The following is a 144,179-nucleotide window of genomic DNA, read 5'->3' on the forward strand; positions in this document are numbered from 1 at the left end:
AAACACAATCGGCGCCCCACCAACCTAAGCTGTTTAGTGTGTTTGTGTGTTGTAGGCTAAAATTGACTACTAATTCCCCACATTTAATCAGCTGGGGACTGCGTGTTACTGAGAAAGACAAAGAGAGCCATTCAGCGAAGGAGAGGGACAGAAAGAGAGAGAAGGGGTGGGTGTAAAGAGCCAGAGGCAAGGCCAATTTCAGCGTAACCAGCGTACACTTGGACTTTTGTACATGGCTCTCCTTTCACTCTGCCCTCTCCTCTCCACCTGAGGCTGCCTCCCTGCCTCCACATTCAGCTGCAGTTAAAAACTATTCAGATCGCATCCAAAAAACTAAATGTCAAGCTCATTGTTCTGACATTGTGTTTGAGGGTGATGTAAAACAAAGATAATGATGGAGGCAGTGAGATGTTACAAAAGAAGAGGTGAAGGTGGAATTAATTTGGGAAAGAAAGGGAAAGTATTCTCAGGGTATGGGGAAAGTTATGTAGATTTCAACAGAAGAAAAAACATACATATAACATTAAATACACAGTGCACACTAAATTAATGAATTTAATATGCTGTGGATTAACTCTTTAATACATCCACACAGGTTATCCACAGACTCCGATCCTTATGAATATACATTGGAAGGGAGAAAAATAAAAATAAAGTTAAATCAATAGGAAGCAGCCTATATTAAACTGTTGTGGCTGTTTTACCACGCTCCAAAATCCTGGGCCACTTAGTCTGCAGAGTATCTTGTTTTGACTGGTGCTCCACTGAGTTAATCCAACCCTTATCTGAAAACCCAATGTACTCACACTTAGGCAGGAACTTGAAGAGGGTTTATTTCCATTTGCCAGCGTCACAGCAGGTGATTTGATTTTACATCTCAGCCGGGTCCATTACAGACTTCATGTTCTATATTCCCATGGTGCTAAATCTGTCACATTTAACACAGTCAAAAACTTATAATGATCCAAACTCCGCTGACCTCTCAACCTTTTATCAGTGCTAGCTTACTCAAAGCACCAAAGTGCTTTATGGCAAATCACCTGTCGTAAATTACAACAGTAAACTATAACTGTACACTTTACGACAAATAATAGAAAAAGAAGTGTGGCCTTAGCATAATGGACTAATCAACATACGCAATGACTATTATACAGACTTTGATAAATTTGGAATCTAAATAACATGTCCTAACAGCATATTATTATCAAAAAAAGTTATGTACTTAATTGGCTCTAACACTAGACTGATTGTGGCAGTATTTTCATTTTATGCTACTTCTTACTTGTACTACACTTGACTACCAAGGTAAATATTCTACTTTTTACTCCACTGAAATATTTTTTATAAAAGATGATGCATTGTTCATTGTACTCAGCTGTATTCCCATACAAGATAGTTCAAATTAACATCACAGTGCTGCAACCTCAAGACGCTGATTACATATCAATGCATCATTATTATTACCAATAATATGCCATATTATAAAACTCTTAAAGGGGCCATTTTCTCGTCATTTTTATAGTATTTATTTTGCTTGTTGAGTATTTCTAATTGTAATGGAGTAACCTATTTGTCAGTGGTGGAATGTAACAAATTACATTTACTGAAGTACTGTTCTTAAGCATACATTTTCAGCACAACAATCTTGTGCTTTACTTGAGTAATTTCAGAGGTTCAACAGGAGGGACTCACATGCACTAACATGCCTGCACTGCCAAAACAAAGAATAGAGAAACACATGTAGAGAGGGTGTGACTTTGTTCTCTGCTCAGGACGCCATTACTCCACTATATCTTCACATAGAAAGTAGTTGTTAACTGCTGTACTAGTTTTTAAAATCTTGTTTACAGTAGCCTTAACAGGAGCCAGGTGAGCTCTAAATTTCCAGGTCAGACTCAGGTCAGTCTCCAGACCAAGTGGTGGCAGTCATGAGCCTACATCTTTAAATACGACGAAGAAGACGCTTTTCCGGGGGCGCCAAATCCGGAGCAGACAAACACAACACCAAACTCACAGAAGTCGCCGTAACAGGTAAAGAATTGGCTTTATTCAGTTTTGTCATGAAATGTGCTACCTTAATGTTTTCTCGAAACAACCGAAACTCAGCATTTAAACCGAAAACATCTGCGTATTTTTGTTAAGAAGGGTCCGTCTCAGGAGTTTGAACCGTATCAAGTGTGTAGCATTTAGCTACAACATCGTAACACAGTACAAGAGCTACACAGCGTGTGTGTATGTGTGTCTGTGTCTCTTCTTGATTTAGCACTTTTCACCTACTTTAACTCGCAGTTCTGAGATATTTTAGGCTGTCTTGCACACGCAGCATGTTTAAGATCTACCCGCAGATTTCAAGGCAGAGACGTTATAGAGATTATTAGGACTTTGGGTCAGGTCAGGGGACTGTGAGAGCAGCTCCAAACGCTTCAGCTTATGTTTCTTCTGCCAGCAGTCATGGATCTCAGTCCCTTTGAAACGGACAACTCTGTCAGCTGCCGGCTGGCTTCTCAGATCCCAGATGTCTGCAAGATGGAGGACTGTTGTTTGGGCATTGATGAGGCAGGCAGGGGGCCTGTGCTGGGTAAGCCAATGAGATAATGATTTGATGTTTATTTTTTAGCATTGACCACACAGTGAAGCATGTAGTATACATACTTATACTATTTGTATTTTGTTGATCCAGGGCCCATGGTGTATGGAATATGTTTCTGTCCTGTTTCCAAAAAGGGGGACCTGAAGAACTTGAAAGTGGCAGGTAATAATGTTGTTGCCAGTGATGAAGTTAACCAGTTCACTATTTACCACCATTTGTCAACCAACTGTAGCTAAAAGATGGTACTTTCAAATCAATATGCATACTGAATCCTGCATAATTTACTCACTCGCATTGACACACAATCACACATAGATTCTGAAATTGATGCATTTTATTACTCCTTTAATAGATTCAAAGACCCTAACAGAGGCCGAGAGAGAGAAGCTTTTCCAAAACCTGGATGAAGCCAGAAATTACGTGGGCTGGGCACTGCAGATTCTCTCCCCCAACACAATCTCCACCAGCATGTTACAGAGGACAAAATACAACCTGAATGCTCTTTCGCATGATACAGCGATTGGTCTAGTGCAGTATGCCTTGGACAGTGGAGTACAGCTAAAAGAGGTAGGAAGTAATTTACATTTGTATAAATGTTTTATTGTGTTGTTTAGGTCATTTTGTACTGCGCCTGTATGGACTAATTGTCCTTTAATGTAGGTCTTCAGCCATATGGAGCCCATTTCACATCTTTAGTCAGGTTATAAAAATGCAATATATCCCCAACTTTCATGCAGCTTCACCATGTCTTAGACTGTGCTTACAGGCACCTATGGTGATTATCCTTTTTGTGTCAATTGAATGTACCAGAGTTAACTATAACTGATGCAGGTGCTCCATATGAGCTTAAAACTAATTGCAGGCAGTGCATTAGCAAATGTTTTTGCTTTTCCTCAGATCTACCTCTAGTTTGGGTCATTGGTTCTTCTCATGAAGACCTTTGTCTTGCAGTGACCTAACTCCTCTTTTTCCTCTGTCTTTTTTTCCCCTCATCCTCCTTTTCTCTTTGCGCTGTCTGTTCTCTCTTCTTCTTCAATCTGTCTGGTGTTCTGCAGGTTTATGTGGACACAGTCGGCCCAGCAGAGAAGTATGAGGAGAAACTGTCCAAGCTGTTCCCAGGTGTTGATGTGACTGTGAGGCCAAAGGCTGACTCCCTCTTCCCCATTGTCAGTGCAGCCAGTATCTGTGCGAAGGTTAGTAAAGACCATCAAGATGCTGTCTAGTCCTCTTTCTTCATTCTCATTGACTTCCTTAATTATTACAGTTTGCTGGTCCTTCGCTCTTCTTCTACAGCTGTGCAGTCGTTAATTTGTTCAGAAGTTCAATTACTATCTCAATTTCCTCATTTCCTCTGTCTTTCCTGAAAGAAGATGATCTTATGAATGGTGGGAGTAGTATAGCAAGTAGATGAGGGACATTTATGACTAGCAACGTGTAATACAAAATTATTTCCTATAAAGGTGGTAGAGTTGTTTCTCAACAACACATTCATATATCTTTTCATAGCGGGAGTGGTGATGTAAAACCAGTTTTCCATACTGAAGCTTATGTTAACAGTGGTCTCCTGTTGTTCTGCACCCATATGTCTTCAACATTTTAAACGATCTGGGTAGGTTTTATAAGTTGATATCTTGTTTGAATTAATTCTCGGTTTGGGTTGCAATCAGCTGGTATGTCTGAGTCATTTAAAAATTGAATCATTGAAATCATGCCATTGTTAAAATTCAAAGAGGGGGCACCATGGTGGCTCACCTAATGGAGTGATTTACCATGTGTGCCTTTGGCATCTTACCAGTTGTGTAGTCCAGTTAGTCCATCTTCAGAGCAGGAGGAGTTTTAGTTTTTTAATTAGCAGAGTGCTGGTTGAATAATGAGTTGCAATTAGTGGTTGTGTGGATTTCTTTGTTACTTCAGTGACCTTAATTAGGATTATGGACTGAGCATTGGTGCTGCTGAAAACCTCAACCTCCATATTTTAAGATCTGTTCAGAGCTGGTCTGTGGGTTCGCTTATGTTGTGTGATCATTTTCAGGTTGCCAGGGATCGTGTTGTAAAAGGCTGGAACTTTGCTGAGGACCTGGGAGAGGTGGATGCAGATTACGGCTCAGGATACCCGAATGGTAACAGAAACAATTAACAGCTATTATAATCTTTCCAATGACATCAACGTTGTTATTCAAAACACTGCATGTAGAAATTGCATGTAGATTAACGTCACTAAGACCAACTTTTTCCTGTGTTTTCAGACCCCAAGACTAAAGCGTGGCTGCTGAAGTACCTGGACCCAGTGTTTGGTTACCCTCAGTTTGTGCGATTTAGCTGGAGCACTGCCCAAACCCTAATGGACAGCAAGGCAGTGACTGTTCACTGGTAAAGAGCCTTCAAACTTGATTTTGACTAAAGTCCTAAGATGTATAAAGACAGAGGTTGATTTAGAGAGTTAATGAAGAATACCATTGAAATAGCATTAAACGTGGTTTACAGTATCTGTGCCCTTGGTGATTCTTCTCTAAGAAAATGACTGTTTCTCCTATTTATGAACATGACAGATAAGGAGAAGATACAGCGTGAAAAAATAAGTACATCCCATGGATATTGTTGACTTTTTCAACATCTTTGAACAAGAGAACATTTGATCCTCTTTGTTACAGTGCCTACAGATAAAGGTTTTTCTTGTCTGCTTAAGATCATTAACCTGTTGAAAGGACAACTCCTGGTTCAACTTCAGCTTTTGCACAGATGGCCTCACATCTTCAAGCATGTTTGATATGATGCCAAATTCATAGTTGATTTGATGACAGCAAACTACCCAGTCTCTGAGACAGCGACTCAACCCTAAACCATAATGTTTCTACCACCATGCTTCACAGCTGGTATGAGGTTCCTCTGCTTAAAAGCTGTCTTTGGTCTGCCCAAGCATGTCTACTGTTACTATGGCCTAACAACTCTGTCTTTGATTTATCAGTCCACAGAACATTATTCCAGAAGGCCTGGTCTTTGCCTAGATATTCATTGGCAAACAGTAGTCTTACTCTAATGTTCTTTTTGGACAGCAAAGGCTTTTCCTGTCACGTCTCCCATGCAGGTCAAATGCTATCTTATTCAAATTGTAGACTCATGCACTTTGACACCCACAGGTGCAAGAGTTACCTGCAAATCCAGATTCTTGGAGACTTCTTTTTGATGAGGAATGCTAGTAAAATCGTTTAGAGATCTTTTTAAATCCCTTGTGCCACTCATAGGCATCCACAACCTTTTCACTGAAGGCCTTAGACAGCTCTTTAGATTTTGGCATAATGACATCACACACTTCAATAGCTAAGAGAACAGCAGAGCCTATGGATTTAAATAAGACGTGTTACACCTGCACTCCCCAAACAGATTCTAATAATTGGCCCCTAATCGAGAGCACCTAAGTCTGTTTTTATGGATTTACACTAGTAATAAATGTAGTGTCTGATTTTTGTAATAGGCAGTGTTTCAAAGAGGATAAAATGTTTGCTAGTGAAAAATATGTTGGAAAAAGTCAACCATTTCCATGGGGTGTAGTTAATTTTTCACATGACTGTAAGAATATTTACATGTGTTAGTCTGTGAAAACCACAACCCCTTTGATTTGCACGCTTAATGTCTGTGCAAATCATTTCACCTCAGGGGACGAGCACCAACCACAGTGTAAAAACCAGTCTTGTTTTGTCAAATCTGTCCTCAGGGATGATGATGAGGAGGATGGTGAGAAGTCAGCACAGCGGCAAAAAAACAGGTCCATGTTGTCCTACTTTGGTGCTTCAGCTGGAGGTAACGACCAAAACCCAACGCACCAGACACACCGCTTCCTCACTGAGCGGAGGCTGACGAGCCTCAACACACTCTGAAGACATTAGAGGACATGCACATGTATACTGGGAAGCTTATCGTGAGATCTTCATATACAACCAAACTGTTATGTGTTTGGCACGGGTCTGCATGCACTTGAATGAAACATTGCTGGCATCTGATGTTTGTATCACCAATGCAAACTTGAAACAGTCTTTATTTGCTCTGTTTTTGCGTATTTTTGCTACATAAAAATAATGTTTAAATCTAATGTTTTGCCTTCCTAAGAACCTTTTTTTTTTTTTTTTTTTTTTTTTTTTAATTCGAACTCCATGCTTTCCAAAGAAGCAACAAAACATTGTTGGAAAGTTGCAGTCTTTAATAGCAACAATGCCCTCTGGTGGCATCACGATGTATTACAACAGGGGTTTGAAAAGCTTCATTAGTGCATCACATTATTGGTCACAATCTGACGAACACAAAATTTCCCGAATCCATACTATATACTGATTCTATGTAGTATATACTACATACTAATTGTCAAAATGTTTTAGCACTTAGTATAACGAAACATTCTTAACCAGTTAATAGTCTGCATCAACAGCACACACAAAAATCAACTGCATTTAAAGTACATGTTGTGTATACTGTCATTTTGTCAATTGGGATACACTAAAATTATATTCAGAATTAGTTTAGATGGATTTAGGACCCAGAGATGGTCTCTCTTCATATATCACATTTTTGCTACAGTACTGTACATACAAGATAGCATACAATTCATAATATACTTAAATTTATGTTTATTGTAGTTAATAGGACTGGATATAGTATACTTGAGTTTCAGTACCTGTACCTTGCTTAGAGGAATATGAACATGTACTCCTACAAAATCAGTTTTTTAAAATATAACATAAAAAGCTTGAATTCTCAAATGACTAAAAAACATTTACAAAAAACAATGACAAACAACACAAATAAAATAGTCTTTAATTATGGTTTTAATCAAACTATCAAATCAAAAACAAGTTGCATTTTCGTTGGTACTAAATTAGTACTGAGATTCAATAGCCAGCCTTTACAGGAAAACATTTCTTTAAACAAATATTATGTCTTGTCCTACCAGTATTAATATCTAATGACTATAAATTACATTTTATCACTGTCAGTGAGCCGCCAACAGCAGACAGTTTGAACAAAAACATCTTAAGGTTTTTCACTTTTCTATTATTTCACTTCTCTTTTACGTCTTAAATGTTGAGACTACTGATACAAGTATGAGGTAAAAAGGAGGATAAGGTTTGATGGGTTTTACTGCATATTTTTCCCCCTCCTAAAATACCACATTGCAATCTGTATTAACCTGAGAGAGTGTGCTTGCATGGCATAGATCCATCTTTAGGTGTTTGCCAAATGCTTGTCTTCTCAGTCAGCAGTCTTCTTCTGTTGTTGATGATCTGTCCCAACTCCCACGAGAGATTCATCCTCTTGTGACTCTCCAGGTTTTTTCTCCAGGCTAACACTTGGACTCTCAGGAAACTTCTCCCATGACAAAACACTCACACACACATTTTGCTATGGGAACACAAAAGGCAGTTAGCTACGAGGGGTTGTTCATAATATCATCATAAAAATAAATTCTTCATTGACTTGCCCCGCTTAACAAAGGTTAACTAAAAATTAAAGGCATATCCATCTGTCCACTGTTGCTAGTTCCCATTGGGCTTGTTTCTGGACTCCTGGATCCTCTTCCCACAGTTCATAGCTAAAGTGGACACCGCAAACGAGGACAGGATCATGATCGAGCTCCCCACAAAATGAGACGAAGCTCCTCTGGGGGTTGCTCGCAGGGCTTTCCTGGGGAAAGTCTCTCTGTCAAAGGCTGCAGAGGCAGTCATCGTCTGGGCCACAGGCTCCATGGTTATGGGTGATGCTTGGATGTCAGAAAGATGAAGGCAAAGTCCAGTGGTTTTGTTCTGTTAGATGTTGGCCCCTCAGTTCGACTGCTGCAGCCTCAGCATGCGGTGTGCTCTTTCTGTCCTCACTAGTAAGTCGCCGGGCTCAATCGGTTGTGTCCTGTCTGATTCCTCTCTTCATCCCCACCTTTACGTCCATTTATAACTTCCCCAGCCTCCTCATCTAATCCCCCTAAGTAACCTGGTGTCCTACTGCGTCAATGGGATTAAAAATAGTTAGCCTATGCCCAAAGAAGCCTAAAGTGGCGATCTATATCAGCTTAAGACAGTCTACTGTAATTCTATTAGATCACCCTGCCATCGTTCCATAGTGAATGAATGAGTTGTTGACAGTCAACAACTTTGGTCTGTAAACATGTAATTAAGAAAGTACATAATCATTGATTACGCTGTTTGACATGTAATCAGTCACAAGGGTCATTTCCACCTGTCCTCAAGTGTTGGGTTCAATGCCAAACAAATTCTAAAAATATTTCTTGTGATTTTCATCACAAACAAAAAGAAAGCTTCACTCCTCTAATATACTTTCTATACAATTTGCACTTTTGTTAGTTTCACAAGACTACAGCCCCGTGAGACTGTGCTTTGTGCTAAATGCTAACAGGCTAATAAGCAGGTATAATGTTTATATCAAGTGTACTATGCTCGTTTAATATGTTAAAATGCTAACATTTGCTAATTACAAATAAACAAAGTACAGCTTTCATGGCGGTCCAAAGTGGTGGACCGATCAACTGACAGACTGACATTGCCATATATACAGACATTAGCATGGCTAAAAATAAATAAAACATGAAATATTGATATACAAAGCAAGACAAATGTTCTCCAAAGTGGTTTTGTTGACCAAAAGAAATAGTCCTGACTTTACAGACAAGTAAGACAGAGCTGCAGATGAGGTAAAGCAGATTAGAGCCCACTGATATTTGGCAGCTAGATTGTTTTTCCATTGATCATGGGCTGCAACTGGAACCACAAGGGCTGCCAGAATGAGTCACTTAGACTATCATCCAAGACAATGTGTTTTCCTGAACACGTACTGTTCATTCCCTTAGATGAGATAAGAGAGTAGACCTGTAGAGACTGAAAAGAAGATCAAAGATGATTCACAGGGAAGAAGAGTACATCTGATTAAGAAATGGCACGGGACAATTTAACTCAACATAAAAATTCCAATGAACATTCTGTGAATCGACTACGTAGTTTTCTTATGAAATGTCTATAGTCAAGGACATAGTTTGTCACTGATGAACTAAATTCTTAGTTGTAAAAAGTTGGTCCTGTTTTAGCTAACAGCATTAAACACTTATGTATCTTCAAAGCCAACATCATTATTCTTTTTCAAAGTATTATAGGAGGCAAATAGTATCGTAAAAAAAAGAAAGAAGAAGAAACTAGTGTTGAATGACATTCGACTGTTTTGATAATCGTTTAAGCTCTCTACTAAGCACAAGGCCCTCAAGTATGACAACTTGTTGTTTGCTGAACAGAACATAATGTCCTTTTTTGGTTTTCAGCTCTTAGTTTTCATCTTGGCCTCTGGGAAATCAGTGGCCCATTTTTACTATTTTCTGACATTTTATACAGCAAACAAATGACTGATCAATCAAAAAATAACTGACAGACAAAATCATTAGTTGCACCCTCATTACAAATTACATTATACTTTGGCTTTATTTGATAAGCAGCTCTGTTTTATCTGTAGTATTAGTATTATCTATGACGGCCAGTGTGTGTGTGAAGGACAAGAACGACATGAGTATCGATAAATAAATAGATGCAGAACTAAATAATTAAATACATAAATAAATGCATTTTGGTAATGAAAAAGTCTATTTCAGTATGTTTACATTTATATAATAAATGGGTTATAAATCGTGAAAAAATACTGTGTGAAAACTTTGACACAGGAACTAAGTGTCATTTCCATCCATTAATATAAAACATCAGTTTGTACTGTCGTCTGTGACGTGCACCGTTGTTGGCCCCAAGCACAGTTCCTCCTCGCCATGACCCAGGTCGCATGGGGTCAGCAGAGCTCTAATCCCCGAGGTAGTTACACGTAGTCCCAGTTTCTTTAATTGTGCTAATTGGATTGTGCTGGTTCTTTTCCACTACAGACACAGAAAGCCTTCATGAATGAATGAGTGGCGGCAAAACTGTTGTGGTTGTTCGAGATGCTTCAACTATGAGTCAGAGATATTTAACAAATAAAAAAAATATTAGTGCTACAAATAATTACAGTACAGTTATATGTTCTGTAACTACTTATTTATTGTTCCACCATATCAGAATTACCTTGTTTGGACAAATTACTTCTCACTCATTAGACAAACAAAGGGGTCCAGATACATTAGCTCTCAGATTGTAAGGTGCATGATGTCATCCATCTATCAGTTCAAACAATAATTGCTTAATAAAGGTATTACTGATATTAGGACTTGTTAAATATTTTGCAGGTGTATGAAAATGGAAAAACATTGACGTACACTACTGATTTTTTGTCAGTGCTCTTGAAAATGAATTCCTGCTTTTATAGGACACTCTCCTATCGTCCAAACAACTATAGAATAACAAACAAAAGCATGTATTTGTGATGTAAACAAATTATTATTATATTGAATTTGTAGTTAAAAAGTCAAAATAATGTTCCATTCATCACAAAATCAAAGACAATCTGCAACATCATATTAAAAGTAACAGATGGCAAATTGTAGTTTGTAAATGCCATCATCAGTATAAGTGACCTTTGAGGATTTTTTCATTAAACTGCAGAAACTTCTGCTTGACATTTCACGTCCGTCCTGTCAGGGATTCTTTAACTTCAGATTTTCTTGGGTAAAGATTAAGCAGCAGTTTCCTCATTAGTCATCACTTTTGTAATTACTATTCATCCGACTATTGTTACTCACACTATATGTATATTCTGATCTAAAGCTGCTTCTTATCTGTGGATCACCAGTGCTGTGCCTTGCCTCCTCAGACTCTGTTGTAACTGGCCTTCAGATTAAATTATCTTTGTCGATTTCCCTCAGGAGCCCTGACATTTCCCTTGGCCCGTTCAGCATGTAGTGGCTCATTTTAATTGGAGTAGCAGATCGTTTCCACATGGTGTCCCTATTGCCCCAAAAAGAAAACTGGTATGTTTTTTTTTTCATTTCAGTGCATGACACTTTTAGGTTGCAGGGGAACATGCTAGTATTAACTGTTTTTGAAGTAGTCTGTGATTTCTAAATGAAGTTACTGTTTTTCATTGGTTATTGGACAGTCAGTATCAGCTATCAGTTACACTAGCAGACAAGGTGTTAGGTTTAGAAAGTCTGAAGGCTTAGTGTTCAGGAGTTGCGTAAACATCATACAGTGGATATAAAGAACATAAAACAGGTGTTGGCATTTAATTATTATATAAAATGATTATGTAAATTGGATGTTTACCTCAACTGTGAAGGTGTCACTCTGTGATAATGACAATATACCATCATTTCTGTTACTGCCTGTTGGTGGTTGCATTTCTTCTGTATTCTTTCAGTATACAGCCAAGCTTCCATGTCTTATTTTAGACACAATTCCTCCTTGCTAGGCTTTATGGCAGGGTACCTCTTTACTACAGGTTCACATATGGATGCTCACAAGTGAAGATGTCCATCACTATGCCAGATTTCATAGAAATGTATGCAATTGTTGTCAAGATATTTTAGTAAAAATCTAAAAATGTCAACCTCATGATGGCAGAAGCCGAAAAGACAGGGTATCACTAAAGTGAGAAGGATTCATCCTCTGGGGAACATGAAAGTCTGACTCGTAAGCAGTTCGACTAAAGAGTGACCTTCCCTTAAACTTCTCACTAATTATCCACAAATTCAACAACAAAATCAAAAGTTAGATAAAAGTCCAATCAAAAAATTGTTCCTTCTTTCCTCTTCCGCTAATAACGCCTCAGATTAATCTTGTGATGCTCTGAAGGGGTCCAATCCAATATGTTGGGAAACACTGGATTAAACTAACTTCTTTTTTTAAATTTTTTTTATCATTATCATTTATTTGTTCTATACTTTAATTTCAGAGTACACCGAGACATCACACTGTAAATTTCAGTACCAACTGGAAAGATTGAGGTGAGCTAAAACTTTTGCCTGGAAGTGCACTTTATACTCCCAAGTGGATCAAAAGTACAAACCTACTGGACTGATAACACTGAAAACTTCACTATGACTAACATGATAAACCCTTGTTAGTGCTTCCATCGAAACATCAGTTTGTGATTGAAAGCTTTGATGTATGATGTGTGTGTGTGTATGTATATATATATATATATATATATATAAGACATGCGAGCGGAAACTGATTTCTATTTTTACAGAGACACACTTAACTGATCAAGCTGCATATACATTATGTCTCCCTCTTGAACTCCTTCCCCTCTTCTCTCCATCTTTGTTGGGTTTATGTATGTATGATGGAGGCACCCCCGAGACTGCTGATTTTATAGTGTTTTATTTAGAGAAGCTCCTCTTCACAGACTAGGCTTTTAGCGCAGCTGTAGTCTGTGACCCACTTCTTCGAGACAGGCAGGGCTAGAAATGAGGAGAAGGTGGAAGCTGAAAGGAGGAGAAGGGACGTTTAGGAATCGTGGGGCAAAGGGAATTTATCTGCAGGACAAGGAGAGTGAAATGAAGAGAATGAATGGATAAATGAAGAAGACAATAGGAGGAGACGAGGAGGAAGATTTGAAGATGTGGGCAAATTTAGTTTATAGTTTAATCTTTAGCCTCATATAAGTTTCCCTTGATCCTGTACTTTAGAAGGTAGAAAAATCAAACAGAAAGATGAGTTTTGTTGTGGTCATGCTTTTCCACAGCAGAAATGTTTTTGACATGTTACAGCAAAAGAAAAACAAAACAATGAAGATTAATAATGATTGCATTAAATTTAGTTTTACCTCTTCCATGGTCTTGGTAGTGTGCGATTTCACCTTTTGCCAGTGCCTTGGTAAGCCATAATGTGTGCTGTGAAAAGGGTTTATGGAGTGTGAACCATATAGCTGCTGTATTTGACCACTGAAAGCAGTACACGGCAATATTGATGTTAACATAGTTACTGTTACTACAAACCTGAGATTTTTAACATCTAAATAAAATACAACTTGGCTCATTTAATCAGGACTTTCCCCAATGATATGATATGACAACAAAGTCTTTTTCTGGAGTCCAAAGTCATTTCAGTTATTCTGCAACAGTTTTGATAACTTATTAATCATTTATGTCATTCAAAATGGATAAAAAGATCAATGGTTCCAGAGTCTCAAATGTGAATATTTTCTGGTTTTCTTAGTTTTCTGATATATACCTTTGGGTTTTAAACTGTTAATCAGACAGAAGAAGAAGCTACCATGGGTTCTGGGAAATTGTGATTGACATTTTTCTCTATTTTGTGATATTTTATAAACCTATAAACTGTGAAATTGATTAATTTAGAAAAATAGGCAGATTAATTGCTAATGAAAACATTAGCATCTTTGACTATCTCAACAGGTACAGGTTTCACACAGATATTTCCTCCGGTTCTGCTGGAGTGGATTGAACTGAATTTTATTATAAGTGTTTTATCCTTGTTATCTTGTGTATTCCTTGCACATTCTAAAAGCACCTGCAACACCCAGTGATGTGATTAATCACGTCGGGAAGACTTTCCCTTAAAATACTGCCTGCATGTTACAGTTTATGTCTGAGGGGAACACTGACCACTTTTATCAACCTGCAAACACACATCAGATTTGAATGCAGGGGGAGGCACTTGCAGCCTATGAAGAGATGTGAGCTGACGTGGCTCTTGTGAGACAGGCTTACCAGGACAGGAAATGGGATTGCACAAGCGGCAGGCATATTCCAAGTCCCAGCCCTGCCAAGCTTTTGGCTGCAGAGAGCTGACCCCGTTTGACCTCCCTCAGGGCAACCTTTGAAAAAGGGTGACATCATTTTTGAGAGCTTTTGCACAGAGAAAGTGTTTGCCTGTTAAAACTGTGCCTTGTACGAGCTCCATGCTGCCGTCTCCTCCCCTCCCCAAATCTCACAGCACCTAATGAACAAAAAAGATGTAAAATTCATGTGCCTTCATTAATTATTTAATATTAATAAGAAAAGCAGCATAGGCTAAATGAAGTCAGACAAGCTGGCAACTGGGTCACTTGCCAAAACATCGTTTTTCACCTGCTGATACCAAAGCACATTTATGCTATTAGCATATTTTCACTGATGACCATTTTTGTAAGATGTAGTTTTGGAAAATATCTTGCTGGTTTCAGTTTATTCTGATGCTTTCTTTAAAATAAGATCACCATGTGATTTTAAAGGTCACTGTTGGCATATTTGTATTAATGTTTAATATTTAGAAATTTTCTATTTAATTTTAATGTCCCTGCTGACAGTATCTCCACCTCATTATTTAGCAGGATGGACAGGATTTGTAAACAGCTATTAGATACTTGAACATTTCAAACATCCCAGTGATGATAAAGGGAAATTTAAATGTTGTGTTCTAAAATTATCTCAGTTCAGGCATACTGTTGTGTAATCTCAGTTTAGATTAGTAGATGAAATTGTGGATTTTACATTTAAATTTATCCAAAACCAAACAAATTATGTTAGTTCATATAAGTTAATTCTTTGAAAAACAGCAGTTTAGAAAACAATGTCACAATAGGGTTTATTTATTAGTTGTTCTGGAGCTTTTAAATATATCACATGATCCTCATCAGCAGATGGACTTTGCCCAGATGATGTTCAAATGTCTTTTTCTTTCAAGCACTGTTAAGGACATCTCGTCCATGTTGGTGGAAAAACTGAGGTTGAAAGTTGAGATTGGAAACCAAACTAAAACAAACAGAACAGCTACAGAGTTAAAAACAGCTTGTTGTAAAAAAAAAAAAACTGTTCATGGCTGAAGTGTTGAAACAGTCCAGACCTAAACATGCTTGGGAACTGAATACTGGAATACTGACGAACTGAAATTTATTTGAAATACAGATGTGAAAAAGGCTCAACAAGAATTAACTGCAAGCTGGTGTTATCTTCGGTTCTAAAATTATTGGCAAAACACAATGATCCCTGTGGCAACTTCATACTAAACAAGTCCACCAAAAGGCTTATGTGATTATAAATCACCTCACTCATTTTATTCATGACTTTTTTAAGCTTAATGCCATCTGAAATGTGTTGTAGTTTGCCCGAGGGAGGTTTGGTTTTATTGCAGAAGCCATTAGACTTCTGAACATGAATTAAAAAAAATTATTTTTAGAAATAAAAGTTACTAGTCTAGTAGTACTAGTATTAGTCTGTCCTTTGTTTTGTCGAACCAGCTTAAAGTTGCTTTTAGCTGATTAATTGAATAGTTGAATGAAAAAAAATAATCGGCAACTATTCCGATAATCAGTTAATCGCTTCAGTCCCAGCTTTTTTAAATGTGAATATTTACTGCTTTTCTCTCTCATATATGATAGTAAATTGAATAGTTTAATGAAGGTGTCACCTTGGGCTTCGATAAATTATTAAGGACATTTTATTTTTGCTTTTTTATATTTCATAGACTAACCAATTCATTAGAAAAAAAAAATCAGCAGATTCATTGAGAATGGAAAATAATCATTAGCTGCTGCCCTAGGTCGCCTTTTTAATTGAAATTATATGGCTCTGTTAACACCATTAGATGAAGGACTTGTCTTTATGTGTGTAGAGTGAGAGAGTAGAAGTGGTGGTGCTGGTGGAGGTGGTGGAGGTTGAACTGGGAGTGATCTGTCAGCAGTAAATCTCAGGGTGAGAGGGACTAAAGCCTGCCAGCGCCGTCTGCTCAGAGAGACCAAGAACATTAAGGCCACGATGCTAAAAGCCACTATAAGCCTCCCTCTTGTCTCACTCTGTCCTGGAGCTGGAGCCGGACCAGCTGCCTGGCCTCTTGTGTGTTTTTCTCTCTCCACACTGATCCATCCCCCCCAGCCACCTTTGACCAACATCTCTTTTTTTTTTTGTTGCTATCTTTCTTGTGAGAATGTTTAACAGTGAAACATCATCCTGACAAACGCACCGCATTGTGTGAACATTGTGATGGACTTCGCCCTTAAATGTTTCAGTGTAGTCAGTGATTACTACTGCTTAGTGGTGGTTTTTTGTTAGCATTGATCAGGGTGTGCATTCCTTTTATTGACGATACCTCCTAATCTATTGGCAGACTCAGTGGTGACGGGACGGTCGACTTGGTGTGAACATTAGACCTGCAGAAAACACAGCTGATCCGTCAAAAGCACACAAGATTTATCTCTTTAAAATCACCATGGTGGGGATTTGTTTCTGTGCCAGCGCTCATTCATTAACATTTGGATCAGGGATGCAAGTAACTGAAGGGTGAGGAGCTATGAAATGTTGTATGGCAGTGAATCCCATGTGTGACAGGTGTGAATGTTGAATAATGCATAATGCTTGATGCCATTTTTCATTGGAATAGCAATGGAAGCACGACGGCAGGCTGTGTTGACTGTTAATCCAGTTAGGCGACATCCGTTACACGAACCAGACAACAAAGCGTAAACACTCCCTAATAAGCACTTTAACTTTGAAGTAACAAAATACCCCTCTATGCAAACATCTTGCAAAGGTAGTGGGTCCTGTTGGATTTTTTTCCTCCATCTTTTGACTTTTTGTCGCCCAAACAACTAATCAATAAATGGGGAAATCATCAGATTAATCGATAATTCAAATAATAATAATAATTTTGGCTTGTCCAGCAAACTAACACGACAAGAGTCTACAGCCATGACAGCAGCTACAGGCGGGTGAGAAATTAAAGAAAAAAACCTGAAGGGAAATTAGTGGAGACACAAAATGACAATGCCCTCATCCATAGGGCATGAGGGGGGGTCAGTGAATGTTTTGATAAGTGTGAAAATGATGTGACTCATATGCTCTGGCCTTCGCAGTCATCAGATCTCAACCCAGCGGAACAACTATGGGACGTTTTGATCCGACGTGTTAGATTGCGCCTCTCCACCACCATCATCATCAAAACACCAAATGAGGGATATAAACTGTCAGAAAAATGGTGTCCATCCCTCCAGTAGAATACCAGAGACTTGTATCCTGGTGGCTTGGCCTGCACGATATGAGGTAAATTTGTGATGTGTGATGACACTTCAATTTTGCAATGACGATATACGTGCGATAGATAAAGAGATATTGAAGTTTGCATACACAGTTTTGACGAGCGAAGCTGAATGAAGAACACAGACAAAGGTCACTATCGGTCATCTCCTCCGTCCTCCCTCTGCTGCAGGTAGTGTTGCTGAGAGGGGGGTTGCTGTCTCAGACTGTAGCTATAAGTTTACAAAAGTTTGCGGCAGATGAAGCTGCAGTCTAGACAGAAAGTTTTCCTTTTAGCTTGTTTATAACAGTTCACTATTAGGTTAACGTTAGCTTGCTGTGCTCGTGTAAAACTAACGGCGGTGGATGGAGAAGTTGAAAATTTAGCTTTTCTTCGTGTTTAAATCTTGTGGAACAGGCTGGGTGATGAAGGACGCTAATTGCTTTTTACTCGCAAAGGTTGTGATGACACTCACGGAGATATGACTGTAGTTGTTGTCAGCTCCAGTAAAAAGTTCACTCCTCATTGGTCAACAGTGCATGGCGTGTGTAAAGAAAATTATTTTTTCTAATTCATCGCGTTTCAGTCAGTCTTTTGTAATGTGTTTGTTGCAATGACGATGAAAATAAGCTGAATCGGTCAGCACTAGTATTAACATGCGGCTTCAGTGATCCGATCACAAGTGGACAGCTCTACGTCAGTTCACACCTGACTTTAAAATGCGTCTCCACATGCATCTTGATTGACCACTTGTGATTGGGTTGCTTTATATGCAAATAACTCCTCCGTGCCCCACTCGCTCGCTCTCTCTCATTTGCTCGCTCTAACAGACGGAAAGATGGACGTGGCCTCCGTGACGTCACCCATAGGTTCCTGAAGAGCGGTTTTGAGACTAAGAGTGGGCCGTTCTGTCGTCGCCATCTTGCCAGAACCTGCGCCGCCTGACTCCGCCGAACTCCTGGCTAATCCAAAAATTAGGTGTCGAACCAAGACTTCAGTGCATGCCGGCTTGTGGCAGACATACGCTCACTCGTCTGTCACTCAAAGCGGCACGCCCTCAGTTGCTGAACTGGAAGCCTTAATAAAAAATGAAACAAATTAGTTGTAGAAATATTCACCCCTGTACATTTGTCATGAAGGAAGAAATAAGCTATGAAGATCAAAACTGCTCTTTGTACCTGTAAACATGTTTATTTCAGCTGTAAAGTTTTTAACATGGGAGTCTATGGGGATTGACTCACTGTTGGAGCCAGCCTCAATTGGACATTCGACAAACAATTGGCTAAAAACAACGCATACCTGTTTATTTGCAAATAAAGCGGTGAGATCCGATCACAACTGGCCAATCAAGACGCATGTGGAGATGCATTTTAAAGCCAGGTGTGAACTGACGAACTGAGAGCCGTCCACTTGTGATCGGATCACCCAAGATAGATGTTAATACCAGGTCTGAACAGGGCCTATGAAACTGTGGCAGGACTAATCAGACTGTGTCAGAGGACGTCAGTCAGTAGAGTAGGCCGTCCTTCAATGTGGCCCAGGACACATTTGCGTTCACACTGCCAAAGGAATGTGGACACATGTGGCCCAGACCATCTCTGAATGTGGTCTGAGTGATCAGATCTCAAATGCGTCCTCAATGCATCTTGGGTGCATTCAAATGAAGCTGCAGTCTACACACAGAAAGTTTTCCTTTTAGCGTGGTCATATTAGCTTAACGTTCATGTTGCACTTGTGTAAAACAAACCACGGTGGATGGAGAAGTTGAAAATGAAGCTTTACTACAGGTTTAAATCTTGTTGAACAGGTGGAGTGATGAAGGACGCTAAAATTCCTTTATTTACTCGCAAAGGTTGTGATGACACTCACAGAGATATGACTGTAATTGTTGTCAGCTCCAGTAAAAAGTTCACTCCTCACGGATCTACACCGCCTCTGTGCTGTACGCTGTGTGTGTCAGAGAGCAGCATGACATCTAAATTCAGAAGAGCGTTTTCTTCCGGTTCATTTGACTCAGCGCTGCGCCTTGAAAACCCTGTGACCGCATGGCGTGTGTAAAGAAAATTATTTTTTCTAATTCATCGCGTTTCAGTCAGTCTTTTGTGATGTGTTTGTTGCGATGACGATGAAAATAAGCTGAATCGGTCAGCACTAGTATTAACATGCGGCTTCAGTGATCCAATCACAAGTGGACAGCTCTACGTCAGTTCACACCTGACTTTAAAATGCGTCTCCACATGCATCTTGATTGACCACTTGTGATTGGGTTGCTTTATATGCAAATAGGCCCTCCGTGCCCCACCTGCTCTCTCTCACTAGCTCGCTCGCTCACATACACACCATAGTCTGTAAATAAAGATGGACGTGGCCTCTGTGACGTCCCTCATAGATTTTCTGAAGAGTGGATTTGAAGCTCAGAGTGGACCGTTCTGTCGTCGCCATCTTGCCAGTACCCGACTCCGCCGAATTCCTGGCTAATCCAAAAATTTGGCAAAATGGGCAAAGAGGAGGGGCACGTGTCGAACCAAGACTTCGGCGCATGCCGGCTTGTGGCAGGCATACACTCATAAGCTTTAAGCTTTAATAAAATTTAAACGAGTTAGTTGTATAATAATTCACCCCCGTACATTTGTCATGAAGGAGGAAATAAGCTATAAAGACCAAAACTGCTCTTTGTACCTGTAAACATGTTTATTTCAGTTGGACATTTTAACATGGGAGTCTATGGGGATTGACTCACTGTTGGAGCCAGCCTCAATTGGCCATTCGAAGAACTGCAGTTTTTGGTACTTCCGTGTTGGCTTCATTTTTCACCCTCGGAGGTCGCCACTTGACACACACACACACACACACACACACACAAAAGCACATTTACAATGGAACTGTCTGTCGATTGGCTAAAAACAACAATGCATACCTCTTTATTGGTATATGAAGAGGGGAGGTGGGATCTGATCACAACTGGTCAATCAAGACGCATGTGGAGATGCGTTTTAAAGCCAGGTGTGAACTGACGAGCTGAGAGCTGTCCACTTGTGATCGGATCACCCAAGATAAATGTTAATACCAGGTCTGAGCAGGGCCTATGAAACTGTGGCAGGAATAATCAGACTGTGTCAGAGGACATCAGTCAGTAGAGTAGGCCGTCCTTCAATGGGGCCCAGGACACATTTGGGTTCACACTGCCATAAGAATGTGGACACGTGTGGCCCAGCCCATCTCTGAATGTGGTCTGAGTGATCAGATCTCAAATGCGTCCTCGATGCATCTTGGGTGCTTTCACATTGGGGTTGTGCCAATGGACGATCGTATAAGTGATCGACAATCATTAGAACTATCGCCTATTGCTAATTCCTTTTGCAAATGACAAGACAATATTTGACTTGTTCTCCCATGAATATAGTTACTTATTGTAGTATTAAATTATTACAGAATTGAATTTGCCTGCCACAGTTTAACGTATATAACCGCATATAACACACACTCTGAAGAGATTGAACACGTCATTTAGTTCAGTTTCTGATCCTGCTGCTTTATAAGGTGGTAAATACAACTTCTGGAGTCAATGAGAGACACACTCGCTTTTTTGGTCACTCTTCTTTCTCTCCGTTATGTAGCGTTAACGTAACACACAGGTGTAGAGCTGCCAGAGACACCAGCACAATGCTCTGCTAATTTTTACCCCCAGATGTCATGAAACAGTTCATGTAATCAAGTTTATATTTATATACATATTAAGTACTTGAAGATCTGATCATCACTAAAACGTGCGTCATGTAGAGAGCTGATTAAAACAAATGAAATAGTCAAAGTTGTCATATTGACATTTAAGGTGTCAATATGCAATCACGCATTGACTAACACGGAAGTTACTAAGACACTTGATATTGGCTTTTCCTTTAATTTGTTACTCATCTGTGTGAGACTGCACTTACGGTACAGAGGAGCTTTAAGTGAAATGCTAAGGTTGGCAGGCTAACCATCAGTTAGCATACTAAACACGAATTGGAAACAAGGCCAGATGAAAAAATCAGGAAATCGCCAATGTTATTACAACGCTACTATTTAAAGGGTACAGTTGACAAATTTGTATTATCTCATGGTATATACTGGATCATAATATGGTCCAGTCTAGTTTCAAACATGTCTGTACTTTTCAACACTTGCCTTTGAAATAATAAATCTATAGCTGTTTAATAGAATTGGTAAAACCCACATTTTGGCCAACTGTGTCATAGCTGTTTTAAAGTCTTTTCTATGAAGTGTTTATATTATTTTGTCTAACTCATTGAAGATATAACAAAGTAAAGTTCAAGGATCAAACATATTTGTTACATGAAGGTACTAAATATATTTTAATCTGAGGTTTCACACTCTTATCTGCAATGCTTCAATAGACCATGGTCACCAATTTCTTCCGCCATAGTTTCCCTTATTAAAACAAATTATTACATACTAACCCTAACCCTAACCCCTATTAAATTATTATACCGAATAGGGGATGAAATAAACAAAAACCACCTCACAACCACGATCTCCCTCAAAGCCTCTGGTCGTTGAGGGGTTAAACGTCACTCGGTAGTAGGAAGTGGGTGGCTGGAGCTGGGGATGGAGCAAAGCCTGTGTAGCAACCACAGATCATTTTTTCACGAGAAAAGCAACGCCACACTAGAGAAGAACTGAGTGAGCACATCGTGTAAATGGGAGACAGCGAGGAAAACGGAGAAATCTGTCCAGCGAAGGACGAAAACGTGATGTGATCAACCCGCTTTCTCTGCCTGTGTGTGTGTGTGTGTGTGTGTTTCAACGGAAGGACGTGTAGAGTCGCCACTGATATTCATTGATCTTGCCTTTTTTTTTTTTTAATGCACAGAAGCTCTGACAGCGCGCGGGCGTGTCATGTAATACGCGATTTGTAGTTTAACTTGCAATATGCATGCAATGAACTCTGTGTACATGCATGCACTGCTGCCTCCTCAGCTCATAGCTTGCGTTGCATATGATTTGGCTGCTTCTGAACTCTTAACATGTAGCGGATGGCTGTGATAGAAGAATCTGAAAGGATGACAGTGGTTGAACTGATTGATTCTCTCTGGTGCAATGAGCCACTTGGAGTTTTAAGAGAGAGTTGTTTTTTGTTTTGAAGTGTGATCCGCGCTCGGGGTGAAGATGTCTGCACACTTGTTTGGTTTGTCTAATCGCGGGTGTGATAAGCTTCGGTCTGACAGTCTGGGCTGTTCTGGGGGTTTCTTCTCTGTCTCTCAGCTGGACTTCAGCTCATGCAGAGCACGCTGATCCCACCGTGCAGCCTCTCGCTTATTCAGCAGTTCCCACTACAGAGCAGCCTAGTCAGTAGTCTCTGTCTGTATCTACCAGCATGGGATGTCAACAGCAGTTGAGCTCAGGAGTGGCACTTTTTATACTTTTGTGACATTTGACCGTGTCGTTTTTAGGTGGTACGGCGAGAGAACATAAAGCTTTTATCTCATAGAAGTGGCACTAGTCTGCTGTTATTTGTCACAGTGAAAAAAAAGAAAAAGAATTCAAGCTTTTCGCCGATAAGTGATGTTAAGAGCAGCCGACACTCCGGTAGGCATTTCGGTTTAATGGTAAATCGCCAAGCCGTGTTAGGCTCGCTGAAAGCCACGCGAGAGTGGGGCTTTTCTTCTCGCCACGTCACCTGGAAACCACAGGAGCCACGAGCCCCCCTCTGACAGGTGTGAACCCGGACACGCGCCATGGATGATTCTGGGATCATCCGAAGACGCAGGCTGCAGGTGAGAACTTCCCCTTTCACCCTGAAAAACATACTGTAGGTCACTTTTTTTTTTAATTTTTGAATTTTTTTTAAATTTCAGAATAGATGCAAGTGTTGAGACATTTTTCACAATTAACAATACTTACTTCACAATCTTTAAAGGAGATTTAGAGCGATATATGGTGGTTCTGGTTGAGATCTTCAATCACAGGAAGCATAGGTCGGTGAGTGAGTTTGTATAAGTAGTATGTGAAGGTTCCACTTTATACCTGAATAAAGGAAGGTGTCTGGTTAATTAAGTTAGTAGACTGCACAAAACAGGATCTTTCAGGCAGGACATGGATAATCCTCTTATGTGATTTTATCTCGTAATATCAATTTATATACATGATATTGTAATACTATTGCTATTATTACTATTACTATTACCACAATGTCCTAATAGATTAGAGATCTTAAGAGTGTGCAGAACAATCTCTGATGGTAGGCAACCCAATTCTAGTTTTAGCTATACAGAACCTTCTATATGACATATTGTCTATATCTAGCCAGTGACAAGTGCAGTGGATGACAGGCTTGTGTTTTGACAGTGATATGTGTACAAGTCTACAATAAGCAGTCATATGTAAAGTGTGGGCTACTTTAAACGAGTCAGTGGAGTAGATTATTCTATCACATTTGCATGATGTAGGCCGCTCACTTAGCCCACATCTTGTATGACACCCACGGGAAGGCACTGGTAACAGTTTCCCTCGAGACTTTCGTCTGTGTGGTGGGCGCGTGCGTGAAATTAATCAAGTGAGGCAGGCAAAGCTCACTATATGCACGGCCATTGTCTGCCGGTCCTTCTCTGCTTCCTCGTGAATTCATTTACAGGAAAAGTACTTTGCTGCACATTGTGGTGAGATATTCTGCTCTGGATGATTGCTCATCATTTATAGAAATGTAGACAAGTGAAAGTGGAAGATTTCCTGCACTAATGTTGTTCAGTTTGGTAGAACATGCGGTAACACTGCCAGACTTCTTGAGAGTTTCCAGTCTTACAGGTGCAGCGCTCCTAACTGTAAAACCTGGTGGATTAAAGCAGACACTAAATCAAAGATGTTAAGATAAATACCTGTCTTTGATGGAGTTTGTCTAGGCACCATTTAATTCAAATGAATACAAGACTATCTGCTGCCTCTACCCACAGCTCTACCTTTTGTTCAACTTCACTTCCCCCTCTTCTATATCTCAGTGACATTTAAACTGCGGGTTTTGATAATCCTCGCCTCTCTATAGCTGTTCGAAGTGCAGGGAGAGATACAGTAGTTTTGGTCTGTCAGTAATATGATGTTTGTGTGTGTAGACTTGTAATTGTGTGTCATTCACAGGTGAATCATTATTATGTGCTGCAGTAGAGTATTCTTAACACCAATTAACAGTCATTTTAAAAAATATCAATTAACCTTCCGGTTATTATCTGGGTGAATCGTTTGCTCTGTAAAATGTCAGAAAGTAGAAAAATGACTTTAACAATCCTTTTGTTATAGATCATGTTGCTAAGCAAGGCTGTAAATCGATTGATCAACTATATGTTTTATTTTGTAGTTTGATGGATTAGTTACTACAGTGTAAAGTGTCAAAAAACACTGAAACATGCCCATCACAAGATCTCAGAGCAAACGGTGTCCAAGTAAAAGCCTAAAATTCAAAGGTTTTTAATTCACAATAATAATTGACAAAGCACAACAGCTTCACATTTAAGAAAGCGGACCCAGAGAATATTTGTTATATCTGCTTTCTTAAACAACTATAATTACTTCAGCTTCTCTGGATGTTACTTCCCTCGCACCAGCGACAGATCTTGACCATAACAGAGGTAAAGACTTTCAGACAGCACATCTTTTGTAAAATTTTTTGCAAAGGGTTAAAATTACTTCCAGCTCAGTGACAGTTTTATGGTTGAGTTCAGTGTGTAAATTAAAAGAAACCGAGTCATTTTGTTGACCTCAGTAGTTCTGATGATGGAAAATGTTTCCTCAGAAGTGAATTGTACAGTAGCTGACTTTCAGATACTGACAGCGTCGATGGAAATGCGGAGCAGGGCAGTCTGGCAGGGGGACATGAGATAGTTTGTTGTGAACATATAGGTTGAAAGTAACATGCGCAGAGACACAGCACGACACACACCAACACTTTTGTAAGACTGACTTTGTATCCAACTAAGATCAGGAACATGCAGACACACATAAAAAAAAAAAAGACACATGCACTTACAAGGAACTCACACTGGTGAGTCAAACTGCACTTGACTTTAGTCAGATGCTGAGTGCACGTTAATGTGTGTGTGTCCAACTGTACTGTGGCTACACAGAGCATCTTGTTTTGTGTGTGCTTGTGTCTGTGCTCAACATTCATGCCTATATGTACATATCAAATGGACCCCCCCCCCCCCCGCCCCTACTCTCCATTTCCATTGAAGTGGTCGATATCCATATCTCAGACAGAGGAGGTCTAAATGCTGAGGATGTGGCGCAGTTGTCAGGCCCATTAACAGGACTAATGGTGGCCTAACAGCCCTGTGTGCCCTCAGGGAGGAAGACCAACCACCAGCAGCAGGACGGGCTGAAAGGGCTTGAGGCCAGGAGGAGGAGGAGGAGGAGGAGGAGGAGAGGTGGGGGTGGCTGGGTGGGTGCACTATAGACTAGACTAGAGGCAGGCAGCAGCTGTGGGCTACAGTAGACCCCATTTAAGTGGCTATTCCAATATCTGGATCCCTTTACTGCCTGGATCTACTTTCACAGAGAGACAGAGGAGGGAGGGAGGGAAAGGTGTGTGTGTGTGTGTGTGTGTACGTGTGTGTGTGTACACATGTGTGGCATGTTTGTGTTCCATGTTTTCCATTCATGTATAAGGGTGGACACTGAAAATAATGATGGCTGAATTCTGCTTAGCTTCTAAAGTGTCAGGATCCTGCTATTGTGGACACTGGGACACTTGAATAGTTTGCAGCCAGCTTATAGATGCATGAGCACCACCTACTTGACTGGATTGTGGAGCAAGAGATTATATAAACATATGAGGCTAATCATCAGACTGCGTGTGAGAAACCTGGTTTTTACTTGGATATTTATTTCACTGTTGTAGTCTCTAGGTTCCAGATTGAACCATCCAGCTGCCACCTTCCAGTCAGGGTGATGGAGTGTTTCTCTTTGTCTGTGTTTCACTCCGTCTCGCTCTTCCACAGAAACCATCTCTCATACCTACCGCCCAGTTCTGCTTCTCATCTCTTTCGTTCACCCACCTTTCTGTCCATTCCTCCTCATTTCTAAATGTATTCCTTTTCAGGCTATTTTATGCTTCTACTCCACAGCGCTAATGGCTGTTTGGCTTTGTCACTTTTGCCCAAGGCAACTTTTCAATTTTGGGCTTTTGTGCAAACATCTTATATTCTTGCCTTTTCTAGCTTCTCCTATCTTTTAAATTATAAATGTTGCCATTTTTGCTTTTTAGTTGACAGTAAAGACAGACATGACTGACATAAGTGTGGGAACAGTGAGAGGGGCTATGACATGCAACAAAGGACTCCTGGCTTCAGGTTTTGAGATTAATAACGTCACATACGACTGTTTACATACACGCCCATTACTGGCTACTATTTTTTATCTGCATACCTCTATTTAAATTAATCACAAAATATTTGACTGTGCAAGCAACCTGCCTTCTTTTTTATGAAACGGGTTAAATAAAAACAAGATCAGTTAGAATAATGATTAACTTCGTGATCTGTGTCACCCTCCAGTCCTTTTTGTTTGGCTGCATCTGTGTTTTTCACTGTGGGAGAGTGTGTGTCATTGATACGAATTGTTTTCATCTCAAGTGAAGATTATCATGCTGTCCTGAGCAGTTGTAGGTGTGTGGAGCGTACTTACACTTAACCCATATGCTCATACACTCACACACACAAACAAATACAAGTCATACCGCGTGTCTCATCCCTCTCTGCTGTAGGAGTGTGGAGTACGCCCCCCACACACACACACACACACACGCATAATTTGTCCAATATTTTGTTCTGGGCAGTGTGCCCATTTCCAATATGCTAAGCACAAGGGATAAGAGTGTGATCACTGCAGAAGATCCAGCTCTCTTTGCCAAGTCCTGTCACTCACTGCCATGCCCACTGCTTTGTTCTGCCTCATCTCGTCCTTGTGATGTCAGTATTATTCAGAAAGGGTAGTTTTTGTACTAAGAGAGCAAAGTGTGCATCAAAGCAACAGATCTAGGCCAGAATATATTTGGGAATAGCTTCAGATACTTGAAGTGCTTTTACAAGGCTTGAATTATTATGCCGGACGCCTATTAAGCACAAAAGCTTGAGCTCTGCTTTTTCCCCACAACAGACAAAAATGGACAAGACGAGAAAAAAAAAACCCAAACCCTTATTGAAGTTTGTAACTAGGTTCAGTGTAACAAGAAAGAAATAAAAGTTAAGAATGGGAGTCTTACATTTTATTGAGACATAACATCATTTTAGACCTCAGTGTAATGACCAGTGAATTCAAAGCTTTTAAGTGAAACTTGAAGGCTGGTAGACTATTAAACTGAAGAATACACTGCGTGACATTTGCCTTGCAATCTGCCGTCAGTTTTGGCAGTGGAAACGGAACAGAAGCCTCATGACTCTGCCCAGAGCAGCAGCATATTAACATTTTTCTTTTCTTTGGTTTCCAGTTGGACTTCGCTTTGTCCTTGGGTAAATATAAACCAAAAAAGAAAAAAGAAAAGAAAAACCTTGTTGAGACCCTTTCTTCACTTGTCAAGAAGAGAAAGTTGTCTAATATTTTAATCTGTTTTGAACGGCCCTGTCACAACTCAGCGCAGCGGCTAAGGAGAATGTGAATCATTTGCAGTTACTTGCAGCGTGGAGGTTGTGTATAATGGATTAAATGTGCCAAGGAGGTGTTTGTTTGTATGTGCAGACATCTGTGAGTCTGTCTACAGTACGTCTGCAAATGAATTAATGTCACTTTGAGATACCATTTGTGTAAAGCGCTTTGAGTGGTCGACAAGGCTAGAAAAGCCCATTTACCATCTTTGCTTTGAGCATATCTATAGTGCACCCAGGTCACATCAGAACATTTTCCTACTCTTGATTTGTCTTTTGTTATAACTGTGTTTAACTCTGAGAGTGATTAGCATTCAGCTGTACCCTCACTATCACTGCAGGCATGGAAGTCTCCCAGAGCAGTATAAAGTGTGTGTGTGTGTGTGTGTGTGTGTGTGTGTGTGTGTGTGTGTGTGTGAGAGAGAGAGTGTGTGTGTGAACAGTATTTAGCTGGTTGGTGCGCATTCCACCCTTCTACTATTTCCACATATTTTCCCACAGTCAGATATTGATGCAGTGTGTTGTCAGGTGTTTGTGTGTGAGTGCACGATAGGACACATTATGGCATTTGCATGTACTGGAGTGGAGACAGGAAATGATGATACATAATGATCATTCAGGCCTGTGATTACTGTCATATTTTCATCATGTCACACCATGTGCTTTTCTTATAGTATATAATTCACCATTGCTAATACTATCAGCTTCACTTATCTGTGCTCTCCATGTCAGGATCAGCGTTGATGATTTTCTCAAACACTGGCACATGCTTCTTTAGTTGTAACAAAAATGTATTAATATAAATAATTAGATAAGATATGAATGTAAATGTGATTTTTTTTAGATCAAATATAAACGTGATTACAGAGTTTATTTTAGGATATGTAGTAGATTGTAGCTCAATCAAAGATGAGGCTGATCAATCTGAATGACAATAACTGAATACAAATGCGCTGAATGAAATGAAACGGCGGTAAAATAGTCTTCTAAATCTGCTGCTAATGATTGCTTTCATTATTATCATTATGATATTGATGTATCTATCCATTTTTTTTTAATGAGTCATTAATTGTACGTTCTATAAAATGTCAAAAAAAAAAAAAAAAGTGAAAATTGCCCTTCATGAGTTCCTTAGAGCCCCAGGAGACCTCTTCAAATTACTTAAAATCTGTTTTTAGAAGTAGGAACTTGCAAATATTTGGCACCAGCGGTTGATAAATAAAACATCAGTTTGTTTCATGAGGGATGTGCTCAGAGATTTACTGCCAGATTGCACTTTTTTTTATTGATGAATGGAAGTCCCAAAGATTGGCCTTTATAAATCTCAAGAGAGATGGGAATCAGACTTGGGGTCAGTCTGCCCGTCTCAAGCAACACTATTTCACACTGCAGTGGCTGCGTTAATCCGAACCTAAATGATCACAATGTGTTTCAGATGTTGAATAGAGGAAGGCTTGTTTTTGTTCCAAGCACCGGGTTGTGCAATGCTGTCTTCTCTTCTCAAAAATGACAGGGTGAGTTTTTGTTTATTAGGGAATTTTGCACTTGTGCATATGTAAAGGGTTCTCCAAAATAAACTGACCAGAACGTGTATGAAGGGCCAGCTGCTCTCCAGCAAGATGTTCCTCAGAAACAAACAGCTGTGCCATGAAAAGATCACACTCAGTCCTAGAGTAGAGATACGGTAGCTTTATTTGGATTAAATTAACAAGATGCCTATGTCAGTGGATGAAATGTTTTGAATCACCTTTTCTTTGTACTGCACTCTGATCTACCAACTAACTCTACACTGTCTGCAAATATCCTTGATGCTGTGTTTTATATCTGGTTCATTTTCTTTTCCTAAACCTGAAAGTCTATACATTTATGATTCAAGCCTTGCAGACGCATATATATGCACCAGTGGGTAAATTGAAACTTTCACAGGTTGTCATGGTCACTTGATGGTGTGGCCAGTAACATGGCAACAGCACGTAAAATAGCTGTCTATTGGACCGAGCCCGTGACAGGGAGCAGGTGCTGGGGTTTTATCCATCAGCCACCCCTACCCTGGCTCTGTCCTAGTGTCTGTCAGGACCTCTAAAGCTCACTAATGACACATCATATCTTACTTTAGTCTGTGCACAAACAGAAATGTGAAAGCAAAAACCTGAAAGGTCATAAAGCGAACAAACGTATTTCCAAAAATGCAGAACTGCTCCTTCGCCAAGATTCTGTATTCATGTAATTACTGCACTTTAGTTCCTAATGATGATGATAATCATGACGATCGTTACAACATAGGCTTTGACTTATTACAATGTGTCTTTGCAGCCTAGTGGGGTTTCTGCTGCTCTTTTGGCTCCCCATAGTTTTATGTTAAGTGCAAGGATTAATGCCTCACAGTTCTGGAAAGTAAATCGGGTGAGTTTTGGTAGCAAGCTTGTTTTGAGATTGTTTGGAGACGAGAGCTCCAGCTGTCAAGTCATGTTTCATCAGCTCGGCTCTGTTTGGGTTTTGTAATGCCTGTTTATTTATACAAAGACAAAGAGATAGACAGAGAGAGACAGAGTGAAAGAGAGAGAGAGCACTCATCTAGCAGGATGAAATTCTTCTCTGGAAAACCTACTACAATCTCTTATTTTTCCTCTCATGTTTGTGTTTGGTTTCAACTTCTGGCGCTGCATGGTGTGGTTGGTCACTTTGATTCCTTTCATTTCACAGACGTGGCTCTGTGTCATTAAGCCTTCCCTGAGTGAAACAAAACAAATGATAATATCTTTTTGGAGGAGCCACTGGACTGTAGGAAATGGCTTAATAGGCAGCGCAGGACAGGCTGACAATAGAAGCTGACAGCAACCTGATCTTTCCTAGGCCAAGTGTTAAATGGAATCAAATTGGGAATAGATGGGCAACAAGCACCATACAGATCCATCCCAGTAGTTCCTAATCACATCAGAGTCGTTGCTGTTGTGTCCCAGTGCCATAAATATAGCAGCAACATTTTTAAATTGACTTTGGCTCCATTCAACCTGCTGGCTCCTGAAGTCTCTGAGCACTTAGGAGGGATCAGTTTACAAACTGCTTCCCACTTAACCCTAAACAATGGGACAGAAATCACAAAACTGGTTTGAGCTGTTGCTCCTTTTAGGTTTTTGCTGTGTGGGAAGCCAGTATGATATGCTAATGATGATGCTAATTATGCTGCTAAAATGTGTTTTTTTTTTTTTTTTTTTTTTTTTTTGTACTTTAAGATACATTATCCCTAACGGGGTTGCATTCAAATTTAATCTATGATTAGGAGGTGGATTGGTGCCTCATATAATACTGTTTGAAAATGTCAGTTTGCCTCAGTGACTTTGCTATTCAGTGTGACCAAATGTGGTCCAGCATAACTTGGGTTTGCTTGTAAATCTGTGAAGGTTTGATGGTCTAACATTAAGTATTTAGGAAGCAAGTATCAAAATTTTGTAACATAAGGACGTTAAGGCAATGATTGTGATGTGTCTGAGGATGAATCAGTGTGATCCATCAAAGGGAAAGAATGAAAAGAATTAAAAACTTTTCCATTGTGTTTATTATTATTTCTTTGACTTTTTAAATAATGTTTGTCTTTTGGGTCTGTGAAATACTGAATACTTCAGGCCTGTAAAATGACATATTCAGGAAAACTCGCCAACATGTTTACACTAAGACCATAATCTGTGACGAGAGGGGAACAAGTACATATTGTGCACTTTAAACACTGGAAATGAAAATGAATAGCCGTCGTTCTGACATTTATAATGTCTCTGTAACTGGAGGTGGTCTGTCATACTGTACTACTATTTGGGTTTTAGCCCAAATATACTTTATATCTGAAGTTTGGTTATTCTCGCATCAAACATCTGAAAAATAACATGTTACATACTTACTTACTAAATATGATTCATTTGTAACTCAAGAAACGTATTTATGCTGCAAACAAAGAAGCATGGGGAGTCAAAGTCAAAAATTTTGAATGTGATTTATAGACAGCTATTTGTCTATACAGTAAGAAATAAAGTACTTAAGCATAAAAACAGCAGTGACATTTATTAGCTGATGAAAATAGAAAACTTATTCCAAATTAAATAGATAAGACAAAAAAAGGAGTTATAATTATAAGAGTTGTTCTTGAAAATGTCCTGTTGTAGTAACAGTAATTATGCCTGTAGAATTAGTTTAATTTGTTTCAGTCTTTGAGAGATTACAAGAATTGTTATGCTAATTCACCACACTTGCAGTACATTAGTCTTTTCCAGAGTCCTATAAACTGTGAGTTCTGCAGTAACAGACTGCACAGTGTGTAAAACTCATCTAACCCGTCTAATGTGTCTACTCTCCCCTCTTTTCTTTTTCTCTCTTGCTTTCTCTTTCTCACCAGAAGGATCTGCCTCTGCCCCGAAAAAGTAGCAGGTAAGTTAATATTTATCTTGTATGTATTTTTGTTTGTATGTGATATTAAATAAGTTTTTATTACTTCTACTCATGGAATCTGTGGAATTGTGGAGTTGTCTTCCTAGCAGGAAAAGACGTAAAATGATCTGGACAGTACAAGGAATTTCAACCCATTTTACTCATTTCCTAGATTGTATGGCCACAGTACAAAACCAAGTTCTTTTCTGAGCAGAAAGACAAGGAAGGAGTAACATTTATAAGACCTAGGAATATTTCCATTTTTGTTATAGGTGGTCATGGTCAAGTGGTGGTATTGTACAGTGGGAGTCTTGTCTTGAGACTGCAGCATATTCCAGCTTTGCGTGAGCCCTTTCACTCTCAGAGCTTCTCAGTCAGCCCAATCTGTTCCACCCTGGTTCGACCAGTCGGCCGTGCAATGAAACTTCAGCAGCAGGAGAGCTGTGCTGTGACCTCAATGCCCTGCGTGGTTCTGTGAAGGCGGGGAGGTTGAGGAAGGTGAATAGAGCAGTACATGATGTGTGACATACGAGTTAAGCCTTCAAACATTCAGTGCAGGTAGTGAATGGCTATAGTGTCATATGTTGTTTTATGGCGTTTATGCTGCAATTTAGGCAGCGGACAGTACAGAACAATAAAGATATTGAGCCAGCAGGGCACCTCAACATGTGGTTAATAAATCTCTCTATCTTGCTCATTTTGTGCATTGACATACTATTTTAAATTTAGGCCTAAAATATGACAGGTTACTCCCACCAAAGAAGTTTAAAGACAATAGGTGTAGGAGATTTGGTTTTGTTTTTTGTTTTGTTTGTCTTTTGACTGGACTGAATACAGACTGCAGAAGGCAGTTAGGAGTCATAATAACTGAACACACAGACAAGATACAAATATTTTTAGACTCAGTGTGAATTACATTTCTTGAGGATATCATAATCCCTAATGTTAAGAAGTCAACAAACCAGCTTAGAAATAATAGAAAAAAGACGCTCCTTGTACTAGAACTTGCTTGAGAATCATTATGTAATTGAGTTTTCTTTAGTATCAAAGTTAATCCAGTGATCGTTGTCTATACATGGGTACATTGGAAGCAGAAACTGCTAATAGCAAACTCGGGAAACTGTAAGCAAATATAGTCAAAAAAAAGAAAAACAGGGCTCCTGGGTTGTAGCATGCAGCGAACTAACTACCAAAAGAGGGAACTGTTTAAAACCAGCAGCGCAGTGAACATAAACCTGACATTATCTAATTATAACCTACTGTTTGAAAGTGCTATGTTGTAAACGAAATCATGGAAATCATGCGCAGAAACTGTAAGGAAGACACACTCTAATGCCTCATCTCAGCATCTAATGGCGCTCTTGAATGAAATGATTAATGGAAATTCCTTCAAAATGTCAACATTAAAGCCAGACATGAACATTTAGAGACAGCTTCACAAAACATGATTGGCTTCTCAGAGACAAAGAGAGCGATACAGTTGGCTCCTCCACAGAGATGGATCACATTTAGTGACTGAATTAAAAGCCTCTGGAGTCGTTTTCTGTGCCATTTAGAACTGAGTGGGATTGAATGATCCTGAGAGATTTGATGAAACCGATTTAAAATATCTTAATTTGTGCTACATGCATGTGAAAGCACTCACACTTAACAATTAAAGCAGGCAAAATGTGAAATACGAGTAAAAGCTGGTGTTATGTTTTAATGCAACGGAGTGTATGAGTCTCTGTCCATGGTGCTGAAATACACTTTCTTGTCCTGCACGCAATGTTTCTATATCACTCCTTGCTCATGTCCATTTCTCTCTTTCTCTCTTTGTATGCCCCATTAACATATGGCTGAGTAATACAGAATTATTTTTTTTACTCCTACATTAATCTTGAAACAAATAAGTGACTGAAGTTTGAAACATTTGTCTATGGCAGCATTCTTTTTTGCCACGTCTTAATTCCTGTTCACTTCTCAACAATATCACCTCTTTACTGAAATGAATGGTGTATTTTCGCATTCCGCTCTCAAAGTTGGATTTGGAAAGCTATAACTGGCTGCTCCTGCTGCTGAAAGCACTTCACAAATCAGGCAGAATTTGGAAAAGTGTCTTATGTCAGCTCAAAATGCTGTCTGAATGCCTTTGAACACGGGACGGGGGGGGGTGTAATTTTACACAAAATGCCATCATCACTTTCAATGTTGAAATCCTTGAAATTTTTCTGAAATTGCAGTATAGTCCAGAACCGCACTTTTTCTTATTTTACTCTGGCTGGCCCACTTTTGTTCTGTGTGAGCAGAATATAAATCATGTGACTCTGTCGTGTGTCTCTTTATCATGTAAACTACTGTTGCTGCACTGAGGTTGTTGGTAGATCAGGGTGTTGAAAATATGATGCATGGCTTTAATTCCCTGTGTGTAGCTTGAATTTTTATCTAACTTCCTTTCCTTAATTGTGTGTGTAGCTGTCCACTCAGTATTCTGCATGCGTCATACTCTGTGCAGAGGTACTGTCTGACAACAGTGGCCTGATGATGTTAGCTTATACATGCCTGGGGTATTTAATGTGCATGTGTGTCTATATCCATATGTAATTATAATTTGCTGCCTTACTCAGTTTGGCCACTTGCCTCTTTGTGTGTGTGTGTGGGTGTGTGCGCTCTCGTGTGCAGCATGCATGTGTGTCCCTGACTGCTGTCATCGGTTGTGTTTTGCCCGTGACCTCTGACCCGTGTGGCGGGGTGGCAGATGTCACAGCATGACATAAAGGAGACACTCGAGCTAAAGGCCTGCAGCTTACTCTTTCTGCAACCCCCCACCCACCCACTTATCCTGGTGCTGCTGTTGGATTTTTCTACACACATCCTCCTGTGGGTGGAGCTGGAGTCTTGTACTGTGGGTGTAAGGACTGTGCGTTTTATAGCAGAATGAAAACAAACTGACAAGCAGGTTATCAAATGCTAAAACCCTGAAAGGTAAAATATTCTTCTGTAAAACAAAGACAGAGAAAAAACAACTCCTACATTACCGACAAGGATACACACCACGCCTTCTATATGATATCATACTACCCATCCCTGTCTGTGACCCCCTACTGTGTTTCGGTGATATCACCACCCTCTTCCTCCTCCTGCTCCATCCTACCCCCTCTCCCCTCCTCCCACTGTCTCTTCTCTCCCATGTATATTTTATCCATCCAGACTCCCACATTAGAGACAGCATCCATTATTGAATTACTCCCCTCAGCACTACTGTGCAACTGTCACCCCACGTCAGCTTTAACATTTGGTGGATTTGTTTGAAAGGGAAGGAGGCAGGGTGTACACATACACACACACACACACACACACACACACACACACACACACACACACACACACACACACACACACACACACACACACACACACACACACACACACACAGAAATGACATCTCTCTTGGCTGGGCATTGCAGAGCAGCTCCTGTGATATCTAGGACAAATAGATGATGCCAGAGTTCATCCAATAAGACATTTCACGTAGAAAAAAATAGAACTGTATCGCTGTTTATGCATTTTAAAGGATAAGGCTGATGTAATTCTATATTTTTCTTACTTTTAATAAATCCCACAAAAATTCCAAAACCAACAGTGTATTAGTCCGTCTCTGAATACTTTCCCTCTTCCTGACCCTGACTGTGGCACTCAGCACCTACTGACGATGTGTGTAAATCTTTAAAAACAGGGCACAAGTATATAGTTTAATTAAAAAAGGCTGTTATTTCCTACAACAGCTGGGTACTGTAGTTTTTAATAAACATAATACAATATTGTATAATGTTGTGTAATGTAAGTATGTGGGACTGACTCAAAATAAACTATGGCCATGTTCATGGTAATGAAGGAACATGTCACCCAATTCTAGGAGTGGCTCACTGATGTTTTTAAAAAAAAAACTCTATTTTTCTCACTCAACAAATCCCACGAAAACAACAACAAAACAAAAAACAAATAATTGATGATATTCATAAGTCAAAGCCTGATATAACTGATATAATAGAGCTCCACTGTTGTCCACTGACTGTTAAAAACACATCAGTCAGCCTCACTGTTGCACTGGATTACATGTTCCTTCATTAGGATGAACATGAGCTCTTTGATCCCAAATGTCCTGCTGCTGAAATAGTAGTGCAACAAATGTGTATTAATCCACAGCTGAACATTACCGACCCCCCGCCACCCTCCCCCAAAAAACATGATTTATTCCTCTTTACTTAATGTTTGCTAAAAACTACAGTTCCCAGCTGTTTTAGGAAATAAGTTATTCTTTTTTAAAAACTGAATGTCTATATTTACAGTAAAAAAAAAAACATAGAATATAACCAGAATCATCCATTAATGACCTGTTTTTTTTTTTGTTTTTTTTAAAATAATGTCAGTGCAAGGATAATCACACTCATGAGCAAGATGTAACACACACACACACACACACACACACACAGACACAGAATAACACACAGTCACGTGTAAAAAGCAGCTTGCAGTGCTTCCCCTCTCTGTCTCTGTCTTGTCATTCACATTAGTCTTCACTTCACTGCTCCGTCATCCCTCCACCTCTGATTGGCTTTCTCCCACATGCTGTGTCTCTTTCTCATTCATACCTTCCCTTTTCCCATTTTCTTGTTGTTTCCCTCTCTCTCTCTCTCTTTCTCTCTCTCTCTCTCTCTCTCTCTCTCTCTCTCTCTACCTCTGTGCCCCCTCCCCTCTCGCTCTGTCGCTCTGCACTTCCTGGCTTGGCACGATACCCTTGAGAGCAGCCCCACAGTCCTCTCTCCTTCTGAGAGGGATGCTCGGCAGCCTGTTCCCTCTCTCTGTCTCATCTACGTCCCTCCTCTCTCTCTCTCTCTCTCTCTCTCTCTCTCTCTCTAATTCTCCCATTTTCTCCCATCTGTGACACAGCTGACATTTTTCAAATCTTCCTCCTCTCTTGCACGCATACTCACGTGCACAGAGTCACGGCAAGACATCGAGAGAGAGAGGGGGACTGTGTGTGTGTGTTTGCATGTGTTTAGCCAGAGGAGGCTGACATGCCGGCGTGGAGCGTAATCGCTGCCTCTTGACTGCCTCTCTATGTGTGTGTGTTTATTTCTGTGTGTGCGTTTGTGTGAAGGCTCAGCTGCTCTCATGCTCACTTGCCAGCACAGCCTTTGCTGCTAGCAACATGTTTCGACGCACAAAAAGGTAAACTGCAACAATCTGTCTCCGTGGAGTCTTTGTGACCAGTGTGCTGCCCTGCTGTTGTTAGTATGTGTTGATTCATCGGAGGAGGTTGTTGTGTTTTTCCATGATGTTCTCCTTGTCCCTGCCAGCTATCACGCTGTCTCACAGTTGTCTCCCTGTCTCCATTTAGCTCCAGCAATATGGTGTGTGTGTGCTTGTATGTGTGTATGTGATGTCTTTACATGCATATGTGTCCATGTAATGTGTTGTCTGTGCATATACTGTGTTTTCACATGTGCCTGTAGGGTTTTTGAAGTACATCAAGGTTTGATCATTTGTTTGCTTCTGCATATTTGTGCGTATGTGTGTGTGCTCCACTGAACCATACTGCAGCTACAACTGGTTGGATGTGAATGTATTTATACCCTCGTTGAGCTTTATTGTAGTGATGCACATGTGCACGAGGATTTAGTCTGCTTTAGATTGTGGCTCGTGAGCTGGTGATGTGTCTCTGTCTCTCACGCACAAATGCACGCGAACACACACGCAGACCCACTAGAAGGTATGTGTGTGCTCGGCCAGTAGCCTGTGTGTTGGAGATAGCATAATGATAGCGTTATTGCCAGTGTCCAGGGAGTGCTTGTGTAGCGGCGAGCCAACAGTGGGCAGCGCTGAAGTGCTGTCTGCTTGGCACAAGTCCTTGCTGGTTTTCTCTCTTCCTCCTTACCCCTTTCTCTCTTTTCAACCTTCTCTCTTGCCTTTATTTTCTGTCCCTAATGTCACCCATTTGTCCTCCATCTTTCCCTCGACTCGGTCACAGTGTTCTTCTGTTTCTCTATTAATCTACTCATTTCTCCTCTCCTCTCCTCTCCTCTCCTCTCCTCTCCTCTCCCTAATGTGCAATCTGTGCAGGCCCTTTAGTCCCTCCTGCGGTGCTTCATTTTAGCCGTCTTCATCTCATCTGATTTCAGGGGGATTAGTTGAGTCTTCACTGTTGCTCCCACTGTGCAGGGAATGAACAGCAGGATATTCTGTATATGAACATGAACAGAGGCTCCCTTGCTCACTCGGTTGGCCACCATGCACAGTGTATGTGTTTATGAGAGGAGCATGTGTGTGCTAAGAATATTTGTTTAAGCGTGTGTTTGCTCATGAGGCTGTACGTGCGTGTTTGCTGTTTCCTTGTAAGAGCATTTTTACAGTCTGTATGTTTTGTGTGACGCAACATAGTTTTTCTTATGTCATGTAGTAAAAAATGCAGATCACAATTTCTCGGATTATCTTTGATTTGCTTATTTTGTCTGACCAACAATCAAAATATATTAACTTTTCTAATTGTGCACTGCATTTTATTCAAGCAAAGTAGAATAGATAATTTTGTCTTCTTTTGTTAAATGAAGAAATGTTTGTGGAGAAACATGTTTGTATTTCTTGAAGTAAAGTATTAAACAAGACTAAGTTTCTAAAGCTACGCTATCAGCTCTGTGAGGCTGTACTTGGGCACAACATTGCTTTTACCTAAATGCTAACGTTAGCATGCAAACATGCTTACAATGACGATGCTAACATGCTAATGTTAAGATGAGATAACCACTTTAGGTTAGCATGTTAGCATGCTAATAACACAAAGTACAGCTGAGGCTGATGGGAATAGCTTCTGTTTTACGGTATTTGACCATAAACTAAAATACTGGAAAACTTGAAATTTTGACCTTATGGTTTTACTAGAGGAAAAGTCAAGGGGATTATTAGGATCGTCCTCCTCCTTTCATCCTCCGGGTACTGTGAATGTCTGTACAAAATTTCATGGCAATCCGTCAAGAAGTTGTTGAGATATTTGAGTTGAACTAGTGAGTTGTCCCAAGTGGCGGCTAAATAACTATTCCTTGTTGGTACTGGTGTTCATTACAGTAATGACTTAAGAAAAAAAAAAATCAAACAATACTTTGCCCCGATTTGGAGTTATAAATATCATCAGATCATTTACGCTTGGTTTCTCTCGCGTTCTGCCCCTCTCTCTCTTTGTTGCTCTCCATTGTGTGTCTGTGTTTGCTCGCGTTTTGGATTTGTACATGTGTGTTTACTTGGCTGGCTGTGGCAATTAAGAGAGATAAAGCTTTGTGCCCACTCCCAAACAGATTGAGCTAAAGGAAGACAGCAAAAGTGAGTAAGAGAGAGAACATGAGCCACGAGACGGCAAGTAGGAGAGCTACAGAAAGAAGAGAGTCGGGTAGGATGAAAGGCAGAGCCTGAGGAAGTGTCTCAGCCTACATTTAAGAGTAGCCCACCGGGGTTAACTGAGCCCATGACGATACACTCTCAGCCTATTCGTCTTCCTCCTTCCCTCTCACTTGTTCTCTCCACTTGAAGGTAAACTCTGTTGCTTTGTTGTTTTGGCTTTTGGGATCATGAAATGAAGACAGAGAAACAGGAGGAGCATTAAGGGGCTGAAGCTGAAAAACAAGAGAAGGAGGTTTTAAATGGTTTTCTTGCCAAGAACAAGAGAGTGCATGTTTATCTCACTCACCTGGTACATACAGTATTATCCCGCTCATACGCATAATTACATACATACATGATGCAAAGCACAAATGATCCCACTCACACACAGTGCACAGTGTTAATGTTCATTTATCACACGTGAAACACGGTTTGCTATTTAATTTATTCTTCCTCTTTACTCCCTGTCCTTGACTGATTGGGCGACGCACTGATGTTCTTATCACTACACTGTGTATATATATATATATATATATATATATAATGGTTACAGAAAAACAACTCACTTTGCTACAGTGGTTTCATTTTAAACACATCTGTTGAGTTTGCTTTGATCTGTGCGACAGGCAGTTCAGAGTATTTTAAGCTTCAGTACAGCATACATTATGATGATGGACCTGATAGCTCCCAAGTAGGCACCACAATTATCTACTCTGGTGTCAACAAATGACCCATAGTTACGATGAAGCACATCCTCAGTGGTGGTATGGCTTTTAGAGGTTTCTAAATGAAGGTGCTTTCTCTGATATTTTAGTCTGTATATTGTTTCACACATGAGGTCAGAAACAAAAACATGCCCGTCTTCCACCAGAAGCACAAAGCATGAATGTTATAGATTTAGGCATGTATTTGAGCAGGAGGTGGAGTTTTAGCTTGGCTTTTTGTTAATGGAGCTGTAGAGTGAAGGATAGTATATACAAAAACTCCTCTCCATGTTCTACTCCTGTTGTTTGTAGCATGACAGCACCATCTGTTACTGGCTGGTGTTCAGGCTGCCCTTAACCAACACACACAGACTGTTGTTGGTTTATCTTTGATATAACGATGACATGATACCACAACTTCTCTTATACAGCCGTGAGTTGGATGACACACGAGTCGCATGAGAATGAGATTCTCCTCAAAAAAAAAAAAAAAAATTGAAAAAAAAGATACACATAAATCTGCTTAGAGGTAATATTTAGGCTGTGCATTTAGATTTATGTAACTATTATAACGGCAAGCTTTGGAATTTTCTGATTTATTCATAGGCACCACTATTATGCAGTTAGTGTTGTTCTATATTACTAAAGTGACCATAAATAATTAATGCATTAATTACCTGTTTGAATATTAATTTCTAACATGTAGAATAATTGAAAAGCTCAATTAGAGCTGAAGAGGAGCACTGGGCTCACTCTGCTCCTGCAGTTGTTTGAATATTTGAGTGTGAAAGTTCATTCTTGACTTTGGAAACAGTACAACCGAAAAAGAAACGGACTTACTAGAGCACCACCTACAATTATTAACTATTTTCTGAGCTTTCAACCACATCTCACAGCAGGTGCTCAGCTGAGTAACTGTTGAGCAAATTCCCTTGACTGGAGAATATGAGAATGAGATGCAGCTGATGTTGCCATTCCTCTAATTCTTGCTGGGTTTTGTGATTACAGCCAACCAATGCCTTATCCTTACATATATAAATTTTCATGGATGAGAAAGCTCTTAGGGGTGACAGTTTCATATTTGTTTTATTTGATGTAACAAAGCTTTTAGCTTAACCTAACATACTTGATATGTTACTGGATTGTAGACCTGAAAAAAATTAATCAGAAAATTAATCTGCAATAATTTCAATAATTAATCATTTAAGTGTTTTTTCAAGCAACCATGGCAATGATAATGCTTGTTGCCGGTTTTATTAGTCTTCTGTGATAATAAACTGAATGTCTTTTTTGTTAAACTAAACAAGCAAATTAAATAAGTCAGCACATAAGTCAGCACAAATTTTCACCATTTTCTGTCGTTGTATAGATCAAACGATCAACTAATCAGGAAAGTCATAAGTAGATTTATTCATAATGAAAATAACTGCTGCAGTCGAAGCCCAGCTGAATTATATATATATGTATATTGTTCAAAATATAAACCAACTGATACTGGATTTTTGAGGCCCATACTGATGTAATATTTGGGAGTTTAAAAAATCAGATAATGATATATCGGCCAATAGTAGATTTTCACATACCATAACCAAACAGTCTTAATGCAGGTCTCCTTCATTTGTGTTTCTTTTATAATTTTACTGTTGAAAAATCAGCTTGTCACTGCTCTTATTGGCTGACATAAATGCTGATACCAATATATCTGGACTATGCTAATACTGGACTGATTTATTGATCTAGCTCTAGTGCAGAATTGTTGAAAGAATGTTTTTACCACTCTCCATTTGTTTCTCAAAAAACTGGGATCTGCAGTTGCCTGGCAGTACTCGCTTGTTCATGCTTGATATCATCAAAAGTGCAGCACATGAACTCTAACCCTCTGTACAGGGTGTGTTACCATTGTGCTAAGATATCATAGAGCTTAAAATCAATCAAAGTATTCACTACATGTAAACCAGATAGTAAATGATCATCTGCTCACTAATTGTCAAAGCTGTTTCATTCACAGTTGAACTGCTCTGCTGTTCTTTGAAGCTTGTTTAAAACCATTACTATCATAATCTGAAGTCTAGTTGTGCTACGCCAGATGTTATATTAAGTTAAGCTTCTTAATGCCATTTCCATTCTAATACTCTTCTAAGAGATGGAAGCTGTGGCCTTGCTTTCTTATGAATCTATATGCATTATCCATAATCAGATTAAATCATTTTTAATGTCTATTAGACATGCTGCAAGACTCTCTGCTCATGCAAATGAGTGCTGCTTACTGAAGTAAGTGTTTCATCCTTTATGAGGGGATGGCTACGGATCATTTGCTGTGGATGAGGTCACGGTGGAAACAAAGTGAAATATCATGGCCGGGGTGATTCAGAGCGCTTCTCAGGTCTCCACAGACAGTAAGTGGAAAGAGCTGAGGCAGCAGCAGCCACCAACAGTCAAACGCAAGGTGGAGAGACTAATGCAGACAAACAGGAAACCAGCAGACGAGAGACTGATAGTGACACATGCAGAAAGATCCAGATAGGTCTTTGCACTGCCGCAACTTCCTGCTGCATCACTCTGCCTGAGGATACACTTTCACACCTTTAGAGGACGTCTGACAACACCTTCGACTGGAGACTGACTAAAATAGATGTCTGGATGTTTATTGTGTCTCATGGTGTTCTATTTATGTGCTGTGCCAGAGACTTTGGTGTGTGTCAGACCAGTGAATCTTTGGATGGCATGTTATTCAATGCAATTCACATTTTTCTATCATCTTTAATTATGACCAGGAAGCTTAGTTGAGCTGTAGCTCATTTTGACCATGACCTCTGTTTTATATTTTAAAACATTCATAAGACATCATCATCATCGTCATCATCATCATCATCATGTCTTTGAGTGGTGTACCATATGCCAGGCTTTACTGTGCAACAAAACAATCTCCACTCTAGATGCCGTTCCGAGCTTTTTCTGGGCGCTCAACCTCCTCTCACAGTCTTTATTGGTGAAGGGAAAAGGCTCGGGTGACCTCTCATGACCGTAGCGTAGAACATGGAGAAAAAAAAAAAAGAAGATAGTCTTTGGCCTTGTGATGACATCTGAGCCAGTACTACTAACTGATGAAGTCTGTGAGTTAAAAAAGCTCAGAGGTATTAAGCTTGTGAGATTTTTCTTTTCTCACAAACCCAAGGTCAAAAAGGAACTTCAATTCTCCAATAGAAAAATATGATAGGTTTATAAGCGGAATAGTTCCACATTAAGCTTATTCACATTCTCTCAGAGTTAGATGAGAAGATTGATACTGCTCCCATGGCGGTCCAGTAAGTATGAAAGTAGAGCTAACAGATGATTAGCTTATCTGCTCTGTGAGCAGATTTAGACAACAGGTCCAGGCCCTGACAGACTTCGGTGTGACTTTATTTGTCAGTCAGCCACTTAGTTGGCCCACTGTAAAATCAGCTACCCAGGTGAACTAGTGGGGCAAAAGTTCAGCCAGAAATTCAGTCTGACTGTCAGCCAGCGTGTCAATCATCCAGCTGGTTGGTCAGTAATTTAGGCAGTCAGCTGCCTCATCTGCCAGCCATCTCTTTATTCAATCATAAGACAAACGTACTTGCCAGCACATAGCATATTCAGTCAGTTAATGTATTAGGCCTCACAACAAAACATATTACTTTATTTTATTTATTGAACTAACACATTGTAAGATGAGAATTGCCCCTTTGTCACAGCATTCATTGCCAAAAGCATTGCTGTTTTTCTAATATGTTACAATGACTTGGTGACTCAGGCAGTATTTCATCTTTTTTTAATCTCTGACCTCCTTTCTCTGTCTGTCTATTTCATCTTTGTTCTTTAACTGCATTTTTTCCTCTTGTACAACTGTAAAGCTGTGGTTGTTACTGTTTTGGTTGGCTTTGTCATCTTTTTTTCCTTTGCTTAGCCTCTCTTTCATGGGGGATAACAGCTAAAGTCTCTATTTATGTCTCTCTGTACTACATTGCATAGCAACAAGAAAGCCATGTGACTAACCCCTGCAGCAACCCCTAACACCAAGATACTCCTGTTGTATATTCTCCTCCTAGATTCATGTCATTTATCTTTTTTCCATCCTCTTTTTTTTTTTCTTTTTTTTTGTTTGCTTTCATCTGCTACTTGTCAGCATCACTCAATCATCCTCTCAATCTCCATCTAACTGCCTCATGCTTGATAAATCTGCCCACTTGGCTTGATTTGGACACCATACAGAGTTTGGGCTCCACATAGATCCCAGTGGATGTTTTGGACACTGGCAGTAAGAACAGTGGCTCTTGCGTAATAGGATGCACTAACAGGGACCAGCCTGTTGGACCAGAAAGCTTTTTAAAGGGGAAGCATTTTAGTCCCTCCATTTCCCAAAGTTGTAAACAAAGACTTTCCTTTAAGAGGTAGAGAGAGAGGGAGAGAGGGGTCACCTGACAGGAAGTGAGTCTGGACAGATCGATGGTGTAACCATCAGGAAGGTCTGGTGTCCTATGAGTCAGCACTTAGAGCAGAAGATGACACTACTGACAGACAGACCGCACACACACACACACACACACACACACACACACACACACACACAAACACACACACACACACAGAGTTAATCATCTACTAGGTAAAACACATTAAGAATGCACAGGCACTCACTCACACCTGTCACAGGCTCACATGTGCATGCAAATGTACAATTAGTTACACCCCAACAACAACACACACACACACACACACATACACACACACACACACTGGGTGATGGAGGGTGTGCACACATGTTGATGCCTGTCTCCTCGATAGTTAAACGTCCTCCCATGATGTGCTATCAAGCCGTCGGTGTCGGCTCGTGCTTCTGAATGGGCTCATTCCTTTAATAAGATTTGGTGTAATGTGGAGCTGGTCTGTTTAAACGGCTCATTGTCCGCATTGTTCTCTGTTTTTTTATCAGTGACCAGCTTTTTGGCTTTGGACAGAGAGAGGACAGCCCCCTCCATGAGGAGTCATTAATGAAATAATTACAAAAGGGCCAAAGAAACATAATAAAGTTAAAAACTGATTAAACTGTGATCATCGGGTGTTCTGTCCTCGACTTGCGAATGTATTTATAAATGAGAACAAAGACAATGGAAAATAAGTTTATGACACTGGTGTGTATTTAAGGGGAAATCATGAGTAAGGATGGCATAATAGAATATATCAGTAAGGAATTGTTTTTGTTTTGTCTGAACATGATTAAATGTGTGAATTCATTCTGTTCATTTTGTTTACAGTTTAGATTTTACTTTGAAAAATAAGTTTGGTATATGAAACCAAATCCACAGCGTGGTGCAAACGTTTTAGCTGCTAAAATTAGAGTGAGTGATGCTTTCAAAAATAATGCTGTGAATAGTTTGTATCAGTTAACTTTATACAAAGTGAATAGGGAAAGAATCAATCAATCAGTGTGACCACCCTTTGTCTTTTGAACAGCACCAGTTCTCCTCGGTACACTTGTACAGAGTTTTTGAAGGTACTTGGCAGGTAGGTTGTTCCATACCTCTTGGAGAACTTGCCACAGTTCTCCTGTGGATTCAGGCTGTCTCTCAGACTGACTCCATGATGTTGAGATCAGGACTCTCTTGGGGTCAGACCATCTGATTCAGGAATCCTTGTTCTTCTTGTCTCCGAAGATAGTTCTTTATGTCTCTGGTTGTGTGTTTGGGGTCATTGTCATTGCTGCTGAATGAATTTTGGACCGATTGGATGTCTCCATGGTGGTATTATTGCATAATGGGTAAAAATCATCCAACATCTAAAGTGCCTTAAACTTTTGCACAGTGCTGTATATTATCTAAATCTAAATTCAGCTAAGTTCCCGCTTTAGTTGTCTCCCTTTCTTAAACACTGCAGTGATTGTGACAGTGATTCCTGTCACATCCTGTCTCCACCACTCAAAGAGCCAGTGTGTGAAGAAATACTGTTGCATAATTTTAAATGACCATTATGCATTTTTCTCATTTGGATCACTTCCTGATAGAAATGTTTTTTTTTTTTGGCCACCAGTGAACCTCGGTTGACTTTTCTATGAAACCACTGTTGGCAAGACACCTTGTTCTTTCGTGATATAGGTTTATTTTACATTTGTTTACTGCCAGTAAACAAGCATAGATCTAAACCATGTAGGTTTCTGTAAATGAAGGTATGAAGATGATATGTATCAACACTTCAGGTTTCAAGTATACACACAGGGCACTTTTAATTGCTTAGATCTGGGAACATGGCAAGATTGGTAAAAAGAAGTCCAACAGGGCAATAAACACAATTGATCAAAAAAGTTTTAAACAAATCCCCAGGTTATACAAAGTCGTTTAGAGGAGACAACAAAGGCAAACTGTCAAATCATTACACAGTCTGTCCACTGTAAACATTTTTCAACTTTGACCTACTGCTGTAGCTGTGCAAAGTGTACCTGTGCAATGAGGGATTATAACCGACATTTCAGGTGTGCATATTTTTCATTTCATCTGCAAATGTGGTTTAGCAGATGTTGCTAAACGTTGGCTTGTTTACAACCTGTCTTATTGTCTCACTGCCTTGCTGTAGTAATGTTGTTGTGATCCCACTTTGCAGCAATTACCTTGATGAGTACCCAAATCATAACCAAAGACCTAATTTGTAATTAAACACAATTATACTTTAGGGACAAACATTTTTATTATTGAACTGTTACTTTGTGCAGTTGTCCCATCCTAACTTACAACTAAGAGACTGTATCAGCACCAGGGAAGCACTAAATGTGTAGTTTTAATGACCTGTATCCAAGCGTTGTTGTTTGTATTACTTTCATTGCTGTAATGAATGTAGACAGTTTGTGACAGTTCTGGGGCAGTGTTTGGGGACCAACACTGTGCTTATGTGTTTTTCCATGAGTGTGGACACATTCAGGGGCGTGTGTGTGAGCGAGAGTAATGGCCCAGTGCCAGCCGAGGGCCTGCAGGGGGATAATTGCTCATCAAAGCTTTTGCACGAGTCATTACCACAGATTTAACCTATGACCCTAGCAGCCAATGACAGCCCTGGGTTTCATTATTGGGAGCAGCGAGACATAAGCAGGGGTTTGTCGCCTGTCACATTAGTGTGTGTGTGTGTTTGTGTGTGTCTGTGTGGTTTTGGCTCTTTTTGCATCCCTGTTGGTCACCTTTGATATTGTCTGTTTATAATATCCTCTTAACATCGCGGTGTCAACATGCAGCCGGGTCACTTACAAAATACGTTGATATACTTCTAATTTGCTTTGCCAAAGAAGTTCTGGAGGAATTGTGATTGCTGCCTGGATTATGTTTACCGGCCATTTGTGTACTATCCAGGAAATTTGTTGTCTGTTTCCTGCACTGAAGTCTTAGTGAGGAGATTGGGTTGGGGTGGTTGGGTTGCTTTGACACTGGAGAGTTGGGTTCACATTCTGCATCTTCTGTGTTGTTAAATTTTGGCTTAAAATAGCATTACTATGGCAACGCATTTGCTCTAAATGTCAAAGCGTTGCCTATTTGGATATCTAACATATACAGAGTAACATTAGCATTCATTTGGGGTCATTTCCTGGTCATCTGGTGACGGCAAGTTCAATATTCATTCTCTTTTAGCTCCGTTTTTGGTCTCCACATTCTCGCTCGTCGCCAACTTGGTCACTCTGCAACTTGGTGGTGAGCAGCTAGTCTACAGTGGGTTTATCTTCAGCCTCCTGCGACTGGAAATAATCAATGAGAACAGAGAGTGAACCAAAACAGTTATGTTTTTGGCAGGAAAACCAAAACAATGAACTTAAAGTCATGCAATGCTCCATAAAGCTATAGTGTTGGTGATTATTGTCTGTGGCTTTTCTTCTGCAGGTGACACCTTTCACGTTATATGAAGTCATTTGTAGCTGAGGTCAAAACGCTTTATGTCTTTGTGTTTGTGTAGCAACTTTTTTCAATATTTAACCAAGTCTTCCATCTTTCTCTAACCCTAGCAAAGGTCCTGGAGTTGCCAAAACATAAAAAAACACTAGTTGTGCTTTATTTGGCAGCACTGCCCACTACCCTCCCTCCCTTATTCCTCTTTCCCCTGCCCTTGTTTGTCATTCTGGAGGTGTTTTCTTGTGACCACCTTGATGCAAAAACCACCTTCATCCCCCAGAACAAACAAAAAAAACAGAAAAAACCATTGATTTGCTTTGCACCCTTTGACAGGCTCAGCCACACGTGCCTGACACCATCAGAAATCCACTCTTTCTGCCACATATTAAAAGTTGCTGGCAGCTTTCTCGTCAGCTCTGGTGTCCATCAGCAGAGGCCCACACAATAACAGCATGCACCATTAAGCCCAACGCATCATACTCTGTCTGAGTGACAGCACCACGTGTCTCACCGCTACCCACTCTGTCACACACAGATTGAGCCTGCGTGATGGATTACACAATGGATTATGATGGATTATTAAATCTGGCATTCACACGTAAAACACACAAACAGTCTTTGGCTCAGCCGTAGCAACAGACTCTGACTCGCAGCATTGTGGTTCACTGCAGGCGGAGATCATATTTGTTTGGTTTTACTGGCCTTAGATCAGAGCTCATTCAATCTGACGCTCACCTTCATTATTTTATTTGTTTAACACAAGCTGCGTGTTTCTCATTGTGTGCTCTGGTGGAAACAGGAGAAAGAAAGAAAACAGTTGGGGATGTCACAGTTTGCTTCCTTTGACTGTGACTCCAAATGTGTTGCTATGGAAACTTTGTACATTCCCCTTCACGTCTTCGTCCCTCTCCCACGGCTCTTCATCTCTCTTCTTCTTGGTCAGTTCATTACGGATAGAGAGAATTTGTTCTTGATTAACCTAATTGGATCTGAAAGGGTCTGAATATTTTAAAGGAAAGTGTCTCGTCGTCAGTAAAGCTTCAACTTTCTATTCAAAATTCATTTATGCGTAAGTACATGACTGAATGAATCCAAATATCACCATCTGCCTGAAAACAGAGGAGGTGGTGAATGATATAGAGCAGGAGTGTGTATTTGACCACAAAACCACAGACAGCCTCAGATTTATGATTCAAAGATGGCAATGCATAGCATACTAACTCTTTCTGTCTCTCTTACACGCACACACACACACACACACACACACACACACACACACACACACACACCTTCTTAACCAGATTGAGGCAGGATGAGTCCAAGCTGCATGGCCATAACCATGACAGAGTGATTTAAAGTCACATTTACACACACACACACACACACATTCTACCCTCCGCCTGCAGCACATTCCCACCTCTTATCTCTTTTGCTTTCCCACTCCAGTGAATCTACAGGGTGTTAGCCTTAAGCCCTTAAAGCCACCTATAGCTCCTGTCCCGTAACCTTCACTGACTGCCACCACGGTTACCGCTAATTATGTAGCCAGGGTTTCTGGGAAAGACGAGGAACATGACTGGACAAGACAGGTGAACATGACCTCCTTGAATATGCTACCGTACCTTTCTGCATAGTTAAAGAGAGAAATGAGGGGGAAAAGAAAAACACGTCTAAAATTTTGCAGTTTTTTTCTGACCGAAAACTAAGAAAATAAAGAAATATCACATCACAGTAAGGTCAGATTTTCATTTATATTTATATATATATATACAACAAATATATGACATAAAAAAAAGACAAAATCTCTGGTTCTGATGCTTTTGATGCCTTTTTTTTTTAAATTTGTAAGTCTGACATTGTTATAGGAGAATAATACTAAGAGTGGAGTGCCACCCATTACCCATCTGTCGTCTGTACATCAGCCTGTCCAACACAAGCACCCCAAACAGACCAGTATGCAGTTGCAGTATGCTGTTGAATAGACGGTATAATTCTCACTCTTTCATGCCTGGAAAAAGTGTCTGTCTTTGCTCTCTCTACTCTCACTATTGTAAACCTATATGTGGGTTCATGCCCTGGTTTTGGGGGTTCGCCCAAAGTCAATCTGTATGACCTTTACTGGTGATAAATAATGTGGCTGTAGTATAGCATAAAGAGCAGCACTCCTATTTAACCTTTTTTTTTTTTTTTTTTTGCAGTACAAATGCTTTGGGCAAGATGCCCTTTTGAAGCATTCATTTAAGATAACAATGTTATAAAGCATAGTGGCTGCAAGAGACTTCTGGCTTTATGGGAAGATTAGATTGCTTTAGCCTGGTGGGTTTTCATTCTGTTACAGTCTTTTAATAGTTTATTTGACTCTATAACCCTTAAATCTGGAGTTAGAGGGGAACAATGAGTTTTCTTGACTTCACTCACTTCAATTATTCTTCATTCAGAGTTAATTTGGAAGGAGAAAGCAGAATGATAGTGAATCCGGATATGAGAAGAAATGGAAGAAATGAAAGAGAAACAGATGAGTGATTTAGAAGTTATCAAAAGATTTATTGAGACTGAGCATAATCAACATTAAATTCACAGAAACCAGGCAGGTGAGATTAAATTTCTTTCCCTGTAATATGTAGTTTGCAACATTAGACACTCAATCTAAGAGTGAATCACTGCCATTTGACGATTTGCTGGTAGAGTAGGGCTGCTGTAGATGTGGTGAATCATAAATCAAAAGCTAAGAATATGTTGTGGAGAGATGCTTGACTAGCGTGTGCTCAGGTGATTCAGCTTGTGATTGACAAAGAGCAGCAATGAAAATGTGGATTTGAGAGAGCACAGGTTAAGGAGGGGGTGAAATGAAAAACGATTGCAGGCAGGCTTCAAGAAAAGAGAGGTAAGAGTTTGACACAGAAATTATATCAGAGGAATATACTATATGCACTTTTTTGCCCCCCCCCACCTCGTCCCTCACCCTTCCCCCTGCCTCCTCTGTTCTTCATCTTCTGAGAGCTGCAGCGAAGGGTGGTGTTAAGCCACTTCCAGCCCTCCATCCAAAGCTAATGCATTTCCCTTAAATATTTCAATACGCTCCTCCTCTGTTCTGCAAGGTTGAGTACAAGCTCTCCCTCAGCTGGCGCCCACAGAGGCACACTGCCACCGATAAAATCTTGCCAGGGGTTTGATGTCTCGGAGCGTTTGAAACAACTGCTGAGGACTCACATCGAAAAAGAGGGAGGGATAAGGGAGGATGTGGGAGGACTGCAAGATGGAGATATAGATTATAGATCGAGGTGTTAGTTGAGATGCATCAAATAACCAGTGTATGTTGTGTGTTTGTGCATTTTTATTTTTGTGTGTGTGTGTGCGCTATGATTTACTGCACTTCCTGCACAGATGTAGAGCAGCGGGCTGGCTGATGCAACATGGGGCAAACGTGTATTGTTTGTCAGGTTGTGGTTCTGCTCTGCAAAATCTGCTCTGACAGGCTCTCCAGCGAAGCAAACACGCACGGACACGAAAGGCCTGTGAGCAAACCCAATCCACACATGAAAATAACACCTGAAAAATCCACTTCCCACTTTACAAGCTCTTATGTAAGACAATAACCCGTGTGTGTGTGTGTGTGTGTGTGTGTGTGTGTGTGTGTGTGTGTGTGTGTGTGTGTGTGTGTGTGTGTGTGTGTGTTCCTTTGTCAAACTGTTCAAAGACACATCACAGCAGTGGGGCAAGAGCAGCGAGTGAATCATTCATGGTCCAGTAATTTCAGATCTTCATTATGGAGTATACCTGTCCTCCCTGGTCCTTTTCTTCTTCACCATCTGTCTCTTCATCCCTCCATCACCTCCTCACTCCTGCCATTACACTTCATGGCTGCGGCCATCGTGGGGTTGAACCTAGAGGAAATTAAAAATCTTTGTTGATTTGTCCCTCTCCCCTGTGTGTGGGTGGACATCAATAAAATCATGCACTATGGCCTGACACATGCACACACACAGAAACATACTGTACTCAATATAAAAAGCATACACACTTACAGCCACACATACTTTACTGTATTACAGGCTATACATTTACTCAGGGTGACAAGTAAGCACATAGCCAAACACAGACACCGTATATTCATTAACCTGGGGGGTCACTGCGGTGTGTGTGTGTGTGTGTGTGTGTGTGTGTACCAGCTATCATCCGCCTGGTATCGATGGAGTCTTAAATATAATAAAGACAAATATTGACGTGCTCTCTGTTCTCACATGTGTTCTAGTTGCAGAACCAGCAACAGGAAAAGCCTCATCCTGACCAGTACGTCCCCCACGCTGCCACGGCCGCACTCTCCACTGCCTGGACACATAGGTCAGTATATACAGTGCATATATGTTATAGACACCACACAGTAGCAGATTAAACAGTATGTTGGGCTCATTAGATTCCGTTTTTTAATGGACTATTTGGCTTTGTTTACTTTAATGAGTATAAAATTAAAAAAAAAAAAAAAAAAATGTGATTGAAAAATTAATTATACAGAAACCAGACTTAGAAAGCAGCACTCTGCAGTTGTTGTTTTTACTTCACTATTGGGACTCTGGTGTAAGATCAACCCTTTTCCTCCCTTTTCTGTCGCGGGATTTCCTGAGTTTTACTTTTCTCAAGAGGACAGAGTTAAGTATAGCAGCTGAAAACACAGCGGCTTTGAGAACATGAAATCTGGGTCAAAGTAAATTTAAAGTGACTGTCTTCTTTGCATGAAATCTAGTTGTTTTTTCGTTGAAAATACTCACTCAAAAAGACAACTCTGAGCATCAAAGAGCAACACCGACACCAGCTGAAGATCTCCTCCAGTGATGTAAATTCTTACCTTGCTGCAGTGACATAGAAGTGTACTCCAGGGTGAGTCAGGACACTATGACATGAGAATTTAAACCACTAATGCAGTGGTTCCCACAGTTCCTACAGTGGGTGCCATGACACCATGGGGGTGTCTTAAGGGTTGTCCAAGAGTACCACTAGATTCTTTTTCATTTAACTTTCAACATCAAAATCAAACAAAGTGTTGCCAGATTAAATGGAAAGAACATGCAGCAAATCTCAGAATCACTGCCTAAGTTTACATGCACACTAGTTTCCTGCTTTCTTATCTTGTTTTGATTCATATCCATGTTTAAATGATGGTGCAGTGGTGGTGCAGTGGTTAGGACTGTTGCCTCACAGTGAGAAAGTTCAGGGTCCGAACCCGGGACCCGGGTTTGCATGTTCTCCCTCGTCCCCCTGTTCTTTTGCCTCCGGGTACTCTGGCTTCCTTCCACAGTCCAAAGACATGTGACAGGTTATTTGGTGACCACAGGTGTGAATGGTTGTTTAGTCTGTGATAGACTGGCGACCTGTCCAGGGTGTACCCTGCCCTTGCCCAATGTCAGCTGGGATTGGCTCCAGCCCCTCCGCGACCCTATAAGGACAAGCGGTATGGATGGTTTCTGCTGGTGTGTCGTGACTCTCACCATCTCAGCCACTGTGCTCTGTACCAACATAGAATTGTTTACACGCAACAGTATCCTGGTTTCTGTCTGAGTAATCCAGGTAGCATATCCAGGTTTTAAAAAAACTAGGTCTTATCCAGGTTTTTGAAACCAGTATATGCTGTTTACATGTGCACCAGAACCAGGAAACTACTAGTGCACATGTAGATGCACTCATTGTATCAACAACTCTTAAACACTTCAATATGCAGTCATACTGTAGCTGATGGTATGAGAGCTCACAGTTGTCAGTTGCCAACACTGGTTTTCAAGGTGCACAGCAGTCAGACTTACTGACCATCACAGCAAACAACGCAAAGATTTCTTGCTGTGCAGAGAGCTCTAACAAATGCTGATTCATCTTAGGCCTCTGCACTGTCTGAGACAACCGAACCTCGGGTGGTATAAAAAAAACAAAAACAAATCTCTGTTGAGGTGTGCTATGGAATAAAATGAACAAGATTCTCAGCTGGTGTTCAGTTGTTGTTTAACTAAATCTTTAATATTTAATTCTGCAGGACAGGCTCAAGGGTAAGATTTGGAAGCAGGACTCACAGAGGGTGGTTGTTTTTATCTTAATCATAACAGTGATTTCTCTTTTAATGACTGAATGAACAAAGATCAAATTTTGGTGCCCACCCTCATATTGTTCTCGACATTGGCTGATAAGAATACAATATTTCCTTCAAGGTGACGTGACCAAATGAAATGGAAATGACTTGTAGAGTGTAGTTACCTAAAACCTAAAATGAAATAACTCATAGTGTATGTTTTCTTTTGTCTTCTCTCCATATGTATTTCAACAGGAAGCAGTCCGTTGGACAGCCCGCGCAACTTCTCACCAAGCGGACCTGCCCACTTTTCCTTCGCTTCCTCTCGAAGGTTGGCATCCCTCTTTTCTTCACACAATAAGTCACACAAGGAAATGTTACAAGAACGGTGCAAAGTAGATTACTGGATTATTTTTACACACAGGGTATACACCCACTCTCTCTCTCACACACACACACACACATATATACACATGCAGAATGAAACTGCATGCCAATGCCCTATCTTTGTCCTACACTGTTCCCACCGAGTGTCTGTGTGACAGAGGCGTGACATCAGGCTGAGATGAATGAGGCGAGGTGTCAGGATTTTGCCCAAACGTGTATCCCTCATCGCTCACTCAGAGGAAGTGTCAGACTTGTGGATGGCTGGAGAAGGCCAGAGGGAAGAAAAGTATAATTGGATGAATTGAAAGGAGGGGGAAATTGGTGGCGTGGCTGTAGTTTAATGGTCCATTGCGTTGTTTGGAGCAACTAAAAAAGAAATTACACTAAACTATATTTGAGTTCTGTCCATGGAAAGTGAGAGAAAAACAGTTTTCATTCTTTTTGGCTCTAACATATGTTCTTCTTTTTTCCCCCGCTTTTCTCAGGGCTGATGGTCGTAGATGGTCCTTGGCTTCTCTGCCTTCCTCAGGATATGGCACCAATACACCCAGCTCAACGGTAAGTTTCATCTTTCATTTTTGCACGTCTCTTGTCTCATTGAGGACAAAAAACAATCAGCACAAGAGAAGCAACTCTACTGATAATGATACCAGTACATCAACCATGTGATTCCCACAGCCATCCTGTACTGATTCCAATCTGATACCATTGTTTTGTTTTATCTGAGTTAAAATTTCTGCACCACAGTGTGTGGTACTTTTTACGATAGGTAACCTGAGGCCAGTGAAGTCTGCGGCCCACGTGACTAAATCAGTGTAACTGATCGCTGAAATAACGAGTTTAACTGTATTCAGTGTGGATCAGTCATGTCTGACACACAATTCGTTTGATTAAAGCACACACATGGGGTTTTAAAAAAAAAAAAAAAAAAAAAAAAAAAAAGTATGAACAGGAACAGTGTGAAACCATTGGCAGGAATTTGTATCATTATGCATCGTAGAATTAGGTTTAATAGTGTGTGTGTGTGTGAGTGAATGAGAAGGACATTTAAAAGTGCTTTGTCTTACTTAGGTTGTACGGCACTGTGTAAGTACAGTGCAGTCACCATTCACAGTGAAGAAAAGCCTCTAACATCCGCCTGATGAGGCTTTAGCTCAGGCAGTAGAGTGGGATAGCCATTAACTGCAAGGTCAATGGTGGGATTTAGTAAGACACTGAACCCCAAATTGTTTCCCGTGCACGTGAAAGAATGTGAGTCGCTTCTGGACAAAAAAACATTTGCCAAATCAATGTGATGTCACACTCTCAGAGCCTGCATCAGAGGAGGAGTGTGTTTCCTTTAAGTTCTCCTTTTAAGACGTAACCGAAATGACTGTCTACACCACAGACGTGACTACAGTAGCTGCAACTTCCCTGCATCTGTCGTGTATTATTACTGCAGCAGCCGCTGCACCGTATCCTCACTCAAATGTAGGATGGAGCTGACTAAGTGTGCCCTTGTAACACAAAACTTGTGGCTATCAAACTACACGCCGCAGTTTAGCAGCAGCCTCCTGAGAAGTCCCCCGAGTTACAATGAGAGGCTTCTGGTGCTGCTTTCATTGAGAGATTCCTTCATATTTCCCATCTTCACAGCATGACAAGTGAAAACTCATACTTTCTTTAATTTACATTACATTACATTTGAGAAATAGGAGACACTAAAAGACACTAAAGTGTGGCGTCTGCTTTTTTTTTCTTTCGTTAATTTAGCTGCATGAATTATGAAATCAATGCACAGAACTGTATTTTAGATTTTTCTTCCATTGCTAAATTGATGAGGTGGGTTTTGTATTCTTTGCATGAATATGTATTTCACTCAAAGAATTTATTTGCATATATTTTCATACATAAAATCAGCGTGCGCTATGCTGCATTTAATTCATGTTCTTAACTTGCATCTTCTACTTTAGTTTCGTTTCACTTTGAAAAGATTACACGCCACAGTAGCAGCTAAATGCCATGAGTACACAGACGCGCGCACACACACACACACACGTGCGCTCCTGTGTTCTTTGCCGATTATTTAATAGCATTGTAGTGCTGAAGAACATGCATCACATATAAACCACCAGACCTAAAAATAACTGATCAGTTGCTAAGATATGATCGACCTGATTTATCTGCTGATGATGCCTTTCTTAAAAAAGTGGAGCAGGGATAATTGAAATGAAACATAACCAATTTGTATTTCTGCCTTGTAGTTGCAAACCAGTGTTCCAGTATCTGTTTCTTTATCCATCTCTTTATCCCCAGAGAAGGAGAGATGGATGATAAAGAGGGGCAACAGAGACAAATAAATGTGCGTGTAGGTGGAAGTGAAACGTGTTTTGAAGCAGAGAGACAACAACATTGTCCACTTTTGTCTGAGTGAAGGATGCTTGGAGCATAACAGAATACTCAAAAGGGAATGAACACTGCCGAGGTCCATTTGGTAAATAGTCCATTTGAGAAATGGACCTTAATGTGTATGACGCTCAGGTGGAGGCAAGGTGTTGACTAATAATCCACTCCCTGTACATCGCTGTGCTATCCTGAACACTATCACTGGCTCTGCATCTTTGCTGCATTTCACACACCATTTCTTTCATTGCCCGTCCCTCAGCAGTACATATAGTAGAGACACACACTGTAGGCAAATGATTGATCTCTTTTTGCTGGTGGATGAGGTCGAAAATGGTTTCTCAGTTTCCCCACACTACTCTTCACCTCTTCCCTCCCCCCGTCCCGTCAGGTTTCAGTGCTCTGCTGGTTCTTACATGGGCCATTACTCGCTTGATTAGTTACAGCAGGACCCTTGCATACTGAACAGAGCAGATGAAAGGAGGAGATGTGTGCATGTGTTTGTGTATGTGTGCGGAGGAGTTTCTGTGTATGAAGAGGTAGAACTGAGCTAAAGTTGTGCAGAAAAGCTGCAGGAATAGTCAAAGGTGTAAACAGTTGTTAGCGGAGGTGAGAACGGGGTAAAAGATGGAGCAAGTTCGAAGGATGAAACGTTAAAAGTGAAGAAAACTGCCGACTGTTGGTACATCCCAGTTCCAATTTCCCTTTATTCCCTTTTATTTTATTCCTTTTATCACTCATTTAATTTATTATTAATTTATTAATTTATTTTTGATTCAGTCTTGCAGAGCAGTGTGTGGGATATTCTGAAGTGACACTTTCCAGCGCACCTGCTCTGGAGAATGTGGATATGCGAATACCTTCATTGAGAAAATTTACTTTGATTCACCATCTAGTTAAAATCAGTCTATCTACTGTATGGTAGCTTTAACAATAATCATCTTTGATTATTCACCAGAAAGCATTTCTTTTTATGATCTTTCATTTCTCCCTTTATCTTGCATCATGGATCAGATCGCAGTCAAACTGTGGTTGGACGGATCTGTACAGTACAAGCACAGAGGAAGGTTTTGATGCACGTGTGGACGCTTGAGGCTGTTGATTTTAAGAGAAGGCATGCGTTCCATTTTCTGTTTCTTTAAAACTGTCTTTACTCAATTCCTCTTTCCTTGCCTCTTCAGTGGGAGGGACTAAGATGCAGGTGAAGATAATCTGCATGCAATTAAGGGAATTGAGATTCACACTGTGACGGCATGAAAGGAGCAAGGCTGATATGAAACATTTTTCATCTGTGACAGCCATCTTATCCAATGGCATTTTCCTCCATATCTGAGTACACTCTGTCTCCAGGGAACTTCTTAATTGATTCTGGAGACTGGACTTGCTGCATTCACAACATCATCACTTCAGTGCCTTTCTGCAGCTTGCAAGTGGATAAGACCTGAATGGACTTTCTAATGGATTTTTATAGCAGAAATCGTTGTGTGGCCAAAGCCAACCATGGTGTCCCATTGGGAGATGTGTTCATTAAGCCTCCCATTGATCCAAGCTGGTTTTTTCCCTCCTGTGCTGAGGAAAAGTCTTTTGTTTAAGACCGAATAGCACTGCCGTTAACCCCCCGAGGCGGCAGACACTTAAGGCAGCAGTCAACTTTTACTTGCAGTGACTCTTTCATTCCCTGCAGTCTTTTTCCTCTGTTTTTCAGACCAGATTATTCTGTTTTTACCCTCCTACACTAACTCCTTCTGGATATTTTCCTTGTTTCTCCACCTCTCTATTTTCCTTCCCTGTTCTTTTTAACTTAGTTGCTTCTTTGCTTCAGTTATTTCCACCCACTCACCTCATAGTACACCTTCTCCTCTTCTCTCTTCTCTTCTCTTCTCTTCTCTTCTCTTCTCATCAAGGTGTTCTTGCCATTTGTCGTTTTTGATGTCCTGTTCTCCATCACTGGGTACCTATTTTTAAACATATTGAGGTTGCAGCTGCGACAGAGGCTTTGAAAAAAATCGAACAAAGAGCAGTTCACTTTTTAACCTTGTCTGTTTTTCACGTCTCTCTCCAGTCATCCAGCTCGTCCCAGGAGCGTCTGCACCAGCTGCCCTTCCAGCCGACCATGGACGAGTTGCATTTCTTGTCCAAGCACTTTGGCAGCACAGAGAGCATCACGGACGATGACGGGGGCCGACGCTCGCCGCATGTCCGCCCTCGCTCTCGGAGTCTCAGGTGAGAGCATGGCAGGTCATGGGCAAATGACAGTTTTAGCAAATGAAAGAGTCCCTTACACCAGGCATCTAGCCTACTTTGATTCATGCAATTTGCCCCTAACAGTCTCACATAAGGACTTAGTTGCTGTTTCCTGTAGTACCTGGAGTATCTCTAGTAACAGAAATGTTGCCAGTTACACACAGTTAAAATGATGCTGTGACATTTTTCTTTTAAAAGTACAAAATGCTCATGATTCATTAGTTAAACCATCAGACAGACTTCTAGCTCGTGCCACAGGATAAATAATGTCAACTTTGCTCAAAGCCCAATTTATTAGTAGTTGATTTGTGGAGATTTTCTGGTGAAGAAAAATAAACAAAAACAACCAAAATTCAGCATGTGCAGCTGTTATGAAAGGACATTTAGCAGCCCTTGAAGATTATGAAAGGGGCATCATGTTTTGTTTGCAGGAACAACATCATTCTGTCACGAGGAGACGTAGAGGGCCCTCAATCATTTATTTCAGGCACACAGCTTTTGTTGCTTATCTTGTATAATTCACCCTCTGCGTATGTGTGTGTGCTGTTAAATGCTGTTGAGGACGAGTCAGTGTTTCAGCCCTTGTTACAGACAATTTCTTTTTCTAGGATTTCTAAGCATTTCTTAGAAAGCTTCATGGAAATAATATTTGTTACTTGTTAAATCTATACATAGTGTATACTATTTAAGTTGAAGTTTTGTCATCTGACAGATGTGAAAATGTGTTTCCTATGTGTCTGGATTTACCACTGTTATTATTATCATTCCCTCTCACTATGATGTTAATAAACAGTAGTGTACTAGTGAAAGTAAAAGTACAAATGGAACATTATAAACTGATCAATTGCAAGTAAAATTCCTGCATTTCACATTTTACCAGCAAAACTACAGTGGTCTTTTTTGTTTGTTTTGTTGTTGACAAGAAGAAAAATATGGAATAACACCAGTCTTATCCTTAAACTATTACTATATACTACTGATTAGATACAGCTCACAGCATCATATTTTATAAGATAATCATATGTTTTGTGTGTGAAATCTTCACACACAAATGTAGCGGAGTTAAAAACAAAACAGAAAAAGCCATGCAGGGTTAGGGTATTTTACACTGGTATTATATCAGTATCAGTCCACCCTCCAGTGCTTTGAGCCTCTCCAGAGTGCAGCAGTTTCTCTATTAGCAGGAGTCTCTGGTGCACACTCCCTCCAACCACACCTACTATTATTATAGCCACCCCTCTGGATGCAGCATGCCCTAACTACATACGACACATCACTACTTATCAGTATTCAGTTTCTGTATTGAGCTCCTCCGTGGTCGTTGGCCTAGATAAAATCCTATCTTGTGGCTTCAATATGCTGAATGCCTTTAATGTTTACCTGAAATGCCTCCATTGTCACTGTTCATATCACATCATTGTGTGATGCCTAACTGTGATCTGTTTGCCCATAAGACATAAGATTGTGCTTTTGTGAATTCAGCATAGGATGAGTTGCTGTGAAATGAAGATACTATTGCCTTTTGTGCTTTGTCTCTGCCTCATGTCCATTTGCGCCTTTGCTTTATGTCTGTGCATGTGTGTGTAGGAAAGCATACATGTGACTCTTCAAGTATTTATGCATGTTTCTGACAACTGCACCTGGCTTGTGATGGAGGAGTGGGGCATGACATGCAGGAAGACACCAAATCCATCAGAGAAACAGAGTGTACAGAATTTGTGATCGGTCGATTAGCATAATGTACAGACAGGATGGACATGATGGGAAGCAGCGAATTATTCTGTCATTCGAGTGAAAAATGCAGAATTTTATCTCCATGTCTCACCAGCTGCCTCCCCTCACACTCGGGTTTACCCAGTCAGTGCTTTGTATTACTCTGCCGCTCTCTGTGTTTGTCTCTCTTCAGCCCCGGGCGATCTCCATCCTGCTATGACAATGAAATAGTGATGATGAACCATGTCTACAAGGAGCGCTTCCCCAAGGTCAACCTCACACAAACAAATACACAAGTGTAAACTGTGCATACACACACACACACACACACACACACACACACACACACACACCAAATATACACACACACCAAATATACACACAAACAATATGCATACAGGCAATGACCAGCTCTTTAGCTACACTGAATTTCAATTATATTTAAAACAGTTATCCAGTTGATTTCAGGAATCGGATCTTCCCAGTAAGTAGCTGATGACACGTTAGTGCTACGCTAATATACAAGCCTCAAATTATTCTCTGGAACACATTTTAGTTTTCAGTAGTAAGAACCCATACATCCTTTCAATTACTGTTGAAAAGAAAATCAAATATGGGCAGAAATATGTGTCACTAGAAACTCGACTTGAATAACTGCATTAAATAGGACAAAGCTGTTCAGTGCTAGTTGCAGTTGTAGATTAGCAGCAGCAGAGTAATATTTCTTCACAGGAGGACAAACCAAACATTAAATTGGTCATAACCTGTTGAGTTCCCGATGGCCATGAAGACGAACTAAGCAACATGTCAGTATAAATACTTCCTCAACAGATGGGTGTTAAATTCGTTGGCAGATGTGCAGGATTGTGAAGTCCTGAAGAACAGAGAACAGTGTTGACAAAAGTTTGAGAGGTCCTTTGTGAGAGGTTTCACCATTTCCTGGGAAGTAGACAATGTTTGGCTTTGTAGACTAGCACCAGGGACTTGAATCTGATGTATGCTACTACAAGACGCTTATGCGGGGAGCATTGTGGTAAGATGTTTGGGTAAGTTGAAGATCAGACAGGCTGCCGCATTTTGGATCAGTTTGAAGGATCTTACCGCATGCAAAAATATTTAAGTCAGGCAGACAATGCAGTAGTCATATCTGGAGATAAATAATGCCCTCAGAAACATCTGGCAGTAATCAGGGATGGGAATCCGTCAAGCAGGTGTCCTGAAGAACAAACCTGCAGCAAAAAGCAGTCACCATATGATCTAAGAAATAATCATTCACAGAAGTCTTTTCCTTCAACAAGTAGCAGCTCAGTAATGGTTGTACTGACCCACCCGTCATCCAGGCAGCAATATCAGCCCAGCATGCAGACACTGACAAGTCACATTGAAGTGGTATGGGAATCTATGTACAGCTACCGCATGGCCAAGAAATCTGGTGTAGGCAGAGATAAAGAAAACATCCCAGCACTGAATCCTGGAGGACACACACCAGACAGTGGTACCCACTTGGATTTCACAGTGCTCAGATTTCCCGGAAATGTTTCTCACGGATCATGCGATAACATAAAATGTTTGTGGGCCCCACATTATTTGTTGCAAACATCACAGTATCTACCACCTTATCCCAGATGTGTTCAACTGGACTGAAAGACAGCTTTCAGTCAGAGCTCAGCCACTGATATGTTGTTTACTGCACCATTCTTGTCGAGCTCGGGCCGTGTCTACGATGCTTGTCTGTAACTGATCATAAGCACAAAATGAATTAGATCATAATCCTGCTCAAACTGTAACTCAAGCTCTTAAACATGTCTGTATGCATTCTGTACCGAGACATGGACACATGAGTTAATGTCTGAGCGAGGCGACTACTTCTATGAACAAGTGTTTGCCAGAAAATGTATGTCACTCTGCAGGCAGGTGTCCTCAAACACACACCTGCCTGTACACACACACACACACACACACACACACACACACACACACACACACACACACACACACACACACACACACACACACACACACCATCACCCTGTACTTATTCATTTTGAAGCAGTGCTAATGAGTCTTCCCACATACTACTGCACACTTCCCAGGCTTGTGAATGAGTGCTCAACTTTGCTTTGCATCCTCACCGTCACTATATGGGGAATCATCATTAGCCGTTTCATGCCTGAAATAAGCTCCTGTAGAAAGTGTTTAATGGAAGCTTAATGGAGCCTAAATTCTGACAATGTTATGTTCTTTTAAACATTTGTTACACAAGGGAGTGAATCTGGCTATAGCAGATTTTGTCAGCATCCTTTAGACTCCTTCAGGTTCTTCTGAAAAGACAATTTGAATGTAGGTTACATTTTCTGTGTGCCTTATTTAGATTATTTACCCAATGGCTAGCTAGGTTATTTGCATTTACTGCTACAGAGCTCCTGTCAGAGAGCACAGAGTCATCAATCAAGTTCAGCTTCTTTACTCAGTAGAAAAAGACATTAACATGATTCCAGACTATTGATTTCTGCACATGATATGTAAAGATACATAGAGAATAGCAGTGGCGAACTGTGAGTACAAGAGTACAGTAATGGTAGTTTCTGAAAATAAAACACCCAGAAAAGTAAAATGTGTATTACTTCTCTTCAACAGCAACTAATAACTAATCATCTATAGACAAACATAGTAATATCTAGCTGACGCATATATAGTGTAGAGGTTGGTCTCAATCGCACAGCACCAGTTAACTTCACACGTCACAACAAAGATCTACTTCACAAGATTATCAGCATAGACTGCACTAAGCATCAAATTATCAGTGATACAAAGTAGTCAAGGTATCGTACGTAGGATTTGGCAACCACAGGAGCTGATGTGATAAAATCCCTGCTTTTCTGGAGATCTGATGCATATTAATGCTGGGAAATGGGACAAATCGTTTACCCTGAAAAAGACACCTAAAAAGGCTCCCATCAAGACATCACTGAGACACAGGTCTGCATTGAACAGGTGGGGGTGGGTGTTTTGACACGTGTTGTATGCTGCTGGTTTGTGTTAGTTTTAGTAATTTATCAAGAAAACAAGGCTTATTTAAAAAAAAAAAAAAAAAAAAAAAAAATCCAAATTAGCTGAGTGCAGTTTATTGAAGTCTGTGAGAGGTGATTACATTGTTCTCTCAACATCAGACTGACAACATGACAATAATTGACTGTTAACCACTTTCTTGTCCTAAATCAGGCCACAGCTCAGATGGAGGAGAGGCTGGCAGAGTTCATCCACAGCTACTCCCCGGAGAGTGTTCTGCCGCTGGCCGACGGGGTCCTCAGCTTCATCCACCACCAGGTAGCTGAGCTGTCCAGAGACTGCCTGACCAAATCACGCGAGGGCCTCATCACCAGCGTCTACTTCTGTGAGCTGCAGGAGAACCTGGAGAGGCTGCTGCATGATGTGAGTCGTGGAGGTGAAGAGGAATGAAGAGGTGTGACGTCTCTTTGCCTCAGCTCACGAACTGACTCTGTCTGTCTGTCTGTCTGTCTGTCTGTCTGTCTGTCTGTCTGTCTGTCTGTCTGTCTGTCTGCATCAGGCTTACGAGCGCTCGGAGAGTTCGGAGCTCACCTTCGTCATTGAGCTGGTTAAAAAGCTCTTCATCATCATATCTCGTCCCGCCAGGCTCCTTGAGTGTTTGGTGAGTTTAACACCACATGTTTAATCGCCATGGCCTGCGTTTTCTTAAACAGTTAAACCACAATCCCCAATTGCTCAGAGATACTCAACAGACACTGATACGGATTCACCAAATGAGCATTTTTGAATGACGTGACAAGGTGCCTCTTACATTCTGAGTATGTTCTCCTTCATCTGCTGGGAGAGACTCCCGTCCTCCCACATGGAGATGGAAGGTCGACTCCTTAACGCTGAAATAGCATTAAAGAATGAGCAGAAGTGGGGCAGGCAGTCTACTGTGCATTCGGTCTGAAGTGATGAAACACAGGTTTAGCATATCTGAGCTTTGCATTGCCGAGTGTGTCACAGCAGGAAAGCTGTGCTGTCACTCTTAAAACGGTTAGTTTAAGGCTTTTTTAATCTTCTACATTGCACTTGTTTTTACTTGTTCTTGCCTTTTGGGTGAAAATAAAAAGACCTGATATATTTTTTTATGTGTTTCTCGTATAGTTTGGTCCTGGGGGGGATGACAAGGAAAAAAGAGTCTGAATGCACCCACACAAGGAATGCACTGTCAAAACTGAATACTCGCATGCCACTACAAGAAAAATGGCCCAAATCTCTGTCTCAGATCTTTGCAATGTAGAAATCAAAGACCTTCAATTAGCAGCAAGTTAGCAGCACAAATACAGACCCAATGCAGTACCCATCTACCCATGAGCTGCAGAAAAGAAAAAACAAATGAATTAAAAATTGATTTATTATTCGTTGCTGAATGTACAGGTTCTTAGTGTCTGCAGTCCACCAGAGGAAGTGTTGGAACAAGAGCATGTACCCCACCTTGTTTATTCTGGAGAGATTATGGTAATAATTTGGGTTTTTGAGCGGCCTTCTGAACAACTTGGATAGATTATAGCTCCTTGTGCTCGGTTACAAGAAAGTATCAAGTCTTTGTAAAAGGACATCTTCTATTGATGTGGAGAAGGTTTTATCTCATAACCTGAATTTTCTTGTTCTTGTTAAAGGGGGCTCTCCACTGATCGTACACATGCAGTTCATTTTACTGGGGAGGGCTCCACAGCGTGTGAAAACAGTGGCTCTGACAGGCGTGCTCCACAGTTTCAGTCCTGAGACTTAAAATGTTTAATAGAGAGAGTCTGCATTACAAACTGGAGGTGTGGAGATTGGAAGAGGTGAGCTTTTATGCTGCAGGCAGGCAAGCAAATGTGTTTGTTGTAGTCAATTAAATATTGGGAGCTATACTCCAGTGTGCGGATATTGTTTCACTCTTTACCACAATATGCAGTTCTATCCGGCACCTGGCAACAGGTGGAGGTGCACACAACTTTTCTTTCTTTCATCAATTTATTAAAAAGCAATACTAAGCTGCTGGACTATCTTTTTAAGCCTGCAAACAAACATTTTCTTATAAAGAGGAAGGCTTAGGGATAATTTGTCATTCTGTAACGACGCTTGCGGAAGAGCCATCATGACAACGAGGATGGCAGCAACTTGAATCTGAAAGAGCTGCAAACCTCTCGACAACATCATGTGGTCTGTTTAGTTACTGTTTGAATTAAAACCAGAAGATGCAGAAACACAGAATCTCTACTCTTTACTTCCTTTCTCCACTTGTGTTGCATATTTACTGTTGATCTGCGTTGAAAACCTGGCTTATATTGTGCACTTGCTTCCAGTAAATGTCATTTCACCTTCAGCAACATGAGATGTGGAAGTATGAATGCAGTGTATTATACAGTGGAGGTCATGGTTTTGTTTAATCCGTGTCATTCAGTACATCAGACATGCTGCACATCTCTGCTGCAGCAGAGTATCAACTTATCACTGCAGGGTATTTTTATAACCTAAAAAGTCTTCTCAGCACCACATCAAATCAGCTGGGAGACCGAGCCGTGTCCTTGGCATGTTGATACATACAAAACATAACTCACCACTACTTACTTAGTAATAACAAGCCTCTCTGAATACACAGGAGGCTTAGCGATACCTGGATATCAGCTCCCTGATTGATGGCCCCCCATATCCGTCATTGCCGTGGTCCCTCCTCCAGCAACCGTGGCTCATTTTTCTGTTGCCAAGGCGACAGTCGGAAGAGGTCAATAGGGTCAGGCAGGATCTGGAGGGGACTTTAGATCCTCATGGCCCTTAGGTCAGAGAGGAGAACACACACACACACACACACACACATTTAGATGTGGTCAGCAGCCGTAGAGTTCATTTCGCATTCAAGTCAGATGTGAGGTCTGGTTTGGTGAAAATGTCACACAGTCCAGTTGGCTGTTAGCTGCACGAATATTATCCTGGAGCAGAGCAAGCGATCAGAGAGGCAGGTTAATGCCCCCCATCTCCTCACTCTCTCTTTTTTCTCTGGTCTAGGGGAGCAGATATGAGAGAGCAGGGGAAGAAGGAAATGATCCTGGCTGCCCCAGGCTCTGCTTTCTAATCAAAATGTTATTCCACCAACAGGAATGAAACTGAATCCCACAGGACAACACAAAAGGCTTTTTCATTGGAAAAAAAGGATGTTTTCAAGAAAGCAATTTAAAGTTGGGAGGTGTATTAACACAGATTATGTTTGTTTGACAGCCCCGTAGAGGTGTTTGGTCACAAAGTTTCAGCAGGCTGAAGTAAATCCTAGTTTTGTCATTATAAGTTGGCCACGATTTTTGAATTACTTTGTGAGGTGCAACACAGTATGACATCAGTTCATTAACGCTCATCCTTTGTTAGCTGTTATCACAACCCTTTGTTACTGCTAACCAGGAGGTTAGTTTTTGTTCAATACCTGACTCAATACATTGTCTTTTAATGTCTTATCAGCACACTTGCACCAGTATCATGAGAAGGTTTGTTGTGATACTGAGTCAGAGGCTGTTTACCTTCTTTTTCCTCCCTTTTCCTTTTTTTCCAAAACAATTTCTTGATGAATCGATTAGCGAACTGACTTAAACTGACTTTTAAGCCAAAAAAACAGAAATCCCAGTTTCACAAGTGTAAATATTTGCTGTTTCTTAATTTTTCTATCATGGTAAATTGATCATTTTGACTGGATTGGATGGAAAAGGCGAACTTGAAGAGGCCATCTTGAGAAATTGGAACGGGAAATATTTAACTATTTTCAGGCATTTTATTGATCAAAAAATTTATTAATTGAGACCTAATTGACAATTCAAAGGAATTAAAATTAGTTGCAGCCCCGAATGCGAAGTATTTTGTTATTTTAGTGGCATATTTTCCCTTAAGATTACATATATGTTGTGCTATATATTAGATATAAATTGACTTGCAATATGTCAATTCCTTTATGATACCATCATTGTCATCAAAGAAGAAGTCATGTATCGTGATGAGTTAGTCCCAAGTTACCAGTCTTACCCAGCAGCACAACATCATTCCAGTTGTTTAAAATCATTCAGTCTCTTGTAACCTTTTCTTGAACTCTCCTCCAAATTTGTGTGAGGATCAAGGAAATATTGCAATCCCACACACCAAACACTTCAGTGGTAGCAAGTGTTGATTTTCTAGAGTGTTTCTGGTGTTGACCGGAGCTGATCAAAGCTTTGTTTATTCAATTGTAGACATGATGTGGCTCCAGCACTGGTCTTCAAACCAATCTGAAGGTGTTAAAACTCTGTTGTTTTGGACTTAAAGATATTGCATACTGCTGAGTGTTAAATCAGCAGTAGGAATTTTGCTGTGCGGCACACACTTCACACATTCTTTCCCCCAATGACAGGAGTTCAACCCAGAAGAGTTTTACCATCTGCTGGAGGCAGCGGAGGATCACGCCAAGGAGGGACAACTGATGAAGGCAGACATCCCTCGGTACATCATCAGCCAACTGGGGCTGACCAGAGACCCACTGGAGGGTAAGAGAGAAAGAAAGAAAAGACATTAACATGTTGTATCGTGATATATGATGTGCTGTAACTATTTCTTGGTGAACAGCAGTGAGGTGATGGAGAGACTTCATTTTTAACATTATAAAAAAAAAAAAGTCTGTTTACATATGTATATATATAGAGAGAGAGAGGTGCTAGTAAGGACACAGATATCATTGTCTCCGATGTCCATCACAAATAAACGTCCATACATTCCTTTAGCGGTCATAGAAAAGAGGTGCTCCTTATAACTTTTTCTTGAGTATCAAATGAATCCTGTGTTTCTGTAAAGTCGTGGGCACAGTGCAAACAGGAATTGCTAGTAGCTCATTTGGCAGTGCCAGTTTGCCAAAATTTAAACAAATAGAGGCTTAAGGAACGGCGCTCAAGATGTAGCACTGACACTCTCCTCCTCCATTCATATACTGATATTTGCACTGAGTCGAAACCCTGTGGACATGTAGATGATCAGGATGTTCAGGATGAGGATATTTATTGAGATGTAGAGTCTGGGCTAGATGGATCATTTGCTGGCCGGTGGTGCTCTGGCATCACTATCTTTCATTACTCATCGCGGCTCAAACTCCCGCTCTCAGTCTAATCCATCAAGAGCTGTTCATTAGCTGATGGGCTAAATGGCCCATGAATGACTCTTCACAATAAAGCGCTGTGGTTTTATTTCTCAACTCATGAGAAATATGGGGCTGTTAGGCCTTTCTCAGTTAATCTCTGCTAACAATGTGTCACTTGATATCTTGATCTCCCACTTTCTTTTGCACCTACATTGTCATGTATAGACACAAATGCACACCCACGTAGCTGCTAGCACGTCTACACTTTCACACTCTCATTTCTTTTCTTGTTTCCCGATAGAAACAGTTGACAAGATGAGTTGTTCTCAGCGTCAAACAGAAACACACAGAACATACCTTTCTCAGCTCAGTGACTTTATTTCACATTAAGTTAATATCTATAGAGCGGCTTTGTAAATGCGTTGTGAAGGTAATTATCGTTCACTTATTTCCCTGCTTTGACAAAACAGCAGTACAAACAGCGTATTCTAGCAGCTGTGGCATATAGTACAAGAGTGCAAGAACAGTGAAAACTAGCTGCTGGTGCTGCTCAAGGAGGGAGGAAAGTGAGGAGGAGGGAGCGCTGAAGGAGACAAGAAAAATTAATAGGAAGAAGCTATTTTAATTCTCTCATGTTTTTCTCTCCGTGATCTTGGGCCTTCAGCTGTTTTGAAACTTGAATAGCTGTTTTGTTAAAATTGTCTGAGCAGCTGCAAATTTCTTATCTGCTCACAGCAGTGTGGGAGGCCTGGTGTTTTAGCATGAAAAGTGTCTCTCTTTATTTGGACACCGGGTTTGGTTGTTAACTAACATGTTTCTCAACAGAAATCGTGAATCTTGAAAACTATGACAGCGAGGGTCCACATACTCCAGAGACTGATGACTCAGCAGAGGTGAAGATGAAATATACCCACAGACAGATCCGCGTTTACATGAATTCACGTACAATGACATTTATGCATTTGAATATTTAAGTTCAACCACGTCTATGCTGATCCGATTAAAATGTTGGGTATTTCACCAGGGAAAAGGGAGAGCCATCAAGCCACCGAGTGAGGAAGATTTTCAGAGCATCAAACTGATCAGCAATGGAGCTTATGGGTAAGCAACAGATTGATGTCTCATTGATGTCTCATAAGAACCAATTCAAATCCAATCAAGTCATTATATAGTGTTTAAATGAAGAAACTAACTTAACGCAAGGTCTATTTGACTAGCTTTTTTTCCAGAGCTTTTAACCCGATTCAGTGCACATAATTTGCTCAGTCATCTTCAGGAGCTATCTCCATGACAACTGAGCAAGCACCATCAGCTGACATTGGCTTGAAAGCTCTGGAATAATCTAGTAAATGGACCTCGAGTTAAGATTTTTATTTTTAATATTTTATTTTTTTGTTTGTTCCATCTCAACATTATTCAGTAGATTCCAATACACAGTGGTTCATGATGCTTATGCCACCATAGTAATAACTCATTTCCATTGATGAAAACCAGCTGCCTTAAATGTAAGAAACCATTCTGATCATTATTTTTCAGTGAACATGTCCAACCACCAGTAAGGTCCCTGACCTACATAATGTCAATGCTGTGCTAAGAAGTTGTACTGGAACAAACTCTTGCCAATTTTTGACTCATTTGTAAGGATTCAGGCTGTTCTCTGTTCCAGAGGGGAGCATCATAGATGTTTGATGTGCAACTGTGGTTCTTTTTTACTTGAAACCACACATAATATTTAGTAAGACAAAAAAAGAAACATGGGTGAAACACAAAGAATGACATGGGTATTTTTGGGTATTAGATTATGTGCTGAAGAGTTAATATAATGTCATGATTGGTTTAACATTAATGTTTACTTTTGGTTTTAGTTTATGATATGTATAACTGTGCCTTGTAATTCCATGTTTTACCTGACACATTTAAAGATAAACTGACGGTTGTTTTCCACTCCCTCATCCTGCCACACAGAATGAAGAAAACACCAACATGCAAAAGGATTTAGAGGGGACATTTTTTAAAAGCCATATCTGATGTGTTTTCAAGGACTGGCCTGTTCAGTGATTTGAAAGAGATAAATGTAAAATCTCTTCAACAACAAAAAAGCAACCAGTAGGGAGTTATTTATACAATTAGTCTCCTCTTGGTCTTAATCGGTAAACATGCTGCATTTTAAAAGATACTAAATTATCTAAAGCTGGCCTCAGTAGAACAGAAAAGAAAGCACTGTGAAGGTCAAGCCTCCATTATTCCACCATTATCTGCCAATGTAAAAGAAAAAGGATGTTTTTGAAAAACAAAAAAACTCAAAGGTTATGAGCTTGGGGCTTGACATTTTGGTTTTCAAAGTCTTAAAATCCACTTTGATATTCACTCAGTCATAATGTATTAGTTTCATGTCTAAAAGCAGATTGAATATCCTTTTTTATTCTTTACCAGTTTCTCACCCTGCTGTTGTTTTCTCAATACCTCATCTCCTCTGTTGTGTACTCCTCTGTCTTGCCCTCGTTCCAGCGCCGTCTACCTGGTGCGGCACAGGGAGACACGTCAGCGATTTGCCATGAAAAAGATCAACAAGCAGAATCTGATCCTGAGGAACCAGATCCAGCAGGCGTTCGTAGAGCGAGACATCCTCACCTTCGCAGAGAACCCCTTTGTCGTCTCAATGTTCTGCTCTTTTGAAACGCGGCGACACCTCTGCATGGTCATGGAATATGTTGAGGGTAAGGGAGTGAGGTTTACAGTAAAGACGGACTCCCAATTGAAAAGATGATGATTTATGAGGCTGCTCTGAATGGGCTTTTCCTGCTCTGTTTGTTTTTCATTTTTCTCTGTCATGCAGAAATGTTGGTTCAGATTTCTATCTGGTTTGTAAAATAACAACACTTTTCAGCCTTTTCTCTCCGCTTCTGTTTCCTGACCTTGCATTTCTCTGCTACTCATGAGAAGATTTTCACCAAATTAATAATTAAATATTTTGTCTAAGTGCTGTGGCCCTGACTTTTCAGGTCTTAATTACTTGTAGTGCTGGTGACCTTGGAATTTAAGCTTATTTAACTTTTACACGTTATTTAATTCTGAATAAACTGTCTGTTCAAAACATAGTCAATGAGGGTTTTTGGCTGCTCTCTCCATGTTAACTTCCTGCTTCCAAACCATATTTATGGTGCAGTATATAATCACTCACTTACCTTTCCAGAAGGGCAGTGGATAGTGATCTTACTCTTATTTCACCATCACAATGATTTTCGATCATGAAAGTCAAACAAGGTCGGTAGATTCACACCGCCTCATCTTCCTCTGTAGTTGGGTTGAATTTTCTGGAGGGCAGCTCAGGACAGTGTTGTGGCAGAATCCGCTCTCGCTTGAACAATAACAACAATAACCGGTATTTCTGTGTTTGTAGGTGGTGACTGTGCCACCTTGTTGAAGAACATTGGGGCTCTGCCTGTGGAGCTGGCAAGAATGTACTTTGCTGAGACTGTTTTAGCCCTGGAGTACCTGCACAACTATGGTATCGTCCACAGAGATCTCAAACCTGACAAGTGAGTGTTTAAAGCTGCCCTGATCACTCTTTTTATACTAACAAAGGATCAAGTGACTGAATATAATGTGAAAGGGGTCATTCATATGATGATGAGCCACAGAAAATTATCACCCAACAGTTCCTCTGAGCTCTATTGAGCATTTTAGCATCATTTAGCTAATTGCTTTGGCTTTACTGCCCACAGCTTTACTGTTGTGATTCAGTTTTACCGCTTTCATCAACTCAGTAGTGAAATGAGAGGTTCAGCAAAAAAGCTCATTACCTGCCCAGACAGACAAAAGCAGCAATTGGTGAAGGTACTGGAGCATTTAGCAGCTAAAAAGCCAGATATTTGCCATCATGAGTTGGTGGAGGCCAAAAACATACTGGACTTTGAATTCATCATGTGGTCAGAAACACAACTCTACATAAATGCTGATGTTTCTCCATGTCTGCTACATCTTTTATTGAGCGACTGTTTGCTAACCCTTCAACCATACAAACTTTATAAGGTGATAATATAGTTCTGCTGCTTCATGCGTCGGAAAAATAAACCGAAGCTGCTTTAAAATTCCTGTCTGGTGTCAAGGAAAACATACCTGTTACTCCGTTAAATGTGAATTTTATTGCTATGTGCCAGAATTAGATCTGTTCAAGTGTCAAATAGTAGAAATTTTCCATTTCCTCTCTTGATACAGTCTCCTGATCACCTCCATGGGCCACATCAAGCTCACAGACTTTGGCTTGTCGAAGATGGGTCTAATGAGCCTCACCACGAACCTTTACGAGGGACACATTGAGAAAGATGCCAGAGAGTTCCTGGACAAGCAGGTACGGCACCTGTAACCTAGTACGGCGCCAGGTCTTCCAACATTAATTGCAGCACTTTATCGTCACATTATGAAAGATGAAAAGCTGCTGACAGATACATTTGAATCAGCAACAGTATGAATTTGGTATGTAGGCAGAATTAGTGAAATTCTAAGATAGGATGTATGGTGGCTGAGCAGACGACTCTTTTAGTCTTCTCCAGCCATGCGTGCCAACCTGCCAAGTCATCCGGCAAAATCAATGATCTCCAAATAAAGACGTTGCATTACAGTGCTTCCTGTGCTGTCTGAATTAGCGAATCATTAATGCTCTCCATCTCCATCACAGTCCCATTTTGCAATTATAGTTATTGTTTATACTCTGAATTAAACCAGTCATAATCAGTCAGATCGCTGCTTGTGTTCTCCAGCTCTTCTGGGTGGAAGCAGGCATCTGTTCGTCTGCCAGTAATCAACTCACATCTGCGGCTGAAACAGAGCAGGGGTTTGCTTTTCATGTGTCTAGTGGAGAGTCGGATTAGCGGAGTATTTCTCACTCAGTCAGCAATGATGTGCATTCATTTACAGTGTATTCACTTTCAGATCCTGAACAGTATATATTTATGATGATCAGAATGAACAGAGTGACAGCACATACTGTTTCCATTTTACAGCCTCTAGTGTTAAAGGGCCAGTTCATCCAAATCAAAAAAACAGTGCAAGTAATTTATTAATTCATTTCAATTTTATTGTCTATAGATTTTAAATCTTCCCCATTGAAACGCCCCCCCCCCCATCGTGAAACAACAATTTTTAGTGTTTATGGTATTTATGGTATAAACAAGTAAAAATTCAAAAGTTGTTTCCAGAAACAGTATCTCATATACCAGGATAGATTGTGAACCGTTTGCCTTGTTTTCAATTACTCATCAATTCAAGTAATTGCCTTGTTCTACTACTGGCACTGTATCAGGAAAGGTGGAAAGGTGGTTTGTCAGAAATCTTATACTCATCTTTACCTACACAGGTCTGTGGGACTCCAGAGTACATCGCTCCAGAGGTGATTCTCCGTCAGGGCTACGGAAAGCCGGTGGATTGGTGGGCCATGGGCATCATCCTATATGAGTTCCTGGTGGGCTGTGTGCCTTTCTTTGGAGACACTCCAGAGGAGCTGTTTGGACAGGTTATAACAGGTAAGAAAATACTTATAAACTTACAATTTAAGTTTCTTAGAGAACAAATCGGACCTTACTGGTAAATAAAAGCTGTGCAGTAACAGTAAGATTACTACACTAGAACAAAACTACAGTTTAGAGTTTAGAAACAAACAGCTTTATGGTTTTAGAGTCAGACATGTGTTCCCATGCTTTCTTATGCTATCCAAGAAAGGGATGAAGGTCGAGCAGGAGTAGGACTCCAGATACTTTTCCTCCATATTCAATATTTCATTTTCCTCAGGTATTAAAGGTAATTTTGCAGAAGTTTGGACTAGCCTATATTTTCTCATCTTGACACCTTCAAAAAGGAGAAATTTCTTTCTTTGTTGTGACCTCTTGCTTTGTCTTTGTTGCCTCTGCTAGACGATATAGTTTGGCCAGATGGTGATGAAGCCTTGCCTGCAGATGCCCAGGCCCTCATATCTGCTCTGCTGCAGACAAACCCTCTAGTGAGGTTGGGTTCAGGTACTAACTTTTCCATTTACTTCACATCAGACTGACCTTCTTCAGCCATTTGGCAACAAGATTGTAGTAGTAGTAGTAGATAGTATAAAAAGAATTGTTTCATATTTTGAGAAACAAGCTTATTTGCTGTCTTGTAGACCGATAGATGAGCTAACATTACCTATCAACTGGTTAGCTTAGCACAGTTTCTGGAAACAGGGGGAAACAGATAAATTAGCTCTGTCCAAAGGTAAAAAAAAAATTAATCTGTGCAGAAATTAAAGTGTAAAAACAAAATTGTGGCTAAGAAGAGGGTTATGTGCAGTACTATTTCTTTATTTTTCTACACAGGCAGGAAAGCTGTTTCCAGTCTCAAGCTAAGCTAAGCTAACTGTCTCCTGGCTGTAGGTTAATTTTTAAAGAGACTAGTATTGAGCTTCTCATCTTCAAGTGAATGTGTATTTTCCAAACTGTTCCTTTCATGAGAACTTTTCAATACAGTGAGTTTAAAAAACGGACAATTAAGTCACATTATGAAATCAACTGTGCATTATACAAATATAACCTTAACTTTCATCTCTTTTAAGCACATTGTCGATCCATATTTTTGTGTCCCTGCTGCCAGGTGGAGCGTTCGAGGTGAAGCAGCACTCCTTCTTCTCTGAGCTGGACTGGAACAGTTTGCTGAGGCAGAAGGCAGAGTTCATCCCTCACCTGGAGTCAGAGGAGGACACCAGCTACTTTGACAGTATGCATGTCTGGATTTATGTGTCTGTAAAGTACAGCGGTTACATCAATATTAGCTTTATGGGTTGTACAATAATTTTCTGACACCGCTCCGGTCAGAAATGCACATTTTACATTGAACTGTCAGCTCATATATTTCATGGCCTCCCTCTCACTCCCTCCTCTGCCAGCCCGCTCGGATCGTTATCACCACATCAATACGTACGACGAGGATGACACCAATGACGACGAGCCGGTGGAGATCAGACAGTTTTCCTCCTGTTCTCCTCGCTTCAGCAAGGTCTGACTTTGTCTCTCTTGCATACTTTCCTCTTTCATCGCTCCCTCTCTCCCTCTATCATTTTACTCTGTCTTCCTTTTTTTTTCCTCACCCTGTCGGTCTGTTATATTGTGTCACACAGAATCTCACTTGCCACTTGAGATTATTGACAGGATTAGATGAGGAAGGTCTTTGATGGACAGAATGAGGACAAACTGTACGAAGAGCAGCACCTGGAGGACAAACCCAGGTTTCATACCTGAGGTTCAGAGAGTCTAAATGGGAATTTACTGGGCTCTTTATCACTCTTCTTTTTTTTTTTTGTTGAGCAATACAGAGGCCCATGTACCTTAAATGTCACAGCCACTTACTATGCTTGTCTGTAGATGTGTGTTTAATGATCCAGACAAGCCTTCATCCACATTTTTCAGTCACTCTTTCTTTGGCGAAATCTCCTTTAATTCTGAACTGTGACTCCCTTCCCTCAGTGTGACAACGTGCTCTTTCTGTCACACTTTTACTTTTTCTTCTCAGGTGGGATTTTCTCACCTCGTGCTGCCTTTTTGTTCCTTCTCTCTCTCTCAACCCTCCCACCTTTCTCCTCTCTCCCTCACTCTGTCTTTCCATCTGTGTCTCACCTGGTCTATCCCCTCATATTTGGGTTGTGAAGCAGTGAAGGAGCTCTTCACTTAGTGGAAAGTGCCTCATCGCGGAGCCAATTTCAATATAATTTGTGGTGTATTTAAGGTTACAGTTCAGAGCTGTTGAGTAGCCTTGCTCGGGCAAAGCAGGTGGACAAATACCTTGGCTGAATACACACACAAAATAGTATACAGAGAACATGTGCACATATTTCATGCATTTTAATTTTTCAATGTGTAACTATTTTGATCATTCATAATTAACTTATTTTTAAGCAAAAATCCAAAAAATTAGCTGGTTCATTTCTACCTATCTTCTCTATCTTCTATTTTCTACCTCTCTCTTTTCTTTTTTGCTTGTCAGACAAAACAAGACATTTATAATGTCTTTTTGGGATCTTGTGACAGGCATTTTTCACTATGTTCTGATAATTTATAACAATTAATTCAAGAAAGTAAATCAGCAGATGAATCAATAATGTACATACAGTAACCGTTACTGTATATTTATATATCTACCAAACAGAATCCAAGGGATAACATTTTAAAGTGAGAGCAGTTGTTCCATCATGGTCCCACGATGTTAAAAGACACAAAACATGCAACATAAAATTAAACAATAAGATCTTAAAGGCAAAATTTACATACTTGAAATAGAAAACTGATTTATGCATAAGATGACGCTGTATGTTTGGCTTGTAATGCGTACACATAGTACACACATGCTTTATGAGAAGCACTTCAAGATTCTCTCAACTGAGCATTTTTGCACATTATTCTTTCCCCCAAGCTTATTACTACAAAAGACAAAAGGGACCATCATGCTTTGATGTGTTAGCTCATTTAACATGACCTCATGTGACTTGATTACCTCTGTCTTACCTTATTCAGTCTTTGGTTGTGGCTTCTTGTGAGGAAATACTGTATAGAAACACTAGTTTTCATTCACAGTAGGTGAAGATTAGTTTGTATGCAGTGATAAAATATAGATGAACCCGGATGATTAAAAAAAACTGAAAGACGAATGCAAATGACTCTTTTGTGTAGGTGAGATTAAAAACCTCCAAAGGGTTTCCAGCAAATAATCTCACTCCAAAATTAAAAAGCAAACAAATGTCACATGAGTAATCAGCCAGAGTTTAAAGCAGCTTTTCCTAAATGTCTTTTGACATTTTTGATAAAAAAAGCATTGAGATGTCTCATAGATTTAAAAAAGTAAGAAATTGGCTCTGGCTGTCAACATGGTTTTTTGGTTTTCCTCTTGAGAAGACACCTGGGTCTTCAGCTGATACTTGTTTCCATGGTGCACTGCTGAATATTCGGTAGGCTTCCCTTAACGTAGCTCGTCTTGTTGTCCTCCCCCACACAGCTTAGCTTTTCTTTGTTACTCTGCACATAATGAGAGCCTTACAGAGTAACTGTGTGCATGTCTTTGTGGATATGTCAGTGCTCACATGCATGCATGGTAAAAACATAGAAGCTATGTTGTTTTTCAGTGTAGTAGGTCACATTTCATATGTCCTTTTGTAAATATTTTAGCTTGTTTTAAGTCATCCGAGTGATGCTGGAAGTCAGGTTATCATCCTCTGAATGCACAAATGAGCATACTGAATATATTGTTGTCACTGGTGGGCAGCTTTGAACAGCAGTGGAAGGCAGACAGTATGATATTTATATTAACAATATTATTTAATATATATTTGAGATACGGTTTTGCCACTCTGCTTTGTTAACTGTTAATTTTACCGCATCTTGAACCACAGCAATAAGCTACTGTTAAAAACTCGTCTTTATCTTCTTTTTTTATATTCAAACAAGCACAACACTTTGCGTTGAAATTGTCTCTTTGTCAGTCACATAGGAATCAAATAGGTGACACTGTCATTTAAGAAGTAGTCCCACACATAGGTGTAGTTACATCCATCCTGCAAGCATGACTCAAGATAATACCAATAGTGCATCGTAAATGTAAAGATAGGAATTATATAATGTGACAAGAATTCAACCCCACTGCAAACAGTACTGAGTGTATTAAATGTCTCCCAAGATTACATCAAGTACACAGTTTTCACAAGCTGGCATCCTAAGAAATGTATTTACATCCGTTTCTTGATGAATTCCAAATATTAGACACTGCCGCCAATCAGTATTATGTACTCTTGTGACCAGGGATAATAGATGATGTGGGCTGTGGAAATTAGAATTTTTAGATGGAAACTGCAAATAGCCAATATGTTGTGCCAGTATTAAGATTTTGACAATTTTCATGCCAAAATGTTTAAAAATAGAAGGATTCAGAATGTTCTACTTGTCCGACTTGTCATACTCTCTGAAAATACTGAAAACCAGAACAGTTAGGAGCTCCTGTAGGAAGAGGGACATTTCGTTGCATGTCTGAAAGGATGAAGCACATGAGCAAAGCTGAATGTGAAACAGGAATTAAGTGGTCAACACTGTCAAAGTGGAGAGTAAGATCACTGGTTAGTAGCATCCTTCTGGCAAACATTTTTAGCCAGCAAATCACAGGGAAAGTTAAACCCATTATAGCAAATCTGGACCGTTTATTTAGCAAGACCGAGCTACAGAGGTCTAGTAATGTCATTCCTTCTGACTCCACGCTCCCAGAGTTTTTTTCGTTCTTAAACTTGACATCACGTGATGCAGTTCATCAGCCAGAAAGCCTTTGTACAACTTTTGCTCCCCAACACATGTAAACAGACTGACATGTAAAACCAGTGGAGTTCCCCTTTCAGAAATATGACATCCTCCCCACTGTTCCGAGATACAGGTTTTCAGAAATTTGGTTTAATGAGTTCAAGTTTAAATTTATCCCATAAATGCTCTTGAATTTAAAACACTCGAAACTGCATATTTGTTCCCTGCATAGCTTATCAGTTTATTCTTATTCGCATTGTTCTCATTGTTCACATGGGCATTTTATTGACTCTGCATAGTGTGAAAAACATCAATACTTTTAACGTCCTCTATTATCTTATTGTGTTTTGAGTGTGCTTGTTTTCTGCTTTTTTTCTTCACTGCAAAAACAATTACACTAAATATGTAAACTGGACTGAGCAAAATCATCATATCAGTCGTTTAGATTATAAACAACTGTCCTTGACACATTTTTATTATATGCCGGATATCTGAAACAAGTACAGTAATTATAAATACTGACACCAAACATATAACTGTAACACACATTCACCAGCAACATATTTCCTAAGCTATTAATAACTGCTAACAGACCAAATGATTATTGATCTGACTGTGCGCCCCTGCAGGTGTACAGCAGCATGGAGCATCTCTCTCAGCTGGAGCAGAAAGCTACGACCTCTGTGTCCCGTCGGGAGCACAAGGGCCCGCGGGACGACAAGGTGACCAAGAGAGAGAGCCTGGGCAGCTTCAGCATGAGGGATAAGAGCTGGAGGACTGGATCGCCTGAGATGTGAGTGACGCAGACTTATAAATGAGGCGTTTCAGAGGCACAGTCATGATTTTTTTATATGCGCATGGCAGAGTGAGGTGGGGTGTTCTGTGTATTTGCGTAAATCAGGGCTGAGGGTGTTCAGAAGGTGGTTTCCTGATGGTTTTTCCTCTTTGCTGTCACATATCCCTGGGTGTCTGAGTAACTGGTTTCTATCTCACTGACACCAATTCTGACACTTCTTATATAAAAAGATCTTTGTGCAAGAGTTCACACTCACTTTGAGTCAACAACAGGAAACAGATCTCACCTCTCCAAATTTTGAAAAGTAGGAAAGTGGAAATGGATCGCTGGTTCATACGTCTCAAAGAAACCCAAATATGTGACATGATTTGTTGTGAATAACACAGATGTAGCCGTTGGCTTTTTTTTTTTTTTTTACTCAAATCAAGTGCAATATTATCTTACAATTATATTACGCGAAAGGATAAATACTAGTAATTTTAGGACTATTGAAAAATTTTTTGCTCTTCATCTGGTATACCTGTCAACACCTGCCTGACTCTGACAGTGTTTATTCATATTGGATTGAATATAAAAAAACACCTCTCAAGGGTTCTGGTTTTTGGCAGACCAAATGAAAAAAATAATTTTATTCCTGGATCTAGATTCATTAAACATCATCTGCATCTGCTCTCTTGTGACTTGTGTCATGCAGCAGCTCACGCAGCACTGCAACCTGCTGAGTTCAAAGCACATATTATTAAAGATGCAGTTTGTAGGATTTAGTGGCATCTAGCGGTGAGGTTGCAGATTGCAACCAACTGAATACCTCATCACCGCCTTTCCGAGCGTGTAGGAGAATCTATGGTGGCCCTCAGGTAATGTAAAAACACAAAAGGCTCTCTCAAGAGCCAGTGTTTTGTTTGTCCATTCTGGGCTTCTGTGGAAACATGGCAGGCTTCATGGAAGACAACTCACTCCCTATGTAGATATGAAGGGCTCATTCTAAGCTAACACAACAATTCATACTTATAAGTGATTATACACTAATGAAAACATAATTATGGATTTTATATTCCATTCCTGTGAATAGAGCCCCCTAAATCCTACACACCGCTCCTTTAACTGATACAGCTCTAACCGAGAGCATGGAGCAGAGAGAGACTGCCATTACTTCTCATGACTCAATTTCAACTCAGTCTTTAGGAAGCATATGTCAGGGTTTCAATCTCTCTATTTTCATACATGCAATAAAACAATTCATTCATATATTCTGCATTCATAATGGACTGGAAGACGTGAAAGGTGAAGGTGACTCATCATTTGTTAACCTTACATACTGGATTTTCCATTCTTCCTTATCAGGTAGAAATTATATGTATCATCTCTCCAGCTATGATTCATTATCAGCTCCTGTTCATTACATTTTTAACCAAAGAGATCACTTCTGTCACTTGGCCTGACTGTATTTCAATGTCACTTATTTCTCATCTTGGCTCTAGAGAAACTATGGGATGGATTGCCATGAAATCTGGACCACACATTCATGGCTGTAGACTTCAAGTCTTGTTGGAGAAAGGACTCTTACAGAGAGGACACTGTTTGTATTACATTGTGTGACTGCGTCCGTGTCCTTCTCCTTCAGGAAGCGCCTGTCTTGTTCAGAGTCCCTCTACATGGAAGGAGACGCGAGCCCTCCCCTTGGTGCTCGGCGACGCTTCTCAGCACTGATGGATACACATCGTTTTGCTTCACCCCTAGAGGGTGAGCCAGACTTCCTGTCCCGCCAGGCTCCCATCAAGGTCCGTGGAACCTCACTGGATGGGACCAGTGTCCCCTCACCGAGCCTCCTGGAGCAGAGGACCAGTCTGAAAGAGATCAACGGGGCAGGTAGGTTGCAGCCTGAGGTCTCACAGGAAGTGAGGTTGGAGAAGAGGAAATAAATAAGAGTGGGCAATGGAGAAAGTGATAAAGAATGAAGGGTAATTATTAGATGGCTCATGCTGTGTTGCTATTCTCACCTGTAAGTGTTGTTTTCAACTTAAATAAGTATAATTCCCACATTACTCTACTTCCTCACAGACAAGCCCCCTAGACCTGGAGAGACACCAGGCATTACTACAACCATCACCACATTGTCTCCAGGTCCTGCAGCCACCAGTCGTGATGTCATGACCCCTCTGTATGACCCTCTGGGGCCCCGGGCCACCAATGACCTGGTCCTCCGCAGGGCGCGCCACCAGCATTTGTCTGGTGATGGAGAGAAGCGCAACTCCAGACCTGGCAACAAGGTCATCAAGTCAGCCTCCGCCACAGCCCTGTCTGTCATTATACCATCAGGTGAGAGGCAAAAAGTAAAGATTATCATGAAATCCTTTAGGAAATAATCAATTGTGACACCCTAATACAAATACAGTATCTAATTTCTCTGCTTACCCTCTCTCTGCCACCAGTGGAGCAGCATGGTGGCTTCTCCCCATTGGCCAGCCCCATGTCTCCCCACTCTTTCTCTTCCAACCCCTCGTCTCGAGACTCTTCACCCAGCAGAGACTTCTGCCCAGCAGTCAGTGTGCTGCGCTCCCCCATTACCATCCATCGATCTGGAAAGAAGTACGGTTTCACCCTCAGGGCCATCAGGGTCTACATTGGAGACAGTGACATCTACAGCGTCCATCATATAGTTTGGGTAAGAAACTTGTAGTAGTATGTACTCTTTGGAGATTTAGAGTTAAAGTCAGTGACCTACATAAAGAGGGATGGCTTGTGCTATGACTTTTGTGGGTGCATTTTAAAGTCCGGGTGGCATTAACCATGGATAAGTGAAATGAAAAAACAGAGTGTAAAAGAGGACAGGATGAAGCTCATCTTTGGAATCTCATTTTCTCTTCCTGTATTATTTATAGCATAACAAAAGGGAAAATAATTCATGCTTTCCTCTAATCTGGCAACACGTAGTCTTTCAAAATATTGTCTAAGATTTAAATACTGTACCCTGAGTGTTTATATACGAGTGACTTTCCCCTGTCATGAATTTGGATGCTTTGTGTATTGGCAGCATGTGGAGGACGGCGGCCCTGCCCAGGAGGCCGGCCTGTGTGCTGGTGACCTCATCACTCATGTCAACGGGGAACCTGTCCACGGTCTGGTTCACACTGAAGTGGTAGAGCTTATCCTCAAGGTAAGAATCTGTTGGTCTATTCATTCACACCTGTACTGTACATCAGTAAAATCAATATTTCTCTCTGTTCTCTATTTCTGTATCAGTTAATAGTCGTTTAAAAGGAAAGACGGCTCGTGTAACTTTTAGCAAAATGACGCTTTAGCTATTCCAACAACACACCAAGCCTCTGTTAATTAATTCTGTAAATAAAGGCCATGTTAGCTAGCCAGTTTTTCGTAACCTTGACAACAAATACGTATGAGGGTAGACTTCATTTAATGTCATTGATCTGTGTAGAGTGGTAACAAGGTGACAGTGACCACCACACCTTTTGAGAACACCTCCATTAAAGTGGGTCCTGCCCGGAAGGCCAGCTACAAGTGTAAGATGGCCCGACGAAACAAGAGGACCATGGGCAAGGAAGGCCAGGACAGGTATGACCTTAGAGACCTGCAGCACTGCACTGACGTGTTACTGATGTCTTAGATGATCTCTTTCATGAACAGACTGTACACTGTGATGTTATTGGATAGTAGAAGAGTTTGTCTTGCACAAGATACAATATGTAATTTTTTACAATACAGTGAGAATCCCATTCAAGGGCCGGTGGTCTTGCATGGTTTAGCCCATTCATTTACAAATGCATTCATAGTAAACATTGGTTTCTGTTCATTTTGGTGTATACTGCAAAAATCAATTAGCAGAGGAGAGTTTTCAAAACTTTGACAAAACAAAATAAAGCAACTGGTTTGCAGTTATTGATCATCTTGTCTCATGATGGTTGTCATAACTGGAGATTATTGATCCCTATAAGCTAGAGAATCAATGCAAAAACCTATGGTATTGCTTTGGAAAACGGTCAACAGCAATGTAGCTAGTGTGCTTAAACATGGAAAACCACTGGTATGAATGTATATTATTTTTGTATTGGTCAATCGTTTTTCAAACCTTGCTTTCTCACTCTCTTTTCATTCTCTCTCTATCCTGTAGTAAGAAGCGTAGCTCCTTGTTTCGTAAGATCACAAAACAGTCCAATCTGCTGCACACCAGCCGCAGCCTGTCCTCTTTGAATCGCTCTCTGTCCTCCAGCGAGAGTCTTCCTGGCTCCCCGACACACAGTCTGTCTGCGCGGTCCCCGACTCAGGGCTACCGCTCCACCCCTGAGCCCTCATACTTGGGTAGGGCACTGGAACTTAACTTGCACATACTGTACATAAATGGTCAAATGGAAACTCTGTAAGATCAGTTCACATTAGAGATATTTTCCTTCAAAGCCTCCACATATTTTTAGAACCTGAAATTGGGAGTTATTCAAATTTGCTTCCAAAACAGAGCGTATGCCCTGGAAAGCGATCTTTTAATGACTGAAATTACACTAGACCTGATATTCAAAATTCACTTTACCTTTAAATCAAACATTTGCATCTTCCTCATGGATTCTGTGTATCTTCATTGATCTTTTCTGCACTCTGTGGTCCTTCAGGTGCTTCCTCCCAGAGCAGCTCTCCAGCCTCCAGCACTCCAAACTCCCCTGCTCCCTCACAACACATGAGGCCCAGCTCCCTGCACGGCCTCTCACCTAAACTCCACCGCCAGTATCGCTCTGCCCGTTGTAAATCTGCTGGTAACATCCCCCTGTCTCCGCTGGCCCATACACCCTCCCCTACCCAGTCTTCTCCTCCACCCTTGCCAGGCCACACTGTAGGGAGTTCCAACACCACTCAGTCCTTCCCTGCCAAGCTCCACTCGTCGCCGCCTGTGGTCCGTCCCAGGCCCAAGAGTGCCGAGCCCCCTCGATCACCTCTTCTCAAAAGAGTTCAGTCAGCAGAGAAGCTGGGCTCACCTCTGACCCAGTCCAGTTCTACAGGAGGGCTGGGGGGTCCGCTGAGGAAGCACAGCCTGGAGGTGCAGCACTCTGAGTACCGCAAGGATGCCTTCCTCTGTGAGCTTGGGCTCCAGAGCCTGTTGGAGACAGAAGGGGAAAATTTGCCTCCTAATCCTCCACCCCTGCCCTCATCCTCCTCTACACCAGAGACCGGTGTACTGAAGCCAGTGAGGAGACTAGGGAGGCAGGAGTCACCGCTTAGCAGGGAAACACTGCTGGCTGGGAGGGAGAGAGAAGAGAGGGAGAGAGGAAGGGAGAGGGAGAAAGAGAGGGAGAGAGACGCCGGGACAAGTCGAGTTGGAGCAACAGCATCCCCGACATCCTTAACGAGAAAACCTCATACAAGTGAGCTGCCCTTAAACTCACAAAGCTCCAGACTAAATGCAGAAACTACTAAAATTACAACTCCTAGCACCCCTACCAAAACAACAGGAAGTCTATGTGGTCAGAAGGCACCTGAAAAGATTCTCCAGGGTCAGGCAGTCTTAAGTCCAAAACAATTAGATCCCAAGGCAGCCAAAAGTGTGTTATCTAATAGTAAAGATCCCCAGGAGCAGCTGCAGGGGGGTAGAACTGATCCAAAGCAGGAAGGAAACAATAGGAGTGGTCCCAGTAGGCCTGGTTTACCCGGTGCTGCCTTCGCTAAGAGCTCTGCTTCTACTCCAGATAAATCCATTGGCATCAACGCGACAGTGACAGCAGGTCCTCTGAGCATGAACAAAACCTTTAAACCATCAGGTATGGGGGACAACCTGAGAAAGGCTGGAGCTGAGAGCAGTGACTCGAGGACTCCAGACCTCAGCTCTAAAAGCCCCAAACTTCCAGCTCGCGTCCTGGCTCCCGTCGTTCCCCCACACGGGCAGCCACTTTCTCTAGGCAAGGTGAGGCAGGGACTCGGGGCCGTCAACTGCTACAGGGGAACTCTCGATTGGGAGGACAAATGTCGCCTGGAGGTGGTGGAGGAGCATTCACCTTCCCCTTCTCCCTCCCCTACCGCTATCACCCCCTCCCTCTGCGGGCCTTCCCTTTGCAAGTCGCGGCCTGTCTCCCCTGGCGACAAGACGAGTTTTGTCAGCCAGCTGACCACTGTGGCCAAAAACGTCCTCGGGCCAATCAAGCTGGGTTCCCAGGATGGGGCCAAGAGCAAAGACCAGCAGACTAAGGCAGCGGAGGAGAAGCAGGGAGGCACAGCGGGAAGGTCTGACACTCCTGCTGGAGGTCGAGTGCTTGTTGGGGCTGCAGTGGTGACCCAAAGTCCTGCTGGTTCACCACTAGAGAAATCTGCAACAGGTAGCAGCCTGCCAAAAATGTGACCCCATGGGGTCCCTAAGTGGGACTTTAGGAAAAAAAAAAAAGAGAAAAAAGATGCCTTTTTTTTTTTTTGGAGGAGGAACAATGCAACAGAAGTGAAGCACTTAAAAACAATGTACATTCCAGTTTCAGAGTATATAAAATATTATTTATTGATTCCAATCATTGACTGATTCTAACTTAAAACCAGGAGTAAAAAATCTACTGTAAAGGTGCATTAACTATTGATTTTCTATTATAAATTATTTAATAATGAGACTTCTTAATGTAATGTGGAACACTTTATCAGATGTATATGTGTGTGGGTCTATGTGAACGCATGTCATAAGGTATGTACTGTACAAGTATAGTAGGTACAAGGGGTCAAAAAGTGCTTTACCGATCAAAACATGCTGAATACTGTGAATACCAAATCCAGTCACTCTATTTTGTCTTTCAACCAGCCCTTTCTTATTTTACTGCTTATCAAATCAAACAAGGCAATGAAGGCAGAGTCGACCTGTTATACTTTCATCCAACAACACAAATGACCCACAGCATCAGTTTGGCTACAATGTGCAAGCAACGTGATGATTAAGCTCATTTCTTCTTCATCCAGCAGTTTGCTTTCTCTGAGTTGCACAGTCAGACAATGCCAAAGCAGGCACCCTGTCAGTGGAATGTCACATCAAGCACTGTCCAGCTCTGCCTGTCGCAGAGGGGTGTGTGTGTGTGTGTGTGTGTTTGTGTGTGTGTGTGTGTGTGTGTGTGTGTGTGTGTGTGTGTGTGTGTGTGTGTGTGTGTGTGTGTGTGTGTGTGTGTGCGCGCGTACGTACGTACGTATGTGTTACTGTGTGTGCGAAGCCACCTTGGGTCTATTTCTGGTGGTTCTTGAAGGCTGTGTCCTGCTGCAGAGGAAAGCTGGGGTGACAGAGCTCAGGCTCAGCGCTTATCTCCCCTTCGCAGGAGGGCTACCACAGCCCTTTTCTCCCTCCACTTCTGACTGTCAGATGACAGCCTACACACAAGCACATGCACAAATTCACAAACACATACACACATTGCCACAGGAGGCAGCAGTGTCAGCAGCTGATTTTCATGCATTTAAATCCATCCCCCTGTGGTCCGTGAATTGGGACGAGAGTGTGGTTGCGAGTGAGTGAGTTAAGAAGTGTGTTAACATGTATTTGTCTTTTCTAGGGGTAATTAACACTCAGCACAGTTGACCCAGCAAGGGTCATTACCGAAAGCAACCTGGACATAAACAGTGAGCAGGGAGGATCCAGTAACTGTAACAGGTTTTTACTGACGGGAACAAAAATCACCTACTACTTGATTAACAAACCACACCGGCACAGCGAAGATTTATTCTTTGAATATAGTACATAAAGGTATAAGAAAATATCATAAGCACATACACAGTGAACCCATTTGAAAGAACAGGAAAAGCAGGCAGTCATGGATGTAGCATACCATCATTTATTTGTTAAAGGGCTCAATAGCTAATGTAGGGTTTGTGGATATGGGCATGGTATATCACACTGAACCTGTTAATGTAAAAAAACAAGGTTATCTACAGTATAATGTGTTGTTAGGTACTACAAGCTAGGTAGTAAAGATTGATTAATGTATGTAACATACTGATAATGGTGTTTGAATCGGTCTCAGCCAGAGTGCAGAGAAGAGTAAAATGTTCACAGGACAAAAACAACTTGTGTTCCTCTCCTACTGGTCTTATTCATCTCCTTATTGTTCATATCTCAGTAACTATCCAGTGTACATAATCTTAAGCAACTTATTTACAGCCATGTGGGAGGACCGCTGTCACTACACAGCTTTGATGCATTTTTAAATTTCACTTTCTGCCAGTGATTTGATTGACTTTAGTTGGATTCTTCCAAGCTCTACAAATGTAAACTGATTCAGCCAGCAACAGCACATGTAAACTTCACAACAAGACAGTTCAAAGGCTGAAATGTATTTTCTGGTCCAAACTTTAGTTTCTAAGAAGTAGTTCAGTGTGAAAAACAGTTTCAACTTGCTTAATATTAACGTTTATTCTCCAGCTTTGGCTCTCAGCTGTTTTGGACGGGGTAGTTAGTGTACAGTTGTGCTGGAAGCGGTTGCTTGTTGTTTAACATGAGCTGGCAGCAACATTTTGGTTTTAATAGGGGTAAAACCGAAACAGTGAGCTGGAAGTGGCTAAAGGTTTTATATATATGTTGACAGAGAGAGCTGCAATGTGGGAAGCTAATTTTTTGCAGATTTGGCTGGATATGACCTTTCATATAACCGGTCATTAATATAAACAATATTGGTCAATGTATTTTTGATGCAATATAAACCTTACATTGTTTCATGTTGTACCAATGATTTTACACCACCCCAGTAAAAAGTCCCATGCAGTACATGCATTAGCCAGTCAGTTTTATTCAGTGTGGCACTCTACTGCCCTTCAGTGGTTCACAATGGCCACTGTTGAACATGTCTCCATAAAACGTTTATTAATAATTCGCTGGGAGTGAGAGTTTCTGTAATGAAGCCAGGACCACTGATTTACTGCAGAATGGATGTTATTAGCCATAGGGTTACTGAATATGCATTTATGTTTCTAATGACAGAATATTTGCAGTAATTATCAGATGAACACTTGAAACATGAATTTATTCATTTTCCGTTGTCGTGTTCTTCACGTGACTGTTAATTATATCTTCTGGAATATAGGGATTAACATTTTTAAATATACTGTCTTATATATTCTACTGATAGGAAGGAGTTCTTTTATATCTTGATGTAACAAAGGAGTCATCAGGTCAGCTCTGTTCACCTGATTAAGAAAACTAACTGTAATGTAATCTTATACAGCTATTATGCCCACTTTCAGGCCTTTTCCCAATCAATGGTGTCTATACTAGTGTTACATGTTTGAGAATTTCTTTTTTCTTTTTGTGATTGACAGAGAGAGTAGTATAAATGCACTTTATTTGAAAAAGAAAAATCTTCATTTGCTGGTATTGTTTGTAAGTTACATTGAGGAAAAGTAAATATATTGTATACAAATATGGATTCTACAAATGAACACAAAAGTCCAAGTATAAAAACATTCCACATTTCTCTGTTCACTGAAAATGTATTTATTTGTACCATTGGGGCATTTTTGTTTGTGATAGATGTGATTCAAATGCAGACACCTGAAGTGCAGTATGTGGAATAAAATTCTGAGATTTGTTCCAAAATTTGCATCTTTCTGACTTTTTTAATTTAGTTGACTATAATCAGAGATCACAAGCCACCCTAACACAATCTCAGTACACTAACTGTAGACAATTTTCACAGCAAACATTTTGACATGTAATAGCAGGTGTAACGAGGTGTAATGAGCTACTGGACACCCGAATTTCCCTTGGGGGGTGGGGGATCAAATATCTATCTATCTAACTACTAATATTGATTACGGTTTCATTTAGGTTTTCCAGTTCCAGGACCAATGGCATGGCTCTACAGTGTTTCCTAAAATGGCGGACAGGAGAAAATTTTGGAGTGAAAAACTGTAACAGCAGACATTTTGACTTGTCAACACACATGGAACTAATAGTATTATTCATTTCTGAAGTGCAATATTTGCTGAAATGAATGCTTCAATGCAAAAAGTGTGGTGTGAAAAATGTTGTGGGAACACCTATTTATTTATTTGACTCTATTTGACTGGGCATGACAAAAAATAACAATCTATGAATTAGGAATTATTTTTCATTTCAAAAGTTTAACTAATGGAAACCCCTGGATGACTTTAAAAACAGTCCCCAATGTCAAACTCTGAACATGCATCATTCTGCACAGTGAAGGTCAACCTTCCAGTTCAAGTAACAGAGGGGGACTTTCATGTTATATTTTAAACCAGTGCTTTTCCTGCTATAAAAACAAATCAAAACGTGTACAGCAAGTACTATTGGGGAATTGAATTTGCAGTTTAGGTTATTTTAAACCTCAATAAATAAAATTTAAATAAAAGTACCACCAGTGACTCATATTACAAATTATAAATGTATCTATACAAATGCATATGATTAATGTATTTACTATGATATGATTTGTTGCCTAGGTTACAGGTTACATAACCGTGAGAGTTAATATTAGCCAGTAGCACGCTTCTTATGGCCATTATTCGAATATTACCCAATCAGCTTTCTGACAGCGACTACTCCAACCAATGACGTTGTGTCAGGAAAGGACAACAGGAAGTCAGTGTCCTCTGTTGTTGAAGGGAGACGCCAAAGCGGCGGCTGCTAGACAGGGGGATCAAACCCGCAGTGTGCTGGATGCATTTCACAGCCGTGCGGAAAAATTGGCTTGTCTGGCAACTGGAGGGACGCTTACTACACTAACATAAGCTGCATTTGGTTGAAAAGTCGTGAAGATATTCGGTCGGGGCGTCTTGAATGCTAGCAAGCTGGCGCCGGGGCTAGCGCTTAAAAAACGCTAAAGTTAAGCTAAGCTAATAGTGGACTAAATTTACCTGAGAAGACTGCGATCCTGGGCGAGGAAAGAAGAGAAAACGCCGAAATGAGTCAAACTTCTACAAGGTTCCGAGCAGCTTAACCGGATTTTACAGCAGGTACCTAGCTGTCAGCTAGCGAACTTTTAATTTTAAACGAATTAGCTATGTTTTAAAGAGGTCTACGGGTACCTGTGCGGTCACTTGATTGTTAGGCTTGGATGGTGTGTTAGAGGAAAAACATAGTATTTATTAAAAAAAAGAGAGAGAAACAGAGAAGTTATTGCTTCTAGGTCGTGGGACCGGACAGTACATAGAAATTACAGTAAGGTTATTGGTCAGAAAGGCAGTCAATGTCGTGACAGACACAGTAGCAATGTGATTGCATTAGACGTTTAACAGCTTGATCTACGCTGATGAATGATGACAGCCACCATAATCAGGTGACTTTCAAATACGCAGAGAAAGCCTGGCATGCCGGTTGTCAAATGCTAATCACATGATGGCTTTTTTTCACAGAAATATTCCCATCAGTGTAATCAGTGGCCACACATCTACTATTGTTCCCTGGTAAAGCTGCTACTCATCAGTTTCAGGGTAGAAAAGTCACTGGTACTTTCCTTACGTGTTTGGTGCGTTGTGAAATCAGTAGTTGAAGACTGATGACTTGAGTTTACACTGACAAAGCAGCATTTATTTATACCTTTTCAGGAAGTGAAGATTTGCTTTTGTCATATAGAATCATATCTGTAGTGCTTGTAGTGTTTTCCTGTACAGTGGGAAAAAAAATGTGATTAGAAGAATATGGAAGTTCATTCTTAACCCCTGAAATTTGTTTGACAAAAAAATCTTGACTTGACTGACCAGTAACACATTTTTATTATCAATGAATTTGTTGAATATTGTCTCAATTAAGTGACTGGTCTTTAAAGAGTGCAAGTTGTCATATTCCAATTGCCTTGTTTTTGTTCAACAGTCCTAAACCCAAAGATAATTTTAGATAATGTGAGAAACTACTTTTGTCAAACTGCTGTCAAGAATGAACTTTGCTCAACATAAACAGGCTTTATTAAAATTGTTTGTTGTGATAAATTTACTGTCAGTTGACTAATTGACAATTATTCAACTAAATGTTTTAGCTCAACTTTCAACCATTCTCAAGGTCTTCATCAGTGGATGGAGTTTGTTCAGTTTTCATGTGATTTGATGGTTTTGTGTAGTTTGTAAAATTCTAAAATTATACAGCCAAGTAGCCAGTGTCTCCTCATGTTAATATATAACACCAGTTTTTAATTTTTCAGTCACCCTCTGAGTAAGAACTTGCTAAAGAAAAGTGCAAACAAAAATCTAGTAGATCAGTGAATCTTAAGTGAATCAACCTTTCCACTACCATAGTTGTTTCGTTTTTGGAGAGCATGAGATTGCACAGCATGTGCAAAGTTACTCCAAATAAACACTGACCAATGAAGAGCTCGCAGGAGGAGTCATCAGACCATGACCAGTCAAGTCAAATCATTTTTATCTATATAACTAAACGTCACAAATGACAAATTTACCTCCAGAGTGCATCACAATCTACACCCTCTGTCCTTACACCCTTGATACAGAAAAGATAAGACCCCTATTCAAGGACAAACTTGGTATGTGACATGCAATAGATATAATATGTACAGAGTAGACAGAAGAAGCAATGGTAAAATGACAGTGGTGAAAAACAGAATTTTAGCCAATGTTAGGTTAAGAACAAAGAAGTAGAAATACAAAGATATTATTTTACATATTAATTGTAATAAGTGTTTTGAGCAACAAATGTGAACATCTGTAAGCTGTCAATAATTCACCTAATGTTGTACTCCCTTCCTCCCTTTGTTCTCTCCAACAGTTCTGTGTTGCAATGAGGAGCCCCAGAGTCCAGCTCTGAGCGCTCAGAGGCATGAACTCAGTTTCCCCCAGCGCAGCACAGTACATAGGGGGAGTGATGCAGGATGAGCTGGTGGAGAATAGGAGGCAGCAGCCCATGGAGCGGCAGGGCAGCTTTGGTCTCAGGCTGCCTCAGACTCCAGATCCCAGCAGAGAGGCAGCCGGAGAGCCTGATGAAATGGACAAACTGAAAGCCAAACTGATGTCAGCATGGAACAACGTCAAATATGGTTTGTGTTTAGCCCAGGAACAGTGTGTGGGTGCCTGTGCTCTAGATTTACAGCATGTAGTTTTATTTCTTTCTTTCTTTTGGTCAACATGTTTGCTTTGGGATTGCCCCTTTTACCAACCTCTACTTTCCTTGCTCTCCTGTCTGCAGGTTGGACTGTTAAATCCAAAACTTCCTTCAACAAGATGTCACCCGTCACTGTCCTGGGACACTCTTATCTACTCAACAGTGAGGGTAAGTTCTAAACACAAGCATATCTCAAATAACTGTAGGTCAGTAAAGGCCATTATATGTTAACACCTTTAATGCAGAGTAGGTAGCTGTATTTCTTCTCTATAAAGAGAAACTTCAGGAAGATGTTGTAGTGATGTGTGCTTTTGGTTAACCACAGTGGTTTGGACCTTTTTTTTCTTTGAAAGGCTGCAGGGTTACATCAAAGAACACAGAGCAGTAGATGGAAAAAGAAAAGAAAGCTCCCCTCCTTGTCTTTTATTTCACAAAAAATCATGTAAATTCATCTTTGCCTTTCAGATAATCATCACAAACAGCTTATTGCTTGAAAAAACATGATCTAAAGGTTGTCCTTTTTCATTTTCTGTGTCTCTTCCTCCATCCTTTTACCTCACTACCTCTCAGATGAGGTGGAGCGGTTTCGCCTGGCTTTTGTTTCCAGGGTATGGCTCACATACAGGAGGGAGTTCCCTCAGCTGGAGGGCTCCACTTGGACCACAGACTGTGGTTGGGGCTGCATGCTGCGCAGTGGCCAGATGCTGCTGGCACAGGGACTCCTGGTTCATTTGATGCCAAGAGGTTTGTGTCTTTATGCATTTTCACGCCCGCACATAGAAATATATTGGTATATTTACTTGGATAGAAAGCAAATCAGCACCTTCGAACAGGCTGTTTTATCTTGTTCTGCCTAAACAGTAAAAAAAAAAAAAAAAAATACAGTTTTCTCTCAATGTGGTGTCACTCCCATGCGTATAAAGCAAATGCTCTTCTTAATTGAAAGGATACATCGACTCAAGACCAATAAATAAAACCTGACCTCTTGCATCCTTTCTGTTTCTCTGATTCCTGTGTTATTCTTCTCATTTTCATCTCTGCTGTGAATTTTTATTGACTAGTTTATTTACTTATCCTGTTTTGTTTCTGCTGTTTGTTTCTTATTGCTGACAGAGTTTATTTCCGGCCTCTTGCATGCTGCTTTTCACTTCTGCTCTGTCTATTTATAATGTTTTCATTATGTTTTCATGCTAATTAGTATGGCATTCAAAACATGCCTACACCTTCACTATTGAAAGCTAGACTGTTGAAATTCAAGAAAAAATACCCACACATCTTCAACCTGGTTGTACACAACGGCTAAGAAGAATCCTTTTTTGTATTCCATAGATTGGGCTTGGCCAGATGCTCAGCAGCTAACCGATGTGGACTTTGAGGTGTTCAGACCACGTTCCCCAGCTCGGGCTGGTGGCGTCCCCATACCTTCTTTTGGCTCTCCACGAGGATCTAACACCCCTGAAAAGTCTCTGCCAAGCGACCAGGTGCCCAAATGCAGCCAGAAGAAGAGACCTGAGTGTGCTAGGGACAGACAAGCAGAGCCCATCCACCACAAGTTGGTGACGTGGTTCGGGGATCAGCCCCCGGCACCTTTTGGAGTTCACCAGCTGGTGGAAATCGGCAAAAGTTCAGGGAAGAAGGCTGGTGACTGGTACGGCCCCTCTGTAGTGGCACACATACTACGGTAAGAGCTCCATGTTTGAAGAGGCACTGTTTCTACAAACAAAGTTTTACTATAATCTTACAACTATTTACATAGTTGACACAATTAGCATTGATTGGATTTATGAATATGTTTGTTTTTTTTAGGAAAGCAGTAGCCAAAACCGCTGTTGTTCACAACCTGGCTGTGTATGTGGCTCAAGATTGTACAGGTGAAATTAACAGACGTTATTTAGTATTTTCAGAGAGATCAGTTCAGAGGTATTAATATGTTTATTTTTTTTGCTCCAACATGTACACCGGAATAAATCTGGCACGTATTTTTATGCATTCATATTTTTTTTTCTACCCTGTGTTTGTGCTTTGTAGTGTACAAAGAGGATGTGTTGCATCTATGTGATCTGTCACTAAGCCAGACTCCTCCTGATCCGTCCAGCCAAGCCTGGAAGTCTGTCATCATACTGGTGCCTGTCCGACTGGGAGGGGAGGCCCTCAACCCATCTTACATTGAATGTGTCAAGGTCTGTATATTCTGCTTCATGCCTCCCTTCCCTCAATCTCTCGGAGTTGTTGCCCAAGAGTAACGTTTCCTTAAGAATTTTAAAAAAAGAAAAGAAGAATTAAAATTTTTCGTTTCTAGAACATCCTAAAGCTGGAGTGTTGTATTGGAATCATCGGAGGAAAACCGAAGCATTCACTCTACTTCATTGGCTTCCAAGGTGAGAAACATGGTTTGTGAAAGAATGAAAGGAAGGAAGGAAGGGAATAAATAACAATATCCATATTCAGAGGCAGGATCTGGTTTTCTTTGAATACACAATGCAAAACCCAGGACTATAGAGTGTCAGCAGGTTTCTTAGCAATATATCCCTAAGAAAAGTAACTGTTCTTGTGGTATTATCAAGACACAGAGGTATACACTGAACATATTGTACTCTTAATACTGTATATCTTGAATCTTGTCTTTCCTGCTTGACCCACCTGTAAAGCTGTAAAACTTAAACTTAGGCTATGTAAACGTGAGCAGAGAAATGCTGCTCTGCTTAGGGCAGTTTGATAATCATGAGGCTGTCGCTTGTGAACCGGTGGTTTAAACCTCTCACAGTCCTTAGAAACAGATAGAAACTTGTCACATAAACTGTCTTTCATATTACAGCATGCCCACGCTGTTTCTGCACATTATTTCCCACATGGGTTCAGTCAAACTGGAAGGCACCGCTCTTTTCTTCTTTTACTTTTAGGGGCTTTTCTAGTGGCGCATCTTTCCCAGGGAAATCATCTCTGAATCAGTGATGTTGGTTGTCTGATGATGATAGTGGGTCAGCTGGTTAGATTTTCTACACTGAACCTGAGAAAAATTCGAACAACAATTTTAAACAAAGATGTGTAAAGTGTAAGCACAATTAAAGTGTCCTGATGCTCGTTGCAGTGTTGGGAGCTATGGAAGCGTTGCCTTCACCCCATCCTATATTTTTGTATATCAGGAAACCCTTCTCCTAGAACAGTTCTTTTTAGTATAGTACAGAAATAACAGTGCCAAGTCATCAATGCAGCTCCATCTCCATCAAAGGTTTTCTCATGGCAGAGTGTACACAGGACTGTTAAAGATGTAAATAAGACACCTTGTTTAATCATTATGAAGATTGTATGAACACTTCTGGTAACTATGTTAGGTTTGACTATATTGACTACTAGACAATGAATCTATGAATCATCAACGAGACACACAATAGAAGAAGTGAAAATAGTTTCAGAAACCAAACCTGAGAGGTCAGGCCCTTTTATAACATGTTAATACAGTGATTGGGGTTTTTTTTTTTTTCCTTTTTCTTTTTTAAATACTACATGCTACATGCATCAGTGGTAACAAAATCTGACAATAGAGAGACAGTAGATATATGACAGCCTTTCGTCTGTGTCTGGCCAAGTGCTTAGCAGGTGGACACTTCATACTTTGATGCTGTGTTTTATTTCCTCTTCACAACTTCTCCTTTCTGTCTGTCAGACGAGCAGCTGCTGTATCTGGATCCTCACTACTGCCAACCTGTGGTGGATGTAACACAAGTCAACTTCTCACTGGAGGTTGGTTGCACTGTCCATGTCTCTTTTACATTTTTGTCTCATTCCTGTCCGTCTGGACTTTTTTATTTCATGTTCCAGATCATACTGGCTCATTAACCTTAATTATTAACCTTAATTGTATGACCTCTGTCTCCCTCTACCACTCTCTAGTCCTTCCACTGTACCTCTCCCAAAAAGATGCCCTTCAACCGCATGGATCCCAGCTGTACCATCGGCTTTTATGCCAAGAACAAGAAGGACTTTGAGTCTCTGTGTTCTGCTGTTAGTGTGGTGAGTTTGTACACCCTCCTCCTACTGTCTGACCCTACATTTGTTACCATGAAACATCAGAAGAACAGCAACATTCCTGCTCCTTGGAAGTATCTGTTCATAATAGTTATAGTTTGTAGTGTAGTGCAGAAATGATTCTTGTAATCAGTTGTTATAGTCATTAAGAAGCCAAAATGTCAAATATTCACTGGTTGCAACTTTTGAAATGTGAGGAGTTGCAGCTTTTTGTTATTCTATATCACTCTAAATTCAATATCTTTAGATTTTGTGCTGTTGGTCAAACATCACTTTGTGCTGTGTTGGACTGTGATGGACATTTTTCACAATTTACACACATACGCATATGGGAATTTGCTGCTTTTCTTTGTCATTTATAGTATGACACTACGTTGACTAGCTTTGGTATTTGAACTGTTCGTTGGATACAAGCGATTTAAAAAAAAAAAAAAAAAAAAAGTTACTTTGAGATCTGGAAATTTATAAAGAGCATTCTTCACTATTTTGTGACATTTTATAAACAGCACAAAAAAAATATTATATGGGAAAAGAGACAGCAGATTAATCATTAATGAAAGTATTCATTAGTTGCAGCCCTACATACATTTTATAGACTAAACAAATAATTAATTGTGAAAATGGTCAACAAATTAATTGATACTGAAAATAACAGTGTTTTCCCCTTTAATCACTCTACGTCTGATTATATTCTGTAGCGTTTTGACTGAGCTTTGTTGTCCTCCCAGGCCCTGTCATCATCCAAGGAGAAGTACCCCATCTTTACCTTTGTAGAGGGCCAGAGTCAGGACTATGGACTTGAGGGTCACAGCAGCAATCACAGTGGATCTGCAGCCCACATCCTGCCCCCGGGAAAACTGGGCAGGAGTAACAACAGAAGAAACAGTGATGAGTTTGTGTTCCTTTAAGTCTCAGGGGGATGCTCTCCCAGCTCTCACCTGTAGGGGGCAGAAAGGGAACGGTTTGTTTCCTTTCAAATGGAAGAACTCATCTGTTGCAGCTGCAAGGTGGACATGATGCTTTTGTGCTTTATCACCCTCACTGGTGAACAGAAATAAAAAAAAACTGTGTGGTTCCTGTCATCACCTCTCTGTGGATGAGTATTATAAGCTATTAGGGCATTAGGGTTGGAGCATAACTTTACTGGGCAAAGGCACGATTTTAAAATGGATCATGGTTAGAAATGTTTCATTTAGTATTCATGATTCACTTTATCACACACCCAAAAGAAAAAAAACCCTTGGACATGTTGGAGCAAAATCAAGCGCTTTAAAGTCCTCAACTCAGTTACAACTCAACTACTGTGTTTTCTTTGGTCTTAACTGGACACACTGGAGATGATGTGTGGTCTACATAATATGTAATGAGCTCACTGGTCAGGTGAGCGGCTGCCTGACATTGTTCTTGACTTGTATTATATACCAGCTGCTGTACATCTCCTTTTTTTCCCCCCTTATTTATCAGGTTTCTGAATGTGATTGTGAGTGTTTGCGTGTGAGTGAGTGTTTGGGTTAGTGTAGTTTATTCGTTTTGTCTTTAATCAGCATCCTGATGTATTTAAGAGTCACATTGCAACTCGCAGAGGTTTCAAATTCTTCCAAGAGCATCTTCTTTCTTCACTTTCTGTATTTTCAGTTGCAGCTCTTGATTCATGTTGCGTTACATTTCGTGCGGTCTCTCAGAGTTGTCCCCCACCGTCCTGCTCGCCATATCTGTGTTGCTTGCTTCATTGCTAGTTACTTTGTTAGCCCGAGGCAGTGTCTAAAACAGTGTGTTGATTTTCTGATCAGGGGTGTTTATCATTCATGAGTTTTTTTGTTTTACTCATGAGTTCTTCTCTTAGGCAATTTTGTGAATATAAAATGATAAATTTGGCAAATACTGCTTAACAAACACATTTGAGCGTCTTTGCGTCTTCAGCAAGCAACTGCTCCTCATCACATCATCACTGGACTTCCACCTTTCAAGAGCAGCTGTAACTTCATTCTAGTGTTGCAGACTGGCTGAATATCACACAATTGACCCCAGGGTCTTGATCCCATACCCTTCCAAATTTGTGGCTCTCTATTATTCATCATTAAGATTATGAAACTCTCAGAAATCTGCTGTTTAAATGTTTTGTTTGCTTGAAGAGTTGTGTCATCTTCCAGATAGGGGGTTGAAGACAAATGGTCTCTTCAGTCGGAAATGGATGCGGATCTTTAACTGTCAAATTGTGGCTTGTCACATGAAGCCAGATTACGGAGTTATCTGGATTACTTCACAAAGCAAAACCCCAAGCAGCTCTTTTTACTTAAGCACAGGTTCTGGGTCTACCTTGGCCTGCACAAGCTGAATGGAGATTTTGCCTGGATCTTCAAGCTTCTGTTGCAATGTCATTTGTGTTTTGTTTGTCCCTTTTTTACGTGAAGGCTACTACTGCAAGTTGCACTACTGTCATTTGGTTTGTTGTCCTGAATAAACTTCAAACACTGGAATCACATTTCACTTGTATCTCATACTTCATAGATTTGCATTTTGGAAGAGCTGCATTGTGGCACTAGAAACTTGTCCTCCACAATTCACAGTTGGCATGATGAGCTTTTAAAACCAACCCTGTCCTGTGATCTGGAGTCAAGTTCCCTCACTTTGAACTCATGTAAGGGTGTGAAATATCTTTACTACTTAGAAACACTTATGACCATCGGACCTCTTATTCATTGCAGTGTTCTCGGCATAAAATAATTCTGTACACGCAACCCCCAACAAACAAAGTGGCTTCAGAACTACACCAAATGTACTAGACTTCAAAAGGACTTGAATTATGGCATGCATTCATGTTACAGGGTGAAAGCTGGACTTGTCATGACATTGTTGGTAGCAGTGCACATCTTTAGGTAACATATTTATCATTTATTTATTCAGTGACAGTCATCATGCACAGAAAAGGTGTCATGATCAGTAAGTAAAAAATAGGCCTAAAAAGGAAAAAAAGTCCTGTTTGATTTATTATTTTAGTTTAATGTATCTATTTTTATTTTCCCTGTGTAGTGGTAGAATAATCATGCCATTACTCGCCTCATAACCAAGATTCTCCACGATACAACAGTCGTATATATCATAATTTATGAAAAAATAATTGAATAGAACAAGAAAAGTAAACACATTGATCATTTTTAGCATTTAAAGGGTTTTTTAAAGTCTCAATTTAAGCCTGATAAAACTTGCAGACTCGTATCTACATAATATTTAACGTGCGTGTCGACAGTAACATTTGAGCACATCTGTAAATGATTATATGGCGTTTACAAACTGTATATATACATTTTCTTAAAAACCTACAGTCCAGACTTGATGCTCAGTGTGAATAGAGCCTTGCTGTCGCTGCGCACGCATGCGCACTGGCGGACGGCCGTGACTAGACATTCGGTCATAGGAGCGGTGGAGGGGGGCGCTCGAGCCACGTCGGTGAAACAAATCAACGCTTGGAGGCAGATTACAAAGAGGGTGAGTACACTAATTGCAACAGCAACTGCGTCTTCTTTTATTTCTCCCAAATATCAACTCGGGAGCGCAGACATTCATCCAGGACTGTCTGTCCTGTTGATGCGGGTAGGTCAGTCGCACAAGCACAGTCCGCCATTCCCCTTTTTTATATTTAACGAGACACGTTTTTGTGGTCTGAGTGAAGACATTTCTGAGTAGCATTGGGTCATGTGCATAATTGACTGTATTTCCCCGTGTACAGTTCAACTTCAGTGCTAGACCTACAGCTGTAATTGCATATGCGCGCAACGGGTGATTTGGTGCAGCGCAGCAGGAGAATGGAGAGTCCACAATTTGAGAGGCGTTGGACTAAATTCACCCATATCCTGCAAAGATTATGCATCCACTTCATTTATTACAGTTGAAGTCCCAAATCCAGCTTCACTGTCATGATATTTTTAAGAGTTTTGTCTAATCAAACCACTAAATTAATGCTCATTTAGATGAGTAACTTTTGCATAGTGTATTGTCATCATTTTGAGTTTAGCAAAAATAATTTTACTCCTCTCTGTCATTCCCTCCTACCTTACCTCTGTCATTTCTCTCCTTTCTCTCAGGTCCCTGCTGCTCATCCAGGAGCAGGAGATCCAGGGCAATGTCGACACCAGACCCCCCCATGGGAGGCACCCCGCGCCCAGGTCCTTCCCCTGGGCCGGGTCCCTCCCCTGGGGCTATGCTGGGCCCCAGCCCCGGGCCTTCTCCAGGCTCCTCTCACAGTATGATGGGCCCCAGCCCTGGTCCTCCATCCTCTGGACACTCACAACCAGGGCCCTCTGGATACACCCAGGACAACATGCACCCTCTGCACAAAGTGAGGACCCTGACAGCACTAACAGGCCCACTGAGACACCCCATCACTGTTAATTTGAGTCCTTGAGGAAACAGAGCCCACAAATTTAGTGTGATTTATGCATATTAAACATCATATTTACATAGAAATGGATGTGAATGGAGTTAATATGAATGAATATTTATATGAGGTAAAATCCGCAGCAGAACATAAACTTGATCAGCTGTAGATTTACAAGGCAGATTTGTACTTTTATATAACATATAGATAATATAAAGTATATGACAGTGCATTCACTTTAATCAGTTTTCCGCTCATGTTTTGTAACACATACACAAAGGGAGAAAACAATCATTAGTGTAGTCTGTAAAAGCTGCAAGTAACTGCAGAGCTGTAAGTCATGCTCTGTACCCATTAACTTCATGTGTCCAAATTGTCACTGTCATTGTCGTACAACTCCTTACATTTCATATGATATTATTGCCGTTTTCCCACAGGGACTAACAGTTACATTTTCACATTGTTTGTTTTCTCCCACAGCCAATGGAGGGCATGCATGAGAAGAGCATGAGTGAGGAGAGCCGCTTCAGTCAGATGAAGGGACTGTCTATGAGACAGGGCGGACACAGTGGTATGGGCCCCCCACCCAGTCCTCTGGACCAACACTCACAAGGTAGACATGCTACATAGATTCATCTTAAGCAATTTTATCATTTCCAGCATTGTGTAAGACAAGTTCTATGTTTTTAACTATGACTTATTCTTAGTGGTGTGGTCATGTGGCCTGGTAAACTCACAGGGAGTGTCTCCACTGTCGCAAGCTATGTAATGAACCAGGAGCTATGTTTTTAAACTCTTTATGAAGTGTCTTTAAGTATAAAAATAGTGAAAATCATATAGCTCAGTCCACCTGGAAAAAAACAAAGACAATGTCAACAGTTTAGCTTCCTTCAGATTGGTATAAAAGCAACAAACAAGACAGACAGACAGACAGACGAGTTTAGCATTTTGACATTATGTGAGTTTAAAACATTGTGAAATAATTGGCTGGCAGGATTTAAATAAGATTAGTACCTGTGGCAACAAATGACAGACAAATCTCTTCTTGTTACCTAGACAGCCTCTGGGGAGGATGCACACTGACAGTCACTATAATATTATACTGAGAAAATACCAAAAACCCACTGTTGAGTAACTGTTCAGTAAATTTACAAAATACAAACAGATAACAAATAGATGTCATGAGGTGTATTTTAAGGAATGTTTTTAAAATATTATGTTGATTTTAGACATTACCTACATATATATAAAGCATGTTAAACTTACTGTAGAATCACAAGAGTCCTGACTAAGATATTACTGGAATATTATAGGAATGTTATACAGGGCTTTTAATAATAACCAAGTGGTCTGATTATTTTTTCTTTGTTTGTTTGTGTCTTCAGGGTACCACTCTCCATTAGGTGGCTCCGACCACTCCAGCCCTGTCCCTTCAAATGGCCCTCCCTCCGGTCCTCTTATGCCATCGTCCTCTTCTTCCTCATCCTCCGGTGGCCCCGGCTCCGCCTCTGCACCTTTAGATGGCCCCGGTGGAGATCAGCACACACTGGGTCCTAATAACCGTCCTGGTCCTCCAGGTAGCTCTAACCCAGGCCCCAGCCCTGGACCCAGTCTTGGATCCAGTGTCCCCAGCCTTGGATCTGGCCTTGAATCTGGTGGCCCTACTGGCCCTGGAGGTCCTGGAGGCCCTGGTGGCCCAACTCCCTTCAACCAGAACCAACTCCACCAACTCAGAGCCCAGATCATGGCTTATAAGATGCTGGCTCGGGGACAGCCCCTGCCAGACCACCTTCAGATGGCTGTCCAGGGGAAGAGGCCAATGCCTGGGATGCAGCAGCAGCAGCCCATGCCCAGCCTGGCTCCTGGAGCTGGAGGTGGGCCAGGAGGTGGACCAGCAGGACCTGGGCCTGGGCCAATGGGCTCAGGCTACAGCCGAGCTCATGGTGAGCATACACGGAGGAAAATCTGGAATACCAAGCTATATCCTATGGTTTGATGGGTAATTGATAGAAGACAAATTGATACCTGTATGTTACATTGAATCCTTGCTCACAGCTGGAGCTTCTAGCTCTACTCAAATTTTCAAAGACCAGTGTAATAAATGAGCAGTTACATTTGTTTCTTTAGGTATGATGGGTCCCAACATGCCCCCACCAGGCCCATCAGGGACCCCAGCTGTGATGCAGGGACAAAACCCAAATGGGCCACCCAAGTCTTGGCCTGAAGGTATGTGGTGTTGCTATAAGACCTTGTGAAACTTCTCTTTTGCCTCTTTTGCTGTTTATCTAGAATTAGTACCTTTTGTAGAAACCTAAATTGGATATTAGTGGGAGAGGGGCTGAGTGAGAGCTGGTATGCCTGTATAGATTCCACTTATTACCCCTAATCCAGGTGAGAAAATTAATCTAGTGATAAGATTAGGCATGAATTATGACTTTAATAAAAGTCATAGCATGTCATAGCATTAACATCATAGCATGAAAATCACTGGTGTAAATTATATCTTTAATAAAGGCAGGATTACAGTCAGGTGTCCCGGTTTCAGATTACTAGTATTTTATATGCTGTCTCAGTCAAAGTGAATGCTGTGAAAAAGTTGACTGTGACTACAATAGTTACTATCAACAACTTTGTATGAAAATATCGGTATTAATTTTCAAGATCCATCCAGTTCCAACTGTAGATGTAATTCCATCATATTATGTAGACTACAGCAGTATTTACAGCAGTGTGCTATTGACCTCTCCTCACTTCATGTCCCTCCAGGTCCCTTGGTAAATGCAGCAGCTCCCTCAAATGCACCCCAAAAGTTGATCCCCCCTCAGCCCACTGGCCGGCCCTCTCCTGCTCCCCCTTCAGTTCCCCCCGCCGCCTCCCCAGTAATGCCTCCACAGACGCAGTCCCCCGGCCAGCCAGCGCAGCCTACCCCCATGATGCCTTACCACGCCAAGCAAAACCGCATTACCCCCATACAGAAACCCTGCGGCCTCGACCCAGTGGAGATACTGCAGGAGAGGGAGTACAGGTACGCCAAGGCCTTTGGGAATTTAACTTTTTTTCTTCATCTCATTTTGGTTTTTCTGGCTTGATGAGTAGATTATGACATAATGGAGCTTTTAACAGTTTAAATCTAATTATTATCATTCATTCAAATTATGTTTAACACTTAAAATATGTGGAGCATACTTTTAACAAAAATACAAAAAGCATAAAGCATCAGCAGATTATCGATGAAATAATAATAACAACTCGGCACTCATTACTTCCTCAGGTTACAGGCTCGTATCACTCATCGTATTGCTGAACTGGAGAACCTGCCAGGTTCTCTTGCTGGTGATTTACGTACCAAAGCTACTATAGAGCTCAAAGCCCTTCGACTGCTTAACTTCCAGAGACAGGTATTGTGTATACGTTATCCTCAATACTTTCACTTTTGACCTTAACAACATCACACATTGCCACTGTGAATCAAAGACCTTTGCCTTCCACAGCTGCGTCAAGAGGTGGTGGTGTGTATGCGTCGTGACACAGCTCTAGAGACTGCCCTTGATGCTAAGGCCTACAAGCGTAGCAAGCGTCAGTCTCTGCGAGAGGCCCGGATCACAGAGAAACTGGAGAAACAGCAGAAGATTGAGCAAGAGCGCAAACGCAGGCAGAAACATCAGGTAGTGGACAAATGCAGCCGTAACGTTACCTGTGATAATATTAAAAACATTTGATTGACTCCTTACTCTTCTCTGTCCTCCTCCCGCTTTCGCCGCTCTAATCCCAGGAGTACCTCAACAGCATCCTCCAGCACGCCAAAGACTTCAAAGAGTACCACCGTTCAATTACAGGCAAAATTCAGAAACTGACCAAAGCTGTGGCCACTTACCATGCCAACACTGAACGAGAGCAGAAGAAGGAGAATGAGCGTATTGAGAAAGAAAGGATGAGGAGGCTTATGGTAAGAGGAGAACATAATGGCACCACAAAGACACAGTTAACACACAAGCATTCACATTACACACTCACCATTACACACATCCTCCATCCTCTTGCTCATACTGGATATGTGTCTGTGTCTTTCCAGGCTGAGGATGAGGAGGGCTACCGTAAACTGATCGACCAGAAGAAGGACAAGCGTCTGGCCTACCTGCTGCAGCAAACTGATGAGTATGTTGCCAACCTCACCGAGCTGGTCAGAGCTCACAAGGCTGCACAGGCCCTCAAAGAAAAGAAGAAGAAGAAGAAGAAAAAGAAGAAGGTACATTCTGCTCTGTCAATACTGTAAAATCTGTTTTTTTAATGATTTATTGTTACAGGCTGTGGTGCACTGTATATCTGTTTGTTTCTGTATATGTGCTGCTTGGTGCATTAGTGACTCAGTTGTGATCTGTTTTGTAGTTAGAGAACGCTGAGGGTCAGACTCCTGCCTTGGGCCCTGATGGAGAGGTGAGCTGACCTTTATAGACGTTAAAATTTGTAACTTTGTATAGATAACTGTAGATCTATTCCAGCAAGGAAGAAATATTTAGAATTACAGTATATTCACAGGGACTGGTTTTATTTAAAAAAAAATCCCACTTGCTCTTTAAATATGCTGGGTTCAAAAAGCAAACCTTATATCTTTATTTTGTTGCTTTGGTCTCTATAGAGACATGATTTAAACATAACATAGATCGAATTTCACACAAAGCTTTGGGGGGTAGTGTTTTGCTTTTTTTTGTGTTGTTATGGCAAAAAGTAGCATCTGTTCTACTAATCTGTCCATGTCTCCCACAATGGTTTTTTGTTTACTGGTGCTGTGCAGCATTCTAATTTTCATCAGGCGGCTACCAACACTCATCAAATGATTTACCGTATATATATCTCAAAATGATGGCAACCTGAAACAGCTGATTCAAAAGCCACTGGTTACAGCCCCGGGCAACCATGTGTGCATGAACACAATGAAGCAATGCACCAGTGTGTGTCCTGCAATTCCTGTCACCTGTTGTCACAATCAGACAAAACCTTAAAGAAAAAAGAACATTTTTCATATTACATACACTGTAATAAAACATCACTGGATATTTGCTTGATGTTATTTGTTTGTTAAATTGGCAAAACAACAGCCAATGTTAATCTCAACCTCAACACACAGTCTAGCTATCTGTGGTTTAGGCTCATTTACATCAGCCACCTTTTAATTCACCTAACCTGCCTCCTCTCCCTGTAGCCACTGGATGAGACGAGTCAGATGAGTGACCTGCCTGTAAAGGTCATCCATGTTGACAGTGGAAACATCCTGACAGGGGTGGATGCTCCTAAAGCTGGACAGCTGGAGACCTGGCTGGAGATGAACCCTGGGTGAGACTGGAGGGAGAGAGGAATAGAGATTTGTGTATGCAAATATGTGTTGAGAAGAGGTACATGTCTTTTAAAGCCACGCAAGAGATGTGGCTGTGGTTGATTGAATTACTGTATCTCTGCATTAGATCTACATCTGTGATGATCTCCCGACTTCCAATGCCATCAGCTGGTTTGAACCTAGTTTTAATTTAAATAAATTTATGCTATAGTTAACACACTCAATGTTAAGGGTGCTATATGTAAGTTTTTCTATTGCTACATAGCCAATGATAACATTAACAGCTGTTACTTACCAGTCTGGAAGAAATGTCACGAGTTCAGCATCAAACTTCATTCCTATTTTACCAAAAGCTGTCTGCAGCGATGGAAAGCAACGCCAACATTGACTCTTGTTTTGCTTGTTTCTCTCACGTATTTTCTTCTACCGATGTTAGCATGCTATCCAGCTATCCCTGGCTCAGCCATCCCATCACTTTCCGATACCGAATCACTGTAGCGTCCAGTCTGCCCTGAAGAGGTAGCGCAGCTCAGAGGGCGTGTTATGACTTTTTTATTGTAAAAACAATGATGGCTTAAGCTCTTTGCAAGCAACCATCACTATCTACCGCTCCCGGCAAGAAACCACATTCAGTGGTAGAAAAAACTTACATGTAGCCCCTTTATATGTCTTAATATGGGCAAGTTAAAATGATAACATGCTAATGTTAACAAAAACTCTAAACATTGCATATCAGTGTGTAAGCATCTAATAGTTGTTTATATGCTAGTTTCCTAACATGCTAACTGTACGATAGTGCGCTAAAAATGACATTGATATACATGAGCATGCTCACTTGCATACATTAAGACATTAACATACCAAAACTCTTAATATTACATGCTAACTGTTATGTTATTGTCTGGGTAATTGTTAGCCACCTCTGAAGAACAGCAGACCGATGAAAGTTGTAGTGAAGATAAATGTTTTTAAGTCTAGGTAAACACAGTCTTTCCACCCCCAAGTTTTCAGCTGCCCAACAACTTTGTTCCCCAGTATGTTTGTATGTTATAGCCTCAAAGGGCGACTAGCAACGCTAATTTTCAATTTTTATTTAATTTACTCAATTGCCTTTGAGTGTGTGGCTCAAATATAGGTTGGGAGTATACAGGTGCTTTAGAATGACTTGTACAGCTGAAATGTTCAGATAATGGGGCTGTTGGTAGATTTTGTTTTGAGTATGTTTGCATTTTGTCCAGTTATGAGGTGGCACCCCGCTCAGACAGTGAAGACAGTGAGGAGGAGGAAGAGGAGGAGGTGGGTTGTTTTGTTCTGACACGTTTGAAGCCTGTCTCATAGTCGCTGCTCCTGTCACTGACGAACTGCTGTTCCCACCATCTGGCAGGAGGAAGAAGAGGAGCCACAGCCTTCTGCAGCTCCAGTGGAGGAAAAGAAGAAGATTACAGACCCTGACAGTGAAGACGTGTCAGAGGTGGACGTCCGACACATCATCGAGTGAGAGCATAAATGGTGTTCTACACCACAATTTAGTATCATTTGTTATTTCAAGAACTCCCAAACAAAAATGCATGTGCTCGTGTTATTACAAAAGACTAAAAATTACAAATGGCTTAATGCCATGATTGAATAAAACACTTTGTGTTTCCTCTGCAGAAATGCAAAGCAGGATGTGGATGACGAGTACAGCGGTGCAGCCTTCGCTCGAGGGCTCCAGTCTTATTACTCAGTGGCTCATGCTGTCACAGAGAAAGTGGAGAAACAGTCCAGTTTGTTAATAAATGGACAACTCAAACAGTATCAGGTAAAAAATCAGATCAATTATGTATGTATGAAAATATCATAATAGCAATTATTATGATCTTTTCCACCTTGCCATGCACAAAGAAATGTTTGAACACTATGACCCTGACGCAGGAGATCAGCTGCAGGAAATACTTGTCATCTTTGACAGATTTCCTCCCTCACATGAATTTCCCTGTCAGATTAAAGGGCTGGAGTGGCTTGTTTCCCTCTACAACAACAACCTGAATGGGATCCTGGCGGACGAGATGGGTCTGGGAAAAACCATCCAGACTATCGCCCTCATCACGTACCTCATGGAGCACAAACGTCTCAATGGACCCTACCTCATCATTGTACCCCTTTCGTGAGCTAAAACTCTTGATTTGCAGAATATATATTGTCTTTTTTGCTCTTCATCATAACGTCACTTAAGCCCTGTTCAGACCTGGTGTTAACATGTGTCTTGGGTGATTGAATCACAAATGAACAGCTCCGTACTGGTGTGAATGCACCCAAGAGGCATTGAGGACGCATTTGAGATCTGATCACTTTCAGAAGTGGTCTGGGCCACATTCTTTTAGCAGTGTGAACGCACACGTGAAGTGTGAAGTGTGAAGGACTGATGTCCTCTGCCACAGTTTAATTAGTCCTGCCACAGTTTCATAATGAACTGAAAATATTTTACCATTTCAAATGGCTAAAATCTTATTTTATTGTAGAGCTGTGCACAGCGCATTGATTTGCTCAACCCCTCCTTGCCCCACTCTCTCTCTCTCTCTCTCCCCCTCTCTCCTTCTCTCGCACAAACACATTGACAACGGACCCATCTGTCATAGTTGGACTGGCTTAAAACAACAACACATATGAGCTAATTTGCGTGGGGGAAGCGGGGGAGCGGGGAAGTGAGATCCAATCAGAAGTGGTCACTCGAGATGTATGTGGAGCCGTATTCTAATGCCAGGTGTGAACCGATGCCGATGTGCTCTGTGCTGTACACTTGTGATCAGGGAACCCGAAAACCCATGTTAATGCCAGGTGTGAACAGGGCCTTAGAAACCAAGAACTAACTGCTGAATGACGACTGAGCTATCTCTCATTGGCAGAACTCTTTCTAACTGGGTGTATGAGTTTGACAAATGGGCACCGACAGTCGTCAAAGTGTCCTACAAGGTTAGTTTTTGCAGCAACACCACCAAAATTGTATGGTTCTTACTTCCTAAGCACAGAATATGAGGATGTGTGTTTCTACACTTCCATTATTTATTTATTTTGGCCTTTTAGGGGTCTCCTGCTGCCAGAAGAGCCTTCGTTCCCCAACTACGTAGTGGAAAATTTAATGTTTTACTCACCACCTACGAGTACATCATCAAGGATAAACAAGTACTGGCCAAGGTGAGATGGGGTGCACAAACAGAAGGATATTCACAAACACATTACAGCAACGTAGTGTAATTCTTTCCTTCTACACGTGTATACATCCCTGCAACAAGATGCTGTTGCTTTTGCTTGCTAATTATTTGATTTTGCTTGAAGTTTCTTTGTTTGTGTATCGTCTCCCGCTACCTAAATCCCCAAAGTGCTCTAAAAGTGTTTGAGTCTGGCCAATCTGACCGCCCTCTGTGCTCCGTCTCAGTGCTCTCTCCTAGGTCCTGCAACATACTGACACCGCCTGTAAACCATCTTCCACTGTCCTCTGTGGCCATCATGCTGCTATGCACTCATGTAGTCATATAGGCTTCCTGACTGTTCTGCCAGGTGGGTATTGTAGTTCAGGCAAGAGTTTCTCCACGTGCTGGCTCAAGGCTGCGGCTTGGGGCTGAGCCAGTGTTGGGCATGAGGACAAACCTGACAAGAAATCCTCCGTTTGAGCACATTCTGTTTTGTTTGGGTGGGCAGAAGCAGTAAGGCATCAGAGTAATAGGTTTATCCACGTGTGCTTCTCTTCTCTTGTGTTTTCTCTTCTCCTCGTGTCACTTCCATCAGATCCGTTGGAAGTACATGATCGTTGATGAGGGCCACCGTATGAAGAACCACCACTGTAAGCTGACCCAGGTCTTGAACACACACTACCTTGCCCCACGGCGAGTCCTCCTGACGGGGACACCGTTGCAGAACAAGCTGCCTGAGCTCTGGGCGCTGCTCAACTTCCTCCTGCCTACTATCTTCAAGAGTTGCAGCACCTTTGAGCAGTGGTTCAACGCTCCGTTCGCCATGACTGGAGAGAAAGTGCGCAGGACTCAGTCAAAGCTACACCACCGTTTAGCAACGCAGTCCGCTAGTGTGATTTGTTTCTTAGTGTTTGAGAGATGCCAAATTCTTTTTCTCTCCAGGTGGATCTTAATGAAGAGGAGACCATCTTGATCATCCGTCGTCTCCACAAAGTGCTCCGCCCCTTCCTGTTACGCAGATTAAAGAAGGAAGTGGAAGCACAGCTTCCAGAGAAGGCATGGCTCACCTCTTTCAGCACACACAGCAGATAGACAAACATAAACATATGCACACACGCAGAGACTCTGTGATCTCTTAACGGATGATAAACAAGTCCTCTGGAGTTGTCTAGCATTATTTTATGCTGTAATATTTCTAAAACTGGTTAATTTGATGAGAGATATGTCGTGTCTGTGACCAACCTCATACGTCCTTTGTTCTCAGTTTCTTTCAATAATTGTTTTTGTCTCTTCTCTCCTTCAGGTGGAATATGTGATCAAGTGTGACATGTCATCTCTTCAGAGGGTGTTGTACAGACACATGCAGGCCAAGGGGGTTCTTCTGACTGATGGATCAGAGAAAGACAAGAAGGTGAGGGCATAAACACTGTGACTGTGGGTTTTAGCTTTTGGCATCATTATAACTTAACACCATCTAAAAAAAAAAAAATAGGACAGAATCATATGTGGTATTAGATGATTTATACATTAGTGCTTTGAGGCTTATAACAAGTGACAGGTCCAGAACACATACTGTGATCTGTACCAGAGTGCAGGTTTGACCTTCTACAGAAGGTTAGAGGAACCTGTACTGTTCATTTCATATTCATAAAGCACCTTTTTGAAAAACTTGTGTCCGTATACTGTATATATGGACTCACATAACATTTACAGCACAGGAGAAAAAGCTGCCCTACAAAATGTTAAAACTGATCTCAGCACAAGAGCTTTTGCTGCATTTAGATGAAATGAACAAAAATGAAAATGAAACACAAGATGTGTTTTTTTTTGCTGATGCTCAAGTCTTAGGCTTAGGTCCTTGGCTCTAAGAGCTTCTTTGGAGCCTCGTGTAATTGGCTGTCACATTTGATTATTTTTTAGATACGTATTGCTTTTATTGAAGTCTGCTTAAAAAGAGAGCATTGATAATTGTCCTTGGATGACTCTTCATAAATAAAAGTTGACTGAAAAACACATTTTATCTTGTTGTGTTTACCAGGGTAAAGGAGGCACGAAGACACTGATGAACACCATCATGCAGCTGAGGAAGATCTGTAACCACCCTTACATGTTCCAGCAGATAGAGGTACCACTGAGAAACATTTTGTCTCCGGTTATTTGTTTCACCTTATTTGAAAGACTTTGAACACAAGATTTGTCAGGATATTAGGAAGTGTAAAATGTAAAAAGTACATAGACTCCAAATCTAAAAATCTTTTTTTTTTCTCATTTCTCATAAGGTTGACTTATGATTCTACAGGAGACTTGACAATATGAGCTTCAAGATACAGCCACAATTAAACTGAAGTGTTTAACTGTGTGTATGTGAAAAGAATATATTTTTGACGGTTTTTGCAGGAATCCTTCTCTGAACATTTAGGATTCTCTGGTGGGATAGTCCAGGGGTGAGCGCTAAGATCGCACACAGATACACAAACATCACAACTAAATGCCCAACCCTAACCCATACACAGGTCCCCATGGGTTTGTGTATATTCAGGTTGAAGTACACACCAAGATACGCAACTTGTAATCCTATCTTTCCTCGTTTCCATCAGGCCTGATCTTTATCGGGCATCAGGAAAGTTTGAAGTGTTGGATCGTATCCTGCCCAAACTGAGAGCTACAAACCACAAAGTGCTGCTCTTCTGTCAGATGACCTCACTCATGACCATAATGGAGGACTACTTTGCATACCGCAACTTCAAGTATCTGCGTCTGGATGGTGAGACAGTTTATATGAGTGTTTATTTCTGTGTGTCTTGCTGTCGTCGAGCAGTTTTGTGCTGCAGTTGGTCCATTTTTCTCACTGTACTTTGTTCATTTCCCTTGAATCCTATTGCCTTCATTCCATTTGCTTTGTTCCTTCCTTAATGTCGTCCATCTGTTTTTCCTTCTCATTTCGCACCTCCTTTACATCTCAGGCACCACAAAGGCTGAAGACAGAGGAATGTTACTAAAGACGTTCAATGATCCAGAGTCGGAGTACTTCATCTTCCTCCTGAGCACAAGAGCTGGAGGTCTCGGCCTCAACCTGCAGTCTGCTGACACCGTGGTCATCTTTGACTCTGACTGGAACCCACATCAGGTGAGATGCACATGTATTTTCATTTACGAAAGGCACTATTTAAAAACAGCAAGTGATCACCTTGGAGTTGCTTCAAAATTCAGCAGCTGGAGGCTAATTTTCTGCTGGACACTTATCATACAAATAACAGTAGACACGAACACGGCCACAGGCCTCACATTCAGAAACCAGAGTTAAGGACAAGACAATACAATGATTGATTACCAGCAGTCACTTGGTTTGAGTTCAACAAGAGAATAGTGGGAAACTTCTTCCAGTTTATTATACCAAGACAAATTTCATGTCTCAGAGGATTATACAGTGTATGATTTTGGGGTTTTTCATAGGTCAGCAGCCACAGGCAGTCTGCATGAATGTGGATGTTATTCATTCTCAAAGCATGAGTCTGACATTAATTATTACACAGTTCTGGGGGGAAAATAACATTAATTTACTGCTTCTCTCTAACCTCCGCAATGTAGACATGACAGTAAATCACCAAACTCACTGATTTCATTTATTATGTTTAAAAGAAAAACATAATTTGTTTAAAATCTGAAATACACAGTTCTCTAAATCTGTAATGTTGTCTCTGAAACGTAATACAGTACCCTGCAGATCAGTATCAGCCCTGTGGAGGCAGATTTTCAGTCTCTAGCAGCTCTGTTGAGTCCCCCGCATGTTTCTCAGAATGTAAACATCAGGGTGTTTTGGAGATTTCTAACAGTAAAATTGAATTCACAGAGCAGAGACTTGTAGCTTTTGCTCTCCATTTTTCCAGAGATGAAGTTTCTTGTTGGATTTTTTTAGATTATACCCTTTCTCTCAATGGCATGTGATGACCATATTTTCAGCCTGTCGGAACATAGAAGAAGAAGTGAAGTCCTTTTCATACAGTGGTGGATTTAGAAGTTAAGTGCCACTGCTCTAACGCTTTCTCAGAGTAAACTTTGAACCTATACTAATTCTCTCTCTCCTTCCCATTTGTGTGTCCAGGACCTGCAGGCTCAGGACAGAGCCCACCGTATTGGTCAACAAAATGAGGTGCGAGTGTTGCGTCTCTGCACAGTCAACAGTGTAGAGGAGAAAATCCTTGCCGCTGCCAAGTACAAACTCAATGTGGACCAAAAGGTCATCCAGGCTGGCATGTTTGATCAGAAGTCTTCTAGCCATGAGCGCAGGGCATTCCTGCAAGCCATCCTGGAGCACGAGGAGCAAGACGAGGTCTGGGGTCAAGAAGTGTGTCTACGCATGAATGTGTGTGCGTGCACCAGCAACACACAATTTTAAAGGGTGTGCTTTCTTATGCTCTGCTTGCCAATGTGTGTCTGCTGTATTCAGGAAGAGGATGAGGTGCCAGATGATGAGACGGTCAACCAGATGATCGCCAGGAGCGAGGAGGAGTTCGACCAGTTCATGGTAAAATTTTTTAGTTTTGAAGACAATATATGACATGAGATATGAAATCTTCTCTCTGCATCTTTGTTTCTTTCCTCCTTTTTCTTCCTCTCCCTCCTCCAGCGTATGGACCTGGACAGGCGGCGAGAAGAGGCCCGTAACCCGCGGCGAAAACCTCGTCTGATGGAGGAGGATGAGCTGCCCACTTGGATCATGAAGGACGACGCAGAGGTTGAGCGGCTGACCTGCGAGGAGGAGGAGGAGAAAATGTTCGGACGAGGTTCTCGGCAGCGAAAGGAGGTGGACTACAGCGACTCACTGACTGAGAAGCAGTGGCTCAAGGTTATTAGCCCATATGGGCAATTGGCGGAGGGAATTTAAAATACAAGCAAAAACTTCCTTGCTTTGCGTAGTAAAATGTTTGTTATTTGTTATTTTTACCTCGAGCAGGCGATAGAGGAGGGAACACTGGAGGAGATGGAGGAAGAGGTACGTCACAAAAAGACGACCCGCAAGAGGAAGAGGGACCGGGACCTGGATCTACCTGGTCCCTCCTCTTCCTCCGGGGGACGAGGACGAGGGGACAAAGATGACGATGGGAAGAGGCAGAGGAAGAGGGGACGACCACCTGTGGAGAAACTTTCCCCAAATCCTCCTGCCCTCACAAAGAAGATGAAGAAGATTGTGGACGCTGTCATCAAATACAAAGACAGGTAGCAGAAAGCTTTGGCTGCAGTCTGAGACACATATGAAGTGCTCTTTGAGCAAAACACATTATATATGCACATTGTATATATTGCCTGATATTAAATTAAAGGTGCAGCAATATTTTACTGACCCATACCATGGCAACCATTCAACACTGGACTGTACCGTGTGTCAGGCAATAACAATAATAATAATAACAACTTTATTTATATAGCACTTTTATGTGTTTTGAAAGAAAAGTAAAACCAGATAAAAGAAAAAAGTGAACATCATAAAAAGTGTAGAATAATAATAAAAAAACAAAAAAACAACTCAAATCAACTGTAAAAAGATCTGACAGCAATAAAATATGTACAAACAAGGGATAAAACAATATAAATAAAACACAAATCATGGCAAATCAGGTGTTACATAATTTTTTTGTGAAAATGTTCTGGCCAACCTGAGGTCAAAAGAGAAGGAGGTGAAAGGGACATTAATAGAAAGTGAGATAAGTCACGGATTACCTAATGCATCATGCAGTTTTCACAGTTGCTTACACAATTATTTCTTACAACAATTCGTCAGTTTCCCAAAAAAACAACCACCTGTTCTGTAATCACCAAAACCTCAGAGTTTCAAAACCATATTATCTTGTATGTGAATTAAACATTTTCATTACTGCTATACCACCTTAAACCTACAGTGCTGATGGAAACAAATAGCACTACATGAGTATACAAGTTGTTAATCAGTCACTAAACATCCATTTTCACAAGAGCATAAGCACAGCACAGTTTGCACTGTAAAATAAAATAATAATACTACTATGCTATATCCAATTTCACAGTTACATTTTCTGAGTTTAGTGTAAACGGAGTTAACATTAGCCTGTTCAGCGAACAAACAGTAGGAAGAACCTGCCTGTTTCATCTGACTTATGGCGATGCACGGCAGGCTTGTCAGAATTATCATGTCTTTTGTTGTTAATACACTTGTCTGACAATTGCTGCAGATACAAAAGGCATCTCTAAAAGTATAATAAACAAATAAACTAACTAATGCATTTGTGGGGTTTTGCAAAAAATAAATCTCCAAGTTTGGTGAACAGTGATGAACAGTACAGACGGGGCCTGAAGCTAAAAGTTAATGTTTAGGAGGTTTTATTCATAGACCTGATTTTAAGAAACTGTTCCAAAATGACAGTCAGAGCCACAAGTTATCTCTGAGCCATGTTTAAATGGAATAAATTAGCATGGATAAATTTGTTTAGATGGATCACGATTGAGCACATTCAGATGTTTGTGAATGATGTGTTTTTGCTCATCCTGATGACATCCATCTCCTGCAGCGCCAGTGGGCGTCAGCTGAGCGAGGTGTTCATCCAGCTGCCGTCTCGAAAAGAGCTGCCAGAGTACTACGAGCTGATCCGCAAGCCTGTGGACTTCAGGAAGATCAAGGTAAGACCAGAAAAGATCATTCCAGCTGGGAACAACTGGTCACTGGTTCAGCAAAGTAAAGCACAAATAAAACAAATATATATTTTGTTTGATTATATACCAAGTGACTATCACTCCTTTCCAATTCTAGGAGAGGATTCGAAGTCATCGCTACCGCAGTCTGGGTGACTTGGAGAGAGACGTCATGCTGCTCTTCCAAAACGCTCAGACCTTCAACCTGGAGGGATCACTGGTGAGATGGACCTGCTGCATGAACACAGAAAAACACCTGCTGACTTGGTCTCTATTGTCTTCCTGTTAGAGCTGTATATAAACCTCTTACTGGGTGTGTGTTCGGTTTCCACCGGTGACCGAAATAAAAATTCAGGTCTGTCTGTCTTGTTTTTATATTTCACACATTACTGGTTATATATTTAGGAAACTGGGAAGGTCGGTGGATTATAATAAAATGTCAAAAGTCTGATTGATGGAATTTAGTGGGATTTGTACATTTTTTGATTGTATTGTTGTTAATTTACACCAATTGCCCTGAAAATAAAAGTAAATAAATAAAAATAAAGATCAGTATTTAGTATTTAGTTTTTAATAGCCATAACTGATTTTAAACCTGGAGAAATTAAGCATCTTGCTGCTGATTTGCCAGGCAGGTTCCTGTAAATATGATGTTTCAGTCTCCCCCTTTCTCTAAGATGTTAGTGATGATACATTACGTGCGGACACTGGGGACTGTTTGTTTCTGTCTCTGTAACCTGTATGTAGACGTTGATGATAATAAGCAGCTGTTTTCTACCATGTTTCTCTTATGGGAGCAGATATACGAAGACTCCATCGTGCTCCAGTCGGTGTTCACCAGTTTGAGGCAGAAGATTGAGAAGGAGGAGGAGAGTGAGGGAGAGGATAGTGAAGAAGAGGAGGAGGAGCAGGAGGAAGGATCAGAGTCAGAATGTAAGAGCGTTTAGTTTGTTATCATTAAATTATCTTTGAGTTAGTAAGTGTTTTGCTTTGTCAGCGACTTTTATTCATACTGTACCATGTTGTGTGTGTGTGTTTTGTGTCTGTCTCCAGCTCGCTCAGTGAAAGTGAAGATCCGTCTGGGCAGGAAGGATAAAGGTGGAGATCGAGGGAAGGGACGCAGCAGACGAACAGGACGCACCAGAGCCAAACCTGTTGTCAGTGATGACGACTCTGAGGATGAGCAAGAAGAGGTAGATCATGCCGTCTGCGTGTGTCTTTGTGTGTCTGGGTCTAAACTTGTAAAAATCACTTGTGATTACAGTGGAAATTGGGATGGAACTGATAAGTCAAATAAAAGGAGAAGTCATGCAGAAGCACACACACTTTGTATTGTTGTTGTTGTTGCAGTGTTTCTTGAAGGAATTAGGACTGTATATTTGGACCATAAGGTCATTTTGCAAGTGCTAACTTTGCAGTAGTTTAGCGTTCAGACTAGACTGCGGTGTTAAAATTAGGATGAAATCGGGGAATGGCGATGAACAATGTTTATCGACCTTGGCAACGTGAACGTGAAGCATCTTTTCCATTCTTGATTCATGGCCGTTGCAAACCAAGTCTGTATTTTTTGTATGCATTTTTTTTATCCATTATCCGATAGGAATTGTTACACACAGAAACGCTGCACGCTGAGTCTGATACGTTTTATTATTCTATTTGTTACAAAAAATTCACAATGCAAGACAAAATGGACTCTTCAAGCAGTGAGGATGAGTTTGTGCTTCTCTCACCTCTTGAAAGTAGAAAAAGAAAAAAAATTGGTTCTAAAATGTTCTAACAATTAATATCTTTCGTTTGGCTGCCTAACGAGCAGTTTGATTGTTTGTCGTAAAGTGCTTTGTTCTGGGAGACGAAGTGAATCAGATTATCAGATGTTTGTATGTACGGTGGCTCTGAGTGGTCAAAACAACTCTCTTAAGGCTTCTCACACATGTGACAAAAAGGCAGGAATTCGAACCTGTTCCAAAAGCTTTAATGATGGACGAAGGTTTCAGGGTCTGTGTGCAAACGTGATTGACACAACGTGAGGTTGTTTTTATTTTCAAACGTGCAGCAATTTCTGAACAAAAAGTGTGTGGTCTGTGTCGTCTTTGTATTGCGTAGCCCTGTAGAATTTCAAAATGTAGAATCAATCAAAATCATGTTTTCTCTTCATCCTTTACGATCCCAGATGGGAAAATTTCTTTCTTTCTTCTCTTTGTTTGACTGTTTTGTAGTTAGTAGGAAAACCTCTCAACAGATTTCAGCTTTTCAACTTGGTGAAAATTTAAGCCATGAGAAACAAGCGACTAGTTTTTAGTGTAGATTTAGGAATTTTTCATTTCCTAGACATTTATCTGTTTGCTCTTTTCCAGGAGCGCTCCCCCAGTGCCACTGATGAAGAGTCCTGAACTGTACTGTGACATGGAAGAAAAGGGGGCATAAAGGGATATTCCACCACATATACAGTAAATAAAACATGCCTCTGTCAGCTCCATCTATCCTCAGTCAAATGTCAAAGGACAAAAATAGAAGGTTTGCAATACTACAATGTCACATGGAAACTGTACAATATCATAATCATACATGATAAAATACACAAATTAATTAGACTATGCACATCACTGCATTAAATTGATTCTTTTTCTCTGCTGTTGCTTAGTTGAAGGAAGTCTTAACAACAAGAAATCAAATGAGCTTTGTATCATTGTGTACAAGTTTTACTCAGTATGTAAGCACTACTTGAATGAGCCGGTTTAAATGTGTAAAGACAGTGGCTTAGAAAAAGAAAACTGATCAACATAAAAATCCAGCAGTTAGGGATGCAACAATAATCAATATAACACTATATTGTGATAATCAAGAGCAAACATGTTACACACTGGACTGCACACAGCAGAATTTTTCCCACATACTTCTCTTTTTAAGAAGCTGCTAGTTCTAGTAAAACATGCTAAAGGTGTGGCACCTGAAGCAGAATCACTACAGACTTACAGACACAGCTACCAGACACTGTGCAGTGAGGTTATCTTTGTCACTTTGGTATGTTTTAATGCCATTTGAGGATATTTTTTAATCCTATTTCAATATTTTTCTCAATGATATAATTCAATGAAGGAATTTAAACCAAGATAATTGTGCTATTAAATTTTTTATAATCAGCCTTTACTTACTGGGAGCCTTCCTCACCTCAACTGAGAAAACAGACTGCAAATGCCCTGAAGCCATGAGCAGCTGCATATTTCTGAATCTAACTGCAGCAATTACATTGGTAATACTCTATCCCCGATTTAGCATTTGTAAGCTGTATACAAACATTTAATAAAGGGTTTATAACACATTATTATGTAGTTGCACGCAGCTGTAAGGACATTTTCAAGTGTTCATTCATGTACAGTATTTGTCAGAAAATTATAACTTATACTATGAAAACATATTTTATATCATATTAAGTATCGATTTATAAACCAACCTCCACTTATGAGTGCATACAGGAGGTGTTATAGTTGTTGACAAATACATAAATAAACACTTCTGCTTATAACTGCATTATAGTCTATTATAAAACATTTAATAAATGTTTATATATTGTTTATAAATGCTAAATAAGCGAGTTAAGATTAAGTGTTACTAACCCAAACAAGCTTTAAGAAGAATAAAGCTTCAATTAGTTAAACTCTGACATAACTGTGTTGTTGATAAACAAGCCCAGAATTATCCAGGTTTTCTCATTTTGTTTGGACAAACTGTACTAAAAACTAGTTCCTAGCTAACCTGAAGAGTTAGAACTGTTGGGAACCAGGAAGTGAAGTAAACAACATTGAATATAAACAGAAAATATTTTCAGACAGAGCTGGGTTTTTTTTTTGTTGTTTTTCTTTCTACCCAGCTTGAAGCTAACACCTTACCCTACATTACTTCTGGATGTAAACAAACCTACTGCTTCACCTCTGCTTCACTGTGACGTGTCGTAACAGCCGCTTTGGAGCCACTGTGATTACTGAGGTGTGTGCACATCACATATTAGTGACCGGGGCTCACTGTTTGAGTTGGAAATCAAGCCCGCTGTGGGCGCGGGGCGGTTTCCAGACTTCTCAGAAGCTCTTTAGCAACACAGTAATTTGACTGAGGTTTAATGGAGTTGAGTCCAGGTTGCTCTCCAGTATTGTATATATGGTACAACAGTATAAAAACAAACTACTCCACCTCGCTGCTGCTTACCTGTTACACTTCCAGTATAAGCACTTATAACTGTTGATTGTAGACTTAAAGAATCATGAGGTTGTATTTCATCAATGAGTACTGTAATTTTAATTGCTTCTCCTTCAGTTATTGTGTGGTGATTTTAGGATTTCAGAACTATTTGATGTACTTTTGGCACTTTTTATGTTTTTGATTTCAAGACAAAGGACCAGAGGGACAGTGGCTCTTCTCTGCTTGTGAATGCCTGATGGCTGTATGGTGTTGGATACGCTGTATAGAGTTTTTTCTAGAATATAATGTCCATGCACGTGTATACAGCTCGCGAGTTCAGTACTGTACTTTTCTCATTATGCTAGGTTACTAGAATGAAGAACACATAACCAAAGCAACAATGTTTTCGCCACTAAGTTATTAAGATCTGTCTGTTGTGTTGTGTCATTATCGCTGGAACTTGAAACGTAACAATAAACCACAGTAAAAGTGAATCTTGTCGTTTGTGCGATGTGGAGCTTAAATAAAATATTAGATTAATCAATTAATCAAACAACAAAATGTTGCTGCTGTTAGATAATGAGATAGTTAGCAGATAGCTGCAGATAATTTATACTTTGAGTCACTATTTTCAAGCACAAAAACAAACAGCTGCCAAAAAGTGAAGATTTGCTTTTTGTAGAAGGCGCCTGATAAATAGATGTTATAAACTAATCTAATCTGATATGATAGTAAACCAAATATTTATGTGTAATGAACAGTTAATTGGACAAAACGAATTTGGATGTATTAGTTGTGTTCTTAACAGCTGGAGCTAACAGAAAGAATCCAAACCAGTTACTGTGTATCAGAGGGTTTTGGGTTTTGTCTACTAAAACCACTGCCGTGACATGCACTTTACTCTCGGCAGATTCAATCTGAATCTTTTGGGGACAGTAAAAACCTTTTATTTGACTGGGTTTTAAATATTGAGCTCAAATAAACCCAACAAACAGCTCAAACTTTGTCCATTAATGCTGAGGGGTGTAATGCCTCTGTCTGACCACTAAGAGGAGATCTCATGCAAATACAAAACATTTAGTTTTTTATCTAAATCATCACATTGGTCTCTGTTGAACCAGGATTTTTAAACCTCCAAAATATTCAGTGCTAATACTGTTTAACTCAAAACGTCCCATTAAACTTTTCCTCCAAAGCTTTTATAAACAAAAAGTTACAACACTTCAGAGTAAAATCATGCATCTAATGGAGTATTAAGTTATTACTTTAACCCAACTTGACCTCATTTCTTCATCAACATCAACATAAAATCAGGGTAGTAATTCCCCAGGTAAGGTCATGCAAATAAATGAAAACACACAAGCTCTTTATCCAGATGATATAAACAATCTTGGTATACCCCTTCGTATTTATGTTTATCTTGTAAGATGGTTGGCACAGAGAGAAATATGTTGAATGTACAGTGTGCGTTTGGAGGCAGTAACTGTCGAGATGTGTCTGGTTTTAAACAGAACCTCAACAGTGAGGCCTGTGTTGGAGGTAGAAGTGTTTGCTCCTTGCAGAGTAAAGGGGGGGGGGGGGGGGGGGGGGGGGGGGGGGGGGGGGGGGGGGGGGGGGGGGGGGGGGGGGGGACGACTTGGTTTCCTGATTTCTAGGAACCCCTAGATTGCTTCAGCAACTCAAAGCCAGCTGTTAGCATCTGCCGGAGGAGGGGGAGGGGCAGGGCTGCAACTCCTGAGCAAAACCGTACACTTCAACTGCAGCAGACTCGCAGGCTTTTACCAAAACTACTTAGGAGTAGAAAAAAGGGGCTCCACTGTTCCCACACCAGAGCATACACAGTATGCACACTTCACATACACACATACAACATGCTGAGCTCCGCTGATTACATGAATAACCATTCTTTTTGGGCATTTGTCAGTATGGGTGTATGGGGTCATTGTTTTTTTTCCTCTCTGGTGACTTTGAATGTAAATTCAATTTCGTTCTTCAAACAAGCGCATGGACCGAGTTCAGTTTACTAACTTCATGATGACCTTTATACTTCTGCATTTCAGCTATAAATTCTCAGATTAGAGCTTTAAATGAATAGAGGAACTTCCTTCAAGTTACATTTGTATTTGTAGGCAGGAGAGCCGACTGGAGGAAAACCTTTTTTTTTTTTACAGAAAGATACAAAAGTGTTCAGAAACTGTTAGACAACAATCTTAGGTATGCAACCCAAACTTTGTACAATAACGTTTTAGAGGCATAAAAAGTTCTGAATGACTGTTGAGTTGAGCTGGGGGGGTCAATGGTTAAGGTTAGGCAAGAAGCAGTTCGGGTTAGGGTGTTCTCCAGGAAATGAATGCTAGTCTATGTAATATCCTCAAACATGACTCAAGTAAAAATGTGTGTGTGTGTGTGTGTGTGTGTGTGTGTGTGGTGTGTGTGTGTGTGTGTGTGTGTGTGTGTGTGTGTGTGTGTGTGTGTGTGTGTGTGTGTGTGTGTGTGTGTGGGTGGGCTAATCAAATCTGTTGGCCCTGACAGAAAACATACCCACACACTGTGCACACAGTCAGGATTAGATAAAGTAGTGTACAGTCAGTGTATATTCATTATATACACATTATATTGTATTTCTCACTGACACTGTGTTTGATATAGGGATGAGTGGTAATGTCAAATGTATGATAGCAACTCAAGAGTCTCATATAATTCTCTGTGTCATGTGCACTGTTGATTCAGCTGCTCTCAGTGAGGAATATTTGAAAAACTAATCTCTGAATCATTGCCCATATTTTTTTTCAGAAATTCAAATAAGAAGTAATTATGAATGATAACAAAATGGTAATTCAGTCTGATTGTCAGGCTGCCAACCAGTGCTAGGTCAGAGCAAAGACAATGCACACGCATATTGACTGACACTGTAGATAGGAGCAGTCAGACATGTTGGAATATGTTAGCTGGACTTCAGAAAGCTGCTGGTTAACAGGACAGAATGATAAGTTGAAACTACTCTTTGTTTTCATCCATGTGTGTTTTGCATTTAGTTCAAAAAACTGGATTCATCTCCAAAGTGGTAAAAAAGGCACATTCCTGCTGTCAGATGAGATCCATGTATCTCCATGACTGTCAACTCCTCTTGCAGAACTGGAAAAAAAATGTTATAAACTTAGCAGTTAAACTTGGTTAAAGATATTGGAGCAAGCCTTTTTCACTGAAGACATGTCACAGTAGGAAAAGCATGGGTATAAGTGATAAATTGAATGATGACTGACTTACATTTAGCCGCTTCAGCTTCAGAGGCGTGGTATTGCGTATGTGCCGTCTCACTGTCACACTGTCATGGTTTATTGAGACACCCGAATAGCACAGAACCAGTTTAATATTATTAGTGACACCTTTGCTTTTCTTACGATAACATGTCAAAATGTCTGCTGTGAAAACGACGTATGGTCTCCTCTTATGAGTGTCAATTTGAGGGAATTCAGGCATCTAAAAATGTTAGATTTATCAACTTTGAAGTTACACAGGTCTCATGTATTTGATCTAGAATACAATGTAATAAAAATGGGACAACATTTTGGCAGCACAGAGGAGAAGATCTGAATGAGTCACATATGATTCACTTGTCGCTGTCTTCTTCAGTGAAGTTGATGTTTAACGAAATTATGTGAAAGGTGTAGATAGAAATGTACTGCGCTTTGCCCACACACGTGCACGCAGCAGCAGGCCTCTGTGTGTGTGTGTGTGTGTGTGTGTGTGTGGGTGTGTGTGTGTGTGTGCACTAACTGTGTGTGTAGTAATGGTGGGTGTAGCAAAATATGTAATCCAGCCGCTATTTCGACATTCCAGGAATACCTCCCACAGCTCGTTCCCTAGCCGAGGTCCTCACTCTCTCTGTATACACACACACACACACACACACACACACACACACACACACACACAGACAGTACTACAAGTTATTATCCAGTCATTTTATTTGTGGTTTGCAAACTATCTATTTGAAGGGACAGATGTTTCTCTTTAAGAGTTTAGTCAATAGATTATAGATTCAGACTGTGCCAAGAGTATTCATCCTAAATTTTAAAAACTTACTGGTTTCCAACCCTGCAACCTCTTGGTTCAGACTGGACACATTGACAGTACCCCCCCTCGGTCTGTTTCACCCCATAAATGTTATCATGGCCATGTCTGTCTCTACCTCACAGTGATGTCACAACACATAGTATTTTCATGGTGAGACAAAGTGAACTCTGCATGTGAAACAGTCTGATTGTTTTCATGATGATGCACAAAGAACAGTTTCATTCTGCATGTGTATGTGTGTGTGTGTGTGTGTGTGTGTGGGGGGGGGTCAGAAACAACTCTGAATCACTTTTCTAAGATAAGACAGTTCAGATCTGGATTCTTTATATCTTTTGGGAATTATAAATAAAGGGAGGCATAAGAAGAGAGTGATGTGTAGCACCTTCCCCAGTGAACATCACCTAGAGGGAAAAGATGAATAATCTTGAACTGTACTGCAGCTGCCTGCAAGTAAATCACAATGGTTCCTGTGAGCTGAAGTTCTACTAGAACTGCAGTCAGGGTTATCACATTTCATAGACTCATTTTGCATCACTTACAATGGCATTATTTTGTTTTGCAAATGCTTTGTTTGCTTTCAAAGAGGAACAGAATGCAGAGAGATAAACCTACAGTTTTACATTTGGACATGCCTAGTTTGATACTCACGTATCAAGCTAAAACAACATACTGACTTTTCACTATCAGTTCAGACGCAGTATCAGTAGATCCTTCTGTCTCTCATTTCAGTGAAAACACCCGCTGAGCTTTTAACAGGTTTTTTATCTACAATGAAAGGGTGATCCTTACCTAAACATGCCTACATTTATGTGTTGAATTTGACTTTTTTTTCTAAGGGGTAGGTTCACATTTTTTACCCACATGTCCAGTTTTTGCTTGCTGTAACCCTTAAACCTGTTCATACTGGCCATTGAAAGATCTCTCTCTAATGCACGTTAAATGTGAGTGATGGGGGACAAAAGCCACAGTTTTTGTTTCATGTTTTGTTTTGTGTATTCCAAAGTTTATGTGAGGTTAATATGAAGCTTCATTAGTGTTTTATGACAAAATTCCCTTTTTTGTTTCTATGCTGAGTTGCTGTGGAGGGATAAGACAAAGAAGAAATTTTAAACTAAAATGACTGTAACTCTGGTAGAAAACCACTTGATTTGTCTCACTCAGACTGGCCCCATATTAACTTGCAAATAAACTTTGCAATATATTTTTACACAGAATTGGATGTGGAGTTTGTCCCTCATCTTACATTGGAAACGTATAAAGAAGGGATCTCTTAGTGCCCAGTGTGAATTTGCATGTCGAAACAGTATATGGACATTTATTTATTGGTCTATAACCGATTATAATGTAGTTGTGAACAGATTTTGAGAGTTTTTTAGAGTAATCTTTCAACAACTATAATTCCTCCTGTCTGCACCCATAAGTGGAGGCTGATGTATAAACAGATCATGAAGATATTAAAAACAGGTGTATAAATATAAAATATGGCTTCATAAGAGGAGTTAAAAATGCATTAAAATGTACATTAATAAGTACTTAACAATGCTGAACAGGACTTAAAGTAAAGTCTACTATCTTTTACATGCTGTGCAATCATTCAATTTAAATTTGAGCGAATGGTTTCAGAAAACCATAACAATGTTCCCCACCACTCACCAAAAAAAAAAAAAAAAAAAAAAAAAAAAAAAAAAAAAAAATTATAATAAACTCAGTGAGAAACAATACGTGAAGCGTTTCTCTGTGTAAATGTGTGAGTCTGGCAGCAGCTGAGTGAAGAACTGCCTCCAGCTAGTCTCTGAGGGAAACAAAGCTTCACCCTGTAGTTTACTCACATTTTGCACACATGCTCACATGTGGTCTCACAGAGTAAAATCCCTTCAGTCATCCTGACTCTGTGCTGTGACTGAGGGAACTTTTGTCTCATCTATAAATATTGATATAAAAACTGTTTCTTCCTCTGGAGGTTGCCATGTCATCAGATGTTAACTTCTTTTGTTAATTCTGCCCGTTTCCTCTTCCTTTCATTCATTCTCTCTCTTACTCACACACACACGCAAAGGAAAACAAACCGGTTAGGGAGGAAAAGAAGGATGAAGGATGGTTGAGGGGTGACGGACAGACGACTTACAGACACACACACACACACACACACACACACACACACACACACACACACACACACACACACACACACACACACACACACACACACACTATCTCAGTGATACAACAACATTATGGCTCCTCCCCCTTCGGTGCTCACGTCCAATTTTAAACATCACACCACTGGTGTAGCACCGCCCTCCTGTCAGCCTCATAGAAAATGGTCAGATGTGACTCAGGCCCCATAATATTTGGCTGGCACTCGTCTTTTACGCACGGCTGGGTCGTGGCTCTGCTGTCGGTCCTCTCCATCTAAACTAGAGCCTTTTACGCACAGATCCTGCGGTGAACTCGCCCTCTCCTCTATACCTGTGCTCATACCCGACTGGCTTTCAATTTAGCTGTCAAATAAGGACAAATAAGGAGGACGGGACATGTTTGGGACGTGGAGGGGACTTGCCGGACTGTCCACATGTTGTTGTGTGCTGATGCTGATTCATTGTTTGCCTCAAGCAGGTAAGAAATTAGATTTCCTTGCAAGTACCTTCCCTACCACACAGGGATGCTCCAGTGTTTCGAAGTTGGCGCGGCTGATTTATTGTAGCTGTACATAAGAATATCAAGCTTATTCCATGTATCATAGTTTCTCCCTTGCAATCAATGGTAATTACTTTTGCCATTGATTTGTTTTGCTGGTCTCTCTGTATGTTACACATTTAAATGTTTCCAATAGGCTATTGCGCTGAATACGACGAGTGGAGAATTGCTTTGAGATTTGGTTCATTCTGAATTTGACTTTAAATCCACCTGTACATTCAATAGCTGTAATAAGCACAAGAAGGAAAATGTATAATTAAATAAAATCGTTAATAACAGCAGTGTGGTTTACAATTTTGACATATATGAATGGGATTTACGCACCGCGCTTTGATTGGTCTCGTGTCGCCTTAGAATGCCACCGAACAGCCAATCATGTTCGCCGCGTTGCCGGCCGGTTTCAAGTTTCAGAGAGGGGAAATAAACGTAGAGACAGGCGGCTGTCAGCGATAAAGGGTGCGGCTTTAACACCAGCGTTTTGGCATCCTCCCTGCAGCATGCTCAATGTGATGCAGAAAACGCTGCATTTCTCTTGTCGCTGGCCCTGTGTGTGTGTGTGTGTGTGTGTGTGTGTTTGTACCCCCTCCCCTTGTCAACCTATCCACTGGACAGTAATACCACACATACAGTAGCCTGAGAAAATAGCCTCTAAGGATTATACTTATATGGAGTAAATGAATTAATGAACATTTTGTGTGTCATATTGTACATCGAAAGGTCCAAAGGTACCAAGATACTACATATTTGATACATTCCACATTGAAACAAACCAAAAAACCCCCAATAAACCTTATGTCTTACAGCACATTTTGAAACAGAAGTTATGACATGGTTTACAGGAAGAACGAGGGTGAGAGGGGAGGAAACCTTATATGCAGAAAAAATATTCATACTTCATAGACAAGCACTAACTACTGCTGCATGACAATATTTAGCTCATATTATATGAAAATTAAGAATAACATGAAGGAAGAAACCTTCCTATTGTCCTCTCTGTGGCCACAAATTAATCATTTATTTTGAGACAACAACCACAATTGGAGAAGGAGTGAACCTAATGCCCCTTGAGGCCAACAGTGTGCTGAGAATTAACCTGGCTGTAGACCCATTCTGCCAGCTGCTCCAGTAATCCTCCAGTAATCTCTACTCTCCCCCAAGAGCTTTTCAGATTAAAACTTGAGTTTTTTTTTTTCCAGTTCCTGGTGCTCACTTCCAGTCATCAGATCTACTTTATGTGTGGGTGGGTGGGCGTGCTGTGTGTTAGAGGGAAATATCCACATGTGCTTTTTCTCTCTTTGTTTGAAGGTCTGGCTCTGGTTTGTTTAATGTATTCACTTTCTGTTTGGCATACCCCTGCAATGAGGCATAGCCGTGCACTGTTGGAAAGAGGAGTCAAAAAAAGAAAGAAAGAAAGACCTGTGTTTTTTCCTGCATGGGAGACTGAACATTTAGATTGTGATGTCTCACAAAGACAGACACTGGAGTTTCATCCATCAGTATCTCTGCAGCATCACTCACACATTTGAATTCATTGTAGCCTCTTTACATATACCTTCAATAGGATGGCATCAAGTGAAAGCTGCAGAGGAAATGTGCAGCAGTTTATCTTGTCTGTGGGTGTTAACCTCTTTATCAAGTCTTAAATCTGCACTAACTGTCTAGGCCCAAAGTCTTCAACTAAGATGGTTAGATAGGTCCTTGGCATGTGGGAAACAAACTTAATTTGGCCACATTACAACAGTATTAATTTATTACCCTGGAGCCACTTTGACCTCAGTCCAGTGTAATTACAGAACCAGCACAAACCCCGATCCAAAGCAAGAAGTCAGTGCTGTTGGTCCCTATGATACACATCATCCCAGTTATTTATTAACTGCTGGTCGGGTGTATGGTTGAGTCAATAAACACACCTCTTTGTGAAGGTTTGTGGGGTGTGTATATTGCCTGTGTGTGCCATAAAAGGACAGGAGAGCATTGTTAGTGAACAAAGTCACATGTCGCCACAAAGGAGGATTGTTGTCATGCAAGTGTTGCGATGGCGACTTGTCCAACCTTTTGTGACTATCTGCCATTCATTCGACTAGTTTCTGCTCTCAAACAAATATCACTTTTCATACATTTTGAACTGAATCTTAGCAGTCTGGTGTATGTTTGATGTAGTACTCGAATGACCTTATATGGTAGTGTTAGGACTGCATGGTTTTCTGATTTGGCGGGTTCAACTGTGGGTATAAATAGCATCTGAAGGATTCTGTTTCTCTGCAGAAGCAACTGATGCACTCTACTGATTAAACAGTTTACCATTTATTTGTGTGTGTGGCTATAAAGATGGGTACCACATAGCTTCTTCCTCTGTTTAAATTACGATGCAGTAGTGGTTGTTTTTGGACTTGGCTTTCTCAATTGTGCCTGACAATTGCAAGTTTGTAGGTGTGAATGTGTCTTTGGTGACCCCATTCACCCACAGCCAAAAATGTGTTAAATTACACTTAGAAGCGTTAAATGGGATTATTAAATAACCTATTTAGTTATGCTTGTTTCCAAGGAAATGAAGTAGATCTAAACATTTGAGATTTTGTAATACTTGACTAAAGATATCTTCTTCAATAGCAAAGCTAAACCTGCACTTTTCTCCACAGAACCGACTGTAAAGAATTCAAAAACTCCCCCTTATACTTAACAGTATTCCTGTGAGGCTCGTGACCCATATGTGGAAGCAGTAGGGAAGAAAAGCAGTGGAAAAAATGAAAACATCCGTATAGTTTATAGTTCCCATCCTCAGAGGCGAGGTCGGGAGTTTGAAGGTCAGGAAGTGCGAGTGTTTGACCTACTTTCGGTCCTTCTCCGTTGAGTGTATCAAATAGACGATTCTTGAAAAGGTAAAATGAGTGAGAGTTGCAGAGAAACTCTTTCAAATTTTATTGTTAACTCGTCACAGCATATCTTTAGGAACAGCTGGAAAGTGCTTTGGAAACTCTATTCCTGGAGCCCCTGTTGGCTGCTCGCCCTGGCTTCCCTGGCATGTGTGGGGCCGTTTGTCTGTGTTTCGTAGTTTCCCTGAAAGCATGGGTTACGCAGGAAGCGTTTCTCGACATTAGCAAAAGTTTCCCCCCTAAATCAGTGGGATTTAGTTGACTTAATGTTCCCAGGACCTTCCCATTTTGTTCTCACGTTTTCAAAGGAGGAGGGAGATAACTCTTGGTGGAAAGCCCAATATTGAGAAATCATCCTCTCCTTATTTTACAATCTCCTGAAGCTCATCGCTTTGTTGCAATCAGCCAGACCTACACTCTCTCTTTTTTAACTGTCATCACACTCAAGCTGACAGACTTCCTCGTCTTTAGAGTCTCCGCCTCTGTGTGCCGGTCACCGTGGTGATGCTCTTATGAGGAATGTCACTCTGGGACCAATCAGCAACTGGTGGTGTGATTGTTCAACTCCTCCCATGCTATTGTCTTAAAGTGGTAGTCTGAACTGTCCCTAGCCTCCAGGTCACAGGAGAGACTGGCAGTGCAGAGGTGATGGAAGAAGACACACAAACACACACAGACACACACACACCTGCTCAGGAGTGTGAAGGGCCTGTGTTAGTTTCACATCCTCATCATTCCTGTACGTTGATGTCCTCTTTGCTTTGACTGGCGGGTTCACTGAGGTGTGATCGTCTCAGGGTGCGAGACCCTACAGCTCAAAATAAACCAGGGTCAATTTAAGGTCGGACAACTTCAAACTCAAACTGAGTAGTGAAGCTCTTGCCACCTGCATGACGTAAAGAGGTGTGTGTGTGTGTGTTTCCTGTCCCATACCTGAAATGTGTCACACCAGTGAGTAACAGAGGTGGGGTGGGGTTTGGTTAAACTTGCTTTCTTTTCATTCCAGTCATATTAATGGTTGCTAGCCCCCGAGCATTGCAGAAAAGATCAACATTAAAAGTACATAATAAAACATAATAAACATAACATAATAATTTTCACATCTACATGTGTTTTTTTAAGTCATTGTCTCTTTTATTTTTCTCTTATATCTTTAGTTTAGTAAAATATGGACTTCCCTGTTTGAACATTTTTAATATTGATTTGTGGTTGTCGGTATGAGTGTCATGGGGGAATAAAGAAAAATAGGACTATTATTTTTTGTTCCCGCCAAGGAAGAGCCTTCTCTGTCGAATTACTTTACATTAATGTCCTCTTAATTCATATCTTGTTCTAAAATGAGCCAGGGAACCACACAGTGTTGTTATCTTAATTTGGTGATTACTCTGAGTTAAGCAAAGACTAAAAGGCATGGTTTTCACACTGTTACTTATCTGAATTTCAGTGGCCTTTGATTTTTTTTGGTCCTGTGTGTAAATATGAGTTAAATATTAACCTCAGGGGTTATTTGCTTTTATTGCTCACAAGCTCACATTACTACAAGGTGCTCACAAACCACAACATGTAAACAGAGCAGTAAATGCTGATAAAGTGAGATCTTGTGATGTTGAATGTAAATGAAGGTGTGAGTTTGTTCTCATGTCACACTGAATGAACTCTGTCTTTTTTTTAATCATTCACAGATGCAGCATCTACATGCAGCTCCACCCAGTTTAAGTGTGGAAATGGGAGATGTATCACCCGCAGGTGGATTTGTGATGGAACGGACGATTGTGGTGATGGAACCGATGAGCTGCCTGCAACCTGCGGTATGTTATTTTATCACTGAGGACCTGTGACTGTAATATATGGGAAATGGACTCAAACTAATGATTATTTTCATTGTGTATTAATCTGACAATCATTTTCTTGATTAATCAACAATCTTTCTTGCAAAATGTCAAAAAATTATGAAAAACAACCATTATGTTTCTAACTCATCAACCATTCAAAAAACAAAGATATTCAGTTCACTATCATATATGACAACGAAAAGAGATTTGAAAGGCTGGAACCAGCATATTGTTTTGCAGTTTTGCTTAAAAATGGAAAATATCAAAGTCTTCTGTTAATTGACTAATAAAATGATAAATAATATCATTTAATTATAATAATAATAAAATCCACGTTTTCAAATAAAGAACCATTCTCTTGACATTCTAGTTTGACCTGCTGACCCAGGTGTAAGAAAATAATCAGCAACAGTTACAACAGTGAATCAAAAACAAATTTATAAAGCTATACCTCTGAACAGTAGTTTCCAGAGGTTAATGATTATTCAATTTTACATCATATTCTACTGCAGTCTCAAGCCTTATCTCTCTGTTAATGTATGAAATCACTTGAGTCATACGTCCTGTTTCTGTCCTCAGCGACCAAAACCTGTCTGGAGTCAGAATTCAGCTGTGGCCCCCCCATGAACCAGTGTATTCCGGGAAGCTGGCATTGTGACGGCAAAGCTGAGTGCGACAACGGGGCTGATGAGAAGAACTGCAGTATGTTTTTCAACCGAATAGAGTTTATTCACCTTATCCGTAACAATGAATGATATTTTAACATCACTGACAGCAATAAAATCTGGATATACAGAACAAACAAAGACACATACAAAGAGGTTTAAACCATTTATATTGTAAACTATTCATTAAACACGGGGAAAGATGTAAGCCCCTGACTTTATCTGTGCAAGTACAGTGTTTAAGTTAAGATAAGATAAAATGTATTTGTCCAGCACAAAGAAACTGATGTGTCACACAAGCAAAAAGATGGAAATAGATATGATAAATATGACCTTACATAAAACTAGAAGACTGTATTATGAGCATCTATTGTATAATATGGACCAAACAAAACAAATATATATTTAATGTGTTAGAAGTGTACTGAAGCAGAAATAACTTCAAATAAAATGAATAGATAAGGGAGTTGCAATAAGTAATTAAATCCAAAAATTGCTCTGGAATGAAACTGGCCAATTAATAATATTGATGTCTTGATATTAGATGCAAATCCGGTATTTAGAAGCAAACATAAGGTTATGATGACAATAAATCACATTAACTCCTCTCTTCTCACCACAGCGGCCAAAGAGTGCAAAGCTGGAGAGTTTCGTTGTGCCAATGGCCAGTGTATATCCAAGACCTTCATCTGCGACAATGACAACGACTGCTCGGATGGCTCAGATGAGGTTTCCTGCCCCAAACCCAAATGCAGTGCTCGGTCCTTCCAGTGCAACAACTCAGTGTGTGTGCCAGCCATGTGGCGCTGCGATGGAGACAAGGACTGTGCCGACGGGTCTGACGAGTGGCCGCAGACCTGTGCCGGAGAGCAGCCAGGCAAGACGGCGGCGCCCTGCTTGCGCCACGAGTTTCAGTGTGCAAATGGGGAGTGTATCCACAGTAGCTGGCAGTGTGATGAAGGCGTGGACTGTGGGGATGGATCGGACGAGGTCAACTGCAGTGAGTTGGCTTTTTTGGGCATTTTCCCATTCCATCCCTGTTCTCCTCTAATAAATCTTCTGACGCATTCATCGAGTTCTTTTTATAGAAAACTGAGCCTGACAGATGTAGCTTATTCATGCTTGAGCATACATAATATCCTGTTGTCATCCACGGCCACCTGCACACACTCACTATCATCAATATTGACACAAGATCCACAATAAAGCACGTCAGGGATGATTTTCTCCTCATTCTATGTCATCTCATTCTTCTTCCCATTACTGTTTGTCACCTCTCACTCTCTCTCTTTCTCCGTCTCTTTTTGACTCATTTGTCATCTCTTTGTAGGTCGTCCTAGTTGTCGTCCAGATGAGTTCCAGTGTAATGACGGCTCCTGTATCCATGGCAGCCTCCAGTGTGACAATAAGGCCGACTGCAGAGACCTCAGTGATGAGATTGGCTGCCACATAGGTGACTCTTCAGCCACACACTTGTATACTGAAGCTAATATTTTGTATCTTAGTGCCCATGGAAAAGTCCTCAGGTCTTTGCACTGCAGTTTCATATCCTTAGATTATAATTAAATCCATACTCCCCTGTTCTCCCCCACAGAAAATTTATGTGAAGGCCCAACCAAGTTCAAATGTGGCAGCGGGGAGTGTATCAGCATGGCGAAGGTGTGTGACACACAGAGAGACTGCAGGGACTCATCAGATGAACCTGTCAAAGAGTGTGGTGAGTCAAGTCTTATTTAACCATGCACCTAAGAGCCAAAAATCTTCAGACTGGGAAGTGTGTTAGAGTATGTGTATACACTCAGCTCCACTGCTGCCTGGAGAAAAAGAAAAAGTGAAACCACATCACAGCGTGGAAAATATGATTGGACCAGTTATAGCCAAGCTACTGGCCTAGATAGTTTGTGGTTTGAATAAGTGAGTTCATTGTCAATTTGAGCTACCATTAGGAAAATGGTTGTGTCTGCGTCTCCACAGGCAATAATGAATGTTTGACCGAAAATGGCGGCTGCTCCCATGACTGCAATGATCTGAAGCTTGGCTACAACTGCTCATGCCCTGCTGGCTATACCCTGAAGATGGACAAGAGAACATGTGAAGGTGAGAGGATGGAGTCTGACATTTGAAATTTAGTCTCAGTCTTTTTTTTTAGAAGTAGGCCTTGATCAGTTTTGGATTATGGACACATATTTCCAGAAACAGCGTATTAGAAACTTTACTTTGTGAAAAAAGGTCCCAGTTTCCCAGCTGCTTGACTTTGTGTTTCTCCACCTGCAGATATTGATGAATGTGCCGAACCGGACACTTGCAGTCAGATCTGCATCAACCTGCCGGGCACCTACAAATGTGACTGCAAGAATGGCTATGAGATCGACCCTGCAACCAAGACTTGCAAGGCTGAATCAGGTAATGTTTGAAAGTGAAAATTTTTGAAATTGAAATGACCTATTGAGATTTGTAGTCCTGTCTGAAGACTCTTCTCTTCTGTGTCCTCCAGGCACCGTACCCACCCTGTACTTCACCAACAGACACGAGGTGAGGAAGATGACGATGGACCGCACCGAGTATGTCAGTGTGATCCCACAGCTGAAAAGTGCGTTGGCTCTGGACATGGATATGCCAAACAAGATGATCTTCTGGTCTGACCTGTCTCTAAAGAAAATCTTCAGGTTAGAAAGACTCTGAAACCTTGTCAGTCTGTGGTCCATTGGTTTAAGTAAGATTGGTTCAAGTGATATCTCCCTCTAAAATGAATCCCTCCACCCTCATCTCCTTCCCAACAGCTGCACGATCGACATGGCCAGTAACTCCTCTCACCACACTGTAGTAATTGGCAGTGGGATTGAGTCCGCAGAGGGTATTGCTGTGGACTGGATCCATGGTAACATCTACTGGACTGACAGGATTTTGAAGACTATCTCTGTGGCAGCAACAGACGGCAGCAAGAGGAAGACCCTCTTCACAGAAAACCTGGAGAAGCCAAGAGCCATCGTTGTGGACCCAGTAAATAAGTAAGTGAAAGTTTTTGTCAGGTTGCAGATCTTGTTTTGCTTCCTGATTATCTGTAATTTGTGATTCCATTGTTTTATGAATTGTTCCGTGTCCTCTTTAGCTTTATGTACTGGACAGACTGGGGTGAGCAGGCTAAGATAGAGAAGAGTGGGCTGAATGGAGCGGATCGTGTTGCCTTGGTGACAGACAACATTTTGTGGCCCAATGGCATCACCCTAGGTAAGCAGAACTTTATTAATTGCATTTAGTGGAACCCGTTAATTTCAATTCAAACTGTATAGTGAGCACACAGTCATGATAACCAGTCAAATCTATCTGTGTCTCTTGCTGGACAGACATGGTCAACCAGCGTCTGTACTGGGTGGACTCCAAGATGCACATGCTCTCTAGCATCGATGTGAATGGAGGGATGCGACACAGTCTCATTTTCAGCGAGGAGAAGCTCTTCCACCCCATCTCTCTGACTGTCTTTGAGGTTAGTGATGAACTAAATTTATCCCCAGATGAAAATGAAGTCACTGAGGATTGAAGGTATTTTGGGTCATGCTGTGACAAAAATGTCTAGGCTGCATAAAATGAATAATTATGGTCTGAATCATAATGCTGCTTCAAAGGAAAATTTGGACCATCCTCATCTTAAAAAACACAATTTCAGTATAAGTGTAGCCTACTTTAGTATGTATTCTGTATCTGTATTTCAAACCAATCATTCAGTAATCCGGTTCATATGCAGTTATCTGGCTGAAATGTTTTAAAGTGTAAAGCCAGAGCTTTAACTGCTATGTGTGCACTTTAATCCTCATAATATTGGATCCATGGTACTTAGTCTTAATCAGAGTATTAATCAGTGTTAATAGTTCGTCCATGTGTGTTTGAGGAACTTCAGCAAATAACTACAGAATTATTCAAGTTGCATTTCTTTCCCTTTAAACAGGAGAAAGTGTTTTGGACAGACATCCACAATGGCGCTGTTTTTAGTGCCAACCGCTTGACGGGAAAGGACATCATCGAGCTGGCAAGGGACCTGGACCAGCCACAGGACATCATACTGTACCACAACCTCAAACAGCCAAACGGTACAGACACATCACTAGATCTGGGAGTTATCATAACAAACAACAAACTCTTAAGACCATATAATGTTTTCTAATACTTATTGTACCTACTTTTCTGCTATGTAGGTACCAACTGGTGCAGAGAGAGTAACAGTATGAATGGAGGTTGTGAGTTTCTTTGCCTCCCTGCCCCTTGGATCAACCAGCACTCTCCTAAATACACCTGTGCCTGTCCTGACAACATGACCATGGGACCTGACATGAGGAAATGTGTGACAGGTAAATGTCCCCTGCACATGGCTTTACAACAATAAACTGATAATTAACACATAATCACCATAGTAACCCTAACATTTTTCTTTCCCAGCAAGCACAGCTCCCCCTCCAGCTGCAGAAAACAAAACGGGTACACCACTCCTGCCTAAAACTTCCACCAAGCCTACTACACCCAGGCAGCCTGCCCCTACCACAACAACTACAACTACAACCACCACCACCACAGCTACTGAAAAACTGACATCTACCTCATCCACCCAGCACACACAGAGCACACAGCTGCCTGCTGCCACTGGTCAAGGTACAGAAAAATGAATTTCTACTCTATGTGATCCCTAACATAATAAATTATAGTGTTAAAGGAATATGTCATTTTCTAAAACAACACTTGCTAAGAGCTAATTGAGAAGAATAATGTCACTCCAATGACTGTACAGTAAATACTGTACTACAACTAGCAGTCAACTTATCTTAGTATAAAGACTAAAACATAAGACAAACCAAAATGTAAAAACAACACGTTGTGGTTTTATGGAGGGTAAAGTGGGACTCTGATGGGGCATATTTTTTTCTCCACTGCTTGCTAAACTAAGCTAAGATAACCGTCTGCTGGCTGTAGCTTCATGCAGTGGGATTTAACACAAACACATGAGAATGGTTTTGATCTTCTCATAAGGAATTATGTAAAGAAAAAACTTATTCTTTGTTTTTTCAGGTAACAGATTGGCAGCAGTGCCTGCAGAAGCCCCTTCATCCCACCCTATTGCTCTCTATGTTGTGTTGCCAATAAGTAAGTTCTACATTTCAGCTCTCCTGTCAAACATGGTGCAATCATGTGCAATCTGTAAATGACCTCCAACTCTTCTCCTGCTCTGCAGTGGTCATCTCCCTGCTGGTGTTTGGAGCAGTGTTGCTATGGAGACACTGGCGTCTGAAGAACACCAACACCATCCACTTTGACAATCCAGTGTACCAGAAAACCACAGAGGACGAGTTACACATCTGCAGGAACAGCTCTGACGGCTATGTTTATCCTCAGGTATCTTCACTTTGGTGCCACTTTATCATTTATCAGTAGATGTTGCCTCTAAAAATGAAAGGATTTATTTTCACAGTTTTGCTTATTCAGTGTTACTTTTTTTTTTACAGAGGCAAATGCTGAGCATGGAGGACATGGATGTTGCATGAGCCAAAGATGAAGAAAACACTAGCTTTATTGAAAGTGATTTTTTTTGCCCGATGCAAACATGAAGAAACAAAGGCCAATTTTTTTCTGCTGCTGCTGCTCAACAACCCCCTCCCTCCCCCAGTGACCTCATTTTGTGGCTTATGTTTCTGACCTCAGCACTGTGCCGTCCAAGTCTGAAGAAAGGCCTGAAAAAAAAACAAGAAGAAGAAAAAAAAAATCTTTGAAATGTATGACAAAATGGAGCCTAACTACAGGAAGCCATTTTGTCAGACCACAATACGTGGTCTAATGTATGGTTTCAGAAGATCATGTTGAAGCTAGGCTAAAACTGTCTGGCTAAGCATCCTGTTATTTAAGAAGGTACAGATGTTTGCTTTCTTTACCACCAACAGGTCGCCTCAGTATGTTGATTACCAAAATACACGTAACTCACAATCTATGTTCAGCAAGTTTAACTTGAAAAGCCTGACCTTTACTGTCTTAACACGTCTATGTGCCTTCCATCCACACTCTGGTGGTTTAGTGAAGTTTATGGGATGTATGTACAGTAAATGCCTTTCTGACCCCACTACCTTCCAAACCAATTACTGTGGTAGTGAATATCATAGTGCTTTAACCCGAGGCAGTGATGGCCCCCATTACAATATATTGTAGCCTTCTCATCTTGTGGATACAGCTTTTCACATTTTGTTGGCTCCGATATCAGAGGCATTTGTCTACTGTCACCCATTATAGTCTTTTTTAGAGGTAAACCACATTTAAATCAGTGTGCTTATGTTACATATGTTTATATTGTGAATGGTAAAGCTGCTGAGTTTTCTGAAGTCAACCAAAATGAAGAAAATGTTTTTTTTTTTTTTTTTAAATGAAGATAGTTAAAGTAAAAACTGATTGTACTGTAAATTGTAACACTGTAAATAATTTCTGTAAATATTTTGTAAAACACTCTTAAGTTCACTCTGGTGTTGCCTTTTTCACGTGTATATTTTAATCAAAAAATGTTGTAAATATGTATGAGATTCTTTTATTTATTTGTAGAAATGTATGAGAAAAGGTTTTAGGTTGTTGTCATCTGGCTTGTAAATACATATAGTGCATATTATATGAATGAATTGTGCTTGTTCCAGCTAGGCCAGTTTAACCTTTACATTGTACAGCCATTATTTAACTTATGTTCAGTCAAACCTTTTGACACCTGCTCAGTTTTGTGTGTACGGCATCCTGTATCCTGAGTCCCTGCTGTAGGGCCGTGCTTATCATTTTTGACTGTGTACTACATGTTACTGGAAAATGCTGAAGAACCTCTCTTTGTTCCTTACACCACACCACTGTTTGTTTCTTTCTCAGTGGAAAATTCCATAATTTATTTTGCTACTGCCTTTCTCTTGCTATACACAGTCTGCAGAGGATGATGTTCTCCATCACAACAACTTGTTTTTACAAACCTTTAGGTTTTATTCACAAAAGCCTCCACACTGCTTTGTTTATTTTTGGCCTTGTTGGCTTTTTTTTTAATAAAAGAAGAAAAACACATTTACCTGTCTCTCATGTTAATGCTGGTCAATTTTACAAATGGGGAAAAAAGTTGTATCCTGCATTACTTGCATAAAAAAGTCATAGTATACTAAAGTATAAAAAAGTCATAGTATAGTAAGGCATTAAAATCGCCAAATAATCTAATGCGAGTGACTTTGGACTGTGAAGCTGGAGTACCTGGGGAGAACCCATGCAAGCACAGGGAGAAAAAACTCCACACAGAAAATATCACAGTATAAAAAGACATAAAAAGACATAAAATAAAAAGTTACAGTATAGTAAGGCATAACAATGTAATAAAACATCATACCGTAGTTAGGCAAGAAAATGCCATTGGAAGGGATAAAAATCATCAGAATAATAAGGCATACGAAACGTCATAGTATAGTAAGGCATAAATAAAATCATTGATTAATGATTCATTAAAACATCATGGTATAATAGGATGTACAAATGTCATAGCATAGTAAGTAGTATAGTAGGATAAAAAACGTGATAGTGTAGTGATGCATAAAAACATCGTGGTCGAAGAAGACATAAAAAACTCACAGTAGAGTAAGGCATAAAAAGCTTCATAGTATAGAAAGGCATAAAAACGTCAAATAAATGTGATAGTATAGTAAGGCATAAAAATGTTGTGGTATAATAAGGCATAAAAACTGTCATAGTATAGTAAGGCATAATAACATCATAGTATAGTAAGGCGTAAGAAACATCATAAAAACATAGTAGTAAGGAATAAAAAAACATCTTAAAAACGTCATAATATAGTAAGGGATAAATAACATCATCGTCCAATAAGGTATTAAAATGTCAGGGTATAACAAGGCATTAAAAAATTATAATAAAAGTATAATAAAGCATTAAACCATCAGAAAACATCATAGTATGGTAAAGTATGAACATGTCATGATATAATAAGGCCTTAAAAGCAAAAAAAAAAGACATAGTATAGTATTGCAAAAAACGTGAAAAAACTACATAATATAGTATAGCAAAATAAAGTGAAAAAATGGACATAGTATAGTATAGCAAAATAAAGTGAAAAACGACATAGTATAATTAGGCATAAACACATCAAATATAGTCATAGTATATAAGGTATGAAAACGTCATGGTAAAGTAAGGCCCTAAAAGTGAAAAAAACGACATAGTATAGTATGGCAAAAACAGTGAAGAAACGATTTAGTATAGTATGACAAAATAAAGTGAAAAACAACATAGTATAGTGAGGTATGAAAACGTCATGATAAAGTAAGTCCCTAAAAGTGAAAAAAACGACATAGTATAGTATGGCAAAAAAGTTGGTAAAACGACAAAGTATAATAAGGCATAAAAACATCAAAAACGTCATAGTACAGTAAGGTACAAAGACGTCACAGTATAATAAAGCCCTAAAAGTAAAAAAAAAAGAAATACTATAGTATGGCAAAAAACATGGAAAAACCACATAGTATAGTATGGCAAAATAAAGTGAAAAATGGCATAGTATAATAAGGCATAAAAACATCAAAAAACATAACAGTACATTAAGGTACGAAGACTTTATACTATAATAAGGCACTAAAAGTGAAAAAAAAAACATAGTACAGTACGGCAAAAAAATTGAAGAAACGATATAGTGTAGTATGGCAAAATAAAGTGAAAAACTACATAGTATAGTAAGGTATGAAAATGTCATGGTAAATTAAGGCCCTAAAAGTAAAAAAACGACACAGTATAGTATGGTAAAAAACATCAAAAAACGACATAGTATAGTATGGCAAAATAAAGTGAAAAACATCATAGTGTAGTAAGGCATAAAAACGTCATAAAAACGTGATAGTATAGTAAGGCATATAAAGTGCCATAAAAATGTAACTGTATAGTAAGGCAAATAAAATGCCATAAAAATGTCATTGTATGGCATAAAAAAACATCTGAAAAACAATAAATAACATCATAGTGCAATATGGTATTAAAACGTCATGGTATAACAAGGCATAAAAAACTTCATAGTATAGTAAGGCACAAAAATGTCAAAGTATAGTAAGGCATAGACGACGGCATAAAAACGCCATAGTATACAAAGGGATAAATGAAGCTTAGCGAAAGTTCAGTCAGGAAGACTATCTCATTGCTCATGCCTTCTAACAAGCAACATTTCCCACTATCTAAAACCTCAACCCACTGATTCACATCTTTACCCAATCACAACCTTATACGGTGGCTTTCAGCCAATGTCCCATAAGCTGTCAAACTTTAAAATTGTCTCTCTCTCTGCTGTCATTCAGCTGTCATTTCAGCACCGCAAAATAATCTGTGACCCACCTCTACCCCTTCTCCACTTTAACCATGGACGACAGACCATCTCCAATCAAACAATCCAATCAGAAGTTTCCTCATCAAGACGTTTCCATTCCTGAGCTCCATTCCTCATCACCACCACCAGTATCTAGACTGCGGGGGAAGATTCCTATTATTGGAAGGACCTTAAACCTGTGAATCTTGTTCATAGTGATCCATTTCCTGACAGGGTCTGAGCGCTAAAAATCTATTCTTTCTGTTCACAATAAATTTAATTTTACTTTCCTTCTCATACTCTCTTGTTCTTCTTATTAGTCTCTCCTGATTGAAAGAACGTCATAGTGTAGTAAGGCATAAAAACACCATAGTATATTAACTGATAAATAACGTCATAGTGTAGTAAGGCATAAATTGTGAAAAAACGACATAATATAGTATGACAAAATAAAGTAAAAAAACGACATAGTATAATAAGGCATAAAAATATCAAAAAACGTAATAGTATATTAAGGTACAAAGAATTTATAGTATAATAAAGCCCTAAAAGTGAAAAAACAACAAAGTATAATAAACCATAAAACCATTAGGGAACATCATAGTATGAAGACGTAATGGTATAAAAAGGCCCTAAAAGCAAAAAGAAAACGACATAGTATAGTATGGCAAAAAACATGAAAAAACGACATAGTATAGTATGGCAAAATAAAGTGAAAAACGACATAGTATAATAAGGCATTAAACCATCAGAAAACATCATAGTATGGTAAGGTATGAAGACTTTATAGTATAATAAAGCCCTAAAAGTGAAAAAACAACAAAGTATAATATATCATAAAACCATCAGGAAAAGTCATAGAATGGTAAGGTATGAAGACGTCATAGTATAGTATGGCAAAAAACATCAAAAAATGACATAGTATAGTATAGGAAATGAAAGTGAAAAACGACATAGTGTAGTAAGGTATGAAGATGTCATGGTATAATAAGGCCCTAAAAGCAAAAAAAAAAAAACGACATAGTATAGTATGGCAAAAAACACGAAAAAACGACATAGTACAGTATGGTAAAAAACCTGAAAAAATCACATAATATAGTAAGTTATGAAAACGTCATGTTAAAGTAAGGCCCTAAAAGTAAAAAACAACAACATAGTATAGTATGGAAAAAAACATGAAAAACGACATAGTATAATAAGGCTTAAAAACATCAAAATCATCAAAGTACAGTTAGGTACAAAGACGTCATAATGAACGTTTTGATGTTTTTATGCCTTATTATACTATGTCGTTTTTCATGTTTTTTGCCATACTATACAATGTCGTTTTTATTTACTTTTAGGGCTTATTATACTATGACCTCTTCGTACCTTGCTGTACTATGACGT

The 144,179-nt window shown here is 40.4% G+C and overlaps 5 protein-coding genes across 8 annotated transcripts; all 5 read left to right on the top strand.

The window, feature by feature from the left end:
- Positions 1-2,451: 2,451 nt before the first annotated feature.
- rnaseh2a (ribonuclease H2 subunit A) lies at positions 2,452-6,666 on the top strand. Its single transcript, XM_022758679.1, has 7 exons — positions 2,452-2,578; positions 2,681-2,752; positions 2,943-3,157; positions 3,646-3,783; positions 4,623-4,710; positions 4,837-4,960; positions 6,303-6,666. The coding sequence occupies exons 1-7, from the start codon at positions 2,452-2,454 to the stop codon at positions 6,463-6,465; spliced, it is 927 nt and encodes a 308-aa protein (XP_022614400.1). The 3' UTR covers positions 6,466-6,666.
- A 31,067-nt stretch (positions 6,667-37,733) lies between these two features.
- On the top strand, positions 37,734-86,881 carry mast1 (microtubule associated serine/threonine kinase 1). Its single transcript, XM_022758630.1, has 27 exons — positions 37,734-37,763; positions 52,802-52,890; positions 54,857-54,989; positions 55,474-55,546; positions 56,060-56,062; positions 59,433-59,593; positions 61,521-61,596; positions 64,550-64,759; positions 64,896-64,997; positions 68,733-68,865; positions 70,275-70,342; positions 70,474-70,550; positions 71,958-72,166; positions 72,850-72,988; positions 73,668-73,800; positions 74,806-74,971; positions 75,359-75,460; positions 76,065-76,187; positions 76,357-76,466; positions 80,371-80,534; positions 82,162-82,406; positions 82,599-82,856; positions 82,970-83,202; positions 83,572-83,694; positions 83,974-84,110; positions 84,667-84,854; positions 85,160-86,881. Exons 1-27 carry the CDS (start codon positions 37,744-37,746, stop codon positions 86,872-86,874), a joined length of 5,190 nt encoding a protein of 1,729 aa, XP_022614351.1. The 5' UTR covers positions 37,734-37,743; the 3' UTR covers positions 86,875-86,881.
- Positions 86,882-91,109: 4,228 nt separating this feature from the next.
- On the top strand, positions 91,110-99,117 carry LOC111231550 (cysteine protease ATG4D-like). The gene is made up of 11 exons (XM_022758687.1): positions 91,110-91,466; positions 93,229-93,496; positions 93,646-93,729; positions 94,132-94,305; positions 94,891-95,242; positions 95,368-95,432; positions 95,590-95,741; positions 95,861-95,939; positions 97,226-97,302; positions 97,453-97,572; positions 98,316-99,117. Exons 2-11 carry the CDS (start codon positions 93,280-93,282, stop codon positions 98,493-98,495), a joined length of 1,500 nt encoding a protein of 499 aa, XP_022614408.1. The 5' UTR covers positions 91,110-91,466; positions 93,229-93,279; the 3' UTR covers positions 98,496-99,117.
- Positions 99,118-101,707: 2,590 nt separating this feature from the next.
- Positions 101,708-121,774, top strand: LOC111231555 (transcription activator BRG1-like). 4 transcript variants are annotated; one of them, XM_022758699.1, is made up of 34 exons: positions 101,708-101,923; positions 102,443-102,575; positions 103,348-103,524; positions 103,648-103,905; positions 104,090-104,188; positions 104,729-104,987; positions 105,234-105,360; positions 105,454-105,627; positions 105,735-105,908; positions 106,035-106,208; positions 106,349-106,396; positions 107,163-107,293; positions 108,533-108,590; positions 108,679-108,788; positions 108,948-109,095; positions 109,277-109,440; positions 110,180-110,246; positions 110,358-110,468; positions 111,060-111,302; positions 111,407-111,520; positions 111,768-111,875; positions 112,503-112,589; positions 112,862-112,908; positions 113,062-113,228; positions 113,428-113,591; positions 114,567-114,794; positions 114,912-114,989; positions 115,092-115,310; positions 115,416-115,681; positions 117,007-117,115; positions 117,246-117,347; positions 117,928-118,060; positions 118,181-118,320; positions 119,482-121,774. In XM_022758699.1, the coding sequence occupies exons 1-34, from the start codon at positions 101,708-101,710 to the stop codon at positions 119,515-119,517; spliced, it is 4,869 nt and encodes a 1,622-aa protein (XP_022614420.1). In that variant the 3' UTR covers positions 119,518-121,774. The 4 variants fall into 4 exon arrangements, with proteins under 4 accessions (XP_022614420.1, XP_022614418.1, XP_022614422.1 ...); XM_022758697.1 differs by having other exon boundaries at positions 115,419-115,681; XM_022758701.1 differs by having other exon boundaries at positions 108,682-108,788.
- Positions 121,775-127,738: 5,964 nt separating this feature from the next.
- LOC111231510 (low-density lipoprotein receptor-like) lies at positions 127,739-140,506 on the top strand. Its single transcript, XM_022758625.1, has 18 exons — positions 127,739-127,993; positions 132,630-132,755; positions 133,359-133,481; positions 134,067-134,444; positions 134,775-134,897; positions 135,039-135,161; positions 135,419-135,541; positions 135,719-135,847; positions 135,939-136,110; positions 136,225-136,452; positions 136,554-136,672; positions 136,789-136,928; positions 137,388-137,529; positions 137,635-137,787; positions 137,876-138,085; positions 138,500-138,574; positions 138,663-138,823; positions 138,934-140,506. Exons 1-18 carry the CDS (start codon positions 127,912-127,914, stop codon positions 138,970-138,972), a joined length of 2,646 nt encoding a protein of 881 aa, XP_022614346.1. The 5' UTR covers positions 127,739-127,911; the 3' UTR covers positions 138,973-140,506.
- The last annotated feature ends 3,673 nt before the right edge of the window (positions 140,507-144,179 follow it).

Source organism: Seriola dumerili, unplaced genomic scaffold (genome assembly GCF_002260705.1).
Source record: "Seriola dumerili isolate Sdu_G_001 unplaced genomic scaffold, Sdu_1.0 BDQW01000302.1, whole genome shotgun sequence".
NCBI lineage: Eukaryota > Metazoa > Chordata > Actinopteri > Carangiformes > Carangidae > Seriola > Seriola dumerili.

Bases quoted from the DNA above. Each gene is read 5' to 3' on its own strand.
- rnaseh2a (XM_022758679.1), top strand. From the start codon at position 2,452: ATGGATCTCAGTCCCTTTGAAACGGACAACTCTGTCAGCTGCCGGCTG. The intron at 2,579-2,680 runs GTAAGCCAATGA...TTGTTGATCCAG, and splicing joins AGGCAGGGGGCCTGTGCTGG to GGCCCATGGTGTATGGAATA. The intron at 4,961-6,302 runs GTAAAGAGCCTT...ATCTGTCCTCAG, and splicing joins AAGGCAGTGACTGTTCACTG to GGATGATGATGAGGAGGATG.
- mast1 (XM_022758630.1), top strand. From the start codon at position 37,744: ATGTTTCGACGCACAAAAAG. The intron at 64,760-64,895 runs GTGAGTCGTGGA...TGTCTGCATCAG, and splicing joins TGGAGAGGCTGCTGCATGAT to GCTTACGAGCGCTCGGAGAG. The intron at 84,111-84,666 runs GTATGACCTTAG...TCTATCCTGTAG, and splicing joins GGCAAGGAAGGCCAGGACAG to TAAGAAGCGTAGCTCCTTGT.
- LOC111231550 (XM_022758687.1), top strand. From the start codon at position 93,280: ATGAACTCAGTTTCCCCCAGCGCAGCACAGTACATAGGGGGAGTGATG. The intron at 93,497-93,645 runs GTTTGTGTTTAG...TCCTGTCTGCAG, and splicing joins ATGGAACAACGTCAAATATG to GTTGGACTGTTAAATCCAAA. The intron at 95,433-95,589 runs GTGAAATTAACA...TGTGCTTTGTAG, and splicing joins TGTGGCTCAAGATTGTACAG to TGTACAAAGAGGATGTGTTG.
- LOC111231555 (XM_022758699.1), top strand. From the start codon at position 101,708: ATGTCGACACCAGACCCCCCCATGGGAGGCACCCCGCGCCCAGGTCCT. The intron at 114,795-114,911 runs GTCTGGGGTCAA...TGCTGTATTCAG, and splicing joins AGCACGAGGAGCAAGACGAG to GAAGAGGATGAGGTGCCAGA. The intron at 118,321-119,481 runs GTAGATCATGCC...GCTCTTTTCCAG, and splicing joins CTGAGGATGAGCAAGAAGAG to GAGCGCTCCCCCAGTGCCAC.
- LOC111231510 (XM_022758625.1), top strand. From the start codon at position 127,912: ATGTTTGGGACGTGGAGGGGACTTGCCGGACTGTCCACATGTTGTTGT. The intron at 135,848-135,938 runs GTAATGTTTGAA...TGTGTCCTCCAG, and splicing joins GACTTGCAAGGCTGAATCAG to GCACCGTACCCACCCTGTAC. The intron at 138,086-138,499 runs GTACAGAAAAAT...TTGTTTTTTCAG, and splicing joins GCCTGCTGCCACTGGTCAAG to GTAACAGATTGGCAGCAGTG.